This window comes from Rattus rattus, chromosome 2 (assembly GCF_011064425.1).
Source record: "Rattus rattus isolate New Zealand chromosome 2, Rrattus_CSIRO_v1, whole genome shotgun sequence".
Taxonomy (NCBI): domain Eukaryota; kingdom Metazoa; phylum Chordata; class Mammalia; order Rodentia; family Muridae; genus Rattus; species Rattus rattus.
Window position 1 is genome coordinate 39088827 of NC_046155.1, and position 143471 is coordinate 39232297.

General features: G+C 37.4%; 2 protein-coding genes across 2 annotated transcripts; both read left to right on the forward strand.

Moving 5' to 3' along the window:
• Positions 1–30337: 30337 nt before the first annotated feature.
• On the forward strand, positions 30338–88225 carry LOC116893067 (cytochrome P450 2C12, female-specific). Its single transcript, XM_032895025.1, has 10 exons — positions 30338–30343; positions 31594–31812; positions 32903–33065; positions 33199–33348; positions 41727–41887; positions 42991–43167; positions 63687–63828; positions 69866–70053; positions 77103–77244; positions 87805–88225. Exons 1-10 carry the CDS (start codon positions 30338–30340, stop codon positions 87984–87986), a joined length of 1530 nt encoding a protein of 509 aa, XP_032750916.1. The 3' UTR covers positions 87987–88225.
• A 26959-nt stretch (positions 88226–115184) lies between these two features.
• On the forward strand, positions 115185–120269 carry LOC116891145 (cytochrome P450 2C7-like). The gene is made up of 3 exons (XM_032891894.1): positions 115185–115385; positions 118396–118537; positions 119854–120269. The coding sequence occupies exons 1-3, from the start codon at positions 115332–115334 to the stop codon at positions 120033–120035; spliced, it is 378 nt and encodes a 125-aa protein (XP_032747785.1). The 5' UTR covers positions 115185–115331; the 3' UTR covers positions 120036–120269.
• The last annotated feature ends 23202 nt before the right edge of the window (positions 120270–143471 follow it).

Genomic DNA, 143471 nt, shown 5'->3' on the forward strand with positions numbered 1-143471 from the left:
AGGAATGGTTACAGAAATTGTGGTACACATTGGAGTACTACTCAGCTATCAAAAACAATGACTTTTATGAAATTCATAGGCAAATGGATGGAACTGAAAATATCATCCAATCAGAAAAGCACATGGTATGCACTCATTGATAAGTGGATATTAGCCAAAATGCTCGAATTACCCTAAATGCACTGAACACATTTTGGTTCCAAGAAGGATGACCAAAATGTGAATTCTTCACTCCTTCTTTAAAAGGGGAACAAGAATACCCTTGGCAGGGAATAGGGAGGCAAAGTTTAGAATAGAGGCTGAAGGAACACCCATTCAGAGCCTGCCCCACATATGGCCCATACATATACAGCCACCAACTGGATAAGATAGATGAAGCAAAGAAGTGCAGGCTGACAGGAACTGAATGCAGATCTCTCCTGAGAGACACAGCCAGAACACAGCAAATACATAGGCGAATGCCAGCAGCAAACCACTGAACTGAGAACGGGACCCCCGTTGAAGGAATCAGAGAAAGGACTGGAAGAACTTGAAGGGGCTTGAGACCCCATATGTACAACAATGCCAACCAACCAGAGCTTCCAGGGACTAAGCCACTACCTAAAGACTATACATGGACTGACCCTGGACTCTGACCTCATAGGTAGCAATGAATAGCCTAGTAAGAGCACCAGTGGAAGGGGAAGCCCTTGGTCCTGCCAAGATTGAACCCCAAGTGAACGTGATTGTTGGGGGAAGGCGGTAATGGTGGATGTGTTGTCTGCATGTATGTTTGCCATGTATAAACGTAGTGATCAGGGAGGCCAGAAGAGGATACTGCTTCACCTAGACCTGAAGTAAGTATTGTGATCCTCCATGTGGGTGCATGGAATAGGTAAGTTCCTGTAAGCAGTTAATGCTCAAACCTGGGCAAGCCACTAGCTCTTAATGATTATTACAAGGGAAATTTTTGTGCTTCAGTTATTCATTTTGTGTATCAAAAAGCCAGTTTGTTACATTCCTTCATTTTAGATTATTCAAGACAGATTCTCTGCTTTCTGCTGAGACCTGGCTGTTACTGTCTTCAGACACACCAAGGCCATATAGATCCTGAAGTTTGTAATCTACTTTGTGGCTGCTGGCAATTGAATTCAGGATCTTTGCTAGACCAGTCAGTGATCTTAACTGTAGGATGATGTTATTATGCAGGTGAAGCCAGGTGCAAGATAGTACAAGGCCTGTCATTGGATGAGAAGGAAGGATGGATGGGAGAAAAGTTTTAGAGAGGAGGGAGAGACTGGAGAAGAGAGAGGCAACCGAGAACTTGGAGGTGGATGTTAAGATTCCTCTCTTCATTTACAGGCTGTTATGAACATTTCATAAGGGATGGATGTGTACAGGAGCTTTGTATGTCTGGGTGGCGATTATATTATCGATTGGATCAGAGGTTATTGTGTTGTGTGTTCTTTCATGTGGTGATTTAACTTAATTTAAGAAGTATATGTTACAGAACTTTGACTGCTATGGATTGGGATGTATGTGTCTATTGTTTGGTCTGCTAGGGTATGCATACACACACACACACACACACACACACACACACACACAAACACTCACATGGCCTATAATCTTCCCCTGTAAATACATGTGGAAAATAATTTATTGGTGAGGAAGTTGCCATGAGGAAATCTATTGAGGTAGGCATCACCTAAATTTACGAAATATTTACATTTTGAAACAGATAAATTTTGTTCCAGGAGTAGTTTTCACATTCTACAGAAACAAGGGTAGAACATACTGGCAGGGTGAGGACACTCTTGCTTTTCATTACTCAGATCTAAATTAGAGAACATGACTATTTATAATTTGTGAGCATACTCTGTTGATGTCTTCAGATACACCAGAAGAGGGCTTTGAATCCCATTACAGATGGTTTTGAGTCACCATGTGATTGCTGGGAATTGAACTCAAGACCTCTAGAAAAGCAGTCAGTGCTCTTAACTGCTGAGCCATCTCTCCAGCCCCAAAATAGAACATTTTAAATCTGTTTAAAAATACAAAAGCATGTTTAGTGGTCTGGTGGGGTAGGGGTTGGGGACATCCTTGTGGAGATGGGCGTGGGGTGTGGAGAAGATATGGGATGTGGAACAGTTGGAGGGTGGACCAGGAGGGGAATAAAATCTGGAGTGTAAAAATAAATAAAAAATATTTTTCAACAGTCATTGGAATTTGATAGTATTACTATGTTTTACCATTAACATTTGCTATCTAGTATATGAAAAACACTTAAGTTTTAAAATTTTTTGGTAAACATCATACTGCACCAGAAATGGTAGCTTACACATTTAATACTAGCAAATGGGAGGAAGGGGCTTGCAGATCTCTGAGTATGAAACACACTTGATCTACAAAATTAATTCCAAGACAATCAGGGCTACACAGAGAAACTGTCTTTAAAAAGTAGGTTTGAGAACCATCTCAGTGGTTAAGTGTTGCTGTACAATTATTAAAAAAATGCTTTTAACCAACACTAGATCCAACACCATAGTGCCCCAAGACATGTTTGATATTTTCATCTCAGTTACCAAAGTGTCCCACCTGGTTTGCTCCATTACATATCAACATATCACTTTGCCAATACCTACTCTCTAGCAACAATCTCTCTCTCTCTCTCTCTCTCTCTCTCTCTCTCTCTCTCTCTCCTCCTCTCTGTGTGTGTATCTGTGTGTGTGTCTGTGTCTGTGTGTGTGTGTGTGTCTGTGTGTGTGTGTCTGTGTGTGTGTGCATGTGTGTGTAAGCTTATAATCATGTATGTGGAAGTCAGAGGTCATTTTGCTTTATTCTTTAGGAACTCGAAGTGGGTTTAGAAGCAGAGGTATCATAGTAGAACCTTTGTATTTTAGCTGTGACTTTTTTTCACAGGATCTTTACATTGACCAGAAACTGTATAATGAAGAACGTATAATGGCCAAATACATAATAAAGCTGTGAAAGAAGGGAAAAAGGCAGTGTCATTTTGGATAGATGTATTCATTTATCAGTGAGTGCACACCATGTGTAATCTTTTGTAGTTCAGATACTTCACTCAGGAAGATATTTTCAAATTCCATCCATTTGCCTGAGAATTTCATGGTGTCATTGTTTTTAATAGCTGACTAGTACCCCATTGTGTAAATGTACCACATTTTCTGTACTCATTCCTCTACTTAAGGATATTTGTGTTCTTTCCAGCTTCTGGATATTATAAATGAGGCTGCTATGAACATAGTAGAACATGTGTCTTTGTCATTTGTTGGAGCATCTTTTGGGTATATGCCCAAGAGAGGTATAGCTGGGTCCTCTGGTAGTTCAATGTCCAATTTTCTGAGGAACCTCCAGACTGAATTCCAGAGTGGTCATACCAGACTCCAATTCCACCAACAATGGAGGAGTGTTCCTCTTTCTCCACATCCTCGCCAGCATCTGCTGTTGCCGGAGTTTTTGATCTTAGCCATTCTGATTGGTGTGAGGTAGAATCTCAGGGTTGTTTTGATTTGCATTTCCCTGATGACTAAGGATGTTGAACATTTCTTTAGGTGTTTCTCAGTCATTCGATATTCCTCAGCTGGGAATTTTTTTGCTTAGCTCTGTGCCTGGTTTTTAAAAAAGGTATTTGATTCTCTGGAGTGTAACTTCTTGAGTTCTTTGTACATATTAGATATTAGTCCTCTATCAGATGTAGGATTGATAAAGACCTTTTGCCAATCTGTTAGTTGCTGTTTTGTCTTACTGACAATGTGCTTTGCCTTACAGAGCCTTTTTCAAAGCTCAGAATACCCGAGATACAATTTACAAACCACATGAAACACAAGAAGAGGGAAGAACAAAGTGTGGATTCTTCAGTCTTTCTTAGAAAGGGGAACAAAATACTAACAGGAGGAAATATGGAGACAAAATGTAGAGCAGAGACTGAAGGAAAGTCCATCCAGAGACTGCTCCACCTGGGATTCCACCCCATATACAGTCACCAAATCAAGTCACTATTGCAGATGCCAAGAAGTACATGCTGACAAGAGCCTAATATAGCTGTCACCTGAGATGATCTGCCAAAGCCTGACAAATACTGAGTTGGATGCTAGCTGTCAACCATTTGACTGAAAACAGGGACAACAATGGACGAGTTAAAAAAGGACTAAATGTGCTAAAGGGTTTTGCAATTCCACAGGAAGAATAGCAATATCAACCAACCAGACACTCCAGAACTCCCAGAAACTAAACCACCAACAAAAGAGTACACATGGAGCAATGGATGGATCCAAATGCATATGTAGCAGAGGATTTCCTTGTTTGGAATCAATTCGAGGACAGACCCTTGGTCCTGTGAAGGCATGATGCCCCAGTGTATGGGAATGCCAAGGTGGGTAGAAGGGAGAAATAGAGGGTGTGAGTGGGGAGTACCCTCATAGAAACAGGAGAAGTGGGAATGGTATAAAGGGTTCTGATGGGAAATTGGCAAAGGAAATAGCATTTTAAATGTAAATGAAAAAAGAAAAAAATGAATGATAATGAAAACTTAAAGCAATGACACATAATAAAGACATTCCTAAGAGGCAAGATCATAGAACTGTCTATCAAAAGAAAGAAAGAAAGAGAGATCGAGAAAGGGGGAAGTGGTAATGCTTATATTAGCTTAATTTCATAACTGAAATCTCTAGATAGGAATGAAGAAGTCATACCCAGAAGATATAGATTGACAAGAAACAAACTCAGGGATGAAATGACCAAAATAAAAACAACAACAACAACAAGAACAACAAAAAACAATATAAAGAGTGAATGAAAGGAAGTGTTGACTCTTTGAGAAAAACAACATGATTAATAAATACTTGATAGAGATGAAAATAGGATATGATGAAAGTGAGGAAATCTGGAGAAGTTTAAAAAATGCTATAAAAATATGTACCCCACCAAATTGGAAAATCTATGAACAAAAAAAGTTAAATGAAGCTTCCAACTTATTACCAGAGTGAAAAAGAAGCAGTAATTAAAAGTGTCCTAACCAAAACAAGCCTAGGTCAGAGGGTTTCAACAAAGATTCTACCAGTTTCAAAGAAAATTAAAGTCAATAATCCCAAAATTATTCTTCAAAATAGAAACAAAAGAAACTGCCTAACACATGTTCTGAGGTCACAATTATCCAAACAGCCAAAATCACCTAATGGACCCCAAATAAAAGAGAATTACAAACTAAATTGTCTTACAAGCATAGATGTGAAAGTTTCAGTAAAAATACTTGCAAACCAAATACTAGAATACTCAAAAAAAAACTATCACGTAGCCTTCATCCCAGAGATGTAGGGATGGTTTGACATATACAAACCAATGTGAACCACAATGTAAACATTTTAGAAGATAAGGAGACCATTATCATCTCAAGAAGAGGTTTTTGCAGAAACACAGCATTCCTTCATGAGAAAAATCCTGGAGAGATTAGAGATAGAAGCAACTTTACTCAACATAATAAGTTATTTTAAAGCAAATCCACAGCCAAATCAACCTAGACAGAAAGTCTGAAAGCATTTTTACTAAAACCAGGAACCAAAATGATGTCCTTTATCTCCACATTTATTCAATATAGTATTTGAGTTTAAGTTAGAGTAATAAGACAATTGAAGGAGATCAAGGCAACACAGGAAAGAAAGGAAGGATTTGAAATAGATTTAGTTGCAGATGGTAAGATTGTATATCTAAAACCCTAAAATCTCCACTAGGTAAATTCAACACCTGATATCTCTTTAAGGAAATTATCAGGATAAAATATTAACACACAAAAATCAACAAGCTTTCTGTATACAAATGACAACTGTACTGAAACAGAAATCAGAGGAACAATACCTTTCACAGTGTTAACAACAGAAAACATATCTTAGGTTAACTCTAAGCAAGCAAAAGTGAAAGACTTAAAAAACAAAAAGTTTCAGATATTGGTGAAATAATTTGAAGAAGAAATAGATCCCAATGCTCATGGATCAACAGGATTAATAGTGTGAAAAATGGATATCCCACCGATAGCAATCCTCATTTAAATCCAAGCAAAATGAAGAATTTTCATCTTGATATAAAAGAAACACAAAAACGCCATGATAGCTAAACCAATCCTAAATGATAAAAAATGGACAGAGATAAAATAACTAGCACTTACCTCAAATCATCCCATAGAGAGTTAGTAATACAATCAGGATGGTATTTGCATAAAGGTAAACAGGCTAAAGGAGTCATGTTATGAGTTTGTGATCAAAATCATTTTATCAATGAAGGCACATCCATGTCACCAGTCTCAGCACACACTTTAGATATGGAGATCTGATATTCATAAAAAGCATTCTGATTGGTGGAGCAGAAGGGAATCCCATGATCCCAGCATAGTCTCCTGTCACAATTATAAGGTTTCCATGACCTGGAAGGTTTTATATCTGGAACTAGAAAGTATTGTATATCCGTGTTTCACTGTCTTATTTCTATAAATAAATGTGTATAGCATTTGCATATGTAGGTGAATGAATGTCAAAGTTAGCTATTTAGGGAGTTCTGAAGACTCCTCTAGGTCTCCTGGTATAGGAAACACAGGTGGCTATTAGCACCCAAGGTAGGTGCTAAGCATTCAACTCAGGTTCAAGGCAAAAGCTTCATGTTTTCTTAATTGCAAAACCATCTATCAAGCCCTTTATTACAAAGCCTCACTCCTAACAAAGTGGCACTGGCATCTGCAGGCTACTAAGAGAGGGAAACCCAGTTTTATTCATCAATTTGGCCACCTGTGTGTTACTTGTTCTCCAGAGGTTGTCTTTAATAAACATAGTAAACATAAGCATATCATGATAAAGTGCACTCACTAGTTTGAAAAAGGTGTATGAGGTTGAAGGAAAAATTGTGCGGGTCATGTGTTATGGACATGCGATGGTTGTGTTGAAATATAGGGATGGTTTTGACCAAAGGCCTAATATATGTGTATGAACTAAAACAATAAAAAATGAGATCTAAAAATACTGTTTTTCTGCACACTATCATTTATGTGCTTTGCTGTAGGTAGAAATCCACCAACCAAGGATTATACATGAATTGGTCCATGGCTCAAGCTACATATGTAGCAGAGGATTACCTTATCTGGCATCAGTTGGAGGGGATGCCCTTGGTCCTGTGGAGGCTTGATGTCCCAGCCATAGGGTGATGATAGAGCTCTGAGGTGGAAATGGATGGATGGCTAGAGGAGTGCCCCCTTAGTGGCAAAGGGAAGGGAGGACGGGATAGGGAGGCTTGTGGAATGGATACTGAGAAGGGTGACAACATTTGTAATGGAAATAAATAAAATAACCAATAAAAAAGAAACTTATCAATTATAATGTTCTTTCATTTTGTGGTTTACTTAGATATTAGGGAGCAAAAATTGTGGTAAATTCTCCCCAGCAGCCCTCTTGTTTACAGATAATGTAATTCTGTCCAACAAAAGAATATCAGCCTGTTTACTCATCTACTTCTGTATGTGGGCTCCATGCCTATTGGAGATTTTTGATGATATATATATATCACAGCAAGGAAATATATCCAAGTTATGGTTGATTCTTTATCTTAATGTTGGTTAATCAAAGGAGAAGTTACATTTATTCTCATTTATTCACATTAATGTCTTTTGTGTCCTCAAAGTTGTACATTAAGGAAAATTGCAAGTGTATAACCATCAGGATAGATAGGAAAGCATGAACAAATTGAATCCTTAATATTTGATTCTGTCAAGGAAAAAGTGTCAACAGTATCAAGGACAGTACGTGAACACTGGGAGAAATGCCACTGATCGTGCACAAATTGCAATTCTACCAGCAATTGGAAGCCACTGTATAAGTCCCCACAAATTCTCATGTCACTGGAGCCCTTGGAATGAGTTTCTATTACCTACTGAGAAAAGCATGAAGTAGTCACTTTTCTTAAAGTTTCCATTGCCATCTAAAAAGTGACTAGGGTCAAACATCTCTGCGTGGGGGAACTCCTTGCTATCATGTAGCACTGATGTCAGTGATGTTATTACCATTGTTCCCTGAAAACAACACAGAACAAAAAGAGCAATGAACAAATATACAGAGTGCTAGAAGAAAAAGGAAATGATTTTGTTCACCTTTTCCTCCATAGAGGCAATACAAAAATATAGTAGGGACATTTCAAGAGACAAGTAACTTAAGGAGCAGGGAGGACTCTGAGATTAGCCACAAAGTTGTGAGTAAGGTGCCTTCAATGACATTTGAAGTCAGCAGTACAGCATTTGGTTTCTACTGTGGGTGACTTTTCTCTTTTCCTATAGGTTTGTCTCATCACATGCCGCTTTAGTTTATCAACTGCTTTCCATAAGTCACATGGGTCATGACTTCAAAGGGAGACTTGTTTACTATGTGAAACAAACAGAAAGTTACTCATGGTGATAAACAAGCAGAGTCTAGAAAGACAAATATTACTTATTTTCTCTCGTGAGTTAATTCACATGTAGATGCAGGTTTTTCCATTCCATGGATGAAAGATTATGCTCTCACCCATAGAATGCATGCATATAAACACACATGCATATGCACAAACAGAAGGGAGACTATTTGTGAGAATGAAGGAACTAATCACACAATAGATAAGAAGCAATAGAATGCCCCCTTGCCCCATTTTTTTGTTTATTTTTCTCTCATACATTACATCCTGACAGGTTCTTCCCCTCCCTCTACTCCTCCTATTCTGTTCCATGGTTCCTCTCTTTGCCTTCTCAAAAACCAAAAATCAAAAGCCATAAAACCCAAAGAAACCAAAACTGGCCTCCCAAGGATATCCACAGAACATGACACCACAAGATCTAATAAGACTAGGCACAAACCCTCATATCAAAGCAAGATGAGGAACCTTAGTAAGAGGAAAAGTGAGGTAATCACAGAGAAAAGAGAGACATCCTGCACTCCCAATGTTAAAGGTCTTAATGGAATGTAAAGCTAAAAAACCATAATGTCTTTTCAGAGTACCTAATGCAGACCCATGCAGGCTCTTTGAGTGTATCTACCATCTCTATGAGTACCTATGAGCCTTACTTAGTTCATTCTGTGTGTCATGTTCTCCTGGTATCTTCATCCCCTCTTTCTCCTATATTACCTAGCATTCTCCTATGGTGTTTCCTAAGCTCTACTTTATTTTGGCTGTGGGTCTCTGCATCTGCTTCTCTCCACTGACTTAGGAATCATCTCTGGTAACAACTGGGCTAGACACTAACATTTGAGTTCAGCAGAATATAATTAGAAATATTTTGATTTCTTTTTTTTCTGATTTGTATTCATGTTTACGATGTGTCCCTGGGAAGTTCAATATTCAGTTTTTGGCCATCTGCATGTAGACAGTGTCTGAACTATGCCCCTTGTCCTAGCATGGAACTCAATTTATGCCAGTCAGTAAGTGGTTTCTTTCACAAGTTCTAAGCTAACATTACTTCAGAATATCTTCCAGGAAGGAAAAATTGTAGGATAAAGGTCTTATACCTAAGTTTGTATCCTAGTCTCTCTACTGGAATCCTTGTTTGGTTAAAGAAAAAGCTACCTTGGGCTCCTTATCTACCAATAGCAGGAGTCAGCTCTAGGTTCTTTTCAGATTCTATGGAATTTCTATTGCACTAGATTACCAGAAAAATTCCTAAACTCTACCCAATTCTAGTTATCTCTCCCTCTACACTCTTGCTTCATCCCCCTCGCTATTTAACTGGTCGTGTTCTGTTAATTAGAGCATGATTAACTTTTACTTAACAGCTAATATCCAGTTATAAGTTAATACATATTATGTTAGCCTTATGGATCTGTCTTACATCCCTCAGGATACTTTTTTTCTAGTTCTGTACATTTGCCTGGAAAATTGCATAATGTCATTTTTTTACACTTGATATACTGATCTGTAAATTAACCACAATTTTTTATCTATTCCTCAGTCAAGGAATTTAGGTTGTTTTCTGTTTCTGGCTATTCTAAAAAGCTGACATGAATACAACTGAACAAGTGTCCTTGTGCTAGGATGGACCATCCTTTAGGTGTATGAATTTGAAAAGCTGAACATGGGATAGATAGATCCAAGACTTCTAAGGAAGTGCTGTTTTCATTTCAATTAAATTATCTTTTTGTGTAAGTTTGCACTCCCAACATCAATAAAGGAGTATTCCCATTGAATCACATCCTGGCCAGCATAAACTGTCATTCATGCTATAGATCTTATCTCTTCTGAGAGGTGTAACATAAAATCTCAAAGTAGTTTTCATTGCATTTTCTTGATGGATAAGGATATTGAACATTTCTACACTTTAAATGTTTTTCAGTCATTTAAGATTCCTATATAGAGGAACCTCGCTGATGCCGGCCCACATTCCCTGCTCCCAAACCCCTTGGGAGAGAGAGCTCACTTCACAGACAGGTGGGCACTCCTGAGACTGCAGAGAGGAGAGAACGCCAATATTGGCCACCCCTGCCCACATCCCTGGACAAAGAGGAAACTGTATAGAGCCTCTGGGAACTGGAAGATAGGGGCACTAAAGCAGCAGGTACCCTGTGGTCCAGATATCACCCAGATCTGAAGGGACCCGATCAAAAACTCCCTGCACCCAAATCCCGTGGGAGGGAGAGCTAAACCTTCAGAGGGGCAGAAAGGCCCAGGAAGCCAGAAGAGACAACACTCTGCCCACATTTCTGACTCCAGAGGAAAACACCTAACACCATCTTGGACCCTGGTGCACCAGGGCCACAGGAAAGGAAGGGGCAGACCATTCTGGTTGCTGCCATCACTGAAAGCTCAAAAGCAGCTGCCCAGGAGCAACTTCAGCCATGGAACCACAGGTAAGACCAACATTTCTGCTCTTAGCAACCTGCCCGGTGAACTCCAGACACAGGCCCACAGGGACAGCTAAAGACCAGTAGACAGGAAAGACAACACACCAGAAAGCATAACACTCTATTCCCATAACTGGCTGAAAGAAAACAGGAAAACAGGTCTACAGCACTCCTGACCCACAGGCCTATATGAAGGTCTAGCCACTGTCAGAAATAGCAGAACAATGTAACACCATAGACAACCTGATGGCGAGAGGCAGGCGCAGGAAACTGAGCAATGGAAACCAAGACTACAAGGCATCATTGGAGCCCAATTCTCCCACCAAAGCAAACACTGAATATCCAAACACACCAGAAAAGCGAGATCTGGATTTAAAATCATATTTGATCATGATGCTGGAGGACTTCAAGAAAGACATGAGGAACTCGCTTAGAGAAATGCAGGAAAACATAAACAAGTAGAAGCCTATAGAGAGGAATCACAAAAATCCCTGAAAGAATTCCAGGAAAACAGAATCAAACAGTTGAAGGAATTAAAAATGGAAATAGAAGCAATAAAGAAAGGACAGAGGGAAACAACCCTGGATATAGAAAACCAAAAGAAGAGACAAGGAGTCATAGATACAAGCATCACCAACAGAATTCAAGAGATAGAAGAGAGAAGCAAAGGAGCAGAAGATTCCACAGAAATCATCACCAAAATGGTCAAAGATAATGTAAAACGGAAAAAGCTAGTGGCCAAAACCATACAGGAAATACAGGACTCAATGAGAAGTTCAAACATAAGATTAATAGGTATAGAAGAGAGTGAAGACTCCCAGCTCAAAGGACCAGTAAACATCTTTGACAAAATCATAGAAGAAAACTTCCCTAACCTAAAGAAAGAGATGCCCATAAACATAAAATAAGCCTACAGAACTCCAAATAGATTGGTACAGAAGAGAAACTCCTCCCGGCACATAATAGTCAAAACACCAAATGTACAAAACAAAGAAAGAATATTAAAAGCAGTAAGGGAAAAAGGTCAAGTAACATATAAAGGCAGACCTATCTGAATCACACCAGATTTCTCACCAGAGACTACTAAAGCCAGAAGATCCTGGTCAGAAGTCATAGAGACCCTAAGAGAACACAAATGCCAGCCCAGGTTACTGAACCCTGCAAAACTCTCAATTAACATAGATGGAGAAACCAAGATATTCCATGGCAAAACCAAATTCACACAATATCTGTCTACAAATCCAGTGCTACAAAGGGTAATAAATGGTAAAGCCCAACATAAGGAGGCAAGCTAGAACCTAGAAAAAGGAAGAAACTAATGGTCTTGGCAACAAAACAAAGACAAGAATAGCACACAATCATAATCTCACATTCAAATATGAATATAACAGGAAGCATTAACCACACTTCCTTAATATCTCTCAACATTAATGGTATCAACTTGCCAATAAAATGACATAGATTAACAAACTTGATACGCAATGAGGCCCCTGCATTCTGCTGTCTACAGGAAACACACCTCAGAGACAAAGACAGACACTACCTCAGAGTGAAAGGCTGGAAAACAACTTCCCAAGCAAATGGTCTGAAGAAGCAAGCTGGAGTAGCCATTCCAATATCGAATAAAATCGATTTTCAACTAAAAGTCATCCAAAAAGATAAGGAAGGACACTTCATATTCAACAACTGAAAAATCCACCAAGATGAACTCTCAATCCTAAATATGTATGCTCAAAATACAAGGGCACCTACATACATAAAAGAAACCTTACTGAAAGGACACATTGCACTTCACACAATAATAATAGGAGATTTCAACATCCCACTCTCATCAATGGACAGCTCATGGAAATGGAAATTAAAGAGAGACATAGACAGACTAACAGAAGACATGAACCAAATAGACTTAACAGATATTTATAGAACATTCTATTGTAAAACAAAAGGATATACCTTCTTCTCACCACCTCATGGTAATTTCTCCAAAATTGACCATATTATTGGTCATAAAACAGTCCTCAACAGATTCAGAAAGATGGAAATAATCCCATGTGTCCTATCAGATCCCACGGGCTAAAGCTGGTCTTCAATAACAATAAGGGAAAAATGCCCACATATGCATGGAAGTTGAACAATTCTCTACTCAATGATAACCTGGTCAAGGAAGAAATAAGGAATGAAACTAAAGACTTCTTAGAATTTAATGAAAATGAAGCTGCAACATATCCAAACTTATGGGACACAAGGAAAGCTGTGTTAAGAGGAAAACTCACAGCTCTGAGTGCCTGCAGAAAGAAAAAGGAGAGAGCATATATCAGATATTGACAGCATATCTGAAAGCTCTAGAACAACAGAAACAAATACACCCCGTAGGAGTAGAAGGCAGGAAATAATCAAACTCAGAGTTGAAATCAACCAAGTAGAAACAAAAAGGACCATAGAAAGAATCAACAGAACCAAAGCTGGTTCTTTCAGAAAATCAGCAAGTTGGATAAACCCTTAACCAGACTAACGAGAGAACACAGAGAGTGTGTCCAGATTAACAAAATCAGAAATGAAAAGGGAGACATAACATAAGAGCCAGAGGAAATTCAAAACATCATCAGATCCTACTACAAAAAGCTATATTCAACAAAACTTGAAAATCTGGAGGAAATGGGAAATTTCCTAGAAAGATACCAGGTACCTAAGTTAAGTCAGGAACAGAAAAACCATTTAAACAACCCCATAACCCCTAAAGAAATAGAAGCAGTCATTAAAAGTCTCCCAACCAAAAAGAGCCCAGGTCGAGATGTGTTCAGTGCAGAATTCTATCAGACCTTCAGAGAAGAACTCATACCAATATTATCCAAAGAATTCTACAAAATTGAAACAGATGGAGCGCTACCGAATTCCTTCTATGAAGACACAATTACTCTTACACCTAAATCACACAAAGACCCAAGAGAGAAAGAGAACTTCAGACTAATTTCCCTCATGAATATCGACGCAAAAATACTCAATAAAATTCTGGCAAACCGAATCCAAGAGCCCTTATAATAAGAAGCAATAATCACTATTCCTTAATATCTCTCAACATCAATGATCTCAACTCCCCAATAAAAAGACATAGATTAACAAACTGGATATGCAATGAGGCCCCTGCATTCTGCTGCCTACAGGAAACACACCTCAGAGACAAAGACAGACACTACCTCAGAGTGAAAGGCTGGAAAACAACTTCCCAAGCAAATGGTCTGAAGAAGCAAGCTGGAGTAGCTATTCTAATATTGAATAAAATCGATTTTCAACTAAAAGTCATCCAAAAAGATAAGGAAGGACACTTCATATTCAACAACTGAAAAATCCACCAAGATGAACTCTCAATCCTAAATATGTATGCTCAAAATACAAGGGCACCTACATACATAAAAGAAACCTTACTGAAAGGACACATTGCACTTCACACAATAATAGTAGGAGATTTCAACACCCCACTCTCATCAATGGACAGATCATGGAAACAGAAATTAAACAGAGACAATGAAGGTACAACATACCAAAACTTATGGGACACAAGGAAAGCTGTGCTAAGAGGAAAACTCATAATTCTGAGTGCTTGCAGAAAGAAACAGGAGAGAGCATATATCAGCAGCTTGACAGCACACCTAAAAGCTCTAGAACAAAAAGAGGCAAATATACCCAGGAGAAGGAGAAGGCAGGAAATAATCAAACACAGAGCTGAAATTAACCAAGTAGAATAAAAAAGGACCACACAAAAAACCAACAGAACCAAAAGTTGCTTCTTTGTGAAAATCAACAAGATAGATAAACCCTTAGCCAACCTATCGAGAGGACACAGAGAGTGTGTACAAATTAACAAAATCAGAAATGAAAAGGGAGACATAACTACAGAATTAGAGGAAATTCAAAAAAAATCTTCAGATCCTACTACAAAAGCCTATATTCAATAACATTTGAAAATCTGGAGGAAATGGAGAACTTCCTAGACAGATACCAGGTACTGAAGTTAAATCAGGAAGAGATAAACCATTTAAACAACCCCATAACTCCTAATGAAATAGAAACAATCATTAAAAGTCTCCCAACCAAAAAGAGTCCAGGTCCAGATGGGTTCAGTGCAGAACTCTATCACCTTCATAGAAGACCTCATACCAATACTATCCAAACTCTTCCAAAAAATTGAAGCAGATGGAGCACTACCGAATTCCTTCTATGAAGCCACAATTACTCTTATACCTAAACCACACAAAGACCCAACAAAGAAAGAGAACTTCAGACCAATTTTCCTTATGTACATCAACAAAAAAATACTCAATAAAATTCTGGCAAACCGAATGCAAGAGCACATCAAAACAATCATCCACCATGATCAAGTAGGCTTCATGCCGGGCATGCAGGGATGGTTTAGTATATGCAAAACCATCAACGTGATCCATTATATAAACAAACTGAAAGAACAAAACCACCCCATCATTTCATTAGATGCTGAGAAAGCATTTGATAAAATTCAACACCCCTTCATGATAAAAGTCCTGGAAAGAATAGGAATTCAAGGCCCATACCAACAGTTAGTAAAAGCCATATACAGCAAACCAGTCGCTAACATTAAACTAAATGGAGAGAAACTTGAAGCAATCTCACTAAAATCAGGGACTAGACAAGGCTGCCCACTCTCTCCCTACTTATTCAATATAGTTCTTGAAGTTCTACCCAGAGCAATCAGACAACAAAAGTAGATCACGAGGATAAAAATTGGAAAAGAAGAAGTCAAAATATCACTCTTTGCAGATGATAAGAAAGTTTATTTAAGCGATCACAAAAGTTCCACCAGAGAACTACTAAACCTGATAAACACTTTCAGCAAAGTGGCTGGGTATAAAATTAACTCAAATCAATCAGTAGCCTTCCTCTACACAAAAGAGAAACAAGCCGAGAAAGAAATTAGTGAAATGACACCCTTTGTAATATAATTAATATAAAATACCTCAGTATGACTTTAACCAAGCAAGTGAAAGATCTGTATGATGAAAACTTTAAGTCTCTGAAGAAAGAAATTGAAGAAGATCTCATAAGATGGAAAGATCTCCCATGCTCATGGATTGGCAGGATTAATATAGTAAAAATGGCCATTTTGCCAAAAGCGATCTGCAGATTCATTCCAATCCCCACCAAAATTCCTACTCAATTCTTCATAGAGATAGAAAGAGTAATTTGCAAATTCATTTGGAATAACAAAAACCCAGGAGAGTGAAAAGTATAATCAAGAAAAAAAAACTGCATGGTATTGGTACCAAGATAGGCAGGTAGATCAGTCGAAGAGAATTGAAGACATAGAAAAGAACCCACACTCCTATGGTCACTTGATCTTTGAAAAATGTCCTAAAACCAAAATGGAAACAAGATAGCATTTTCAACAAATGGTGCTGGTTCAACTGGAGGTCAGCATGTAGAAGGATGCAAATTGATTCATTCTTATTTCCTTGTACATAGCTTTAGTTAAAGTGTATCTACAACCTCCACATCAAAGCAGATATACTCTAACTAATAGATGTAAAATTGTTGAAAAGCCTTGAACATATGGGCATTGGGGGAAATTTCCTGAACCAGACACCAATGGCTTATGCTCTAAGATCAAGTATCGACAAATAAGACCTCATAAAACTGCAAAGCTTCTCTGAGGCAAAGGACACTGTCATTAGGACCAAATGGCAACCAACAGATTGGGAAAAGATCTTTACCAATCCTGCAACTAATAAAGGGCTTATATCCAAAATATACAAAGAACTCAATAAATTAGACTCCAGAGTGCCAAATAAACTTATTAAAAATGGAGTAAAGAGCTAAACAAATAATTATCAGCTGAGGAATATTGAATGGCCGCGAAACACCTAAAATAAATGTTCAACAGCCTTAGTCATCAGAGAAATGCGAATCATAATAACCCTGAGATTCTACCTCACACCAGTTAGAATGACTAAGATAAAATCTCAGGCAACAGCAGATGCTGGCAAGGGTGTGGAGAAAGAAGAACACTCCTTTGTTGTTGGTGGGATTGCAAACTGGTACAACCACTCTGGAAATCAGTCTGGGAGTTCCTCAGAAAATTGGATATTGCATTATCTGTGTACCTAGCTATATATCTCCTTGTCATATACCCAAAAGATGCCCCAACATATAACAAAGACACTTGCTCCACTATGTTCATAGCAGACTTATTTATAATAGCCAGAAGCTGTAAATAACTCAGATGCCCTTCAACAAAGTAATGGTTTCAGAAAATGTGGTATATCTACACAATGAATAGTACTACTTACTCGGCTATCAAAAACAATGATTTAGTGAAATTCATATGCAAATGGATGGAACTATAAAATATCATCCTGAGTGTGGTAACCCAATCACAGAAAATCTCACATGGTATGTACTCACTGATAAAAGGATATTAGCCCAAAGATCGAATTACCAACATGCAATCCACAGACCACAGGAAGCTCAAGAAGAAGTATGACTAAAATGTGGATGCTCCCACCCCTTCTTAAAAGGGGAAAAATCCATAGGAGGGGATATGGAAGCAATGTTTAGAGCAGTGACTCAAGGAATGGCCATTCAGAGACTGCCCCACATGTGGCCAAGATATATACAGCCACCAAAACTAGATAAGATTGATGAAGCTAGAAAATGCATGCTGAGAGGGAATAGATATAGATCTCTCCTGAGAGACACATCCAGACAATGTCCAATAAAGAGGTCAATGCTAGCAGCAAGTCACCAAACTGCGAACAGGTCCCCCTTGGGGTAATTAGAGGAAGTATTGAAAGAGTTGAAGGAGCTTGCAACCCCATAAAAATAACAATGCCAACCATCCAGAGCTTCCAGGGACCGAACCACTACCGAATGACTATACATGAACTGACCCAGGTACTCAACTGCATATGTAGCAGAGAGTACCCTTGTTGGGGCATCAGTGAAAGGGGAAGCACTTTGTCCTGCCAAGGTTGGACCTCCAGTGCAGGGGAATATGGGGGTGCAGTACGGGGGATAGATGGGGCTAATACCTACATGGGGGAGGTGTAGGGGACTAGATGGGGGCTTATGGACAGGAAACCGGGAAGGGGAATAACATTTGAAATGTAAGTAAAGCAATATGTCTAATAAAAAATTTTTAAAAAAAAAGAAGGAACAAAAATATCCATAGGAGGGAATATGGAGGCAAAGTTTAGAGCAGAGACTAAAGGAGCAGCCATTTAGCTTGTTCCACATATATATATGGTGGCCCATATATATACAGCCACCAAAACTAGATAAGATTGATGAAGCTAAGAAGTGAATGCTTACAGGAGTCGGATATAGATCTCTCCTGGGAGACAGAACCAGAACATGTGAAATACAGGGGCAAATGCTAATAGCAAATCACTGAACTGAGAACAGGACCCCCATTGGAGGAATTAGAGAAAAGACTGAAAGAGCTGAAGGGGCTTACAATCCCATAAGCACAACAATGCTAACCAGAGCTTCCAGGGACTAAACCACTACCCAAGACTATACATGAACTGATTCATGGCTCCATCTGCGTACGTAGCAAAGGATGGCCTTTTTGGGCACCATTGGAACTATAAGCCCTTGGTCCTGCCATGGTCGAACCTCCAGTGCAAGGGAATGTTGAAGGGGTGAATTTGGGGTAACCCCCTTATGCAGGACCGAGGGGGGAGGGAGAGAGGATAGGGGTTTTATGGCCAGGAAACCAAGAAAGGAAATTACATTAGAAATGTAAATAAATAAATATATCCAATGAAAAATGACGCTCTTTAGGTTCTATCATTGCAAATTCATCCATATATTTTTTAATAATTTTGATATGAAAGTGAGCCACACACTGGCTAATGATGATGAAAATGTTCATGTTAATACAGAAGTATTTATGACTTATAACCCAGTTGGGATTTGTTTCATCTTATCTGATATTTGTGTTATCATTCTATTATTCTTGATTATTTTAAGCTTTCTTTTTGTTTTTAATTCAAAGAACAGGGCGATATGCTGTAATTAACAAATCCACTCTAGTTCAACCAGATACACACAGACACCCCCCGCATGTAATAAAAATAGTTTTTAAATGATACTTGCATGATTTTAAACATCACTTGTAAATTAGTGAGTAGGCAAGTAACTATACAATACTTGACCAATTCACTAATTGTATTAATTATATATTAAGACTTTACCTGACTTCTTTGAATTAGGGGTAATCAGTGAAGTCCTGGTGATTTGTAACATTCCAATGATTCTTCACGTTCTTTACTTTCTCCAAAATGTAATTCTTAGTACGTATAGAATTTAAAAAAAACACATGTTATGATTTTCTGGACAATAATCAAGAAGTATAGGGAATGCATTGTAAACCTACAAAGGAATGCAAGAATCTAATAAACAAATACATTGTAATGAAGTAAGATGTATTTATAACGTAATGCATGATTGTTTTCATTGACTGATAAAGGTATGAATGAAATTCATCTTATGTTGCTTGTTTACATATATAACTCTGCATTCTAATAGATTTGATGGTTGAATTTCTGCAAAATTAGCAAACATCATAATAAAAATTTCCACATTCACACATCTTTTGAGTGAAAAGAATATTCATGTTAATTACTTAGTGATTCAAATAAACTCTGTTCTACAAATTTGATATAAATTACTAACACCTTTTTTAATATTCCTTCCTATTATTTAATCTTTTCTGTTTTTAGACCCCAGATTTTATTCCCCTCCCAGTCCACCCTCCCACTCTTCCATACCCTATACCTTCTCCCTGCCCCCTGTCTCCACAAGGATCCCCATCTTCCCATCCTCCACACCACCAGAACTCTAAACTTCCTGGGGCTTTCAATCTTTCGAGGGTTAGATTCATCTTCTCTGACTTAACCCACACCTGGCAGTCCTCTGCTGAAGGTAACAATAGAAGTTTAAATTTTGGGGTAACCTGATTTGTAAAATATATCAAGTGCCTGAGTTTTATTTCTATCCAAAATCTTCTGACACAATGTTTATTTGGAAGTAGGTGGAGCTTTAAGATGCCCTGAAATCAATAGAACACCATACCACTTTATAATTTCTGTATGATCACATGAATACTTTATTAGAAGAGTATAGTCATTGTCAGTTCAGGCTAGGACACTTCTGTGAATATGGTTTGGTCCACACAGTATTAAAATATTTTTCATTTCATTTTGACCTGTCCCCTGGGCAATTATTATTCCAGCTGACTGACCAAACAACTCTAACTGCTCAGGTTTACTGAAAGCTTTCATTGGCATTAATACTCTTCCTAATTTGAGAGAACATTCTTTTTTTAACGGAGGTATTCCTGCCTACTAATATGATAAAGATGTGTTTAATTGTCTTAAAAAGGGAAGCAATTTCCATAGTAGAAGAATGTCTTATATGTGACTGTCCATACTTGTAGAAGTGAATGGAATTATTTTACAAATAATTTTGTGATAGTCATTGAAAACTGCATAGATAGGCAGCTAACAGGCTTGAACCATCCTAGCATTTTCCCTTTTGCTTTACTGCTTATATTGATTTTGACCTGTGAGAAAGATGGTATATGTGTTTTCAGAAGTAAACAACCTTGGCGTTACCTGCAACCAGGGAGAGCTCAAAATTTTAGTGCGCTCATTTATTTCTGTGTATCAACGTAAGAAAATCCTACCTTCATAACCAAAATGATTCTTTAAAGTAATGGCCCAGAAGATATTGCAGGGAGCACATCCTGTGATGAGTTGGGGATCACAGGGTGAGCCTGAAGATTGGAAACAATTGTAAAATTCTTTTGAAAATAGATACATTTGCCATTTTTAACAGGTTAAGGTATTTTGAGAAATTGTAAGCCATAACTTAACTCTGAATACACTTAGCTGCTAGGTACTTAACCTGGATAAGAATCATGATCAGCTTGACCTTAAACTTGATTTACTTTTCATTCTTACTAGTTAAATAAGACTGTTCACTACCACACTCAAGGACCTCAATTTAAATGGCATAACATCCTAAAAATAGATCCAATTACTTAGCATCTTATTAAGAACCTAAAGTCTGAAGAATGGCCAGAATAAAATTTTTATTTTTATAACCGTGAAAATGTAACAAAATTGTGAGCCCCATTAGTGTTCCAAAAGAACATGCAAGAAATATGCAAATACCAGTTGTTTAATGATATGTGTGGACTTTCTGAAGGTCTCTGTGCTTACTCTTACTAATAGTTTTTTAGATTAGGCATTAAATCAGTTCTTGCACATAAGTTTTGGACTTCTAACTGATAATGGAGAACAGTTTTAAACATTACATGCTTAAGCTAAGTTGCATCCACCTTTTTTTTTTGTTGTTGCTTGTTTTCTTTTTTATTTTCGGGGCTGGGGACCGAACCCAGGGCCTTGAGCTTGCTAGGCAAGTGCTCTACCACTGAGCTAAATCCCCAACTCCCTTTTTTTTTTTTAATTTTTAAATTTTTTTTTGTCTTTTTAACTTGTGTAATTCTTATTTACATTTCGATTGTTATTCCCTTTCCTGGTTTCCTGGCCAACATCCCACTAAGCTCTCTGCCTCCCCTTCTCTATGGCTATTACCATCCCCATCCTCCTCCCATTACTGCCCTCTCCACAACAATCACATTCACTGGGAGTTCAGTCTTGGCAGGACCAAGGGCTTCCCCTTCCACTGGTGCTTTTACTAGGCTATTGCTACGTATGCAGTTGGAGTCCAGCGTCAGTCCATGTATAGTCTTTGGGTAGTGGCTTAGTGCCTGGAAGCTCTGGTTGGTTGGCATTGTTGTTCATATGAGGTCTCAAGCCCCTTCAAGCTCTTTCAGCCCTTTCTAAGATTCCTTCAACTGGGGTCCCGTTTTCAGTTCAGTGTTTAATTCTGGCATTCGCCCATGTATTTGCTGTATTCTGGGTGTGTCTCTCAGGAGAGATCTACATCCAGTTCCTGTCAGCCTGCACTTCTTTGCTTCATCCATCTTATCTAGTTTAGTGGTTGTATATGTATGGGCCACATGTGGGGCAGGCTCTGAATGGGTGGTCCTTCTGCCTCTCTTCTAAACATTGCCTCCCTATTCCCTCCCAAGGGTAATCTTGTTCTCCTTTTAAAGAAGGAGTGAAGCATTCGCATTTTGGTCATCCCTCTTGAGTTTCATGAGTTCTGTGCATCTAGGCAATTCAAGTATTTGGGCTAATAGCCACTTATCAATGAGTGCATACCATGTGTGTTTTTCTGTGATTGGTTTACCTCACTCAGGATGATATTTTCCAGTTCCATCATTTGCCTACGAATTTCATAAAGTCATTGTTTTTGATAGCTGAGTAGTACTCCATTGTGTAGATGTACCACATTTCTGTATCCATTCCTCTGTTGAAGGGCATCTGGGTTCTTTCCAGCTTCTGACTATTATAAATAAGGCTGCTATGAACATAATGGAGCATGTGTCTTTGTTATATGTTGGGGCATCTTTTGGGTATATGCCCAAGAGAGGTATAGCTGGGTCCTCAGGTAGTTCAATGTCCAATTTTCTGAGTAACCTCCAGACTGATTTCCAGAATGGTTGTACCAGTATGCAATCCCACCAACAATGGAGGAGTGTTCCTCTTTCTCCACATCCTCACCAGCATTTGCTGAAACGTGAGTTTTTGAGCCATTCTGACTGGTGTGAGGTGGAATCTCAGGGTTGTTTTGATTTGCATTTCCCTTATGACTAAAGATGTTGAACATTTCTTTAGGTGTTTCTCAGCCATTTGGCATTCCTCAGCTGTACACTCTTTGTTTACCTCTGAATGCCATTTTTAATACGGTTATTTGTCTCCCTCCAGTCTAACTTCTTGAGTTCTTTGTATATTTTGCATATAAGCCATCTATCAGTTGTAGGATTGGTAAAGATTTTTCCCAATCTGTTGGTTGCCGTTTTTTTCTAACAACAGTGTCCTTTGCCGTTTTATGAGATCCCATTTTTCGATTCTTGATCTTAGAGCACAAACCATTGGTGTCCATATGATAAGAACTTCAAGCCTCTGAAGAAAGAAATTAAATAAGATTTCAGAAGATGGAAAGGTCTCCCATTCTCATGGATTGGCAGTAAAAATGGCTGTTTTACCAAAAGCCATCTACAGATTCAATGCAATCCCCATCAAAATACCAATCCAATTCTTCAGAGTATTAGACAGAAAAATTTGCAAATTCATCTGGAATAACAAAAAACCCAGGGTAGCTAAAACTCTCCTAAACAATAAAAGGACTTCTGGGGGAATCACTATCTCTGAACTCAAGCGGTATTACAGAGCACTAGTGATAATAACTGCATGGAATTGGTACAGAGACAGACAGATAGACCAGTGGAATAGAATTGAAGACCCAGAAATGAACCCACACACCTATGGTCACTTGATTTTTGACAAGGGAACCAAATCCATCCAATGGAAAAAAGATAGCATTTTCAGCAAATCTTGCTGGTTCAACTGGAGGTCAGCATGTACAAGAATGCAGATCTATCTGTGCTTATCACCCTGTACAAAGCTTAAGTCCAAGTGGATCAAGGACCTCCACATCAAATCAGATACACTGAAACTAATAGAAGAAAAAGTGGGGAAGCATCTCAAACACATGGTTACTGGATAAAATTTTCTGAGTATCCATCCTTTTAAATGGAAACGATATCACTGTCTTCATCTTTTTGTCAGACCCATAGTTCCTTCCTTTGGTACATGGACAGCCCTAGAATATACCACATAAATATCTTCATGATCAATCTCTTTCTCACTATCAGAAAAATTTCCTTTATTTACTCTAGGCATTTTATTTACAGACCAAGTTTGCAATTATCTCTTTGACACACTCTTTAATGGCATATTTCTTAGAGATCTTTTCTGACCATCAGTGAAGACTTGGGCACTCAAAACTCTGCATCATACATTCCTTCAAGATATATAGAGTCCTTTCCATTTTTATTTATTTTTTATATTTTAGTATTGCTCTTACAGTCTCAATGCTTTCTTTTCCTTTTTATTTTCATTTGTGAATAAATGTACAGAATTTATGGTGTATGTCTAATATGTGTTGTTAACAAGAAGCTTTACCCATTATTTATATCTTTGGCTTGACATGTAGATGTGTTATAGCATTCTAACAATAAAGCTAAAGAACTAATTTTGTTTATATCCATCGAAGTGCTTTACCACTTATTCATCTAATGAGATCTATTGACAATATAGAGTTTATTTTTGACATCAAACTGGGCCTATGCTCCTAGTTCCCAAATAAAATACTGGTTGGGATATACTGGAGATCTTTGAAATGATATCCATGTTGATTTTAACTCTCTTTGATTTCATTTCCCATGTCCTCAATCTTGGCAACAAAAGAAGGAATTTTTATTTGATTGTTCAGGTCTGATAGAATTTGACTAACATTGGTCAGATAATTTTTTTAATCAGTGGTTTTACCAATAAGATGAACATATCTTTGGATATGTAACTTTTTGGTGTCTTCTCTTTGAAGAAAAGTGGATGACATAAATGTGTGTAAGAATTCTTGGTTCTAACGTGAAAACATTTTCACCACTGTGCCTGTGAGTTCTTGCTTGTGTGCTATATTTTCTCATTGTAGGTACCTGTGAATGTACAACAGCTCATTGTCAAATAAAGACATAAATCCAATGGAGTTTGTTTGTCATAGACTGTGATTAAGAGGCTGAAACAATGGTGGTTTGGGAGAGAGATAGAGATAGATAGACAGACAGACAGATAGATAGATAGATGGATAGATAGAGACAGAGAGAGAAAGAGAGTGACGGAGAGAGAGAGAGAGAGAGAGAGAGAGAGAGAGAGAGAGAGAGTATAGCAATTAGAGAAACTAATCCAGCAATGTCCCTATTCATATAAGTAGCACTAATCCTGGCAACCTGGAGGGGAAAGGTCTGTGATTGATGAGCATATCTGAGTTACAGGTCAGCCTAGTCTGTAGACTTTGTTCAATGACTATCATTTTGAGATCTACCCATCTCAAAAACAACCAAATAAAAATAGAAAAAATTTCCCTGATGGCTAATGATTTTCAAAAAAAATTTCAAATAATTCTCAGTCATTTTTACATTATTCTGTTTGAATGTTTATGCATATATCTGCATCCCAGTGTTTTTAATTGTATTGTTTGATTTATTGATGTCTACTCCTTGAGTTCTTTATGTATTTGGAAATTAGCACCCTATCTGATGTGGAATATGTAAAAACGTACCCCATTCTGTGAGCTGTCATTTGTCCTATTGATACTGTCTTTTACCTTACCAAAAATCATTTTCATGAGTTCCCTTTTATTTATTGTTCATCTTAGTGCCTGTACTATTAGTGTATTTTTCAGGACATTGTCTCTTGTTCCAATGTTTTCAAGATCATTAACCACTATCTCTTCTATAAGATTCAGATTTTCTGCTTTTATGTTGAGGTCTTTGATCAACTTGGATTTAATTTGGGGTAGAATGATAGATATGGACCTATTAGCATTCTTCTAAATTCCAACATCCAGTTAGACTGGCACCATTTGTCGAAAAAGTTTTCTATTTTCTACTGTATAAATCTGGCTTCTTTATCAAAACCAGGTTCCCTTAGTTGTGTGAATTTACACATCTGGTCCTCAATTTGATTCTATTGATCAACCTATTTCCTTTTATGCCACTAACAGGATAATACAGATTTCCTGTGTAATACAGATTGAATTCATGGAAGCAATACCTTCAGGGGTTTGACAAACCCTTAGCCAAACTAACTAACTATCCTTTAAAAACCTGAGCTCCATGTAATTGGAAAATCCAAACAAAATGCATAGTATTCTATACCAGTACCACTGGCCAAAGTTAAATCAAGATCAGGTAAACAATCTAACAACAATCTACAACCCCTAAGGAAATAGAAGCAGTCATTAAAAGTCTCCCAAACAAACAAACAGAAATTCTCAGGAACAGATACTTTTAGCACAGAACTCTACCAGACTTCTAAAGAAGAGCTAATATCAATATTCTTCAAATTATTCCACAAAATCACCAAGACAGATAAAACAATCCTGGACAATAAAATAACTTTTTGAGGTATGATTATTTCTGACTTGAGACTATACTACAGAACAATAGTAATAAAAGCTACATGGTTTTAGCATAAAAACATACAGATTGATCAATGGAAAGAATTGAAGACCAAGAAATGAACCAACACACTTATAGACACTTGACATTTCACAGTACAATGAAAAAATGAAAATATCACAAACAAATGGTCCTGGTCTAATTAGGTAGCTGCATTTAGAAGAATGTAAGTAAACCCATAGCTATTACTCTGCACAAAACTTACACCCAAATGGACCAAAGATGTCAACTGTACACACAAAATTTCGTAGAAGTGAAATTGTGGTAAATTCCTAGAACTCATTGGCAGAGGAGACAAATTTCTGAACTTAATACCAAGAACTCGGGCATTAAGATTAATAATTAATGAATGTGACCTCATGAAACTGAAATGTCAGGAGCCAACAAATAGAACCTAAAAACCAGCGGATGATCTGTGTGAGAAGAGTTCACCTCAGATTGAAAAAAAAAATCTACAACAGATTTGCTCTTTATGGCAGGTCCAATGAGAAATCCATTTTAGCAAAGATTCCTACTATTAACATGCTTTTCTATTATTATTAAATATACATATTGTTATCTCTTTTTCTATCTATCTATCTATCTATCTATCTATCTATCTATCTATCATCTATGTATCTAAAACAACCAGTAGGTACTATCTCACTTTTTAGTGCAGATCTCTGTATGTATATATCAAAAAATATGACTTATAGTGATGCGACATACACAACTAGATAATGATTTTATAGTATTACTAATTTAATTCAAATAATTTTGGGCTGAAAATATTAAGAGATAGTCTTAGTTGCTAGAAAGTTGTAATAAATTTAGTACCAATAATAGAATGTTCTCACTCATCAGAATAGTATGTAAAGGCTGCATAATAAGAAAGACAATGAGCTTTGATAATCACACCAGAAAGAGAAGAAGACCTAGGAAAATTTTGTGTTCACAGAAAAGTATTTAGATCTAAGGATAAAGTCACAGATGTGTACTATGATAAGGCAATGCCATGTAAAAATTTACTTTGCACTTTTAAAGGGTATATTATAATGAAACACTGCTTTGAACTTAATATCAACATCTTTCTGTAACTCCTAGTTTATGTAACAATTAAACTCTGGGGTAATTTCCAAAGCACTTTCTGGGTAAGAAGGTATAAAAAGAACTCAAACAAGAAATAAAGTTGTTAGGTTAATGGTTTTGTGTGGGGAACTTTGACCCATCCATCAATCCATTCACCCACCACCCACCCACCCACCCTCCCATCCATCCATCCATACATACATACATACATCCACTCATCCATCCATCCATCCATACATACATACATACATACATTCATCCATCCATCCAAATGTGTCTGTCTGCCTATATATTTGTGTGTAGGTATATAAGTATATTGGTAAACATACATGAATACTTGTGGAATTGCTTTGAAAGATGATCAGGCTTGGTCAGAGTGTGGGTGTACAAATGTTTGAATGTATAAGTATCTGTGCACATTTGCCTGTAAAGAGCATCTTGTTTCTTTTCCTGTCCTTCCTCTCTGGTTCCCAAAGATTTAACCAGCTTAGCCAGAGAGGCTTCTAGATGACTCACCAAAGAAAGGAGCACTAGCAATTAAAACTTAGACTTATACCCTGCTGTTTTATGATGAGGTGATAAACAGTTTCTGTCATCAGAGGAACTCACAGAAGGCAGGACTGCTACTGAAGCATAGTAACTTAGACATAAGACAGGTAAATGTTTCATTATTATACAGCAACCCAAATATCTCCTAAGGCCACATCTTATCTCACAACACTCTTTCCCCTTCACTGTCTCATGAAGAACAAACAAGAAAGTCCTACCAGGATTGGCTTTGAGCACTAAAAAAGCTTTTAGAAAATTTAAGGACACCATCAATAGGACAAAAGGGCAGCCTAAAATGGGAAAAAAATCTTCATCAAACCTACATCCAACAGACAACTAGTATCCAAAATATCAAAATATATAAAGATCTTAAGAAGTTAAACACCAACAAACCACATAACCCAATTTAAAATGGAGCACAGGGTGATACAGAGAATTCTCAACAGAGGATCTCTAACAGCCAAGAAGCACTTAAAGAAAAGTTCAACTTCATTAGAGATCAGGAAAATGCAAATCAAAATGACTCTGAGATTCCATCTTACATCCATCAGAATGTTTAAGATTAAAAAAAAAACAAAAAAAGAAAACAAAAAACCTCAAGTGACAGCACATGTTGGAGTGGATGTGAAGCAAGGTGAACACTCCACCATTGCTTGTAGAAGTGAAAGCTAATACAACCACTTTGGAAATGAATTTGGAAGTTTCTCAGAAAACTGGGAATAATTCTACTCCACAACCCTGCTAACCTCCTCATGGGAATATACCCAAATCATGTCCTACTGCAAGACCAGGACATTTGCTCAGCTGTTTGTAGTAGTTTATTTGTAGTATCCAGAAACTCGAAACAACCTAGGTATACCTCAACTGAAGAATGGATAAAGAAAATTTAGTAGATTTACACAATAGATTCAGCCATTAAAAAGAAGGATATCATGAAATTTTCAGGCAAGTGGATGCATCTGGAAAAGAAAATCTTGAGTAAGGTAACCTAGACCCTAGAAAAAACACATATAGTATGGACTCACCTATGTTATAGACATTGGTCATATAAAGTACAGGACAATCATGCTGCAATCAATAGACCCCAAGAACCTGAGGAATAAGAAGGGCCCAAGGGAGAATGTATGAATCTCACTCAGATGTGGATATAAAATAGTAAGTAGAGGTGCATGAGAGAGGGAAGTGGGTGTGAGAAGGTATAAGAAGCAAGATGAATATGGGATTCAGGTATGAGGAAAGGGGATATGGGAGAGGGCAGGGAGAGAGAATGGAAATCAGTGGGGAGCATCTCTAAGACTAGCTAGAGTCCTGGGAATGAGGAGGGTCTGGATAGGCTACAGTGTTGCCCCTATCAGAGATTTCTCCAAGCTGGAGATATAGAGACTTAAGAGGAATTTTTTCTTTTATGCTCCAATAACTTTATATTCTGCTGACTTAAAGTTTTGGTTCCAGAGCAGGTAGTGCCCATGCCTGGAGCCAATGTCAACACTGAAGAGGCAGGTCAATGTACCAATGGCCACTTTGGACTTCTGAGATCCTCAAGTCAATAGGCAGAGAAAAACTGTTAAAGCTGGGTGATCGATCCAGATTATGGGCAAATTGAATTGTATCTCCACAATAGAGGCAATAACATTTATGTTTCAAATGAAGAAAATCCTTTATGATGGCCTTTGGTGTTATCAACTCCCATGGTTATCATCAATTGTAAACTATACAATCATAATATATACAGGAAGTCAAAGGGCACAGACAAGAAAGGAATGAAAGTATAGGTCATTACTCTAGGGAAAAAAGCCAGCATTACCTGAGGAGCTTACATGGAGTAGAAGAAATATTAGAGGATATTAGAGGATGGTAGGTATAAATACCAGCTGCAGGCTTCATGACATCAAGTTGTATAATGTCAGTTAAGATAATATCTATGGTTATCATGTTTCAGTTTGAGATAGTCCAAAAATGTCACTTGAGGATATTGACACTTTTTTCTAAATTTATAATGCATTTGTAGTTTTACATGAGGTAGTTATAACATGTCAGGCATAACTATAATATTGTTAAATATATAGTACATTTATAATACCTCTGGGTTTATGGAACATCACTAGCCATACCATCCAATAGAGGGATCCTGTACCTGGCAGCAAGATATTACTTTGTAGCCTATCATGTCTAACAGGGTCAGTGTTACCATTTTTATTGGATATTTTTTATTATTTACATTTCGAACTGTTATCCCCTTTCCCAATTTCCCATCTATAACCACCCTATCTGATTTTTCCTCACCCTTCCTCTATGAGGGTGTTCCCCTACACATCCACCCACTATATTCTCCTCCCCACTCTGATATTCACTTACTCAGGGAAGGGGGTCAAGCCCTGGCAGGACCACGGGCTTCTCCACCCATTGGTGCCCAACAAGGTCATCTTCTTCTACATATACAGCTGGAGCCATGGGTCTGTCCATGTGTATTTTTTAGATGGTAATTTAGTCCCTGGGAGCTCTGTTTGGTTGGTATTGTTGTTCTTATGGGGTTTCAAACCCCCTTCAGTTCCTTCAATCCTTTCTCTAACTCCTTCAATGGGGACCTCATTCTCGGGTCAATGGTTGGTTATGAACATTCACCTTTAGAAGATAAAATTTCTCAAGAGTTTTCAGTTATTGTCTTCAGTTATGCTAAGGTAGTCTCATTTCTGAAATGACGGTAAGTGGATAATCCTAATAACTGTAAAGCCAGAGGGGTATCTGCAACTACAATGTAATCACATTAAATTATAAGTTCTTCCAGCTATGAGTTGTGGAACACTTGTAGTCCCTCTATTGTAGTGCTGATAATAAAATGGAAGAAAGAAAGGAAGAGAGGGGGGGAGAGAGAGAGAAAGAGACAGAGAGAAAGAGAGGAAGAGAAAGATAGAAAGAGAACAGCCTATGTCATCCATTGAATTTCACTGTAGTAAAAACCACACAGAGCTCCTTAAGTATCAACTTAATACATTTTCTTTTTAAAATGTATGGTATTAATATAAGATATTTTTATCTTTTGTCTTAGCTGTGTTGCTCAATCATATATTAGAGCCCTACTACATTTATAATTAATGTCTATATGTTTAAATTAGCAAGAAACTATTTAAATACACAGATAAACATGTATATGATATTATATCCATATATTTCTAACTTTTTTAGGAAGCACTAGAAGAGGCATAAGTTTGAGCCAGCCTGAGGTCCAAAGTGAGATTTTATTATATAAGCATATATCATGGCAAACACAAAAATATCCATAAAATTCAAACTCCCATATGGACTATACCTTACAAGTTAAGACGTTTGAGGAATTTTTACTTATATAAAAGTCAAGTGATTGTATCTCCTAGCAATGTAAGCAAGTCTACCTATAAAATGTTTACTAAAAATACCCTAGAGGGAAAACATTTACAGAAAGGCCTGCATGCATAGGAAAAACTCCATAGACTTCAATTCTACAAAAGAAATTCATACTCATAATCCATTATTACACAGGCTTAGCAGATAGCATTTATATCTTTACAAATATATATGTGTACTATAGGTACAGGTATGTGTTATGTATGCATATACATGTATGTATATCTGAATTAAAACTTAAAGAAAAGAAAATAAGGAAATGCAAATATTAGATGTTTGGATAAAAAGGAAGAAGAAATTGATAAAATTTTAGCACAACATCATAAATAAATTATTTAAAATTAACTCAAATGTGTTTAAAGATTTGAATGAATGTATTTATCAATGTTACATGAAATAACTCAATAAAATTAAGCCAAAATCTCTTACAGACTTCCAACAAAAATGACAAAGTTAAAAGAGCTCTTTTTGTCTTATCATTGAGACAAAGTTCATTTGGAAGAGAGATAAACAGTGGCCAGATGGCTGTGCAAAGTTTGCCAAAGCAAAATATTGATTTTTATGGTGTAGTATAAAATCTCTGGAGTGCCTGATAACACCTGTGTCAGTAAGAAGGGTCTTCATGGACCATTTGTGGTCTTGGTGCTCAGTCTGTCCTTTCTGCTTCTCCTGTATCTATGGAGACCGAGCCCTGGGAGAGGGAAGCTTCCTCCTGGCCCTACTCCTCTCCCAATTTTTGGAAATTTTCTTCAGATAGATATGAAGGACATCCGTCAATCAATATCCAATGTAAGTATGCCTTATACTCTTCAGGTATATTCCTGCTTTCATGAAATTCTATTACTGGAGAAAATATTGTGAAAATGAGTATAAAGACAAAAATTGTAAAGTTCTATGTTTTTTCTGACTTTTGCCCCTAGTTCTGGTCAGGAAATTAGTAATGATCTCAGTTTCAGATTGAAGAACCTGAAATGCACGTAATTATATATTATTTTTTTAAATGCAGGTAATTATATATTATTTTACAGACACATTCTATTGTCTTGACTGAAGGTAACGAGTAAGAAATATTTCAATGACTCAGAATTTTAGACACGTATTGCTCTTGGAGTTGAAATCAATGCTGTGCTCTGAAATTTTATTTGAAGTAAATCAATGGGCATGAGCTCATACATGAAATAAAAGCCATAAACAGTGTGTGGTAGCTTATGTGGTATTTTCCTAGTCATCTTTTATTACATTCCTAGCCTGTGACTTTGGCCTAGGATGTTTATTAGAGAGAATGAGTTTTTTCTATGATGTTTCATGCTATGGTATACATTTTTAATTTTGTCCACTCCATGTACATTTGTAACAATAGATGAGAATTGAAGTTGAACATTTGTGATAATTTATGGTTTTAGATTTCTACTCTTTATCACAAAGTGCTCTGGTATTTACAGGAAATGTTTCCAACCTGGTTCAGCAGCACTTGTCTGATATTGAAATCCATTTCAGTATGGAGATATCATGAAACTCAGGCTCAATATCCAATAATGAATAAGCATACTGTCAACATGAGTCTACTTATTTACAATTGAACTCTGAAAATATTTATGGATATTTTACTTCAGTTTCATTGTGTAATATGAAGAACAGATGAGATTATTATCTTAGTGTGATCCACCTTTGGTTTTGGTGTGTCAATAGCCTGAAAGGTTTTCTACCTCACTATAGGCTATCAATATATGATAACCATCATAATGTAAAGACCTATACAAACTTTAAACTGAGATATTCAGAAAAAAATATTATACCAGTACCATCATTAAACTAAATATATTGACTCTGTGGAAAATACAATATTTTTCACTAATATTTATGTTTGCCCTCTTTACAGTTTTCTAAAATCTACGGCCCTGTGTTCACTTTGTATTTCGGCTCACAGCCTACTGTGGTATTGCATGGCTATGAGGCAGTGAAAGAAGCCCTCATTGATTATGGGGAAGAGTTCTCTGGAAGAGGAAGAATCCCAGTTTTTGAAAAGGCTACTAAAGGACTGGGTAAGTGTGTGTGTGTGTGTGTGTGTGTGTGTGTGTGTGTGTGTGTGTGCTTTTCAGTCATAGTTGGCACTCTATGGCTGCCATATGAGAGCTCCTTCTCTGGGATTTCCAGTGTCTGTTCCAATTTCTTCAGGCATTAGTTTTAGCCGTGGAAATGTATGGAAAGCCACAAGGCATTTCACAGTCAATACCCTGAGGAGTTTGGGCATGGGGAAAAGGACCATTGAGACCAAAGTGCAAGAGGAAGCAGAGTGGCTAGTGATGGAACTGAAGAAAACCAAAGGTAAGTGTAGGTCAGAATCTGATAACAATTAGTGCATTATGAACCATAAATTTCCCTAATTACAAATGTCATTTGTTCTTTGCATACCATCATGAGCAGATGATTGTCAATGATAATGGTTACCATGTAAAACTAAGGAGCCTAGAATTTGTGGTTCTCTCTCTCTCTCTCTCTCTCTCTCTCTCTCTCTGTCTCTGTCTGTCTCTCTCTCTCTCTCTCTCTCTCTCTCTCTCTCTCTTTTTCATTTTTTTTGAAGAGCAATGGATAGCACTTCTTCAAGTTTCTGATTCTCCTCCTAGAATCATGTTTGTAGTTAGTCATAAAATTGCTGTGATGAATTATTTTCTTTTCTCAGGTGATTGCAATCATTTTTATCAATTTTTATATCTCGATTTTAGCATGATTTCAATAGATTATCATTATATCTTCTTTTTCCCTCCTTTTTTAACTTTTTTATCTGATATTTCTTTATACCATTTCAAATGGTATCTGATATCCTGTCCATAAGCCCCCTATCCCCTCCCCATCCCCTTCTTCTAAAAGGGTGTTCCCCTCCCCATCCATCCCTACATCCTCCCAACAATCCACTACACTGAGGGTCCAACCTTGGCAGAAACAAGGGATTCTCCTTTCATTGGTGCCCAGCAAGGCCATCCTCTGCTACATATGCAGTTGGAGTCATGGATCAGTCCATGTATAGTCTTTGGGTAGTGGTTTAGTCCCTGGAAGCTCTGGTCAGTTGGCATTGTTGTTTTTATGGGGTTGTAAGCCCCTTCAGCTCTTTCAATTCTTTCTATAATTCCTCCAACTGGGGTCTCATTCTCAATTCAGTGGCTTGCTGCTAGCATTCGCCTCTGAACTTGACATGTTCTGGTTATGTCTCTCAGGAGAGTTCTATATCTGGTTCTTGTCAGCATGCATTTCTTAGCTTCATCAATCTTATCTAGTTTTGTCGGCTATATATATATATGGGCCACATGTAGGGAAGGCTCTGAATGACCATTCCTTCAATCTCTGCTCTAAACTTTGCCTCCATATTCCCTCTTATGGATATTTTTGTTCCCCCTTTTAGGAAGGAATGAAGCATCCACATTTTGGTCATTTTTCTTGAGCTTCATGTGGTTCCTGGATTGAATCTTCAGTAATACAAGCTTTTGGTCTAATATCCACTTATCAGCCAGTGCATTCAATGCGTGTTTTTCTGTGATTGGGTTACCTCACCCAGGATAATATTTTCTTGTTCCATCCATTCAGCTAATTTCATGAAGTCATTGTTTTTGATAGCTGAGTAGTACTCCATTGTGTAGATGTACCACATTTTCTGTATCCATTCCTCTGTTGAAGGTCATCTGGGTTCTTTCCATCTTCTGTCTATTATAAATGAGGTTGCTATGAACATAGTGGAGTATGTGTCTTTGTTGTATGCTAAAGCATCTTTTGGATATATGCCCAGGAGTGGTATAGCTTGGTCCTCAGGTAATGCAATGCCCAATTTTCTGAGCAACCTCCAGACTGATTTCCAGAAAGGTTGTACTGGTTTGCAACCCCATGAGCAATGGAGGAGTGTTCTTTCTCCACATCCTCGCCAGCATCTGCTGTCTCCTGAGTTTTTATCTTTAGTTTTTATCTTCTGACTGGTGTGAGGTGGAATCTCAGGGTTGTTTTGATTTGTATTTTCCTGATGACTAAGAATGTTGAACATTTCTTTAAGTGCTCCTCAGTTGAGAATTCTTTGTTTCTCTCTGTACCCCATTTATTAATAGTTTTATTTGGCTCTCTGGAGTGTAACATCTTGAGTTCTATGTATGTTTTGGATATTAGCCCTCTATGGGAATGTAGGATTGGTAAAGATCTTTTCTTCTATTAGTTTGAGTGTATCTGGTTTGATGTGGAGGTCCTTGATCCACTTGGACTAAAGCTTTGTACAGGGTGACAAAAAGTGATCAATTTGCATTCTTTTACATTCTGACCTCCAGTTGAACCAGGACCATTTGTTGAAAATGCTATCTTTTTTCACTCAATGGTTTTAGCTTTTTGTCATGGATCAAGTGATCATAGGTGAATGGGTTCTTTTCTGGGTCTTCAATTCTATTCCACTGATATATCTCCCTGTCTCTGTACCAATACCATATAGTTTTTAATCACTATTGCTCTTTCATACTGCTTGAGGTAAGGGATGGTGATTTCCCCAGAAGTTCTTTTATTGTTGATTATAGTTTTCACTATCCTGGGTTTTTTTTTGTTATTCCAAATGAATTTGCAAATTGCTCTTTCTATCTCTATGAAGAATTGAGTTGGAATTTTGATGGGGATTGAACTGAATCTATAGACTGCTTTTGGCAAAATGGCCATTTTTGCTATATTATTCCTGCCAATCCCTGAGAATTGGAGGTCATTTCATCTTCTGAGATCTTCAATTTCTTTCTTCAGAGACTTGAAGTTCTTGTCATACAGTTCTTTCACTGCTTGGTTAATGTCACACCGAAATATTTTATATTATTTCTGACTATTGCTTTCGTGGGAGAACTGGGCTCTGATGATGCCAAGTAGTATTGGTTCTGTTGCCTAGGTTCCTACACTTGCCTATTGCCATCAAATTGTCTCTGGTGTTAGTTTGTCTTACTCTGACAGTGGTTTGATCCTCCTTTAGGCCTGAGTGTCAGCACTCCTGTAGAACTGTTTTCTTTCAGTGGGTTCTGGGAACAGAGTGTTCTGTTCAGGTGTGTAGTCACTCTGGCAGCTGGCTTTAAGCTCTTGGTGCAGGTAGGAACAGAAAGGGTCCTGCCCCTAATTGCTCCTATGTCCCTGTGCTTAGGGTGGGCAGATGGCACAAGGCGATTTTCTCTTTGGTCAGGAATGTTGACAGAGAGTATTCTCCACCTATTTCCTAGGTCTGTTCACACTTCTGAGTGTCCAGCTCTCTCCCCCATGGGATTAGGATATAAGGAGCTATTTGACCAGTTCAGTTCTGTTCCTGGGCCCAGACTTCTACTGTGTGTTCTTGCCACTGACTGTTCCTATATTCTTGTGTCCAGAGGCACTATGCAATTTCCTCTTGGGCCAGGGATGTGGGCAAAGGGGGTCAGAAGTGGCAGTCTCCTGCTGCTGACTGCTGTTTGATTTCTGTGTCCAGAGGCACCATGGAGTTTCCTCTTGGGCCAGGGTTGTGGGCAAAGGTGGGCAGAAGTGACAGTCTGTCCTGTGGTCTCAGGATTGTCCACACTTCTGGGTGTTCAACTCTCTCCCCCATGGGATTTGGGAGCAGGGGGATTCGGGAGGGAATTAATTCAGTTCCAGGCACAGCCAGAAACTGCAAGTGGACTTTCCCAGAGGACTTCTGCCTTTGTGTGCCCTGATTCCACCAAGCAGGTCACTTGGAGCAGAAAAGTTGGCCTTACCTCTGCCGTCAGATGTGTAGGTTCTCCTGGTGACTGACTTTCAGCTTTCAGCATGGCCATGAACTAGCTCACTATATCTTCTTACATAGCATTTAAAAGATTTATTTATAAATTTTAGTAAAATACACATCAATACAAATATTGAAAAATTGTGCACACATGGCAACTAGTAAAATGATTGATGGAAAAAACTAGAAACCATTTCACTGACTCTAGTCTTTCTCTATGCATTTTCAGTCATGATAGGCATATCCAGCTTTGTAGTTTTTGTATTAGAAAATTGATGGCTGTTACTATGCTAGCACACTGGATACTATTCACCCAGTGTTTTCAAAGAAAGAATTATATTACATTGTTTTTTTTATTTCTACATGAATAGGTTTTTAACACCTTTTCTAAATACAGTAAAACATAATCAGATTTTCCATGTAAATAGCATGCACACAACAAAAACTAATCTCAAAGTACTTCAGTTCATCCGTTTTGCTTAAAGCAATGTGATATCTTAGTATATTGTAAGGTGTTAAAATCCTGGTAGAACCAGTAATCACAAGAAATTCCAAATGTTTAAATGTCCAACTCCATTAACTCATATGACCTTTGTTTGAGTACACGCAATTTAAGATCACCATCAATATAACATCACATTTTGATCCTTTGATCACAGCAATTTCACTATTGAATGTAATATAAAGAAACAATCATGATCTCATCAATTGTTATTGTTTTGTTTCAGTCATAAAACAACTAAGTTGATGTTGGGTTCAGATGGTTTACAGGTTCCAGCCCACCATTGAGGGAACCAATGCAGAACCTCAAAGAATGAACCGAGAGCCATTAAAGGCAGCAGAAAACATGAAGGATAGCTGCTCAGTGGCCTATTCCACATGTCTTTTGCACCTTTTTCTACTGCCCAGAATCATATGCTCAAGACTGACATTGTCCATAGTGGGTTTAGCTTATGTCCCCATCATCAGCAATGAAGGAAGAGAACAGAGAGACATGACCCCAGCTTAATTTACTGAAAGAGTTACTTAAATAAGTTACCCTCTTGTGGGTTGACTGTAGTTTGTGTCAACTTGACTAAAACTAACCAGCCTTAAAGCTGATTATTCATTTTTCTTACATGTAAAATAAATCATGTGACCAATATAATGCACATGTATAAACATATTTGTAATATAATATCATGATAGTTACTTGATGGACATTTAGGACTTGCTAAAATATACTAAATTTGAAGTTTGGCCATGATGAATATTTACTTTCTTTTCAGTAAATATTATTGTTGCAATTGTACTATAGGCTGGGTTGAAATCATGAAGATATTTTTGCAATTGTAGATTATGCGTTTTGGTTTGCCTGTACTTGTAGAATTTTTTCTTCATTTTCTTCAATTATTCATAATTACTATGCAAATTTGCTTTTATTATAATTTCACAATGGATGTTACAATGACATATGTATTTCATAGATAGTACAATTTATTGTTTGAAACATGAATATGTGAAAAAACTGTTCATTTGTTTCATCATGGTGATTGCTTCACCTTATTGCACATTAAAAATAAAAGCTCTCTCTCCATTTATTCATATAAGTGGATCATGTCATAGTTACATACCATAAATTCTGTACACTCATTAAAAATTAAAAGAAAAAGAAAAATGAAACATATGAAACTGTGACAGCAATACAAAAATATAAAAATACATAGAAAAGGAAAGGGTTCTACATATCTTGAAAAAGATATATGATGCAGACCTTTGAGGGGAACAAGTCTTCATCAGGTGAACAGAAAAGGTATCCAAGAAATCTGCCATAGGGTTATTTGATTCTCTGGAGTCTAACTTCTCGAGTACTTTGTATACATTGGATATTAGCCTTCTATCAGATGTAGGATTGGTAACGTTCTTTTCCTAATCTGTTGGTTGCTGGTTTGTCCTAATGATGGTGTCCTTTGCCTTACAGAAGCTTTGCAATTTTATGAAGCCCCATTTGTTGATTCTTGATCTTAGAGCATAAGCCATTGGTGTTCTGTACAGGAAATTTCCCCCAGTGCCCATGTGTTCAAGGCTCTTCCCCACTTTTTTTCTATTAGTTTGAATGTATCTGGTTTTACATGGGGGTTGTTGATCAACTTGGGCTAGAGATTTGTACAGGGCAATAAGAATCGATTGATTTGCATTCTTCTACATGCTCACCACCAGTGGAACCATCACAATTTGTTGAAAATGCCATATTTTATTTCACTGGATGGTTTTAGTGCCTTGGTCAAAGATCAAGTGACCATTGGTGTGTGAGGTCATTTCTGGGTCTTCAATTCTATTCGATTAATATAACTATGTATCTCTGTACCAATACCATACAGTCTTTACCACTATTGCTCGGCAATGCAGCTTATTGTTAGAGATGGTGATTACCCCAGAAGTTTTTTATTGTTGAAGATAGTTTTTGATATCCTGTGTTTTTGGTATTCCAGAGGAACTTGCTAATTGCTTTTTCTATGAAAAATTGAGTTGGAATTTTGATGGGGATTACGTTGATTGCTTTTGGCAAGATAACTTTTTAATATTAATTCTGCCATGCCATGACTATGGGAGATCTTTCAATCTTCTGAGATCTTCAATTTCTTTCCTTAGAGACTTGAAGTTCTTGTCATACAGATTGTTCACTTGCTTTGTTAGAGTCACATCAAGGTAGTTCATATTATTTGGGACAATTGTGAAGGGTGTCATTTCCCTAATTTCTTTCTCAGCAAGTTTATTCTTTGAGCACAGTAAGGCTATTTAAACATGGGGTACAGATATAAACAAGAAATCTTAACTGAGAAATATTGAATGGCTGAGAAGTACCTAAAGAAATAATCACCATCCTTAGTTATCAAGGAAATGCAAATCAAAACAACTCTGAGATTTCACCTCACACCAGTCAGAATGGCTAAGATCAAAAACTTGGATAAAAACAGATGCTGGTGAGGATTTGGAGAAAGAGGAACACTCTTCCATTGTTGGTGAGAATGCAAGATGTTACAACCACTCTAGAAATCAGTATGGAGTTGCTCAGAAAATTGGGTGTAGTACTCCCTGAGGACCAAGCTATACCACTCCTGGGCATGTAGCCAAAAGATGCTCCAACATATACCAAGGACACATGCTCCACTATGTTCAGAGCAGCTTTATATATAATAGCCAGGAGGTGGAAAAAATCCAGATGTCTTCAACAGAGGAATGAATACAGAAAATGTGGTACATTTACACAATAGGGTACTACTCAGGTATTACAAACCATGATTTCATGAAATTTATAGCAAATAGATGGAACTAGAAACTATGATCCTGAGTGAGGTAACGTAATCACAAAAAAAACCACACATTTTGTGTACTCAGTGATAAGTGGATATTAGCCCTAAAATTTGGAGTACCCAATGATACTACCCACAGACCACATGAAGCTCAAAAGAAGAACAACCAGAGTGCAGATGCTTCAACCCTTCTTAGAAGGGGAAACAAAAAATATTATAGGAGAAAATATGGAGAAATGTTTGTAGCAGAGACTGAATTAATGGTCATCCAGAGACTGCCCCACCTGGGGATTCTGCCCATATACAAACTGCCACCGAACCCAGACAATATTGATGAAGCCAAGAAGTACATACTGACAGGAGTCTGATATAACTCTCTTCTGTGAGGCTTTGTCATATCATGACAAATATAGAGGTGAATGCTCTTAGTCAAATATTGAACAGAGAATGGGGTCCCCATTGGAGGAGTTAGAGAAAGGATTGAATGAGCTGAGAGGGTTTACAACTTTATAAGAACAATAATACCAACCAATTAGAGATCCCAGTGACTAAATCACCACCCAACTAGTACACATGGACAGACCGACGGTTCCAGCTGCATATGTAGCAGAGGATGGCCTTGTGGGCACCAATGGGATGAGAAGCTCTTGGTCCTGCCAAAGCTGGACCCCCCAGTGTAAGGTAATATCAGGTTGGAGAGGCCTGAAGTGGTGGTTGGATGGGTGCACAAAGGCGATGGGATAGGGAGTTCATGGGCAGGAAAACAAGAAAGGGGATAACATTTTGAAATGTAAATTTAAAAAATCCAATAAAAACATAAACTTGAAAATAAAAAAAATTAATAATAATAATAATAATAATAATAATAATAAAGAAATCTTCCATAAAAACTGTCAAGAGATTTATGTCAAATTTTATTTTTTTTATAACAAATGCTTGGTATAAGGAAAGGAACAAGTTCATGTGAGTGAGAAATGATTGTGAAAAATGTTAAGTTGTATATTTTAAATCTGCCAATGTACCAAAGGAAGTATATATGAAATTTGACAACAAGGCTGAAGAGAGTGATATTAATACCACTTTTGCAAAGATGGATGCAACTTAGCTTAACATTTTAATGCTGAAAATTGTTCTCTATTATCAGTTAGAAGTGCAACATGTATGTGCATACAGTAAACTGGCTTAACATGCTACACCTAATCCATAAAAGCTATTAGCATGAATGGTCTATGAATAAGCACATAGACCTTCAGGAAGTTCACACATATAATTGAACAACTGGTGCTTGCATATTTATTTTATGTTTATTTTGGAACACCAGTGGGGGTACATTTGGGCCACTTTTACAAAGTTATAAAAATAAAGATTTTATTCTGGTCATTTTTCAGATTTTAGGTTCTTAATAACATGCTGAAGTAATTGGCTACATTTTAGGATGTTATACAATGTAAATTAAGATCCTTGAATGTGTTAATCAATAGTCTTATTTAACTAGTGGAAATAAAATCTAACTCAGGTTTAATATCAAAATCATCATGATTCTTCACCAGGTAAGACCTAGCACTTAAGTATATTCACTATTAAGTAACTTGTTACAATTTCTAAAGTACCTTAACCTGTTAACAAGGTCAATTATATGTATTCTTTCAAGGAATTTTACAATTGTTTCCAATCTTCAGGCTCACCCTGTGATCCCCAATTCATCATGGGATGTGCTCCCTGCAATGTCATCTGCTCCATTATCTTCCAGAATCGTTTCGATTATAAAGATAAGGATTTTCTTAGCTTGATAGAAAACGTGAATATGTGCATGAAAATTATGAGCACTCCTGGATTTCAGGTAAAGCCAAGGTCCTTTACTTCTGAAAACACATGTACCAGTTTTCTTTCTCACAGGACAAAATCAATAGCGACATTCAGGTGACCAGTGCCACAATTCTGACTATCATATTATTCAAAGGGTATCTGGAAGGGATTTCTAAGCCCTTAGCTATATAAGCATTAAAACTGAGTGGCAAAAGCCAGAATGGCTCAAACCTGCAAGCTTCCTATCCATGAATTTTCTCAGTGACTAATACAGAATTGTTTTGAAAAGAATTCCATTCACTACTATAAGTGTTGGTAGTCACAGTAAGGACATTCTTCTACTAGGCAAATAATTTTCTAATTTAAAACAATTAAACATATTTTCTTCATATTATTAGGCAAGCAGGAATACCTCTATATAGAAAGAACTTTCTCTGAAATAAGGAAGAATGTTAATGGCAGTAAAAGTTTCAGGAAAACTGAGTGGTTACTGAGTGGGTCAGATGGAATAATAGTTGACAAGGGAAAGGTCAAAATAAAAAGGTGAATATTTAAATACTGGGTGGACAATGTACATACTCACTGAATTGTTTGAGCACACTCCAAATAAAATGATTGTGTTATCATGTAGAAATTATGAAGTGATATGATGTGCTATTTATTTCAGTGCGTTTTAAATCCCATGTACTTCTAAATAGATATTACATGTCAGAAGCAGGTAGATAGAAATGAAACTCAGGCGCTAAATTTATTTTATAAATCAGGTTACTCCAAAATTTAAACTTCTACTACACCTTAAAAGTGTGAGAGTTAGGAATGTATGTCACATGGTTATTCAAACTTGTAGAACAGAGTTTATCTGAATCATTGAGTAACTAACATGAACATTCTTTACACTCAAAAGATATGTGAATGTGAAAAATTTTATTATGATGTTTGTTCATTTTGTAGAAATTTGTCCGTCAAATTTCTAATCTATTAGAATGGCAAATTGTTATATATGTAAACAATCTACCTAAGATGAATTTAATTCATATCTTGATCTATCAATAAAACACTCATGCAATATGTTATAAATATATCTTAATTACTTCATTGCAGTGTATTTATTTAGTACATTCTTGCATTTCTTTGTAGGTTTTCAATGCATTCCCTATTCTTCTTGATTATTGTCCAGGAAATCATAAGACATTTTTAAAACATTTTGCTACTATTAAGAGTTACCTTTTGGAGAAAATAAAAGAACATGAAGAATCGTTGGATGTTTCAAATCCTCGGGACTTCATTGATTACTTCCTAATTCAAAGATGTCAGGTAAAGGGCTCATATAAAATTATACAATTAGTGAACTGGTTGTGGGTTGTAATGTCCATTGGATACTTACTGATTTACAAGTGACGTTAAAAATCATGCAAGTATCAATTAAAAAACATTTTTTTACGTGTGTAGGTATGGCTGGGAGAAATACAGTGATTTGTTAAATTGAATTTGTTAACATTGCCTTGTTCTTCAAATTAAAAGCAAAAAGAGTATTTAAAATAATCAGAATATAAGGATAAGAAAAATGGCTGATAAAATAAAACAAATTCCAACCTAGTAATAAATCATAAATAGTTCGCTATTAGCATGAACATTTTCACCATCATTTGCCAGTGTGTGGATCACTTGTACATCATATGTATTTAAAAGGATATGGGCCTATTTGCACCCTACAGAGGTTTTTAAATCGATCACTGTGTTGTACAAATGGAATGAGTAGGTGGGTGAAAGTTCTGAGATCAATTTTTGATGAATTTGTCCCAGTTGTGTTAATGATAGGTGTCTATTGGAAGTGCTGTCAGGATTAACTGTTGGCACTGCGCAATTTAGGAAAAACTGTTTTCCCACAATTTCTTTGATACTCTAATTTTTAAACATTTGATGACCTTCAGGTTTGTTTTTAGGAGTCAGCTCTGCTACCTTTGTCTTTGTTTATATCCTGTACTAGTTGTGCAGTGTCACAGTTCCCCATGAATGAGGCATTTTAACTCTATTTAAAAATCCAAGACTGTGTGTCCTTAGATTTTGATATTGTTTTTCAAGACTGCTTGACCAATCTGCATCTTTCAAACTTTCATGTGAATTTTAAGATACCTTGTTAATTTTTGTAAGGAGGCCAGTGAGAAGTCATACAGTGATTGGCATTTTTATGTCAAATTTTATTCAGTTTGATTATTGTTAATGTCTTTCACAGTCCTGTAGTTATCCCTTTCCAGGTCTGCCCCCTGTTCCTAAACCCATACATTCTCCCCTGAGTGCAACAGGATATCCACACCCTCACCTACCACCCCACTAGAACCTCCAACTCTCTGGGTCCTCAAGTCTCTAGAGGTTTTGAACATCTCTCAATGAGGCCACACCAGGCAGTCCTCTGCTGTATATGTGTCAGGGCCTCAGATCATCTAGTTTATGCTGCATGGTTGGTGGGCTCAGTGTCTGGGAGATCTCCTGTTTCTAGATGAGTTGAGACTCCTGGTTTTTCTGTGGGGTTGCCTTCATCCTCAGCTTTCTCTTAGCCTTTCTCTAATTCAACCATAAAGGTCCCCAATTTCAGACCATTGGTTGAGTGTAAATATCTGCCTCTGTCTAGGACAGCAACTTGTTGGGCCTCTCTGGGGGCATCCATACTTGTCGGCTCCTGTCTGTAGGCACACCAAGCATCAGTAATAGTGTCAGGCCTTGGAGTACCCCTAGAGCTTGATCCCAATTGGGGCTGTCACTAGACTTCCTTTTCCCCATGCTCTTCTCAATATTTATCCCTGTAATTCTTTTAGAACTGAACATATCTGGGTTAGAGGTTTTTTTTTTTTCCTGTGGGATGGCAACTGCATCCCTCCTCTTGATTTCCTGTCTTTCTACTGGATGTTAACTTGAAAAGTAACAGCTTCACACTGAAGGGCATATCATTTACAGTCTCTCCATTTGAATACTGAAAGTCTGTCACCCTCCAGGTCTGTGTTACATTCAAGAGGATACCCTACATTCTATCTCCTGAATTCCTGTTCATTTTTTCTGCTAGAACTCAGGGCTCCAGTCTTGCTTTCCATCGCGATACTTGATTATGTTCCCATTTTCTCCCTTTTGTCCACCCAGGCCCTTCACTTCCTCTGCCTCCCCCTAAGATTGCTTTCTTCTTCCTACCAAGTGGAAATGAGGCATCCTCATTTGTGCCCATCAATTCATTAACCTTCTAGAGTTCTGAGGAGTGTATCCTGTGCATTCTGTACTTTTCTTTTGCTAACAGTCACTTAGTAGTGATTATATACCATTCATGTGCTGTTAGATCTTATTTACCTTACTCATGATGAGATTTTTTTCCATCCTTTCGCCTAAAAACTCATGATAACCTCATTAAAAATATCTCAGTAATATTCAATTTTGTTCATGAACCACATTTTCTGTATCCAATTTTTTTGTGGGACATCTGGGTTGTTTCCAGCTTCTGGCTACCACAAATTAGGGTGTTATAAGCCTAGTGCATCCCATGCCCTTGTGACATGGTAGAGCATCTTTCGGGCATATGCCCAAGAATAGTATAGATGTATCTTCAGGTATATCTAAAAGAAACTCCAGATTGATTTCCAGAGTGGCTGTACCACTTTGCAATCCCTGCACCAATGGAGGATCATTCTTCTTTCTCCACATTCTTGCTAATACGTGCTGTTGCCTGAATTTATGACCTAACTATTCTGTATGGTGTAAGATGGAATCTCATGGTTGTTGATTTGCATTTTTTTTGATGAGTAAGGACCTTAAACATTTCTTTCAGGCCTTCACAGCCATTTGAGATTCCTCTGTTGTAACTTCTGTGTTCTGTTCTACACCCCATTTTTTGATTGGGTTGTTTGGTTTTTAGGTGGGTAGTTTCTTGCATTCTTTATATATTTGGGAAATTAGCCCTCTACTGGATGTGGGTTTGGTGAAGATTTTATTCACAGTTGGTAAGTTGCTGGTTTTTCCTATTGACTATATTCCTTACCTTACAGAAGTTTTCCTGTTTTTTGAGGTCCCATTTTTCAGTTCTCAATCTTAGAGCCTGAGCCACTGGAGTTCTGTTTAGGAAAATGTTTTCCTTCTCCCATGCCAATGAGTTCTAGACTCTTCCCCACTTTCTTTTCTATTAGATTCAGTGTATCTTGTTTTTATGTTGAGGTCCTTGATCCACTTGGACTGACAAATATGGATCTATTTTCATTTTTCTACATAAAGACCACCAGTTAGACCCGCACCACTTTTTGAAAATACCTTCTTTTATCCACTGCTTATTTTTGGATTCTTTGTAAAAGACCGAGTGTCTGTAAGTGTGTGGTTTTATTTCTGGGTTTTCAATTCTATTTCATTGATCAATCAGTTTGTGTCTATACAAATACCATGCAGATTTTATCACTATTGCTTTACAGTACAGCTTGAGGTCAGAGATGGTGATTTCCCCAGAATATCTTTTATTAGTAAAAGTTGTTTCCACTCTTCTAAATTTTTTGTGTTTCTAGATAACTTTTAGGGTTGCTCTTTCCATGTCTTTGAAGAATTGTGTTGGAATTTTGATGCAGATCACATCAAATCTATAGATCACTTTTGGTAGGATGACCATTTTTACTGTTATTTCTACCAATCAAAGAGAATGGGAATCTGTCCATATGAGGTCTTCTTCAATTTTTTTTTATTAAGCTTCTTGAAGCTATTGTTGTACAGACCTTTGCCTTGTTTTATTAGATGTACTCCAAGACATTTTATATTACTTATGACTATTGTGAAGGGTGTTGTCTCCCCAATTTTTTCTCAGCTCATTAATCATTTTATGAGGAAAGCTATTGATTTATTTCAGTTAATTTCATATCCAGCCACTTTGTTGAAGTTGTTTCTCAGGTTTAAGTGTTCTCTGGTGCAATTTTTGTGGTCACTTAAGTATATTATCATATCATCTGCAGGTAGAGATGATATTATTTTTCCTTTCCAATTTGAATCCCTTTGACTACTTTTTGTTTTCTAATTGCTCTGTCTAGAACTTTGAATACTATACTGAACAGATAGGGAGAGAGTGCACAGCCTTGTTTATTCCCTGATTTTGATGAGATCGTTTCAAGTTTCTCTCCATTTGGTCAATGTTGCCTGCTGGTTTGCTCTATATTACTTTTTATTTCTCCATCTTTATTAAATTGGGTATTTCTTATTTACATTTCAAATGTTATTCCCTTTCCCGGTTTCCAGGCCAACATCCCCCTAACATGTCCCCCTCCCCTATTAATTTCAGGTATGGGCCTTGAATTGCTGACCTTTCAAGACTTTTGTGGAATAGTTTAAAGAGTATTGTTATTAGGTCTTCTTTGATGTTGTGATATAATTCTGTACTAAAGCCATCTCATCCTGGGCTTTTTGGTTGGGAGACTTTTGATGACTGCTTCTACTTCTCTTGGTGTTATGAGACTGTTAAGTTGGTTTACCTCATCATTATTAAAATCTGTTCCCTGTTATCTGTCTAGAAAATTATCAATTTCATCAAGATTTTCAAGTTTTGTTGAGTATAGGCTTTTGTAGTAGGATATGAGGTTTTCTGAAATTTCTTCAGTTTCTGTTACGTCTTTCTTTTCATTTCTGATTTTGTTAATTTGGATACACTCTCTGTGCCCTCTGGTTCGTCTGGCTAAGGGTTTATCTATCATGTTCTTGAAGAATGAACTCCTAGTTTTGTTGATTATTTGTATAGTTCTTTATGTTTCTACTTGGTTGATTTCAGCTCTGAATTTGATTATTTCCTGCCATCTTCTCCTCTTCAGTGTATTTGCTTCTTTTTGTTCTAGAGCTTTCACATTTGCTGTTAAACTGCTAGGGTATTCTCTCTCCAATTTTTCATAGAGACTGTCAGTTTTCCTCTTAGCATTGTTTTACTGTGTCCCATAGGTTGAGGAATGTTGTGCCTTTGTTTTCTTTAAATTGTACAAAACTCTTTCATTTATTTCTTTATTTCTTCCCTGACTCAATTACCATTGAGCAGAGAGTTTTTCAGCTTCCATGTGTAGGTGGGCTTTCTATTGGTATTGAAGACCAGTTTATTCTGTGGTGATCTGATAGGATGCATGGGATTATTTCAGTTTTCTTGCATCTGTTGAACATTATTTTGTGACCAGTTACATGGTAAATTGAGAAGAAGGTATATTCTTTTGTTTTAGGATGAAATGTTCTATAGATATCCGTTAAATGCATTTGGTTCATAATTTCTGTTAATTTAACCATGTCTCTCTTTAGTTTCTGTTTCCATGATCTTCCAGTTACTGAGAGTGGAGTGTTAAAGTCTTCCACTATTATTGTGTGAGGTACAATGTGTGCTTTGAACTCTAGTAAAGTTTATTTCATGAATGTGGGTGCCTTTGCATTTGGAGCATGTATGTTCAGAACTGAGTGTTCTACTTGGTAGATCTTTTTCTTTCATGTGTATGAAGTGTCCTTCCTTGCCTTTTTTGATAACTTTTGGTTGAAAGTTGATTTTATTGTATATTAGAATGGTTATTCCAGCTTTGTTCTTGAGAAATTTTGCTTGAAAATTTTTTTCCAGCTTTTTCCTCATAGGCGGTAGCTGTCCTTGTCACTAAGGTGTGTTTCCTGTATACAGCAAAAATGCTTGTTCCTATATCAAGTTTGTTAGTCTAGGTCCTGAGATTCTCTCTTTTATCTCTTGCATTCTGTTGGTGATTCTTGTATCTATGGCTCCTATTCTCTTCCTTTGGTTTTCTATATCCAGGGTTGTCTACCTTTGTGCTTTCTTTATTGCTTCTATTTCCATTTTTAATTCCTTCACCTGTTTGATTGTGTTTTGCTGGAATTCTTTCAGATATTTTTGCATTTCCTCTCTATAGGCTTCTGCGTGTTTCTTTGTGTTTTCCTGCATTTCTTTGAGGGAGTTCTTTATGTCTTTCTTGAAGTCCTCCATCATCATGATCAAATTGATTTTAAATTTAGATCTTGCTTTTCTGGTGTGTTTGGATATTCAGTATTTGCTTTGGTGGGAGAATTGGGCTCCGATGATGCCATGTAGTCTTGGTTTGTGTTGCTTGGGTTCCTGTGCTTGCCTCTTGCCATCAAGTTGTCTCTGGGGTTACCTTGTTCTGCTATTTCTGACAGTGATTAGACTGTCCTATAGGCCTGTGTGTCAGGAGTGCTGTAGACCTGTTTTCCTGTTTTCTTTCAGCCAGTTATGGGCACAGAGTGTTCTGCTTTCAGGTGTCTAGTCTTTCCTGTCTACTGGTCTTCAGGTGTTCCTGTGGGCATGTGTCCTGAGTCCACCAGGCAGGTCACTTGGAGCAGAAAAGTTGGTCTTACCTCTGGTCTCAGGTCTGGAGTTGCTTCTCAGAGCTGGGTTTCAGAGCAGCAACTAGAAGGGCCTGGCCCGCCTTTGTCCGGGACCCTGTTCACAGGGTGCCCAGATGGCGCTAGGTGTTTTCCTTTGGAGTCAGAAATGTGGGCAGAGAGTAGTCTCCTCTGGCTTCCCAGGCATGTCTGCCCCTCTGAAGGTCTAGCTCTCCCTCCCACGGGATTTGGGTGCTGTTTGACCAGGTTCTTTCATATCCGGGCAGTGTCTGCACCACAGTATTCAGGGCCCCTCTCTTCCTGTTCCCAGAGGCTCTATACAGTTTCCTCTTGGGCCAGGGATGTGGGCAAGGGTGGGCAGTACTGGCGGTCTCTTCTGCCCTGCAGTCTCAGTGGTGCCCACTGTCTGTGCGGTGAGCTGTTTCTCCCATGGGTTTGAGAGCAGGGAACTGTGGGCTGTCAGCTAGGTTTGGGTCCCAGGGAGGAATTTTGCCTTTTTGTGTTCTGAGTCCACCAGGCAGATCACTTGAAGCTGAAAAGTTGGTCTTACCTCTGGTCTGAGGCCTGGAGTCGCTTCTCAGACCTGTGTTTCAGCTCTCTGTGAGGGCAGCAAGCAGAAGTAATTTTTAGTTTTATTGAAAGAAAATTAATTTCTTTCTTTTCCTTGGAAATAGTACCATCATTTTGTTGCAGTTATCCATCTATTATTCTGTGTAGTGCTGGTTTTAGGGAAAGATGTTGTGTAAATTTAGTCATAGAATTTCTTAGTTTCTCTATATATGTTAATTGAGAGTTTAGCTGGGTATAGTAGCCTGGCTCGCATTTGCGTTTCCTTAGGGTCTATATGACATCTGCCCAGGATCTTCTGGATTTTACAGACTGTTGAAAAATCTGGTGGAATTCTGATAGGTTTGACTTTATCTGTTGTTTGACATTTTCCCCTTGATGTTTTTATCATTTTCATTTTTATTAAATTATTATTATGATAATTATTAGTTTTATTGGATATATTTTATTTACATTTCAAATGTTATCCTTTTTCCCAGTTTCACATCCATAAAACCCATATCCTATCCCCCTATTCCAACTTCTATGGCAATGTTCTCCCAGCCAACCACCCTCCCCTTCAGGCCTTCCCGACAGGAAATTACCCTACACTGGTGGCGGTAGGTCAAGCTTTGACAGTACAAAGGGCTTCTCATCTCATTGTTATACAAGGCCTTCTTGTGCTACATATTCAGCTGGAGCCATGGGTCTGTCCATGTGTACATTTTGGGTGGTGATTTAGACCCTGGAAGTTATGGTTGGTTGGTATTATTGTTATTGTGGGGTTGCAAGCTCTTTTAGCTCCTTCAATCCTTCTCTAACTCCTCCAGTGGGGACCCTATTCTCAGTTCAATGGTAGGCTGCTAACATTCAGCTCTGTATTTGTTATGCTCTTGCAGATACTCCCAGGAGATTGCTATATCAGGCTCCTGTCAGCATGCACTTATTGGTATCAGCAATATTGTCTGGGTTTGGTGGCTGTATGTATATTGGTTGCAACCCCAGGTGGAGCAGGCTATGCCTGGCCATTCTTTCAGTCTTTGCTCCAAACTTTGTCTCAATGTCTACTCCTATGAGTATTTTTGGTCCCCCTTTTATGACGGATTGAAGCATCTGCACTTTGATTATCTTTCTTGACCTTCAAATGGCTTGTGAATTGTATCTTGGGTAATCTGAGCTTTGGGACTAATATCCACTTACCAGTGAGGGCATACCATGTGCATATTTTTGTGATTATATTATCTCACACAGGATGATTTTTTCTAGTTCATCCATTTGCTGGAAAATTTCATGAAGTCATTGTGTTTAATAGTTGAGTAGTACTCCATTATGTAAATGTGCCACATTTCCTTACCCATTCCTCTGTTGAAGGACATGTGGGTTATTTCCAATTTCTGCTATTATAAATAAGACTGCTATGAACATATGGAGCTTGAGTCTTTGTTAAATTTTGGAGCATTTTTGGGGGGGTATATGCCTAGGAGAGGTATAACTGGGTCCTCAGGTAGTACTATGTCCAATTTTCTGAGGAACCTCCAGAACAATTTCCAGAATGGTTGTACCAGCATGCAATCCCACCAACAATGGTGGAATGCTCCTCTTTCTCTATATTTGCCAGCATCGGTTGTCATCTGTTTTTGATCTTAGCTATTGTGACTGGTGTGAGGTGGAACTCAAGGTTGTTTTGATTTGTATTTCACTGATGAGTAAGGATGTTGACCATTTCTTTAGGTACTTTTCAGCCATTAGATATTTCACAGATGAGAATTCTTTGTTTAGCTCTATAGCCCATTTTTAATAGACTTATTTGATTCTCTGGAGTCTAACTTCTTTCTTTCTTTGTATATATTAGATATTAGCCATCTATCATATGTAGGGTTGGTAATGATCTTTTCCCATCTGTTGGTTGCCATTTTGTCCTAATGACAGTTTCCTTAACTTATGGAGGCTTTGCAATTTTATGAGATCCACTTGTCAATTATTGGTGTTAGGGCATGAGAAATTGGTGTTCTTTTCAGAATATTTTCCCAAGTGCCCATGTGCTCAAAGTCCTACCATACTTTTTCTTCTATTAGTTTGAGTGTATCAGGTTTTATGTTGAGGTTCTTGATTCATTCGGACTGGAGCCTTGTCCAGAAGGATAAGAAAGGACCAATTTGCATTCTTCTACATGCTCACCTCCAGTTGAACCTGCGTCATTTGTTGAAAATGATATCTCTTTACCACTGGATGGTTTTAGCTCTTTAGTCAAAGATCAAGTGACAATAGTTGTGTTTGTTCATTTCTAGGTCTTCAATTCTATTCCACTGATTTAACTATATGTCTCTGTACCAGTACTATACAGGTTTTTTTTATCACTATTCTTCTGTAATAGAACTTGAGGTCAGGGATGGTGACTCTCCCAGAAGTTATTTTATTGTTGAGGTTAACATTTACTATCCTTTTTTTTTAAACATATGAATTTACAAATTACTTCTTTTAACTGTATGAAGAGCTGAGTTGGAATTTTGATGGGTATTGCATTAAATGTGTAGATTGCTTTGGGCAAGATAGCCATTTTTACAATATTAATCCTCCTAACCCATGAGCATGTGAGATCTTTCCATCTTCTGAGATCTTATTAAATTTCGTTCTTCGGATTCCTGAAGTTCTTGCCATACAGATCTTTCACTTGCTTGGTTAGAGTCACACCCTTTTTTGACACTGGTTGTGACTGTTGTGAAGTGTGTTATTTCCATAATTTTTCTGAGCATTTTTTATCTTTTTTAATGTTTTTTATGTTTATATTTTAAGACGAGGAATGCTACTGATTTGTTTCAGTTAATTTAATATCCTGACATTGCTAAAGTTGTTTATCAGGCTTAGTAGTTCTCTGGTCGAAATTTTGTAGTCACTTAATTATACAGTCATATCATCTGCAAATAGTGATAGTCTGAATTCTTCCCTTTAAATATATATACTTTTGAGCCCCTTTTGTTTTCTGATTGCTCTGGCTAGGACTTCGAGAACTATATTGAATAAGTAGGGAGAGAGTGGGTAGCCTTGTCTACTCCCTGATTTTAGTGAGATTGCTTCAAGTTTCTCTCCATTTAACTTGATGTTGGCTACTGGTTTTCTGTGTATAAGACTTTTACTATGTTTAGGTACAGGTATTGAATTCCTGATGTTTCCAAGACTTTTAATATGAAGGGGTATTGAATTTTGTCAAATGATTTCTCAGCACCTAATGAGTTGATCGTGTGGATTTTTTTGAGTATGTTATATAGTGGATTACATTGATGGGTTTCTGTATATTGAAGCATCCCTGCTTCTTTTGGATGAAACCCAAAATGATCTTCATGAATGATCATTTTGATGTGTTCTTGGATTCGGATTGCCTAAATTTTATTGAGTGTTTTTGTGTCAACATTTATAAGGAAAATTGGATTGAAGTTCTCTTCTTTGTTGGATCTGCACGTGGTTAAGGTATAAGCATAATTCGGGCTTCTTAGGAGAAATTGGGTAGAGTATCTTATGTTTCTATTTTATGGAGAAATTTGGACAGTATTGGTATTAGGTCTGACAGAATTCTGTTTTAAACACATCTGTTCCTGGGCTTTTCATGTTTGGGAGACTTAATAACTGCTTCTATTTCTTTAGAAGTTATGGGGTAGTTTATATGGTTTATCTGATCCTAACAACTTTGGTACCTGGTATCTGTCTAGAAAACTGTTCATTATATCCTGATTTTGCAGTTTTATTGAATATAGGCTTTTGTAGTAGGATATGATGATTATTTGAATTTCCTTAGATTATGTTTTATGCCCCCCTTTTCACTTCTGATTTTGTTAATTTGGACACTGTCTCTGTGTCTTCTGGTTAGTCTGGCTAAGGGTTTATATATCTTGTTGGTTTTCTCAAAGAACCAAATCTGGGTTTTGTACATTCTTTGTAGAATTCTTTTTGGTTCTACTTGGTTGATTTCAACCCTGAGTTCGATTACTTCCTGTCATCTACTTCTCTTGGATGTATTTGCTTCTTTTTGTTCTAGAGCTTTTAGGTGTGCTGTCAAGCCACTAGTGGATGCTCTTTCCACTTTCTTTTTGGAGGCACTCAGAGCTATGAGTTTTTCTCTTAGCACTGTTTTCATTGTGTCCCATTATTTGGAGTATGTTGTGCCTTCATTTTCACTAAATTCTATAATGTCTTTAGTTTCTTTCTTTATTTCTTTCTTGATCAATTTATCATTGAATAGAGCATTGTTCAACTTCCATATGTATGTGTTCTTTCTGTTGTTTTTGTTGTTATTAAAGACCAGCCCTTGTCCATGGATGCATGGGATTATTTCAATCTTCTTGCTTCTGTTGAGGCCTGTTTTGTAACTAATTGTATGGTCTATTTTAGAGAAGGTACCATGAGGCACTGACAAGAATGCATATTTTATTGTTTTATGTTGAAATGTTCTATAAATAACTGTTAAATCCATTTGGTTCATAACTTCTCTTCTTTATTCTATGTCTCTGTTTAATTTCTCTTTCCATGATTTTTCCACTGATGAAAGTGGGGTGTTGAAGTCTGCCCCTATTTTTTGTGTGAGGTGCACTGTATGCTTTGTGTTTCTTTTATGAATGTAGCTGCCCTTGCATTTGGAGCATAGATATTCATGATTGAGAGTTCATCTTGGTGGATTTGTCCTTTGAAGAATATGAAGTGTACTTCCTTATCTTTTTTGACAACTTTTGGTTGGAAGCCAAATTTAATGGATATTAGAATGGCTATTGTACCTTGTTTCTTGAGACCATTAGCTTGGACAATTATTTTCCAGCCTTTGTCCTCTAAGGTAGTGTCTGTCCTGTCACTGAGGTATGTTTTGTGTATGCAGCAAATGTTGGGTCCTCTTTACATATCCAATCTCTTAGTCTATTTTTGTATTGAGGAATTTGAGTCCTTTGATGTTAAGAGATATTAGGGAATAGCTATTGGTGTTTCCTGTTATTTTTGTTGTTAGAGGTAGAATTATGTTTATGTGGCTCTCTTCTTATGTGTTTGTGCCAAAATATTACTTTCTTGCTTTTTCTAGGGTGATGTTTCCTCCTTGTGTTGGAGTTTTCCACCTATCATCTTTTGTAGGGCTATATTTATGGAAAGTTATCGTGTAAATTTTATTGTGTCATGGAATATCTTGGTTTTGGCCTCTACAATAATTGAGAGTTTTGTTGGATAGAGTAGCCTGGGCTGGCATTTGTGTTCTCTTAGGGTTTGTAGGATGTCTGCCCAGGATCTTCTGGGTTTTATAGTCTCTGGTGAGAAGTCTGGTGTAATTCTGACACTTCTTTTTTATATGTTAGTGGGCATTTTCCCCGTACTGCTTTTAATATTCTTTGTTTTGTGCACTTGGTGTTTTCACTATTATATGAAAGGAGGAATTTCTTTTCTGGTTCAGTCTATTTTGAGTTCTGTAGGCTTCTTTTATGTTCATGGGCATCTCTTTCTTTAGGTTAGGAAGTTTTCTTCTATAATTTTATTCAAGATATTTACTGGCCCTTTAATTTGGGGGTCTTTCCTCTCTCCTATACCTATTGTCCTTACATTTGACTTTCTCATTGTGTCCTGGATTTCCTGGATGTTTTGTGCTAGGAGGTTTTCATGTTTTACATTTTCTTTGACTGTTCTGTCACTGTTTGCTATGGTATCTTCTGCACCCAAGATTCTCTCTTTTATCTCTTGTATTCTGTTGGTGATGCTTGTGCCTATGACTCCTGATATTTTTCCTAAGTTTTCTATCTCCATGGTTGTCTCCTTTTGTGATTTTTTCTTTTGTTCAATTCCTTTACCTGTTTGGCTATGTTTTCCTGTAATTCTTTGAGGAATTTTTTGGTTTCCTCTTTAAGGGCTTCTACTTGTTTACCTGTGTTGTCCTGTATTTCTTAAAGGGAGTTATTTATGTCCTTTTAAAAATCCTCTATCATCATCATGAAATTTGATTTTAAATCCAAATCTTGCTTTTCTGGTACGTTGAGATATCCAGTATTTGCTTTGGTGAGAGAACTGGGTTCTGATAATTCCAAGTAGTCTTGGTTTCTGTTGCTTAGGTTTGTGCACTTGTCTCTTGTCAACTGGTTTTTTTCTGGTGTTTGATGATCCTGCTGTCTCTGACACTGGCTTGGCCAACCTGTAAGCATTAGTGTCAGCCCTCCTGGGGACTGGCTTTCTTCCAGCATGAAATGTGTACAGAGAGCCATGGGACCAGTTCAGCTCCCAGCTCAGGCACACATACTGTAAGTTTCCTGTCCCTGACTGCTCCTAGGTCCCTGTATCCAGAGGGTTCTAGGCGAGTTCCTCTTGGGCCTGGAATGTGAGCAGAAGTGGAGGTCTCCACTGAGCTCTCAGGATTGTTCACACTTCTGAGAGTCCAACTCTCTCCCACATAGGATTTGGGCACAGCAAACTGTGGGACCTGGTCAGCTACAGGCATAGGCAGAAACAGGAAGGATCCTGTCTCAGAATGCTCCTGGGTTTGTGTGTCCTGAGGGCTCCAGACTGGTCCCTCACAGCAGAAGTGGGGGTTTTATCTCTGCTCTCAGGTGAATCAGTGCTCCTTGTGTCTAGCATTCAGCCATTATTATTATTATTATTATTATTATTATTATTATTGTTATTATTATTATTATTATTATTTTCTGCTTTTTTGGTACTCTCCAGATTTTAGTCCCCTCACACTCCACTCTCTGACAGTTCTGTCTCCATACCTCCCTCCCTTTCCCCCCATCTCCACTTGCATGTCTCCACTCCACTCACCCACCAGATCTTTAAACTCTCTGGGGCCTCCCGCTTCTTGAGGGCTAGGTGCATCTTCTGTGAATGACCCAGACCTGACAGTTTTCTGTGTACATGTGTTAGGGGCCTCATATCCATTGTTTTATGGTGACTGGGTAGGCATAAAGTGTCTGAGAGATCTTGGGGGTCCATGTTAAATTGAGACTGCTGGTCCTCCTATAGGGTCGCCCTATTCCTCAGCTTATTCCAGCATTTTCTAATTCAACCACAGGTGTCAGCAGCCTCTGTTCATTGGATGGCTGGATATATGTGCATCTGACTCTTTCAGCTGCTTGTTGGGTCTTTTGGAGGGCATTCATGATAGTTCCCTTTTTGTTAGCCTTCCATAGCCTCAGTAATAGTATCAGGCCATGGGTGCTCTCCTTCAGCTCCCACTTTGGACCAGTCGCTGGACCTTCTTTTCCTCAGGCTCTTCTCCATTTCCTTCCCTATAGTTCTTTTAGGCAGGAAGAATTATGGGTCAGAGTTTGGACTGTGAGATAGCAACACCATCCCACACTTGATGCCCTGTCTTTCTGTTGGAGGTGGGCTCTACAACTTCCTTCTCCCTACTGTAAAGCATTTCATCTATGGTCCCTCCATTTGAGTCATGAGAACATCTCTCCTTAAAGGTCTCTGGTACATTCTGGAGGGTCTTGCCAATTTTCTACCTCCAGTGGATGCCTAATCACATACTTTCTGTTGGCCCTCAGGGCTTCAGACATTTTCTCCCACCAAATACAAAATCATGTTCCCACTCTCTTTCCCTCCCATTTTGTTCACTACCCTTCTTGTTGCTTTCTTCTCCCTCCAAAGAGGGACTGAGACATCCTATCTTTGGCCCTTCAGCTTGTTGAACTTTTAGAGTTCTGTGGACTGTATCTTGTATATTCTGTATTTTTTATTTGACTACCTCCTGTGCATGTTTTTCGGTCCAAGATATCTCACTCAGGATGATATTTTGTAGTTACATCCATTTGCCTACAAAACTCAGGATATCCTGGTTCATAATAGCTGAGATGTATTCCATTTTGTAAATGAACCAAATTTTCTGCATCCATTTTTCTGTTGTGAAACATCTGGATTGTTTTCAACTTCTGGCTATCACAAATAAGGCCACTGTGATCATAGTGGAACACATGCACCTGTGGCTTGGTGGGGCAACTTTGGGATATATTGCTGGGTATTGAGTGGCTGAATACCACTCCCCTTCTGCCCTGTTCTTTCTTCAGGGATAGACTGGTAGTTTGTTTTCTCCCTAGAAGACATCACACCCTGAGGCATCCCAGAAGAACCATTGCACTCGGAGCATTTGATACAAAATCATAAGACATACTGTAAGATCTGCTGCACTCAGGGTATCTGATACCACAGCTGCAGACATCCCAGGATATCTACTTCACTCAGGACACCACAGCTTGAAGGCCTCCTAGGAATTCCCCTTACTGCTTTTAATATTCTTTCTTTGTTTTGTGTATTTGATGTTTTGAGTATTATGTGCCAAGAGGAATTTCTTTTCTTTTTTTAAATTTTATTTAGCATAATTTTTTCTGTTTTTCATTGGATATTTTTCATTTGACTTTCAAATGTTATCCATTTCCTGGTTTCCCATGCAAAAAACTGCTATTCCATCTCCTCACCCTACCATCGAATCCCTCCTGCTTACCTGCCCTGACATTCTCCTCCACTGGGGCATAGAACCTTGAGAGGACCAAGACCCATTGACACCCAACAAGTCAGTTCTCTGCTACATATGCGACTGAAGCCATAGGTCCATCCCTGTGGATAATTTGGATGGTGGTTTAGTCCCTAGGACCTTTGAGGAGGGGTTTCCATATTGTTGTTTTTCTTATGGGGTTACAAAACCCTTCATATCCTTTAGCCATCACTCTAAAGCCTCCAGTGGGGACCCTATTTTCAGTTCAATTGGTGGCGGTGAGCATCTGTCTCTGTATTTGTCAGGCACAGGCAGAGACTCTGAGGAGACAGTTATGTCAGGTTCCTGTCAGCATGCACTCCTTTTTTATTTGTTCTGCTATCCCATGTCCCTCTTTGAGGCAGGCTTTGTGACCAAGGGCTGTGGTCTGGGCACAAATGGAGACTGGAAAGCTAATTTTCTGTTTCTTTTTTTATGGTATTTTTCTCTTAGTGCTTCATCTATCCATGCTGAAGCACACCTCAGAACTCCTTTCCTTAAAAATTAAAGTCACATTTATTTATTTATTCACTTATATTTATTTATTTATTCACATTTATTTATTAATTTATTTATCCACTGTGTGTGTGTGTGTGTGTGTGTGTGTGTGTGTGTGTGTGTGTGTGTGTGTGTGTGTTTCTGGTGTGCCCATATGCCACTGTTGCCATATAGAAATCAGAGGACAACTTCTGGAATTTGGTTCTCCCCTTCTATCACAAGGGGTCTGGGGATTGTTCTCAGGCTTACACTCTGAACCATCACATTGGCTCTTTCTGTCCTCTTAAAGCTGTAATAGTATTCAATTGTCTCTATATATCACCTTTAATTTTCCATTCATCCGTCAGTAGAAGGATGACTTGAAAGAGTAGAGGTATGTATGAAGACATCATACATGGAGGAAACAGTGCTGGATGGAGGTTCCCTCAGATAAAGAACCTGGCAATGTAGTAAGCAAACTCCTAGGTTCATGCTGACTGCTTTCAGGGATCCAGGATTGTCAGATGATCTGGAGTTATAAAGAACTGCTATTGTTAGGAACATAGCCTTGATTTGGTGAGCATGGTAATGCCATGGAAGACTATTAATCAATGAAATGAATACAAAAACTGCTGTGTGTTGATTAGCTGGGATTTATTCCTCTTCAGAAACAGACAAAGGAAACATAGATGGAGGGTTTCCTGGAAAAAGAGATATTTGGGAATATTTCTAGTTGTTTGGAGACGAATAGGAAACAAAAAGTATTCCAACTTCCAGTCTTGGCTTTTTAAGTGATAAAAAACTATTCCCACCTTTCTGAGGATATGCCAGATTGATTTCCAGAGTGGTTGTACCAGTTTGCAATCCCATCAATACAGAAGGAGTCTTCATCTTTCTCCACATCCTCGTTATAATTATCTGGCATCTGTGTTTTGATCTTAGTTATTCTGAGTGGTCTGAAGTAGAATCTCAGGGTCACTTTGATTTGCATTTTCCTGATGACTAAGATTCCTCACAGCCTTACAAGTTTCCCTACCTATTCAATATAGAACTTGAGGTCCTAGCCAGAGCAATTAGACAACAAAAAGAGGTCAAAGGTACACAAATTTAAAAAGAAAGAAGTCAAAATATCACTCTTTGCAGATGATATGATAGTGTACATAAGTGGCCCAAAAATTCCACCAGAGAAGTCCTACAGCTGATAAACAACTTCACCTAAGTGGCTGGATATAAAATTAATTAAAGAATCAGTAGCCTTCCTCTACTCAAAGGATAAACAGACTGAAAAAGGAATGAGGGAAATGAACCCCTTCATAATAGCCACAGATAATATAAAATACCTTGGTATGACTCTAACCAAGCAAGTGAAATATCTGTATGACTAGAACTTCAAGTCTCTGAAGAAAGAAATCGAAGATAATCTCAGAAGATGGAAAAATCCCCCATGCTCACAGATTGCCAGGATTAGCACACTAAAAATGGCTTCTGGCCAAAAGCAGTCTAAAGATTCAATGCAGTCCCCATCAAAATTCCAACTCAATTCTTCATAGAGTTAGAAAGAGCAATTTACAAATTGATGAGGAATAACAAAAAACTCAGGATAGTGAAAACTATCTTTAACAATAAAAGAACTTAAGGGTAAATCATCATCTCTAATTTCAAGCTGTATTACAGAGCAATCTTGATAAAAGCTCCATGGTGTTGGTATAGATTTAGGCAGGTAGATCAATGGAATAGAATTGAATGCCCAGAAATAAACATACAAAACTATGGTTGCTTGATTTTTGAAAAAGGAACTAAAAACTTCCTGTGGAAAAAAGATAGCATTTTCAATAAATGGTGCTAGTTAAACTGAAAGACAGCATGTAGAAGATTGCAAACTGACACAATCTTATCTCTTTATAAGAAGCTCAAATACAAGTGGATCAAGGACCTCCACATAACACCAGATACACTGAAATTTTCTCTTCTGATAAGAAGACAAATTGGGGAAGAGCCTTGAACACATAGGCACAGAGGAAGATTTCCTGAACACAACACCAACAACTTAAGCTCTAACACAAAAAAATTGAAAAATGGGACCTCATAAAATTTCAAAGCTTCTTATGTAAGGCAAAGGACACTGTCAATAGGGCAAAACATCAACCAAAAGTTTGGGAAAAGATCTTTACTATTCCTACATTGGAGAGGGGGCTAATATATACAAAGAGCTCAAGAAGTTAGACTCCAGAGAATAAAAGAATCCTATTACAATGATGTACAGAGCTAAACAAAGAATTCTGAGAAATAACAAATGGCTAAGAACCACCTAAAGAAATGTTCAACATCCTTAGTCATCAGGGAAATTCAAGTAAAAAATGACCCTGAGATTCCACCTTTTGCCAATCAGAATGGCGAGTATCAATAACTGTGGTGACTGCACATGCTGGTGAGGATTTGGAGAAAGAGGAATATTCTTTGATTTTTGGTGGTATTGCAAGCTTGTAAAAGCACTTTGTGAAACAATCTGGTGGTTCCACAGGAAATTAGAAATAGTTTTACCTAGAGACACAGCTATATACCAGTACTGGGCATATACTCAAATGATGTTCCAACACATAACAGTTATACATGCTTCACTTTGTTCATAGCAGTCAGAAGCTTGAATCAACCCAGATGTCTCTCCACAGAAGAATTGATACAGAAAGTAGGGTACAATTACATAAAATATATCAATAGAGTAACCTATTAAAATATCACCTTGAGTGTGATATCCCAGACCTCAAAGGACATACATAGTTTGTATTCACTGATAAGTGCATATTAGACCCAAAGCTCAAAACTTTCATGATACAACTCCAAGACCATGTAAAGCTTAACAAGATCAAATGCCACAGTTTGGCTACTTCAAACAGATTTAAAGTTGGGAATAAAATAATCACAGGAGACAGAGGTAGGGAGGGAGGGATCTGGCTGGGAGAGGGTAGAGGAATAAAAATGGGGGGTGGGGACAGGACCAGTTATAGGAAGAGACAGGAGAGAAGTCTAGAGTGCCAGGAGAAGGAATTAAAATATGTTGGGGTGGCTGCTTGAGGAAGATTTAAAAAGTCCCAGATGCTAGAGTTGCAAGAGACTCCTAGGACCCATTGGGGATGATAGTAACCAAAATACCCAACAACAGGGAAATAGATCTTGAAGAGACTACTTCCGTTAGATAAACATGGTACCCAGTTGAGGAATGTGACCACCCACCCATCTCAAAATTTTCAACCCAGAATTGTTCCTGTCTAAAAGGAATGCATGGACAAAAATGGATCAGAAGCTGAAGCAAAGGCAATTCAGAGACTGTTTCACCATAGCAACCATTCCATCCATAGACACCAAGCCCCAATACTATTGGGGGTGTAAAATGTGCTCACAGACAGGAAGCAGGTATGGTTGTCCTCTGAGAGGCTCTGCCAGCACCTGACTAAGACAAATGCAGTTATTCATAGCCAACCATGGGACTGTGCCTGGGGACCATAATGGAAGAGTCTCAGGGAGAGAAGAAGGAGATGAAAGGGATTGCAAAGCCATTAGAAAAGGAACAGTATCAATTACCTGGACCCCTCAGAGCTCTAAGGGACTAAACCACTAATCAAACTGTATACATGTACTGGTCCATTGCTCCCACTACATTTGTACCTGAGGACTGCCTCATCTGGCATCAGTGAGAGAGGAGGCACTTGGTCTTGTGGAAACGATTCCCCAGAGAAGGCAGATGTCAGACGGGTGAGATGAGAGTGAGTGGATGGGTTGGGGAATAGCATTATAGAGACAAAGTGGAGGGAAATGACATGAGGAATTTGTGGATGAAAGACTAAAAGGGGGATAACTGTTAAAATGTTATTAATTAATAAAATTATTAATAAAAATGATTCAGTGTATCTGATTTTATGTTGAGGTGCTTGACTTGAGCTTTGTGAAAGTTGATAAAGATGGATCTATATTCATTCTCCTACATACAGACATATCGTTAGACCAGCACCATTTATTGAATATGTTTTAAAGCCACAGTTGCAACATTTATGATTAGAAAAAAATCCATGAAGCTGCAGTGCAAAGGGAGATGAGTGTCTTTCTGGTTGGTATCAATAGAGAATGATAGTGCTTTTGATAGTGTTGTTCATACAATATTAGATGCACTGAAGACCCTCTAAAAATTATGATGATATCAAGATGACAATTGGAAAACAATAACTATGTTTGTTTATAATTGTGCCTCAACATTTAAATCTATAATCTTATTGACAATTCTGTAGCACATTATCTTTGCATCTTTGTCACCTGCATTCCTCTCCTTCTCTGCTTTATGTTGTGGAGGTCACCAATGTGTTTGTTCTTTCTTCACAACTTAGTATCTTGTCGTTTATATGATCAAACATTTCAAATTATATAGATTATATTGCTAATTGATGTTCACATAAAGTGGAGCATGGTTGCACTGACTGTGAATCTATTTAATCTTGCTAGGAGTGATTTATCACTTCATTTATAAAATTTGAACTTTGTTCAGAGTGTGCAGCTAGCTATTGTTAGTGCATTAAAAAACTTTGTGATTTTGTTTAAAGCAAACTATACAAGCTTGGTGCAGCTAGCATAATGTCTCCACTTCCTTATTTGTACTAAATCAAATCGTGCTTCCTAACAAATAAGGGGAAGTCCAGCTATGGATGCCTTAAAAATATAAAGGATCAGTGGACCTCAGGGACAAAGAAACTCATTGTAATCCAGTGTTGATATAGTGAAGGGGATATAAAGCATTAGAGTCAAGTGCCTTTCAATATTCTTACTATGTTTAGTATGTAAGCTTTCTTTGAATAAATGCATCTCCCTATGCCCGGATAAGATGAAACCTCAATCTTATCAACAATATAGATTTGTCCAATCTTTTCTATTCAATTGTAGTTGATTTTTCAAGGACAATATTTATCAGAAAATTGTATCAATCCATTCTTAGGAAAATGGCAATCAGCAGATGAACTATACACAAGAACATCTGGCAATCATGGTGACGGATTTGTTTATTGCTGGAACAGAGACATTAAGCTCAACGCTGAGATTTGCACTTTTGCTCTTGATGAAGTACCCACACATCACAGGTAAGGACATCAGTGTTGAAGCACAACATTCCTGGAGGATGCTGGGAAGACACAGCTTATGTCCTGCAGGATTTAGTATTTAGGATATCAGTATTTAGCTTTCTGTGCCATTGTCATTAATGAGATTGATAACTGAATGAAATGAAGATGCCTTAGGTTTTGAAAAATCCATCAAGGCTAGTCCTTTGCCAGAGTTCTCTTGCACCTTGAGCGTACATTTGTTCATGATTGCATAGTGTTGTCTTTCCCTAAGTCAGGCCTTCAGAGCAGATGAATTCTTGCAGCGTCTTTCACCTTTGTGATAAATCTAATTCTGGTGTGGATAAAAGAATACTCATCTCATTAAGGCATATAATAAAGTCCAGTATTTTATGTGTTTCTGTGGGAAAGTCTTTATTCTGTGAAGCATTTTAAATTGTTTGGTTCATCATAATTGTATTGTCCTTAAGGTCAAGGTCATGATGTCCAATTTATAGAATACAGAGTTTTATCATTTCCAATAAAAATTATCATGAATAATATTTTCCACATATATGACAAAGTTTCATTTTACAGCTATCATTATTGTAAAATTTTATTTTTAAATAGAACCATGTGTTCAACATTAAACATACATTTTACCCTGTGTCAATATTACAATTACCCTGTGATGAAATCACAATAGCATAATTTTTAAACAGAATTAGTTCATGTAGGCTAGCAAATGAAGATAACAGTAAACAACAGAATGCTTCATAATATAACTATAATAAAGTAGTAGTGAAGATTGAGGGAGGAAAGGTCGTGGAAGGTGATGGGGTAACATAGGCTTGAAGAATTGTTATAGAATAGGAAAAGCATACTGTGTCTTACCAGTCTCCCTAAGAATCCCTCTTTTTTTATTTTTTATTAGACATATTTCTTTACTTACATTTCAAATGTTATTCTCCTTCCCGGTTTCCTGTCCATAAGCTCACATACTCTCTCTTCCCCTTCCCCCATATGGGTATTCCCCCCATCATCCTCCATACTGACCCCCTCACATTTTCCTGCAGTGGGGGGTCCAACATTGGCAGGACCAAGGGCTTCCCCTTCCACTGGTTCCCCAACAAGGCTATTCTCTGCTACATATGCAGTTTGAGCCCTGGGTTAGCCCATGTATAGTTGTTCAGTAGTGGTTTAGTTCCTGGAAGCTCTGGTTGGTTGGCATTGTTGTTTTTTGTGGGGTTGCAAGGTCCTTCAACTCCTTCAATACTTCCTCTAATTCCCCAAAAGGGGTCCTGTTCTCAGTTCAGCGCTTTGCTGCTAGCATTCACCTCTGTATCAGGAGAGATCTGTCTCCAGTCTTTTTCAGCATGCAATTTTTAGCTTCATCAATCTTATCTACTTTTAGTGGCTGTATATATATGGGCCACATGTGTGGCAGTCTCTAAATGACCGTTCCTTGAGTCACTGCTCTAAACTTTGCTTCCCTATCCCCTCCTATGGATATTTTTCCCCTTTTAAGAAGAGTGGGAGCATCCGCATATTGGTCATCCATCTTCTTGAGCTTCCTGTGGTCAGTGGATTGCATCTTGGGTAACTCAAGCTTTTTGGCTAATATCCACTTATCAATGAGTGCATACAAAGTGTGTTTTTCTGTGATTTAGTTACCTCACTCAGGATGATATTTTCTAGTTCATTCCATTTGCCTAAGAATTTCATGAAGTCATTGTTTTTAATAGCTGGGTAGTACTCCACACTAGATGTACCACAGTTTTTGAATCTGTTCCTCTGTTGAAGATCATCTGAGTTCTTTCCAGCTTCTGTCTATTATAAATAAGGCTGCTATGAACATAGTGAAGCATGTGTCTTTGGTGTATGTTGAAGCATCTTTTTGGTATATGGGCAGGAGAGGTATAGCTGGGTCTTCATGTAGTGGAATGTCCAATTTTCTGAGAAACCTCCAGACTGATTTCCAGAGTGGTTGTACTAGTTTGCAATCCCACCAACAATGGAGGAGTGTTCCTCTTTCTCCACATCCTCGCCAGCATCTGCTGTCACCTGTGTTTTTTATCTTAGCAATTCTGACTGTTGTGAGGTGGAATCTTAGGGTTGTTTTGATTTGCATTTCCCTGATGAACAAGGAAGTTGAACAATTATTTAGGTGGTTTTTGGCCATTCGATAATCCTCAGCTGAGAATGTTTTGTTTAGCTCTGTAGCCCATTTTTTAATAGGGTTATGTGGCTAACCCTAACTTCTTGAGTTCTCTTTATTTTGGTATTAGCCCTCTATCAGATATAGGATTGGTAAAGATCTTTTCCCAAACTTTTGGTTGCTGTTTTGTGTAAATGTCACTGTCCTTTGCTTTACAGAAGCTTTGCAGTTTTATGAGGTCCTATTTGTCAATTCTTGATCTTAGAGCATAAGCCATTGGTGTTTTGTTCAGGAAATTTTACCCAGTGACCATGTGTTCAAGACTCTTCCCCACTTTTTCTTCTATTAGCTTGAGTGTATCTGGTTTTCTTTTTATCTTACAAATTTACATAGAACCAGGTTGGAACTGGTGTCTGCTCTGCTCACTGATCCTTTAGTTACTTTATCATTCAGATGAGAGTTTATACAACATAAAAAAGAGAATTACTTTAATTTTTTCATGATATACAAGGCACAAATTTTTATTTTTAACTCTATGGTTTTGCATACTTAATTTTTTCATAATGGAAATTTCCCAAGACAAGAAAAGACAAAAGGAACATAGAAGAGAGATGAACTATTAACTGTGGTAAGAAGCACAGAAAACAACAGATACAGAGCCAAAAGACAGATGGAGACCTGGCTTCTGTCTTGTGCTTGGTTACACGAGATCCATTTCTACCACATGGCTAAAACAAAAAACTGTCAAAACACAATGTTGATCAACATATGAACAAGTACATTATATAACATTGATATTAATTTAAAATTGTATAACAACCTTTAAATTGCTAAGAATCTTCTTCTAAATATATGTGTAACGAAGCAACTTCACTATTCATCATACACAAGTGAATTACTTTGAACATCTCATATATATATACATAATTATATATAAATATATATACATATATATATATGAATCAACTTCCTCGTAATATAACCAGATGCTACTCAACAGATAAACTGATAGACAAATGATAACGTGTTTAATATAATGTACACCAATAAAAAAGTTGAATTCTTCTATAGGCAACAACATAGATGTTAGAGTTAGCTCATTTTTTAATGGATATTTCTTTATTTACATTTCAAATGTTAAAACCATCCGATGGAAAAAAGATAGCATTTTCAACAAATGGTGCTGGTTCAACTGGAGGCCAGCATGTAGAGAAATGCAAATCGACCCATTCTTATTGCCCTCTACAAAGCTTAAATCCAAGTGATCAAAGACATCCACATCAAACCAGATATACTCAAACTAATAGATGAAAAAGTGGGGAAGATTCTTGATCACATGCACACTGGGGAAAACTTCCTGAACAAAACACCAATAGCATTACTTTAAAAAATAACCACAAATCCATGTGTAAAAGAGCACTGAAGTATTGACAGGGAAAGGATTATGTAGAGGGTGAAAGTGGAGAAATGGCAATGTTGAATAGAGAGTCTCAGAACCATTTACTCCACTCTTTCATGAATAACAAAACCCTCTTTTTTTCCTTTGGGAGACTTTTAATGACTGATCCTTTTTGTTTGGGTATTATAGAACTGTTTAGATGGTTTATCTGATCCTAATTTAACCTTTGTATCTGGTATAGGCTTTTAAAGTAGGGTCTGATGGTTTTTTGATTGTTTTGGGCATTTTTTTGTTTTTTATTCAGTTTTGTTTTGTTTTTATTAAGTACCCTTGATTTCTGTTGTTATATCTCCCATTCATTTTTGATTTTGGTAATTTGGGTATTAGCCCCAAAATTGCAATACCTAATAATAAATTCACAGATCATATGAAGCTCTAGAAGAAGGAAGACCAAAATGTAGATACTTAAGTCCTTCTTAGTAGGAAGAACAAAATAATCACCAGAGGAAATACAGGGACAAAGAGTGGGTTAAGGACTGAAGAAAAGGTCATCCATAGACTGTCCCACCTGGGGATCCATCCCATACTCAGCAAACTCAGTCACTATTGCTGATGCCAAGAAATGCTTGCTGACAGGAGCCAGATGGGGTTCTTCTTAGAGGTTCTGTCAGAGCCCTACTGATACAGATGAGGATGCTTGCAGCTAACCATTGGACTTAACATGGAGATGTCAATGTAACAATTAGAGAAAAGATTGAAGGAGCTGAAGGGGTTTGCAACACCATAGGAAGAACAACAATATCATCCAACAAGATCTCACCAGAGCATCCAGAAGCTAAACCAAAGCCAATGTGTACACATGGAAGAACACATGACTCCAGCCACATATGTAGGAGAGGATGGCATTGTCCAGCATCAGTAGGAGGAAATGTCCTTGGTCCTGTGAAGGTTCATTTCCCCAGTGTAGGGGAATGTCAAGGTGTTGAAGGGGGTGTAGGTAGGTGGGAGTGGGAGTATCCTCCTTGAAGTAGGAGGAGGCAGTATGGGGTATGGGAAAGGTGGGAAATATAAATACATCAAATATCCAAGAACTATAAAATTAAAACTAAATAAATAACAATAAAAATAATAAAAAATGAATATAAAATGCTTGATGTACCACCCAGGCTGTAATATATTATAAACATCTCTGTGTTTTGCGTAGACATTTTTTCCAAGTAGTCCTCAGAAATAACATTATTAATACCAGAATGTATACAATGGAATGATTGCACAAAAATATTCAGGTTCATTGACAACCTCACTTAAAATATTGACACTACACCAGAATTCTCAAGAGTAGGTGGTGATTGTATTGTACATAAAAAGGCAAGATTGTAAAAATCAATCTTCAACTTTAAATGTTGTTCCCTATTTTGCTTTTTTTATGACTCCTTGTAGGAGGTTTTCTCCCCAATTGTTTAGAGTAACTTTCTGGGAAGCAATTAACTCTAGATACCTGTTTAATGTATGAGAGAAGTTGATACTTTCGGGAGTTTTCTGGGCACTAGAGTTAGAAAGCCCCACATTTGATACTTATCTGGGGATACTGCCAGAATAAATAGAGGATGAGGAACAATATTGAATTAATGTGTCTTCTGATGTCTTCATTAAATGCACATTTATTCTAGTCTCTGAAACATACACTTGAATAGTGGGAACTCTAGATCATGAAAGGGAAAATTACTAACAAAATTGAATAGCATGCATTAATTCGATTAATTAAATAAATTAATTAAAATTATATCAATAATGTAAACTAACTCTTATATTGGAGATAGGGAGTCATATTTATATGTCTGCAGCTCATTACACATTTGTCTATATCTAAATATGGCAATTTAAGAATGATGCATGTGGTGTGTGCATTTATGTGTAAATGTTACATATATATATATGTTCATTATTTACTTATGGAAACATTTAAAAATAAAATATAGGCATAACTGATATGTTCTGGTACCAATACATCAAAAATATTGTATACAGTCGAGTACATAAAATACTGATTGTTTAAAATACCATAATATTTTTAAATAATTGTTCGTGATGAACCGTCACACTCATAATTAAATATAAAACAGGCAGAATAAAATTACACAAAGACCTTCACATACATAATTTTAAATCAGTACTGCATTCTCTAATTTAATAATTGATTTCTGATATATTTTATTGATGTTTTTAATGTCAAATTAATTGAACCCTGTTTTATGGCTATCAATATTTAACATTAACTCATATCATTTGATATCATGGATAAAAACAATTAGTATATAGTAATGAATCAAATTAGCTAAGTGATAGGACAATAGTATAAATGTATATTAGAATAATCCTATGTATCTATGTTTACTTCTCAGTATGAAATATATATTCAAAATTCTATTGACTACATTCTTCATGGCCTAGGAATCCACGCATTAATAGGAGATACAGGCTACATTTTTCCTACTCCAAAATTTGTCATTTTTTATATCCAGATAAAGTCCAGGAAGAGATTGGCCAAGTGCTTGGGAGACACCGCAGCCCCTGTATGTTGGACAGGATCCACATGCCCTACACAAATGCCATGGTTCATGAGGTTCAGAGATATATTGACCTTGCCCCAAACAATATGATGCATGAAGTGACCTGTGACACTAAATTCAGAGACTATTTCATACCCAAGGTAAGCTTTTTTCTCTCTGCTATACTTCTGTACTCTTGATATTCTCACCAACAAAGATAGGAAAATGAACTTCAGTCATTTGCCGTACAATAGAAGAAATATATGCATCAGTCAAAGTAAAATATTTTAAAAAATCCTGAAGCAAAATATTCAGGAACTATGCAGTAGTATGAAGGGACCAAATATAATTAATTAAATAATAATAGGAACAGGAGAAGAAATTAGGGTAAAGATATCGCCCCAAAATATTTTTGCCTAAATCACAGAGGAAATTTTTCCTAACTTAAAAAGAAGATGCTTACAAGAATATAAGTAGGAATCAGACATGAAAAACTGCACCGGAAATAAAAGTTTATTTTCAACATAATAATTGAAATACTAAACATATGCAGAACAAGGAAATAATATTAAGAGGTGCAGGGGGGCAAACAAGTAACTTATAAATATAGACATATTGGAATTATACCTGACTTCTCAATGGAGACTCTAAAAAAGGAAGGGCTAGGCAGATGTACTGCAGAGCTTAGGGACCAAAAGTATCAGTCAAAACTAATAGATTCAGGAAATATTTCAGTCACCATAAAGAAAACAAGTTATTATATGATAAATTTGAACTCAAACACAATCTAAATACAAACCCAGTCTTACAGATGATATTTGAAAGAAAACCTGAGGCCAAGAAGGTTAATTATACCTATGAAAACGGAAAATATATAACTAAAAATCAACAAAACTAAAATAAAGACCCCTACTACACATTTCTCTCTCTCTCTCTCTCTCTCTCTCTCTCTCTCTCTCACACACACACACACACACACACACACACACACACACACATACACCACCACCACCACCACCCATACAAATCAATACAATAACAAGAATTGGTTACTGATATCTTTCAATATTAGTGGATGCAACCCTCCACCAAAAGACTGAAACTAAGAGAATGAATAAAGAGCAGAATCTATTCTGCAGAGGTATACGATAAACATACTTCCTCAGCAAAGACGTGCATTGCTTCAGAGTTAATAGTCAGAAAAATGTTTTCCAAGCAAAAGGACCTAAGAAGCAACCTGTTACAGACATTGTAATAGCTAACAAATAGACTTCCAATGAAAATGAGGAAGGACACTTGATATTCATTTAAGGAATAATACACTAAGATGGTATTTTAATTCTTAACATTTATGCCCCAAACACAATTGCACTTTTATTGTAACAGAAAATCACAAAAGATTAAATAACACATCAACACTCACACATTGGTAGTAGGAGACTTTAATATTCAACTTTTACCAACTAACAGACCATCCAGATAAAAAAATAAATAGGAAATTGTGAAGCTAAGTGATAATATCAACTAAACAACCATCACAAATATCTGCAGAACATTTACCCAAAACACAAAAGAATATTTCTTCTTCTGAGCACCCTATATAGAAATTTCTCCAAAATTGAGCATATACTGGTTCATACAGCAAGTCTTAAAAGATACCAAACAATTTTAATTAACCAAGACCACTACAGATTAAAGCTTGGTTTCAACAACAGCACAAACAATAGAAACCTACAAACTCATGAAAACTGAGGAACTCTCTTCTGATTGAAAACCGTGTAAAGAAAAAAAGAAAGAAAGGAAGAAAGAAGGAAAAGAATAAAATTAAAGGCTTTCTATATATCAATGAAGATGCATGCACAACATACCTAAATGTACTGAATACAATGAAGGCTAAAAGGAAAATTCATAGGACTAAGTGACTAAAGTTAAAAAAAAAAGAGTAATCTCCCAGTAGCAATTTGACAGCACAACAGCAGACTGAAGGACCTGAGGGGGTTTGTAAGCCCATAGGAAGAAAAATGGCATCAAATAACCAGACCACACCAGAGCTCTCAGAAACTAAACTAACAACCAATGATTGTGCATGGAGGGACCCATGGCTCCAGCCACATATGTGGCAGAGCATGGTATTGACCAATATCCAAAGGAGGAAAAGCCCTTGGTCCTGTGAAGGGTCATTTCCCCTAAGTAGGGAATGCCAGGGAGTTGAGTTATGAGTGGGCGGGTGAGAGTGGGAGCATCCTCATTGAAGCCAGGGGTGGAGGAAGGGGGATTAGAGAGGGGGGAGGGGGAAAATATTTGAAATGTAAATACATAAATTATCCAAGGAAAATAAGATTGCAAAAAGGTAATAGAGGCTGTCATTAAAATTGTTTTAGCACAGGATTTTACAAGTCTTTTAAAGAAGAATTAATGCCAATACTCCTCAAATTATTCAGAAAATTGAAACAGAATGAACATCAAATAGTTCATGTTATGAGGCCACAATCACCATGTTATTAAATCCACAGAAAGAATCAATAAAGAATTTTATATGACAATTTCTTTTATTAACATAGATGTAAAAATACTCAATAAGGTATTTGCAAAATGTTTTAAAAATCAAATAAAAAAAACCTTTATGAATGGCTACATACTAGTGATGTAAACATGGTCCAACATACAGATTATCCACCCTACAAATAGAAGGACAAACATCTCGTGATCATCCCATTTGAAGCCAGAAAAACCTCTGACAAAAAAACAACACCCTTCCATGTTTAAAGTCTTGGAGAGATTAGACATCTAAAGCACATCCTTAAAAAAAAGAAAATTTTTCAAGCCTATAGCCATCCTCAAATTAAAGTGGGGAGTATCAAAGTAATACCACTAGAATCGGGAACTAGATCTAAGCACAATAATAAAAGAAGTGAAGGAAATCAAATTGGTATATATTGGAAAAGAAGTCTGTTTATATTTATATTTACTTGCAGTTAATATGATAGCATGCATAAGCAACACCAGATATCTTACAAGGAAACACCTAGATATAATAAACTCCTTCAGAGAAGTGATATGAGATTAAATTGATAAAAAAAAATCGGTAACCCTCCTTCATAGAAAAAAAAATGGAGTGAGAAAGAAAATAGGGAAACAATATTCATCCCTATAGATATTAACAATATTAATCTTTGGACTAACCCTAGCCAAGTAAATAAAAAATCTTCTATAATGAACTTCATGTCCTTGAAGAAAGGAATAGAAGATATCAAAAAAAGAAAAGATCTCTCATGCTTACGGACTGCTAGAATTAATGTAGTAAAAGTATCCAATGTACCAAAATATCTACATATTTAATGCAATCTCCATAAAAATTCCAGCTCAATTCTTCTTAGTCCTTAAACGTACAATTATCAACTACATATGGAAAAACAAAAAACCTCCATTAGCTAAAATACTCTTGAAAAATAGAAGTAATTGATACCGATGGTAATTATATATAACAGACATATTGATTAGTGGAATCAAATTGAGGAACAAGACATAAATCCACATACCTATAACTAACTTACTTTTGAAAAAGAAGCCAGAAACAAACAACGGAAAAAGAAATCCCTCTGGAATCAGGAACTAGATCTAGGCACAATAACATAATAAGTGAAGGAAATCAAGTGGGTGTATTTTGGAAAAGAAGTCAGTTTACATTTATTTGAATCTAATGTGATAGCATGCATAAGCAACATCAGATATTCTATGAGGAAACTCCGATATCTAATAAAATCCTTCAGAGAAGTGATATGAGACTAACTTGAAAAGAAATCTGTAACACTCTTTCATACAAATGCAAATGGAATGAGAAAGAAAATAGGGAAACAATATCTATCACTATAGCTATAAATAATATCAAAACTTTAGGCTAACTGTAACCAAGTAAATAAATTTTCTATGATAAATTTCATGTCTTTGAAGAAAGAAGTAGAAGCTATAAGAAGATGGAAAGATCTTCCACACTTACAGATTGCTAGAAGTAACAAAGTAAAAATGTCCAATGTACAAAAAAAATCTACAATTCAGTGTAATCTCCATCAAAATTCTAACTCAATTCTTCTCAGTCCTTAAAAGTACAATTATCAACTTCATACAGAAAAAATGCCTCTGATAACTAAAATAATCCTGAAAAATAGAACCTCCAATGTTATCACCATTCCTTACTTCAAGCTGTAATACAGAGAAATAGTAATTAATACATATGGCAATTATATAAAATAGACTTGTTGATTAGAAGAATTAAATTGAAGATGTAGACATAAGTTCACTTACCTATGACTACCAGACTTTTTATAAAGAAGCCAGAAACATACAATGGAAAAATAAAACATCTTTAATAAATGGTGTTGACTTAACTGCTACCATACCACAGAAGAATACAAATAGATCCATATTTATTACCCTACAAAAATGCAAGTACAAATACCCCAAATATCTCATCATTTTGGATGGTAAAACCATGCCAGGAACCTTGATAATGTAGAGCAGATTGAGACCTGGAGTTTCAATGGGCTAGTTTATCCCTACACCCTGCCAGATTCCTGTCATGGAACAGATGTCATATTCCTCACAGAAGGAAATGTAATCTGTGGTCACATAGTCCCCGAACAGAGTTCTCCATTCTAATGAGGTACCTAGTAGTCCAGAGGGCTTATCCAATAAACTTTCCTTCCCAGACATTCCTCCCTGCAAAAGTTATTTAATCTCAGGTCCACTCTAAGAAGTTGGTACCATACAGCATACATCTATTCTACACAATGAACAGTCAGTTAACAGTTTAGAACCATGGGCTGTCTCTTTCATCAAGTCTTCCTCAGGGAGCCTTGGAGAAGCTTATAGAACCTTAACTTAATTCCCCAGGAGAAGGCCGCTCTGTGTTTCTAGCAACAACTGCCACCAGGTTAAAGATAGGCAACAGTGGAACAAGTCAGAGCTCTTCCTTCCCCAGTCCCCAGCATAGATACTGGCCACAGACTGTGGACTCTGACTCTGTTCTCAGCTCTTCTGCAACTCACAGTTGCACCTGGAAGTCCAAGAGTCAGAGAATCCCCTAGGCCCCAGCTTTGTCACATCTCAGACTGCTTTCCACCATTGAACAGTGTCTTGGTGCTTCCCTACAGCACAGCACCTACCCTAGTAGTGGTGTGGGATAAGCACAGACAAACTCCTTATCTTCCATCTACCCAAGAGGCTGTGCCTAGCAACAGGAGAGATGTGGACCCACATTACCACACAACCAGACACAGTAAACCTGACAGAAGAAGAAATAAGAAATAACTTTGAATGCCTTGGCACAGGAGACACTTTCCTAAAAAGAATATTGATATTGCAGGTCCTAATACTGACAGTTAATAAATGAGACCTCATGAAAGTAAAAAGCTTCTTTAAGGCAAAAGACATGGTCAATATAACAAAATGTCAGCCTTCCAACTGGGAAAAAGATTTTCACCAACTTCACATCGGACAGCGTATTAATATCTAAAGTATATAAGCAAAGACTAGACATTAACAAACCAAATAATGAAATTATTTAAAAAATCTGTACATATCTAAATGAAGAGTTCTCAGTTGAGGAATCTTAAATGGCTGAGAAACACTTAAAGAATAAAAAGTTTCGTCATCCTTTTTCATCAGGAAAGTGAAAATAAAACTACTGTGAGATTCCATCTTATACCTGTCAGGATATATAAGATCAATTGCATAAGTGACAGTTCATGTGGGATTAGGACACCAACCCAGTCATAGAACCTTCAAACTATAATTTGTCCCTCCTGGAAATGTTCTGGAGTAATGGCAACTCAGACTTTTGAGAATAACCAACTACTGGCTAGTGTAAACTAAGTCTCATGCCAAAGCAGGGGGCATAGCAGGACACTGTCTCGGGGTAGATGACCCAAACTGAATGTTGCACATCTCAGGTATCTATAGTACAGATGAACCCAATTGGCAACAAAATAAATCAATTAAATTAGTTGTAATTATATTCTGCTATGTTAGTACCTAGACAAGTTGTCATCAAAGATGATTATTAAGGCAGTGAATAGGGGCAGATACAGAGACCCACAGCCAAAAATAAAGTAGGGTTTGGGAAACACCACAAAAGAAGGTGAGATAAGATTGTTGGAAACAGAGGAAATGAAGACACCAGAAGAACATGACACACAGAATCAACTAACTGGGCTGATAGGTACTTACAAATATAGATGCAACCTGAGAACCTGAATGGGTCTGCACTAGGTATTCTGAAAATACATTATGGTTGATTGGATTGGAGTTCTAGTGGGACCTCTAACAGTGGGAGTGGGATGTGTCTCACTTTTCCCTGTTCTTCTTAGTAAACTGAATATTTCTTCTAAGTTTCCTCATCGTGCTTTGATATGAGGGCTTATCCATTGACTTAATAGATCTTGTGACATGCTCAGTTTATATCACTGGTAGAGCATTGTTTGTGTTTATTTATTTATATTTATTTATTTAGAGAAGGTAAAGACCAGGGTGGTGGTCTTGTGTAAAGAGGAGGATAGTGAGTAGAATGGGACGAGTAGAGGGAGGGAGGATACTGTCAGAATATATTGTATAATAGAAGAATAAATACAAAGACAAAATAGGAAAAGGGGTCCTATTGTTTCCTATGATTAGTTTCTTTCCATTCACAGTCTCCTTTCTGTCTGTATATTTGCATGCATCTTTATATACATAAATTCTCTGTGTGAGAGCAAACTCTTCCATCCATGGCATGTAAGACCTGAACTATGTTCATGAGGGAAAATGAGTAGATTTGTCTTTCTAGACCTTGCTTGTTTACCAGTATGAATGACTTCTATTAGCTTCACATAGAAAGCAAGTCTCCATTTGAAATCATGACTGATGTGACTTATGAAAAGCAATTGGCAAACGAGAGTGGCAGGTGATGAAACAAACCTACCGGGAAAGGGAAAAGAGTCACCAGCATTGGCACCAAATCCCCAATGCTGACTACAAATGTCACTGGAGACACCTTACTCACACCACTGTGGCTAATCTCAGACTGCTCCCTGCTCTTTGCATGTTCTGTGTTCAAACGACCCTTCTATTCTTTGTCCTTCCTCTATGGAGGAGAAGGTGTACAATATTAGTTCCTTTATCTTTTAGCACTCTGATATATTTGTACATTGCTTTCTTTATTGTGTTTTGTTTGTAGGGAACTTCAGTACTAACATCACTGACATCAGTGCTGCATGACAGCAAGGAATTCCCCAACCCAGAGATGTTTGACCCAAGTCACTTTCTAGATGAGAATGGAAACTTTAAGAAAAGTGACTACTTCATGCCTTTCTCAGCAGGTAATAGACACTCATTCCAAGGGCTCCAGTGACATGTGTGAGAGCCCGTGGGGACTTTTACAGTGGCTCTCAATTGTTGGTGGACTTGTAATTTGTGCACGATCAGAAGCATTACTTCCAGTGTCCTTTACATTAACACTGATGACTCTTTCTTCTTAACTGAATCAAGTATTAACAATTCAATTTGTTCATCCTTTCCTAGCCGTCCTAGGAAAATTCCTTAATGTACATTTTGGGGAGGGAAAGACATTATCCTAGAGAATAACTGCCACAGGCCTTTGATCACCTTTAAGAAAAAGAATCAACCATAATTTGAATGTATGTCTTTGTTGTGCCACTCTCCTTCAGGCTCAGCTATACATAAACATTAAAAAGTTAAAATAAAACAAATAAGATAAAATCACCAAAAAGCTTCAATAGGCATAAAGTTCATGCAGGGAAGTCAATGACCAAACAGGCTGATAGAGTTGGACTTGTGGTTGGAGAGAATTACATATCACTGAACAAGCATGCTGTTTGGGAGAATTCTCCATAATTTTTCCTCTCTAGTATGTCAAATTTAAAATGCAGACGTGAATCAACATTATAATTGAGAAATTTCTACCTGCCACAAAGAATATAAGTGATAGACAACAGGGAAAAAAAAGAATATTTCTAGGTTTCATTTTTTATTGTTTTAGTTTCATACATATACACAAGGCTGTCCTTTTATATGTTCATTTGTTTATTAACAATCTCCAGAGAATAAATAAGCCACAAATGGCCTATGGTGAATAAAACTGGCTTTCCTTCTCTAAGTAGCCTGCAGCTTCCCGTAACTTTTCATTAGGATTGAGGGTTTGTGAGTACATTCCAAGAAATTACTGGAAATTTGGCTGGTGCTTCACATTCTTACAAAGCTAATAAAGGGCTTGATAGATGGCCCATCAATTAAGAGAGCATGCAGCTCTTGCTATAAACCTGAGTTGAATGCCTAGCACCTATCTTGGGTGCTAAGGACCATCTGCATTTCCTCCTCCAGGAGACCTTGAGAAGTCTTCTGAACTCCCTAAACAGCTAACTTTGACATTCACTCAGCAACACATGCAAACACTATACACATTTACTTATATAAAAAAGATAATGAAACACAGTTATACAATAATTTCTAGGTCTAGATTTAAGAAACTTCAAGGTCCCCATAAGTTCATTGAGACTTGTAATTGTAACAGGAGGCTATGCTGGGATCATGAGCTTCCCTTCTGCTCCATCAATGAGGATGTTTTTTGGGCATCACATCTCCTTACCTAAAGTGTTTGTTGAGGCTATGGAGATGGATTCATGTTCAGTCATCAATTGAGTTTGATAACAAACTCATAACGACTCTGCCTGTTTGGTTTTGTGTCAATACCATCCTGATTCTATTACTATAGCACTGTATTACAATTTGACATCAGTGATAGTTACATCACTGTCCATTTTTTATCATTCAGAAATGTTTGAGCTATCATGGCTCTTTGTGTTTCTTTTACATTAAGTAGAAAATTCTTCATTATGTTGGAATTTCAACAAGGATGGTGCTGAATCTGTACACAGCTTTTGGTAGGCTAACCATTTTTCACTCTATTAATCCTGCTGACCCATGAGCATTGGGAATCTCTTTGCATCTTCTGATTTCTTCTCCAATTTATTTCTTCAACATTTTAATTCTTTGTCTTTTAAGTCTTTCACTTGCTTTTTCAGAGTCACCCTAAGAGGTGTTTTGTTGTTAAAAATGTGGAAGTTACTGTTGCTCTGACTTCTCTCTCAGTACAGTTGTCATTTGTACATAGAAAGCCTGTTGGTTTTGTGTTAATTTTGTATGATGATACTTTCCTTAAAGAGGTGTCTGCTGTTGAAGTTACCTACAAGAGACTTTAGGGTCTTATAGATACAATTTTATCATCTGCAATTAAGGATATTTTGAAATATTTCTTTCCTACTTGTATTACCTCTATCTCCATCAATTGTAGCCTTACTCTAGTGTAGATTTAAATACTATATTGAATAAATATGGAGATAATTAACATACTTTTCTTGTTTCTGATTTTAGTAAAAAGACATTCTGTTTAAGTTGATTTGGATATAGGTTTTCTCTAAAATAACCTGTGTTATCTTGAATAAGGTTCCTTCTGTTTCTAATCTTTCCATAATTTTCTCATGAAGGGATGCTGTGTTTCAGCAAAATCCTCTTCTAATGAGGTAATCATGGTGTTATCTTTTAATATGCTTATATTGTGGACCACATTAATTTATATACGTCAAACCATCCATTCATCTCTAGTGTGAAGCCTACTTGATAATCTTTTTGAGTATTCTAGTATTTTGTTATGAAGTATTTGTACTGAGAATTGTTACATCTATGATTGTAAGACAATTTAGTTTATAATTCTCTTTTATATTTGGGTCTTTAGGTGATTTAAGCATCTGTGTAATTGTGACCTCCTAACATGAATTAAGCAGTTTTTTATATTTCTATTTTGAAGAATAATTTTGGTATTATTGGCTTTAATTTTCTTTGAAACTGGTAGAATATCTTGCTGAATCCTTCTGTCCACAGGCTTATTTTTTAGGAGACTTTAAATTACTGCCCATCTTTTACTCTGAGTAATAAGTTGGAAGCTTGATTTAACTTTTGTGTATTGTATATGTAAAGAAATTATAACTTTCTCTTAGTTTTTCCAATTCGATGGGGTCTATATTTCTCTTTTCTAAAAAAGTTAATCATTCCATTCATATACATCTCAAATGTTATCCCACTTCATAGTTACCCCTTGACAGCTCCCATCCCATATCTCCCCTCTCTTACCTCCTCTTTGCCTCTATGAGAGTGCTCTTCGAATCACCATCTCTCTTTTGCTCCACCACTCCAGCATCCTCCTATACTGAGGCATCAAACCTCCACAGGACCAAGGGCCTCCCCTCCCATTGTGGTCAGTCAAGGCCATCCTCTGTTACATATGTATCTTGAGCCGTGGATCCCTTTCATACACACCTTGGTTGGTGGTCTAGTCCCTAGGAGCACTGGTTGGTCTGGCCAGCTGGTGTTGTTCTTCCTATGGGGTTGCAATTCCCCTTAAATCCTCCTGTCCTTCTGCAAACTCCCTTACCAGGGTCCCTGAGCACAGTATGATGGTTAGCTCTAAGCATTCACATCTACATTGGTCAGTTGCTGGACAATCCTCCAAAGGAACAGCCACACCAGGTTCCTGTAAGTAGACTATTCTTTGCAAAGGCAACAGTGTTGTGTTTGTGTCTGCAGGCGGGGTGGATCCCCAGGTGAGACCGTCCCTGAAAGGCCCTTCCATCAGTTCTCTGCTCCATTTTTGTCCCTGTCTTTCCTTTAGACAGGAATATTTCTGGGATAAAAACTGTGAGATGGGTGAATTTCCCCATCCCTCAACTGGGGGCCATGCCTAGCTACTGGTGGTGGTCTCAACAGATTCTATATCACCATCTCTGCATATTTCAGCTAAAGTCATTCATGTTGGTTCCTGGGAGCCTCTCGTTTCCGTGGCATCTGGGACCCTCCAGTGGCTATCCCCAGTTCCTCATCCCCCACCACTACATATTTTAATTCAATTTCCTAACCCTCTATTCCTCTCTTCTGTCCCCTACAGTACTTCATAGCATTCCTTTATAATTCTCTGGATTTCTTCACTGTATTCTCATAGTCAGTTTCAACTCTAATTTTATTAACTACAATTTTATCTCCTCATCATTTAGTTAATTTTGTCAATGGTTTATCAATCTTGTTTTCTCAAAGAATCAACAATTCCTTTTACTGATTCTTTGTACTGTTTTGCTGTTTTTTTTCTATTTTGTTGAATTCAGTCCTGCATTTAATTTTTTCTTCCCACGTACATCTTCTGAATGTTATTTCTTCATTTATTCATAGAGATTTCAGATATAAAATTAAGTTAATATGAGTCCTGCCACTCTCCCACCTCTCTGCATTGCCCCTTCTCTCTTTGTTTTGATAAACGGGTCTATGACTTCGCCTCTTAGGAATGATTTTATTATGTGCCATTGGTTTGAGTTTTCATTATCATTTGTAAAAAATTAAATGATTTTTACATTTCTTGCTTAACATGTTTTTTCTCAGTATTGCCTACTTAATTTTCTATTACTTTGGAAACCTGTGGTTTCTGTCGTTTTTAGTATTCATCTTCAATCCATGGAAATCAGATCTTTGTCACTGTTTTACTTTTTTCTGTATTTGTTGAGACATGCTTTGTTTCTACTTATGTCTTCACTTATGAGAAAGTTCGATGAACTTCTGACAATGAAGTAAATGTTTGGTATTAAGTTGTAGTGTTTGTGAATATCTGCTAGGTTCATGTGATTTATGCTGTCATCTGTCTTCAACAGTTTTCTTTTGATTTAACTGGCTGACCTGTCTTCAACAATACATTTCTTCTTGAGTTTTCCTTTTTTAATAGTTATTTTATTTATTTTCATGTCAAATGTTATCCCCCTTCCCAGTTTCCTGTCAGCACCCTCATCCTATCCTTCATCTACCTGTTTCTATGAGGGTGCTCTCCCTCCCATCTACTCCTACCTCACTGTTCTAGCATTCCCCTATGCTGGCGCAATGAGCCTTTAGAGAACCAATGGCCTACCCTCCCATTGATTCCAGATAAGGCAATCCTCTGCTACAGATGCAACTGGAGCCATAGGTCCCTTCATGTGTACTCTTTGGTTGGTGGTTTAGTCCTTGGGTGCTCTAGAGTGTCTGGTTGGTTGATATTGTAGTTCTTCCTTATGGGGATGCAAAACCCTTCACCTCCTTCAGTACTTCTCCTAACTCCTCCATTGGGGATCAGTCTGCTCAGTCTGATGTGTGGTTTCAAGAATCCATATCTGTATTTGTCAGGCTCTGGCATAACCTCTCCGGAGACAGCTATATCAGGTGCCTGTCAACAAGCAATTCTTGACATCAGCAATAGTGTCTGGTTATGGTGTCTGCATAGGGGTAAATCCCAAGGTGGGGAAGTCTCTGGATTACCTTTCCTTCAGTCTCTTCTCTATTTTTTGTTCATGTATTACTATTAAACAGCAACAAGTCTGTGTTAACATTTTTGAGATGGGTGGGTGGCCTCAGTGCTCAACTGAGGTCCCTGCCTAACTTCTGGTGTGGTTTCTTCAGGTTCTCTCTCTCTTTGTTGCTATTTCTGCTAATGCCATCCCCACTGGGACCTGGGAACATCTTGCTTTTCTGGTTTCTGGGAGTTTCTTGTAGCTACACCCAGGTCTCCAACCCAATGTTATTCACCTCTTTTCAATTTCCAGATCTTCTGTACGTCTCCCCTGGGTCCTCCCACAAAGTGTCCCACTCCATTTTCTTTCCCCTAACTCTCTCCCTCCCAATTGCCTCCCTTCCTCTGCCTCCCAGCATTATTTCCTTCTCCATTCTAAAAAGGACTGAAGAAGCATCTAAATGTTGACCTTCCTTCTTCTTGAGCTTTATATGGGCTGTGAGTTGCATGGTGGGTATCCCAAGCTTTATGCATAGTATTCACTTATAAGTGACTACATACTATGTGTGTTCTTTTTTGACATGGTTACTTTACTCGGGCTATTTTCTACTCCCATCCATTTGCCTAAGAAATTTATGAAGTCGTTTTTTTAATAGCTGAGTAGTACTCCATTGTGTAAATGTACCACATTTTCTGTATTCATTCTTTTGTTGAGGGACATTTTGATTGTTTCCAGTTTCTGGCTATTCTGAATAAAACTGCTATGAACATAGTGAAGCATGTGTCCTTTTTTATGTTGGAGCATCTTTTGGTTATATGCCTAGAAGTGGTCTAGCTGGGTCCTTAGGTAGTACTATGTCCAATTTTCTGAAGAACCAACAGACTGATTTCCGTAGTGGTTGCATCAACTTGCAATCACAACAGCAATGGAGGAGTGGTCCTCTTTCTCTACATCCTCCTCAACATCTGTGCTCACCTGAGTTTTTTATCTTAGCCATTCTGACTGGTATGAGGTGGAACCTCAGGGTCGATTTGACTTGCCTTCTCTGATGCGTAAGGGTATTGAACATTTATTTATGTACTTCTCGGCCATTTGAGATTCAGTAGTTGATAATTTTTGGTTAGCTCCATACACCATTTTCTTTTGAATTTCTTTTTTTTTTTCATCTTTATTAACTTGGGTATTTCTTATTTACATTTCGATTGTTATTCCCTTTCCTGGTTTCCAGGCCAGCATTCCCCCTAAACCCTCCCCCTCCCCTTCTCTATGGGTGTTCCCCTCTCCATCCTTCCCCCATTATGACCCTCCCAACAATCATGTTCACTGGGGGTTCAGTTTTGGCAGGACCCAAGGCTTCCCCTTCCACTGGTGCTCTTACTAGGCTATCCATTGCTACCTAGAGATGGCTAAGCCATTAAAGGCTAGGCTCACACCAAAAATATAAGAGTCCATACACCATTTTTAATAGGCTAATTTGATTCTCTGGAGTTTCACTTCCTGAGTTCTTTGTATATATTGAATGTTAACCTTCTATCAGATGTAGGATTGGTAAAGACCTTTTCCAACTTGTAGGTTGCCGTTTTGTCCTGATGACAGTGTACTTTGGCTTAGAGAAAAATTTTCAATTTTCTAAAATCCCACTTGTCTATATTTGATCATAGAGTCTTGGCCATTGTTGTTCTATTCAGGAAATTTTCCCTTATGCCAATTTGTTGAAGGCTTTTTACTATTTCCTCTTCTGTGTCAGTGTATCTGGATCTATGTGGAAGTCTTTGATACACTTGGACTTCAGCACTGGACAAGAAGTTAAAAATGGTTCAACTTACATGCTTCTCCATGACAACAACCCCTTAAGTCAGCACCATTTGTTGACTATGCTGTCCTTTTTCCATTGAAGAGTTTGGGCCCCTTTGTCAAAAATAACGTGACCATAGGTGTATGGGTTTAATTCTGAGTCTTCAATTCTATTACATTGATCTACCTGCCTGTCTCATTACCAATACCATTTAGTTTTATCACGATTGCTCTGTAGCCAGCAAACAGCTTGAGGTCAGGAATGGTGATCCCCCCAGAAGTTCTCTTATTACTGAGAATACTTTTTGGTATCCTGGGTTTTTTTTGTTGTTGTTCCAAATAAATTTGAGAATTATTCTTTCTATCTCTGTGGAGAATTGAGTTAGAATTTCGATAGGCATTGCATTGACTCTGTAGATTGGTTTTGGTAAGATGGACATTTTTACTATGTTAATTATGCTGATCCATGAGTATGGGAGGTCATTCCATCTTCTGAAGTCTTCTTCTATTGTTTTCTTCAGGGACATGTACTTCTTGACATACAGATCTTTCACTTGTTTTGTTAGAGTCACACCAAGATACTTTATATTATTTGTTACTATTGTGAAGTGAAGGTTGTTGTCCTCCTATTTCTTTCAAACCACTTTGCTGAGGATGTTTTTCAGCTGTAGAAGTTCTCTGGTAGAATTTTTGGATTCACAGAAGTACACTATTATATCATCTGCAAATACTGATACCATTACATCTTCATTTACAATTTATATCCCCTTGAACTCTTTTTGTTGTCTAATTGCTCTTGCCAGAACTTCAAGTATTACATTGAATACATAGGGAATGAGTGTGTAGCCTTGGCTAGTCACTGATTTTGGGGGACAGTTTGGGAAGCTTTTAATGACTGCTTCTATTACTTTAGGCACTATGGAACTTTTTTAGATGGTTTAACTTTTTACCTTGTATTTGTCTAGAAAATTGTCCATTTCATTCATATTTTCCAGGTTTGTTGAGTATAAGTTTTTATGGTAGGATCTGATGATTTTTAAAAATTTCTTCAGGTTCTGTGAAGTATATGTTATGTCTCCCTTTGCATCTATAATTTCATTAATTTTGATACTGTCTCTGTGCCCTCTGGTTAGTCTGGCTAAAGGTTTATCTATCTTGTGGATTTTCTCAATGAACCAGCTCCTGGTTTTGTTGATTCTTTGTATGATTCTTTTTGTTTCTACTTGGTTGGTTTCAACCCAAAGTTTGATTATTTCCTGCCATCTACTCCTCATTAACCTTTTGCTTCTTTTTGTTCTAGAGCTTTTAGATGTGCTGTTAAGCTGCTAGTGTATGCTCTCTCCAATTATTTTCTGGAGGCAACCAGAGTTATGAATTTTCCTCTTAGAAGCCCTCATTTCCTATAAATTTGGGTATGTTGTACCATCATTTTCATTAAATTCTAAGAAGTCTTTAATTTCTTTATTTTCTCCTTGATCAAGTTATCATCGAGTAGAGAGTTGTTCAGCTTCCATGTGCATTTTGTTTTCTATTGTTTTTTTATTTTAATTGAAGATCAGCATTAACGTGTGGTGATCTGACAGGGTACATGGGATTATTTTAATCTTTTTGTATCACTGAGAGTTGTTTTGTTCAATTTTGGAGAAGGTTGCATGAGGCATTGAGGAGAAGGTATATTCTTTTATTTTATGGATATATATATATGTATATATATATATACATATATATATATAATCTATTTGATTCATTTCTTCTTTAGTTTGACTGTGTCTCTGCTTTGTTTCTGTTTCCATGATCTGTTCATTTGTGATAATATGCTGTGGATGTTTCCCACTATTATTGTATGAGGTTCAATGTGTGCTTTGAGTCTTAGAGCCATGTTTTTCTTACAAATGTATTTTTTCTTGCATTTGGTGCATAGATGTTCAGAACTGCGCATTCAAATTGGAAGATCTTTCTTGATAACTTTTGGTTGAAAGTCAATTTTATTCAGTATTAGAATGGCTACTCTAGCTTGTTTCTTGCAACTATTTGATTGGAATTTTTTTCTAGCCCTTTACTATGAGTTAGTGTCTGTCTTTGTCACTGAGGTGTGTTTCCACTATGCAGCAAATTCTGGGTCCTGTTTACGTATTCATTCTGTTAATTTCTGTCCATTTATAGGGAACATAATTCCATTGATATTAAGAAATAGTAGGGACCAGTTATTGTGCTTCTTGTTATTTTTATTGTGAGAGGTAGAATTATGTTTGTGTGATTATCTTCTTTTGGGTTTCATTTAAGAAGATTAATTTTTTCCTTTTTCTTCAGTGTAGTTTCCATCCTTGTGTTGAAGTTTTCCATCTATTATCCATTGTAGAGTTGGGATTTTGAAAGGTATTCTGTAAATTTTTTCATGGAATATCTTGGTTTCTACATCTATGTTAATTGAGACTTTTGCAGGGTATAGTAAGTAGCCTTGGCTGCCATTTTTGTTCTCTAAGGGGGTGTATGACATTTGCACAAGACCTTCTAGAATTTAGAGTCTTAGTTCAGATATGATAGATCTGTCTTTATATGTTACTTTACAATTTTCCCTTTTCGCTTTTATTATTCTTTCTTTGTTCTGTGCATCAGTTGTTTTAATTACTATGTGGAGGAATTTCTTTCATGGTCCAATCTATTTGGGGTTATATAGGCTTCTTTATCTTGATGGGCATCTCTTTCTTTAGGTACCAGAAGTTTTCTCCTATACTTTTGTTGGAGATAGTTACTGGCCTTTCGAGTTGGGAATCTTTGCTTTCCTCTATATCTATTATTCTGAGGTTTGGTCTTTTATTTTGTTCTGGATTTCCTGGATGTTTGTGTTCTGAGCTTTTTGTGTTTTACCTTATCATTGATGGTTGTGTCAATGTTTTCTATGGTGTCTTCTGCCCCTGAGATTCTCTCTTCTATTTCTTGTATTCTGTTGGTGATGCTTGTGTCTATGACTCCTATTCCCTTTCCTAGGTTTTCTATCTCCAGGGTTGTTGCCGTTTGTGAGTTCTTTTTTTTTCTATTTTCATTTTTAAATCTTGGATGGTTTTGTTCAATTCCTTCACCTGTTTGGTTGTGTTTTCCTTTATTTCTTTAAGCTATTTTTGTGTTTCCTTTTTAGGGATTCTACCTGTTTACCTGTGTTCACCTGTATTTTTAAAAGGGAATTATTTATTTCATTCTTAAATCCTCAATCATCATCATGAGATGTGATTTTCTAAAGATCAGTAGCTTCCTTTTTAGGTGCATTGGTATATCCAAGGCTTGTTGTGTTGGGAAAACTGGGATCTAATGATGACAAGTAACATTTTTTTCTGTTGCTTATGTTTTAAAACTTGTCTCTTTCCATCTGGTTATCTCTGGTGTTAGTTGGCCTTGCTGTCTCTGACTGGAACTCATTCTTTGTGTGAGCCTGTGGACCTGTGAGCTTAGATGTGTCAGCACTCCTGGGGACAAGTTATCTCCAGGCTTGATTGGGGTGGGGAGGGCTGTGGCACATGGCCAGCTCCCAGGGGCAGATGGAACCTGGTAGCAAAATATATATTCCTTAATGTTATATGTTAGCCAGGAAAAAATGTCACACCTTTGTGTATTTGCTAAAGTAATTATTCATTCAATTATTGATATATCTAACCACTTACTCATCCAATAACTCATTCAATTTCATTCTCTTATGCCAGTTACAAACAGTGCCTCTCAAACTCACTTACATATAAGACATACTTACGTTCTTTAACTCTTTATTTCCTAAAGGGAAACGGAAATGTGTGGGAGAGGGCCTTGCCAGTATGGAGCTGTTTTTATTCCTGACCACCATTTTACAGAATTTCAAACTGAAATCTCTGTCTGATCCAAAGGACATCGATATAAACCCAATATCTTCTATGTTTTCTACAATTCCTCCAAATTTCCAGCTGTGCTTCATTCCTGTCTAATGAAGACCTGAAAGCAGAAATGAAGATGAGGAAACATCCTATTGGGTTGTTTTCTGACATCACCCACAGAAGTTTCTATTTACAACTGTCCTAGAAATACCACTATGTACTTTCTTCTTCCCACAGCTTATATCTTTTAATTGCCCAAAGATAACAATTATACATTATACAGTTTCTGAAGTTAAGGTAAAAGATTCTGAGAAAAAAAGTCAATTCAAATAAAAAAAGTTCTAATGTGATACCCTGTTTCTAAATCCATTTTGGGATTTTTAAAGGAACAAAACCAAAAACTGAGCTCTGACCTCCACATATGCATTTATACCTTTACACACACACACACACACACACACACACACACACACACACACACACACACATACTCAGATATACACACATACATAAACACAGACACAGCTTATCCTATTTTCCTGATTAATATATATTAATTATATATATGAATTTATTGGTGAAGAAGATATGAGAAATCTTTTTATCTAGGTATCACCTAAAGTTAATGGAAGTATTCACATTTGAAACTGATAAACTGTGTCCAGGAGTAGCTTCACACTCTACACAAACAAGGGTGGAATACACTGGAAGGATGTGACCAGTCCTGCTTTGTTCTTATCCAGATCAAAATTTAAAAATTTAAATCTAATTAAAAATGCAAGAGCATTGTAAATTTTTCTTCCATCTTAAACCTTATAAACTGTTTTGCTTTCATATTGCTTACCTTGCCTCTAAGCTCCTCTCTTTATTCCAGCAAGAATAACAGTCATAGGAAGAACAATATTTTATTATTTTTACTTGCTATAATCTTTGGCTACAGCATTGAAATGTATTACCTGAGAAATTATTGACAAAAGCAAATCCGCTAGAAAGGGTAAGAGTCATGAAATCAGCTCAGATGCTTTACACAGTTCTAGCAAAGCTGAGCAGATTACAAACACTGTTCTTCTGTCTCTAATTTTTGGATTCTGGTCTCTACATGTTTCATTCTTGCCAACTTTCTGCATTATGATTTTGTACCTTTTCTTGAGAAAATTATATCTGAATCTTTTTTAGGGAAATTCAAGAATTAATTTTATCTGGTCACTATTTGGAAGTCTTCCTTATTCCCTGGAGAATATTTTATATAGTTGAACACAGCTAAAGGAGGCCATTACTCCAGAGACCTTCTTTGGGTATCTCCACCTGAGAAAACTCAATCAGTATAATTGGGGCAGAGTTAACACAGACAATTGACAAACCCAGGTGTCAATGGCCAGAACTGGTTACATATTGATAGTCTTTCTCTCATTCTCAACTTCTCTCTCTCTCCTTCTCTCTCTCTCTCTCTCTCTCTCTCTCTCTCTCTCTCTCTCTCTCTTTCTCTCTTTCTCTCTCTCTCTTTCCCCACAGAGCTTTCTGAGAATGTAATTTACCAGTTCATACAGGGTACACTCTTGAAGGAATAAAACACAGTAAATAATATAGATTGACTAAAATAAAACTTTTTTTTTTACTTTATAGAATAGATGATGAAACATAAAGAAGAAGAAGTTAGATGTTAACATTTTCTAAACATAAAAAGACTGGTTCAGATATATTCAGTTTGGTTGGAGTACATTAAAACCATAAACAATTCCACCCAAGGAGAGTAGCCAGCAGGAAATAGTCAAACTCAGGGATACAATCAATCAAATAGAAACAAAGAGAATGGATGATACAAAGAATCAATAAAAGCTGTTTCTTTGAGTAAAACAACAAGATAATAATCCACTACCCATACTAACTGATGAGCATAAAGATAGTAACAAAATTAGTAAAGAAAAGGGAGATATACCAACAGAAACTGTGCAAATACAAAAAAAATCATCACACCCTACTACAACACCTATACTCAACAACTGGACCACGTAGATTAAATGGATGGTTTTCTAGACATATACCATGTACCAAAGTTAAATCAAGAGAAGGTAAACTATCTAAACAGTCCCATATCCCCTAAGGAAATAGAAATAGTAATTAAAAACCTCTCAAACCCACCCCCTGGAAAAAAGAATAAGCCCAGTGTCAGATGGCTTTAGGGCAGAATTTTGCCAGACTTTCAAAGAAAAGCTCATACCAATACTTCTCAAACTATTTCACAAAATAGAAGCAGAAGGAACTTAATCATTCTATGAAGCTACAATTACTCTGTCTAAATCACAGAAAGATGTAATAAAGAAAGAGTACTTCAGGTCAATTTCACCTATGAATATTGATGTAAAAATACTCAAGAAAATTCTCACAAAATTAATTTAATAACTCATCAAACCATTATTCACCATGATCAAGGAGGCATCCTCTTAGTGATGGAGGAATATGTCAATATGGGAAAATCCATCAATGTAATAAAGTATACACCAAAAAATAAAACCTCAAGGCAAAGTCAAAGGATCTTCTCATTAGATGCTGAAAAAGCCTTGGAGAAAATACAACACCCCCTCAGGTTAAAAGTCTTGTAGAGATCAGGAATACATGCCACATAGCTAAACATAATAAAAGCAATATTTAGCAAAACAACAGCAAACATCAAATTAAATGTAAAGTAACTTGAACCAACTGCAGTAAACCTGATACAAGACAAGGCTGCCTGCTCTCTCCCTATAACCATTTAGTACATGAAGTTCTACGTGGAAAAATTGGACAACAATAAAAGATCAGGGGGATACATATTGGAAAGGAAAATGTCAAAGCATTATTATTTGCAGATGATGGCAGTATACATGGTGGACCCCCAAAATTCTAATACAGAATTCCTACAGCTGACATGGCTCAATATAAAATTTCTCAAATAAAGCAGTAGCCTTCCTTTATTTAAATGATAAAAAGGATGAGTGAGAAATCATGGAAACAACACTCTTTACAATAGCCACAAACAATATCAAATATCTTGCTGTAACTTTTATGAAGCAAGTGAATGATCTATATGACAAGGATTTCAAGTAACAGAAGAAAAAAATTAAAGAAGACCTCAGCAGATGGAATGATCTCTCATGCTCCTGAATTGGTAAAATTAACATAGTAAAATGACTATTCTACCAAAGCAATCTACAGATTTAACGCAATCCCCATCAAAATTCCAACACTAATATTCACTGATAAAGAAACAGAATTTCTTCTTATTGAAAAACAAAGAATCCAGGCCATCCAAACCAATTATAAAACTATTCCCCTTTATGGGGAATCACCATCCCTTACCTCAAGCTGTACTATCAAAAATTAGTGTTAAAGAACACATGGTAATCATCTTCAAAAATGGTGCTGTTATAACTGGCTGCATGTATGTAGAATAATGAAATAAATATATATTTATCACCTTGCACAAAGCTTAAGTAGGAGTGGATCAAGCACCTCAACATAAAACCAGATACACTTATTTAAAATAAGAGAAAGTTGGAAGGACCTTCAAACTCATTGGCAAAGGGAAATTTCTTGCACAGATCACTGGTGGCTCAGGCTCTAAGATCAACAAATGACAAATGGGACCTCATGAAACTAAGGAGATTCTGTAAGGCAAAAGAAACCTTCAACAGGACAAATTTGCCAACATTTAGATTGAGAAAAAGTCTTCACCAACCCTACATCTGACAAAGGACTAATATCCAAATTATACAAAGAACTTAAAAAGTTAGATTCTATATCCTAATTAAAATACAGAGGAGCTGAAGAGGTTTGCCACCCCATAGGAAGAACAACAATCAACCAACCAGACTCCCCCAGAGCTCCCAGACACTAAAATACCAATCAAAGGGTAAAAGTGGAGGGACCTATGGCTTCAGCAGCATATGTAGCAGAGGATTACCTTATTTGGAATCAATGGGAGGGGAGGCCCTTGGTCCTGTAAAGGTTTGATGTTTCAGTATATGGTAATGCTAGGCCAGTGTGGCAGGCATGAGTCTGGGAGCACCCTCATAGAAATAGGTGGAGGGAGGATAGAATAGGGGAAACCGGAGGGGGATAACATTTGAAATATGAATAAATAAAGAAAGTCAATGAAAAAATATGGACAAGGCAAAACAAAACAAAACAACAACAAAACCAACCAACCAACCAAAAAAACCCCAAAGAATTCACAACAGACAAGTCTTGAATTGCCAAGAAACACTTAAAGACTCCAAAACAGCTGAAGGAGTCAGATGAAGATATTTACATCAAACCAATGGACACAAGCTGTTGACTCCTGTGCTTGTATTGGGGAAAAGTGAACGAAGCTAAGGAGAAGCACAACCCTGTAACCTGGACCCCCGAGATCTCTCTGACACTGGGCCACAAACCAGACAGCACACATCAGCTAATATGAGGGCCCCAGCACATATAGAGCAGAGGACTGGACTCAGTCAGAGAAGGTACACTTAACTGTCAAGAGATTGGAGGCTCCAAGGAGTGGGCAGGTTTGGTTGGATGGGGAGGTGGGGACGGGGACATTCTCCTGGAGATGGGTTGGGGGAAATGGAATGTGGAACCATCAGAGCATGGACTGGGAAGAGGGTAAAACCTGGACTTTTACAAATTATTAAATAAAATTTTAAAAAAGTTTGAAGTCGTAATCATTGGGGAAATGTAAACCAAAACTGCTATGGGATTTCACCTTACACCAATCACAATGACTAACAAAAAATCAAGTGATAGCTCATGTTTTTGAGGATGTGGAGAAAGAGGAACATTCCTCGATTACTGATGGGAAAGGAAACAGGAACAACCACTGTAGAAATCAATCTGGCTGTTCCTAAGAAATTTGGAAATAATTCTAAATGAAGAGTCACCTGTACTGCTTCTGAGCAGTACACAAAAGATGCTGTATCCCATCATACTACAAGAACACATGTTCCACAATGTTCATGGCAGCTTTATTTGTAATAGACAGAAGCTGGGAAGGGTTTAGATGTCCTTTACTCAAAGAATGGATACAGAAAAGATGGTACATTTACATATTTAAAACTATTCAACTGTTAAAAACAAGGACATCATAAATTTTGTAGGAAAGTGGATGGCACTAAATATAACATCCTGTTCAAGGTAACTCAGACCTAAAAGGACATATAATATTTGTTCTCACTGACAAGTGGGTATTAGTCAAAAAGTACAGAATACGTACAAAACAACACACAGAACATAAACGTTTAAAAATATCCAAGTGAAGATGCTTCAATCCCACTTAGAAGGGGTGGCTGGAAGGGGGAACACCCTCATAGAAAAAGGGGGAGGTGGTGGGATGTGGGATTTATGGATGGGAAACCAGGAAAGGGGATAACATCTGAAATGTAAATAAAAAATCCAATGAAAGAAGAAAAAATGTTGAGAATTATATTATGCAATAATAATGTTGCTCAGCAGTATTGGCTGCTGAGGAGAATCTTGATTCTTCAGTGCCTAGTTGTAATGTTCCTTATATGTATACTAGGCCAAATTGTTTTAAAGTGGTTTTAACTATATTGTTTCTTTGTTCAGCTTTTGAACAGATGATCTATTAATAAGAATGTGTATTAGATTCACTCACTCTCACTGTTACAGTGTTAATCAGTGGTTTAGGTATAATTATTTTTATGAAACCGAATGTATCTGCCTTTAAGAGTCATTTAATTTCTCTTACAGATTTTAATGAACTTCCTTAATTTCTCATTTAATGTTTTAACTATAATGTCATGATTGCATTTTTTCTGATCCTATGTATTTCAAGTTCTATAGATCTCTTCTACTTAGATTGACATCTCCTTCTCTAGATTTATTCTAGATATCATTTTCTATGTCTTTGCTCTATTATTCTTTTCCTATACCCATAATCTCATCGTTGGGTCATAAATGTTGTCCAACTGCTCTTTTAATTTGTTTATATTTATTTTTTTAATTTATCATTGTCTTATACAGAGTTATGTATGTCTTCAACCTATTTTGTACCTGGTAAATTTACTTAAAATATTATTAATTTTAAAATATTTTATTTAAATAAATATAATTATATTACTCCCTTTTACACTTTCTATCTACCAACATATCTCATGGCCCCGTATATCCTTTGATATTAATGTTCTCACAATTTTAATTATCATTGCAGTGTGTTTGTGTGTGTGTGTGTGTGTATGTGTGTGTGTGTGTGTATGTGTGTGTCTGTGTCTGTGTCTGTGTTTTATATATAAACGCTACCACCTAAATTTATTTAGTATTGATTGTATGTGTATATTTTGAAACTGACCATTTATTGTGGGGTAGCATTAGGGTTTTCAACTCTGAAAAAGACTAGATCTCCCCATCTTTGCAGTTTTTAATTCCCTGGATCTCCTCATCTAGGGTTGAATTCACATTTCATCTTTCTCCTGAACATCGTTATTTCCCCAGATGTTATTATTGTTCAGATCTTTTTTCAGTAAGAATGTTTTTGAGATTTCATGGCAATAACTTTCCTCATATCTAGAAGAAGCAATCTTGGAGCAGATATCCTATTTCCCTGGCGCTTACAATCTCTCTTTCCCTTCTTCCAAGGGTGGTGATTTTGGCTCCATACAACTGAGTTTTGCAGTGTTTCTTTTTGTATTACTATATGTGAAATCGTTTGAGGAGTATTGATATTAGCTCTTATTTGAAAGTCTGCTAGAATTCTGCACCGAAACTATCTGCCTGTTTGCTGTCTTGGGTTCAGAGGTTTTAATGACTGCTTCTCTTTTCTTAGGGGTTATGGGACTGTTTACATTTATTACATGTTCTTGATTTAACTTTGGTATGTGGTATCTGCCTTGAAAATCATCCATTTCATTAAGATTTTCAAGTTTTGTTAAGCATAGGTTTTTGAAGTAATGCCTGCTGATTTTGCTTAAAAAATTTAACCTTTTGTATGAAACAGACAATGAACTAGCTTATTTTCCTAATATGTTTTAACTCCACATATTTTTTTTGTAACTTGGTGTCTCTGTGTTTGTTGTTCCAGGGAATGATGGTAATAACATCTCTCTCATCAGTGCTGCATTATAACAAGGAGTTCCCCAACCCAGAGAGGTTTGACCCTGGCTACTTTCTAGATGGGAATGGAAACTTTAAGAAAACTGACTACTTCATTCTTTTTTCAGCAGGTAGTGCAAACTCATTTTCATGTATCTGAATTACCATTTTAGTTGTGATAGAGAACAACGACCAAAAGCAATTTGGAGAGAAAAGGTTTTATTTCATCTTCCAATTTGTTATCTAACAACAGGAGTGTCTGTACAGAAATTCAAGGCAGGCATCTGGAGTCTGGAATTGATGCTTCAGCCATGGTGGTGTGCTGTTAACAAATTTCCTTAATCTTGTTTTCTGATGGAACCCTGGATCACCAGTCCAGAGGTGGCACTGGGTGAGCTGGGTCCTCCCACACCAATCTTCAATCAAAAAATCCACAAGGCTTTCCTACAGGCCAATCTGGTCAAACATTTTCTTGATTAAGATTCTCTGTTCCCAAATGGCACTATCTTTGACCAAATTGACATAAAACAAGCCAGCGCACATTGGACTAAAAACAGGCATATTGCAGATATTTTGAAACTTACATGGTGAGTCCCATAAGGTTAATAGTTTTGTAATTTGTGCATAACCAGGGGCATGATTCCAAGTTCCCATGCACGGCCTTGAAGAATTTTTTCTTGTCAAAAGCTCAAGTGAGATCTAAGGTTTCACAATCATTTATGACAATTTAAGAAAAATAGAGTGTACGGTATTGCAGTCTTCATTTAGCTGTATCACAAAGAAACTAAAGAAGTTCTTAATGACTTCTTCTGGAAATTTTATATCATGTAGCCTTTGCTCATTTACTATGTATATGGAGTTTGACATAGTTTAGTCTTTTCATTATTGATGCTCCTTCCTCACCTCCTGGTTTGGTTAAACTGAAACAAATTTCTAAAAACACCGAAAAGGTCTAAAAGGCAAGCTCAATCAGAAAAAGAGATGAGTGAATGCAGTGAAAGAGTTTTACTAGTGCTGTGAGAGAGAATCACAGATCACTATCCATGAGGACTGTTAGGAATTACCGAATTCTTATTCTTCCCTCAGTCATATAGTAAGTAAAAAATGTAATAGGGTTCAAGTTAAGGACTTGTGCCTACCTGAAAGAACATTACCCATAGAGGTCAGGAAGAAAAAGAATGCATACACACACACACACACACACACACACACACACACACACACACACACACATACATATATGCTGTCACCTGAGTTTTTGATCTTATCCATTGTCACTGGTGTGAGGTGAAATCTCAGGGTTGTTTTGATTTACATTTCCCTTATGACTAAAGATGTTGAACATTTCTTTAGGTGTTTCTCAGCCATTCGGCATTCCTCGGCTTGAATTCTTTGTTTAGCTCTGAACCCCATTTTTAAATGGGGTTATTTGTCCCCCTTCCTGAGTTCTTTGTATATTTTTGATATAAGGCCTCTATCTGTTGTAGGATTGGTAAAGATCTTTTCCCAATCTGTTGGTTGCTGTTTTGTCCTAACCACAGTGTCCTTTGCCTTACAGAAGCTTTGCAGTTTTATGAGATCCCATTTGTCGATTCTTGATCTTAGAGCATAAGCCATTGGTGTTTTGTTCAGGAAAATTTTTCCAGTGCCCATGGGTTCAAGATTCTTCCCCACTTTTGCTTCTATTAGTTTGAGTGTATCTGGTTTGATGTGGAGGTCCTTAATCCACTTGGACTTAAGCTTTGTACAGGGTGATGAACGTAGATCGATCTGCATTCTTGTACATGTTAACCTCAAGTTGAACCAGCACCATTTTTCAAAATGCTATCTTTTTTCCATTGGATGGTTTTGGTTCCTTTGTCAAAAATCAAGTGACCATAAGTGTGTGGGTAAATTTCTGGGTCTTCAATTCTATTCCACTTGTCTATCTGTCTGTCTCTGTACCAATACCATGCAGTTTTTACCACTATTGCTCTTCAATACTGCTTGAGTACAGGGATAGTTATTCCCCCAGAAGTCCTTTTATTGTTGAGGATAGTTTTTAGCTATCCTGGGTTTTTTGTTATTCCAGATGAATTTGCAAATTGTTCTGTCTAAATCTCTGAAGAATTGGATTGGTATTTTGATGGCGATTGCATTGAATCTGTAGATCGCTTTTGGTAAAATCGCCATTTTTACTATATTAATCCTGCCAATCCATGAGCGTAGGAGATCTTTCCATCTTCTGAGGTCTTCTTCAATTTCTTTCTTCAGAGGATTGAAGTTCTTATTGTACAGATCTTTTACTTGCTTGGTTTAAGTCACTCTGAGGTATTTTATTTTATTTGGGACTGTTATGATGGGTGTCGTTTTCCTAATTTCTTTCTCGGTTTGTTTCTCTTTTGTGTAGAGGAAGGCTTCTGATTAATTTGAGATAATTTTTTACCCAGCCACTTTGCTGAAGTTGTTTATCAACTTTAGTAGTTCTCTGATGGAACTTTTGGGATCACTTAAATATACTATCATATCATCTGCAAACAGTGATGTTTTGACTTCTTCTTTTCCAATATTTATCCCCTTGATCTCCTTTTGTTGTCTGATTGCTCTAGCTAGCACTTCAAGAACTATATTGAATAAGTAGGGAGAGAGTGGGCAGCTTTGTCTAGTCCCTGATTTTAGTGGGATTGCTTCAAGTTTCTCTCCATTTAGTTTATTGTTAGCTACGGTTTGCTGTATATGGCTTTTACTATGTTTAGGTATGGGCTTTGAATTCCTATTCTTTCCAGAACTTTTATCATGAAGGGGTCATGAATTTTGTCAAATGCTTTCTCAGCATCTGATGAAATGATCATGTGGTATTTTTCTTTCAGTTTGTTTATGTAATGGATTACGTTTATGGTTTTCTGTATATTAAACCATCCCTGCATGCCTGGAAGAAGCCTACTTGATCATGGTGCATGATTGTTTTGATGTGCTCTAGGATTTGCTTTGCAAGAATTTTATTGAGTATTTTTGTGTCGATATTCAAAAGGGAAAATGGTCTAAAGTACTCTTTCTTTTTTGGGTCTTTGTGTGGTTTAGGTATAAGAGTAATTGTGTCTTCATAAAAGGAATTCAGTAGTGCTCCATCTGTTTCAATTTTGTGGAATAGTTTGGATAGTATTGGTATGAGGTCTTCTATGAAGGTCTGACAGAATTCTGCAGTGAACCCATCTGGACCTGGGCTCTTTTTGGTTGGGAGACCTTTAATGACTGCTTCTATTTCTTTAGGACTTATGGGGTTGTTTAAATGGTTTATCCATTCCTGATTTAACTTCAGTATCTGGAAATTGTCCATTTCCTCCAGATTTTCAAGTTTTGTTGAATGTAGGCTTTTGTAGTAGGATCTGATGATTTTTTGAATTTCCTCTGCTTCTGTAGTTATGTTTCCTTTTCATTTCTGATTTTGTTAAATAGGACACACTCTTTGTGTCTTCTCATTAGTCTGGCTAAGTGTTTATCTATCTCATTGATTTTCTCAAAGAGCCAGCTTTTGGTTCTGTTGATTCCTTGTATAGTCCTTTTTGTTCTACTTGGTTGATTTTGGCTCTGAGTTTGATTATTTCCTGCCTTCTTCTCCTCCTGGGTTTATTTCCTTCCTTTTGTTCTAGGGCTTTTAGTTGTGCTGTCAAGCTGCCGATATATGCTCTCTCCTGTTTCTTTCTGCAGGCACTCAGAGCTATGAGTTTTCCTCTTAGCACAGCTTTCATTGTGTCTCATAGGTTTGGGTATGTTGTACCTTCATTTTCATTAAATTCTAAAAAGTCTTTAATTTCTTTCCTTATTTCTTCCCTGACAAGGTTAGCATTGAGTAGAGCATTGTTCAACTTCCGTGTATATGTGGCCCTTCTTCCCTTATTGTTATTGAAGACCAGCTTTATCCCGTGGTGGTCTGACAGGACGCATGGGATTATTTCTTTATTTTGGTATCTGTTTAGGCCTGAATTATGACCGATTAAATGGTCAGTTTTGAAGAAAGTACCATGAGGTGGTGAGAAGATTGTATATCCTTTTGTTTTAGGATAGAATGTTCCATAAATATCTATTAAGTTCATTTGGTTCATGACTTCTCTTAGTCTGTCTATGTCTCTGTTTAATTTCTGTTTCCATGATGTGTCCATTGACGAGAGTGGGATGTTCAAATCTCCTATTATTATTGTGTGAGGTCCAATGTGTGCTTCAAGCTTTAGTATTTGGTGCCCTTGTATTTGGAGCATAGATATTTAGGATTGAGAGTTCATTTGGTGGAAGTTTCCTTTGATGAATATGAAGTGACCTTCCTTATCTTTTTTGATGACTTTTAGTTGAAAATCGATTTTATTCGATATTAGAATGGCTAATCCAACTTGCTTCTTCAGACCATCTGCTTGGAAAGTTGTTTTCTAGCCATTGACTCTTAGATAGTGTCTGTCTTTGTCTCTGTGCTGTGTTTCTTACAGGCAGTAGAATGCAGTGTCCTCATTGCATATCCAGTTTCTTAGTCTATGTCTTTTTTATTGGCCAGTTGAGTCCATTGATGTTGTAAGATATTGAGGAATAGTGATTGTTGCTTCCTGTTATGTTCGTATTTGGATGTGATATTATGTTTGTGTGCTTTTCTTCTCTTTCTTCTGTTGCCAAGACGATTAGTTTCTTGCTTTTTCTAGGGTGTAGCTTGCCTCCTTATGTTGGGCTTTACCATTTATTATCCATTGTAGTGCTGGATTTTTAGAAAGATATTGTGTAAATTTGGTTTTATCATGGAATATCTTGTTAGCTGAGAGCTTTGCTGGATACAGTAACCTTGGCTGGCATTTGTGTTCTCTTAGGTTCTGTGTGACATCTGTCCAGGACCTTCTGGCTTTCATAGACTCTGGTGAGAAGTCTGGTGTGATTTTGATAGGTCTTCCTTTATATGTTTCTTGACCTTTTTCCCTTACTGCTTTTAATATTCTTTCTTGGTTTTGTGCATTTGGTGTTTTGACTATTATGTGCTGGGAGGAGTTTCTCTTCTGGTCCAATCTATTGGGAGTTCTGTAGGCTTCTTTTATGTTTATGGGCATCTCTTTCTTTAGGTGAGGGGAGTTTTCTTCTTTCTGACTTTTTTGAAGATATTTACTGGTCCTTTGAACTGGCAGTCTTCACTCTCTTCTATACCTATGATCCTTAGGTTTGATCTTCTCATTGATTCCTGGATTTCCTGTTTGTTTTGGACCAGTAGCTTTTTCCGTTTTATGTTATCTTTGACAGTTGATTCAATGATTTCTATGGAATCTTCAACTCCTGAGATTCTTCTATCTCTTGTATTCTGTTGGTGATGCTTGTATCTACGGTTCCTTGACTCTTCCTTTGGTTTTCTATATCCAGGATTGTCTCCCTTTGCACTTTCTTTATTGCTTCTATTTCCATTTTTAATTCCTTAACCTGTTTCATTGTGTTTCCTGGAATTCTTTCAGGGATTTTTGTGATTCCTCTCTATAGGCTTCAACTTGTTTATTTATGGTTTCCTTTATTTCTCTAAGGGAGTTCCTTATGTCTTTCTTGAAGTTCTCCATCATCATGAACAAATGTGATTTAAAATCAAGATTTTGCTCTTCTGGTGTGTTTGGATATTCAGTATTTGCTTTGGTGGGAGAATTGGACTCCGATGATGCCATGCAGTCTTGATTTCTGTTGCTTGGGTTCCTGTACTTACTTCTAGCCATCAGGTTGTGTCTGGTGTTACCTTGCTCTGCTATTTCTGACAGTGGCTAGACCGTCCTATAGGTCTGTGTGTCAGGAGTGTTTAGACCTGTTTTCTTGTTTTCTTTCAGCCAGTTATGGGAACAGAGTGTTCTGCTTCAGGTGTGTAGTCTTCCCTGTCTACTGGTCTTCGGGCCACTGTTCCTGTGGGCATGTAAGTTGGTTTACATGGGGGCTGCTTTTGAGCTCTCCATGAGGGCGGCAACCAGGAGGGCATGCGCTGCCTTTTCCCGGGGGCCCCATGCACCAGGGTCCCAGATGGTGTTAGGTGTTTTCCTCTGGAGTCAGAAATGTGGGCAGAGTGTAGTCTCTTCTGGCTTCCCAGGCATGTCTTCCCCTCTGAAGGTTTAGCTCTTCCTCCCAAGGAATTTGAGTGTAGGGAGCTTTTGACAGGGTCCCTTCAGGTCTTCGTGGTGTCTGGACTGCAGTGGACCTGCCACTTGAGTGCTGTTAGTGATTTCTATGTTGAGAATTCTCTGTTTAGTTCTGTAAATTAATTTCAAGTAGGTTATTCGTTTTTGTAAATTTCTATATGGGGTTTATATTCTTCAGTTCTTTATACATTTTGAATAATAGTCGTCTGTCAGATATAAGATTGGTGAAGAAGACCTTTTGTCATTCTGTAAGCCACCTTAATATCCTACTGATGGTCTTTTTTGTTTTACAGAATCTTTTAATTTTCATGAAGTTTCATTTAGTAAATATTTTTAGTAAATATTGTTCTTCGTGCCTCAGCTATTGGTGTTCTCTTCAGGGATTTTTCTCCTATACCAATGCCTTCAAGGCAGTTTCTCACTTTCTCTTCTATTATATGTAGGATGCCCAGTTTTACATTGAGGTCCTTAAACCACATGGCCTTGAACTTTGAGCAGGATGATAAATATCAATTTATTTGCACTATTCTATTTGCAGATGGCCAGTTAGGACAGTACCATTTTTTGAAGATTCATTCTGGTTTTTTTTTTCACATTGTTTGGTTTTGTTTCTTTTCAAAAATCAAGTGGTGGTAAGAGTTTGGGTATATTTCTGGGTTTTTGATTCAATTCCATTGATCCGTATGTCTATTTCTATACTAATACCATACAGAGTTCTCTTGTTTGTTTGTTTAGTTATTTTGTTTGTTTTGTTTTGTTTGTTATTGCTCTGTAGTACACCTTCCTATCAGGAATGGTGATAAGTCCAACAGTTCCTCTATTATACAGGATTGTTTTAGCTATTCTGTCGCACCCATGGAAGGTGAAAATTGAAATTTCAAGGTCTGTAAAGGATTGTGTTGGAATTTTGATAGAAATTTCATTGAATCTGTAAATTGCTTTCAGTAAAGTGAGCATCTTTACTATGTTAATTTTACTGATCCATGAGCATTGGAGGTCTTTACATTTTGTGATATCTTCTTCAATCCATTTTCCAGAGACTTGAAATTCTTTTCATACAGGTCCTTAACTCACATTTTTTGGAGTTATATGGGATATTTTATACTATTTGTGGCTGTTGTGAAGAGTATTGCTTCCATGATTTTCTCATTCCCTTTTATTAGTAATATAAAAGAGGGCTAATGAATTTTAAAATTAATTTTGTATCCAGCTACTTTGCTGAAAGTCTTTATCAGCTGCAGGCGACGCTGTTTAAAATTTTGGTGTTATTTTTGTAGACTCTCATAACATTTCCAAATAGCAATACTTTGACTATTTTTCTAATTTGTATCTAATTGATCTCCTTTAATTTTCTCATTCCTCTAGCCGGAACTTCAAGTGCTATATTAAAGATATATGAAGAGAATGGACAGCCTTGTCTTGTCCATGATTTTAGTAGAATTGCATTAAGTTTCTCTCCATTTAATTTGATATTGCTATTGGCTTGTTGTATATTGTACTTGTTAGGTTCAGGTAAGAACCTGTATCCCTGATCTGTCCAAGACTTTCTACATGAATGTATATTAATTTTTATAGGTTATCCAGAATATAATAGGATCATCATATTTCTCATTCAATTGTTTTTTATATGGTGAATTACATTGATGGGTTTTTGTGTATTTTACCATGTCTGCATTCTGACATGAGGCCTGCCTGATTATGGTGGATGTTATATTTGATGTGTTAATTGACTTGGTTTAAAAGCATTTGTTGAATATTTTCATCAATGTTCATAAGGGAAATTGCTCTGAAATTCTCTTTATTTCCTGGTTTCCTGATATTTTGTGTGGTTTAGGTCACATAGTAACTGAGGCCTCATAGAATGCGTGTGGTATGTCCCTTCTGTTTCTATTTTTTGAATAGATTGTGGAGTATTAGTATTAGCTCTTCTTTGAAAGTCTGGTAGAATTTTGCATTAAAACATCTTGCCATATATATTTTGGTTAAGAGATTTCAATGAGTCCTTGTATTTTGATAGTGGTTATAAGAGTATTTGGATTGTGTATGTGATCTTGATTTAACTCTTGTAAGTGGTATCCATCAATAAAACCATCCATTTTGTTTAGCTATTCCAATTCTGTGGAGTATAGGCTTTGAAGTAGACCTAATGACTTCTTGTATTTCATCAGTGTCTGTTGTTAGGTCTCCCTTTTCATTTCTGATTGGTTGATTTGGATATTTTCTCCTTGCCTTTTAGTTAGTTTGACTGAGAGCTTGATTTTCTGAAAGAAACAGCTCTTGCTTTAGTTGATGGTTTGTTTTGTTTACTTTGTTTTCACTCATTGATTTCCACCATAATTTGGCTTTTTTTTCTGTCATTTACTTCTCTTTCATATATTTGCTTGCTTTTTTTCTAGAGCTTACAGGCATACTTTAAGGTGCTAGCATGAGATTTCTTCAATTTCTTTATGAAGTCGTTCATTTTTAATGAAATTTTCTGTTAGCAGTATTTTCATTGTGTCCCATAACTTTTAGTATGTTAGCTCTTCATTTTCATTGAATTCTATAAAGTCTTTAATTTCTTTATTTCTTGTGTGACATAGTAATCACTGAGCATAGCATATGTCCTTATGGAACAGTAGAGTGTCTTTTGGGTACATGCACAGAAGTGGTATAGCTGGATCTTCTGATAGAAATATTTCCAATTAGGACCTCAACACAAAGCCAGAAAGACTGAATCTAATAGAATAGAAATTAGAAAAGAGTCTAGAATGCAATGGCACAGGGAAAAATTCCTCAAACCAAATGCCAATGGTTCAGGCTCTAAGATCAACAATTGATAAATGGTACTTCATAAAACTGAAAAGCTTCTTTAAAGCAAAGGACACTGTCAATAGGTTGAAACAGCAACCTTGGTAAAAGATCTTCATTAGCCGTATATTTGATAGAGGGTTAATATCCAAAATATATAGAGAACTCAAGAAGGCAGACTCCAAAAAAACAAATAACACAATTTGGAAAATGAGGTCCAAAGCTAAAGAGAGAATTCTTAGCAGAAAAAAATCACAAATGGCCAAGAAACACTTAAAGGAATGTTCCATATCCTTAGTCATGTGGAAATGGAACTCAAAACTACCCTGAGATTCTACCTTATACCAATCAGAATGGCTAAGATCAAAATCTCAAGTGACAGCACATGCTGACAAGGGCGTAGAGTAAGAAAAACACTTCTACATTTCTGGTATCATTGCAAACTAGTCTATGGACTTGAACCTGGTAATTCAACAAGGTGTATTTCAATTTTCTCTTATCTGTCCAAGATTGCTCTGTGATGAATATATGTTCAATTTTGTAGAAGATTCCATGAGATACTGTAATGGTTTGCATATGATTGACCAATGGAGTGGCACTATTAGTATGTGTGGTCTTGTTGGAAGAAGTGTGTCACTGTGGTACTTGGCTTGGAGACCATCCTTCTAGCTGCCCAAGGATGCTCAGTCTGTTCCGGTCTTCCTTCAGGTGAAGATGTAGAATTCAGCTCCTTCTGCACTATGCCTGCCTGGATGCTGCCATGCTCCTGCCTTGATGATAATGGACTGAACATCTGAACCTGTAAGCCAGCCCCAGTTAAATGTTGTCCTTGTATTCTTCCCAGTAATAAAACACTAACTAAGACAGATACTATGAGTAAAATACATTCCTTTTGAGTTTCAGGTTAAATGTTCTGTAGATATCTATTAGATCTATTTGATTCATAACAACTGTCAATTTCATCATTTCTGTTTAGTTTCTCTCCCAATTTCATGTACAATGGTGAGAATGGAGTGTTGAAGGCTCCTACAATTAACGTGTGGGTTTCAATATGTGATTTAAGTTTTAGTACTGTTTCTCTTATGAATGTGGCTTCCCTTGCACTTGTGACATAGATGTTCAGAGTTGAGACATAAACATGGTGGATTTTCATTTGATGTTTATTAAATGTCCGTCTATCTCTTTTGAATGCTTTTGGATGAAAATTAAAGTGGAAATTTCTGGTTGTATCACATGGTACAGACTCATGAGAGCTTTTGGTAAAGCTGATTTTCGTGATGTTTTGCTGAAGCACACTCATGTGAGGTTTTGCTGAAGCAAGACCCATAAGGACCCAAGATATTTGGAGAATGTATAAGTAGGACCAAAAAGATAATGAAAAGGCACTTACCCTTGTATCACTAGCTAAGCAATGCTTCATTGGTCTCATGTCTTCCCTGATCTTCGTTTCATTGAGACAGGCACTGGAAAAAACCACTCAACACATTCAGGCTAGTCCTTGTCTCCCCTGATGACTCCTATCAATTCAGCTAAGGCCTCACTGTTCCTGCTGGATCATGCCTCTTTTGCTGATTTGCTTTTGCTGACACTTTTAAAATAGACTGCTGGTATATTGACAATGAAGATTGGAATCATCCCCAAAGAAGTAAGTCCTTCTAAACATGTCTATGTCACATTGTACTATATGCCATATTTTCTTCCCTACTTTTGTATGGTAGGCTAGAAAGGGGATGGAAGCAGTTAAGAATCCTTAATAAAGTAGGTCTTGAAAAAATTAAGCCTCCATAAAGTCTATCTTATTAGATATTATAGTGGCTGCTCCAGCCACATGATTGGATTATTTATGTGCCCTGTCTGTTAGCCTGTGTCCTTTTATTGGGGATTAATTCCATTGATGTTGACAGATATTAATGGCCAAATTATTGCTAATTTCTTTTATTTTTTATTGGTGTTGGTAGTATTTGTGTGTGTGTGTGTGTGTGTGTGTGTGTTAATTGGTTTCACTTGTGTGAAGTTATTTACTTCTGTGTTTTTTTGGGTATAGCTAGCCATAGTGGGTTGGAGCATTCCTTCTAATACCCTGTGTATGGCTGGATTAGTGGAAAGATATTGTTTAAATTTGGTCTGTCATGAAATTTATTGTTTTCTCCATCTGTAGTGTTTAAAGTTTTGCTATTAGTAGTAGTGTGGGCTGTCATCCTTTATTTCTTACTGTCTGCAAGACATTGGTCCAGGCCCTTATGGACTTTAGAATCTCTGTTTGGAAGTCAGGTGTAATTCTAGTAAGTTTGCCTTTATATATTACTTGGTCTTTTATCATTTGCACCTTTTAGTGTTCTTTATTTTGTCTATACATTTATTGTTATGATTATTCTGTGGCAGGAGGGTTTTCTTTTCTGATCCAATCTATACTGTGCTCTATAAGCTTCTTGTATGTTTATAGATACCTCTGTCTTTAGGTTAGGGAGATTTTGTTCTATTATTTTGTTAAAGACATTTTCTTAGCCTTAGAGTTATTCCTCCAATTCTCTTTTTTCCTTTTATCATTTTTTCTTGGGTATTTTCTTTACATACATTTCAAATGTTATCACCTTTCCCGATTTACCCTCTGGAATTCCCCTATCCTTTCCCCCATGTCCTTGCATCTATGAGAGTGTTCTCCCACCCACTTACCCAACCACTACCTCCCATCTCCATGCCTTGACATTCCCCTACATTGAGGCATTGAGTCTTCACATGTCCAAGGACCTCTCCTCTCACAGACACCAGATAAAGCTATCTTCTGCTACATATGTGGGTGGAGACTTGGGTTCCTTCATGTTTGCACTCTTTGGTTCATGGTTTATTCTCTGGGAGCTCTGCGGGGAGTCTAGTTGGTTGATATTGTTGTTATTCTAATGGGGTCAAAAACCCCTTCAGCTCCTTCAGTCCTTTTTCCAACTCTTTGGGGCCCCATTTTCAGTCCAGTAGTTGAGAGCATCTGGCTCATATTTGTCAGTCTCTGACGGAGCCTCTCAGGAGACAGCTCTATTAGGGTTCTGTCAGCATGGAATTCTTGGCATCGACAACATTGTCTGGGATTGGTTACAGTGTATGGTATGGGATGGATCCCTGTGTAGGACCGTCTGTGGAAGACCTTTCCTTCAGTCTCTACTCCACACATTCTCTCTTTATTTCCTTCTGTGGATATTTTGTTGCACCTTCTAAGAAGGATTGAAGCAGCCACTCATTGGTCTTCCAACTTCATAATCTTCATCTAGTCTATGGATTGTATCTTGGGAATGTCAAGCTTTTGGGCAAATATCCACTTCTCAGTGAATGCATACCATGTGTGCTCTTTTATGATTGGGTTACCTCACTCAGGATGACATCTTCTAGTTCAATCCATTTGCCTGAAAATTTCAGGAAGTCATTGTTTTTAATAGCTGAAAAATACATCGTGTAAATGTACCATATTTTCTGTATCCATTCCTCTGTTGAATGTCATTTGAGTTCTTTCCAACTTTTGACTATTCTAAATAAGGCTGCTAAGTACATAGTGGAGCATCTGTCCTTGCTATATTTTAGACCATCTTTTGAGTATATGCCCAGAAGTGGTATAGCTGGGTCCTCAAGTAGTACGATGTCCAATTTTCTGAGAAACTTCTGGGCTGATTTCCAGAGTTTTTGCACCAGTTTGCAATCCCAGCAACAATGGAATGTTCCTCTTTCTCCACATCCTTCCCATCATCTACTTTCACCCAAGTTTTTGATTTTAGCCATTCTGACTGGTGAGGTATTATCTCAGGGTTGTTTTGATTTTCATTTTCCTGATTATTAAGGATGTTGAACATTTCTTTAGGTGCTTCTCAGCCATTCAATATTCTTCAGTTGAGAATTCTTTGTTTAGCTCTGTACCCGTTTTTAATGGAATTATTTGATTCTCTGGAGTCTAATTTCTTGAGTTTTTTGTATACATTCAATATTAGCCCTCTATAAGATATAGGATTGGTAAATACCTTTTTCGAATCTGCTGGTTAACATTTTATCCTATTGGCAAGGTCCTTTGCCTTACAGAAGCTCTGCAATTTTATGAGGTCCCACTTGTTGATTCTTGATCTTAGAGTATAAGCCATTGATGTTCTATTCAGGAAATTTTTGCTTTTGCCTATGTGTTCGAGCTCGTTCTCAATTTCTCTTCTATTAGGTTCAATATGTCTGGTTTTATGTGGAGGTCTTCGTTCCACCTGGACTTGAGCTTTGTACAAGGAGATAAGACTGGGCCAATTTTTATTCTTCTACAGGCTGACCCCCAGTGTAACTAGCACCATTCACTCAAAGTGCTGTCTTTTTTCGAGTGGATAGTTTTAGCTCCTTTGTCAAATATCAAGTGACCATAGGAGCATGGATTCATTTTTGGGTCTTCAATTCTATCCCATTGATCTACCTGCCTGTTTCTATACCAATACTATACAGTTTCTAATCGTGATGGCTCTGTAATACAGCTTGATATTTGGGATCATGATTCCCCCAGCAGTTTTTTTTTTTTTGTTTGAGAATTATCCCTATACTTGGTTTTGGTTTTTCTAAACTAGTTTGCAAATTTCTCTTTCTAACGCTATGAAGAATTGATTTTGATGGGGATTTCACTGAATCTGCAGATTGCTTTTGTCAATTTGTCATTTTACTATATTAATCCTGCCAATCCATGAGCATGGGAGATCTCTCCATCTTCTAAAATCCTCAATTCCTTTCCTCAGAGGCTTGAAGTTCTTGTCATACAAATCTTTCTCTTGCTTGGTTAGAGTCTCACCAAGGTATTTATATTGTTTGTGACTATTGTGAATGGTGTCATTTCCCTAATTTCCTTCTCACCCATTTATCCTTTGGGTAGAGAAAGGCTAAAAATTTGTTTGAGTCTGTATCCAGCCACTTTGCTGAAGTCATTTATGAGGTTTTGGAGTTCTCTGGTGGAATTTTGGGGTGACTTATGTATACTATCAAAATCCAAGAACAAATCAAAATGATCATCCATCATGATCAAGTAGACTTCATCTCAAGGATGAAAGGATGGCTCAATATAAGGATATACATCATCATAATGCACTATGTAATAAAATCTCACAGAAAAATCCACATGGTCATCTCAGTAGATGCTGAGAAAGCATTTGACAAAATTCCACACCTTTCATGTTAAAAGTCTTGGAAAAATCAAGAATTCAAGACCCCTACCTAAACATAATAAAAGCAATATACAGCAAACCAGTAGACAAATTAAACTAATGGAGAGAAACTTGAAACAATCCCACCGAAATCATGGCTCTAGACAAGGTTGCCCACTCTCTCCCTACCTATTCAGTACAGTACTTGAAGTCCTAGTCAGAATAATTAGATAACAAAAAGTGTTCAAAATGATACAAATTGGTAAGGAATAAGTCAAAATATTCCTACTCTTCTTAGGTTTGGTCTTTTTATACTATCCAAAATTTCCTGAATGATTAGTGTTAGAAACTTTATATGTTTGCATTTTACTTGAACATATCAATTTCTGCTACCATATTTTCTATGCCCAAGATTCTTCCATCCCTTGTATTCTGTTGGTGATGCTTGAATCTGCAGTTCCTGTACTCTTTCCTAGGTTTTCTGTCTTTAGTATTGCCTAACTTTTTGTTTTCCTTATTGTTATTCCTCTTTCTATTTTCTGGTCTTGAACAGTATTATTCACTTTGTCTTGTATAGTTTTGTATTTCCTCATATCTATACATTTCCTCTACCTGTTTGATTATATTTTACTGTATTTCTTTAAGGAATTTATTTTTTAATTACTTTTATTTTTTTATGTCCAGTCATTACTCCCATCCTAGTCCAGCCTCCCACAGTTCTTCATCTCATTCCTCTTCCTTCCATGTCTCCACGTGCATATCCCCACTCCACCAGACCTCCCACATCCTGGGACCTCAAGTCTCTGGAGAGTTAAATGCATCTTCTCTCACTGAGTCCAGACTAGGCAGTCCTCTGAGGTTTATGAGTTGGAGGCCTCGGACGGGCTCCTGTAATGCTGCCTTGTATGAGCTCTTGGTGGCTCAGTGTCTGAGGGATCTCACTGGTACAAGTTAGTTGAGATTGTTGGTCTTTTCTCTTTTTAAATCCTTGTTTATTTTAATATTCTATTGTGTCATAAATAAGTAATGTAGTTACAACAGTTTTACTCTCCTTCCATGACTCCTTAACCATCTATCCAATTATTCTAAAATTCATGCCTAGTTTAATTATTCTTTTAGTTTTCTCTAGACAGAATTTCTCTATGTAACAGCCCTGGCTGTCTTGAAACTTGCTGAATCTTAAGTCACAGAGATCTATCTGAGAATAAAGTCATTTGCCACCATGACTGTTTGATTATTCCTGTTAAAATATTAATATATTTATATTATGAATACAGAGTGAGAACCTACTGAGTACATTTGGTGTTGTTCATATGTAGATTTGTTTAGTCTCAAACTTATTATTAATTTATTAATTGAAAATTTCATTCATGTGTGTAAAATTCTGCTCACAATTATTCTTCCACGTATACTCCCTCAATTCCTCAGTACAAGATTCTACACTCCAAAACTCCAAATTTTTATAATATTTCATTGAAAAATATCTTGTACTTAAACATGTATAGCCCTCTGTTTAATATCAGCCCTTGGGAGGCAAAGGCTGACAAATCTTTAATTTAAAAACAACCTGTTATACACAGCTTATTATAGAGTAACCAAGCAGAAGCACTGAAAAACATCATTGAAAACAGGCAGCTGGTAAAAATGTTTTTGATTGGACGAGGGGTCATGGTCCAGCCCAAGCAGGAAAAAACACTTGCCAACTCCAGCTCTGTGGTTCTGGCTTTAGAGTCAATGATATAGAATATGAGTTATGGAATCTTCCCCTGTGTCCAAGCAAAGATGCTAAGGCTACTTTTGTGTCAGGGATATCCCTGCATGGAGACCCAAAAAGGACACTGTGTGTACCTGCAACCATGAATCCTGGATTTCAGTGGGGGCCCCAAGATGCAGGAGATATAAGAATCATGGGTGAGCTGACCAGGAAAGCTGTTAAGAGGGTGTGCCATGAGTCCAAGGGAGATCAGCTTGTTATGGGCAACACAGCTGTAAGTATTGGAGATATGAAGAGTAATTTGACATCAGACATGGAGATACAGAGTTTGGAGGTTAATCAGCTATGCTTTTTCCTCTCTGGCTCTGGTACAGTATTTACTTACTATGCTCCTTTACCTCCATTTTTTAAGGATAATGGATAACTTTTATCAGTGTATGTTGCAGTATGTGATATGCTTTTGTATTTTGATTATACAGGTATTCCAGTTAAGGGATTGCCATGAGTCTCCAAAGAATTCTTTGGACTTCAGACAGTTTTCACAACATTATCGATTCAGGTGACTTTTGAAGTTGGACTGGATATACTTTTGCATTCTAATATGAATGCAAGCACGTGGGTCCCTGGAAGTAGAATGTGGTTGCTTTAATAGGAATGACCCTCATGGGTTCATATACTTGATTGAATTCTTGTTCATAAGGGAATAATATACTTGACAAGGGCTAGAAGATATGGCCTTGCTGGAGTTGTGTGTCATTGTTGGAAGGAGTATGCTACTGGTGGTGACCCTTTGGCTTTCAAATACTCAAACCAATACAACTTTCTCTTTCTTCCTGTTGCCTTATAACCCAGATGTAGAATTTCCTGCTCCCTCTCCAGCACATGTCTCCCTGCACACTGCCATGCTTCCTACCATGAGAATAATTGACTAAACCTCTGAAGTTTTAAGCCAGCCCCAATTAAATGCTTTCCTTTACAAGATTTAACATGGACATTGTTTCTCTTCACATAGGAAAACAATGACCCAGACACTAAATGTAAGGAGTTCCTTGGTTGTACCGTGACCTAGTTCCTCCAGTTAGAAAGAAAGGAGGCCTAAGTAAAATAAGATTTCTTCCAGAAAGAGATCTTGAAAAGCTCAGTAGAATCAGTGGGTAGAGCCTCTAAATCATTGAAAAGCAGACTTACATTGAGATATGTGCATCAACTGGGTCCTGAACAGGAGCTTTCTTTTTTTGTTTTTAAATATTTTTTTTAAATCTATTTAACAGAAGTCCCTGCATGTATAACTACAGGCCGCATAGACCTGATTATATTCACATCAACTGGGCCAGGACCTGTGGAAGAACAGTGAACAGATACAAAGCTTTCTTAATTGCCAAGAAAACCTTGAAGTAGTCATTCTACTTGAAGTTACCTGACATCCAGAAAGAAGCCATGATCAAACTTCTCAGAGTGGGAAAGAATGTATGAAGTATGAAGAAAGTATCTTTTTAGAGAAAGTAGTGGGAATGAAAAGTCATATGTTCCATGTGAAAGAAAACTTCGATCTCAGGCATAAAAGGTCTTATATATTATAATTTACACCACACATTGTATTTTTTTCTTTTTTTTTTTATTAACTTGACTATTTCTTATTTACATTTCGAGTGTTATTCCTTTTCCCGGTTTCTGGGCCAACATCCCCTAACCCCACCCCTCTCCTTCTTTATGGTGTTCCCCTCCCATCCTCCCCCATTGCCACCCCTCCCCAAAAAATCACATTCACTGGGGTTCAGTCTTAGCAGGACCAAGGGCTTCCCCTTCCACTGGTGATCTTACTAGGATATTCATTGCTACCTATGAGGTCAGAGTCCAGGGTCAGTCCATGTATAGTCTTTAGGTAGTGGCTTAGTCCCTGGAAGCTCTGGTTGCTTGGCATTGTTGTTCATATGGGGTCTTGAGCCCCTTCAAGTTCTTCCAGTTCTTTCTCTGATTCCTTTAATGGGGGTGCTGTTCTCAGTTCAGTGGTTTTCTGCTGGCATTCGTCAATGTATTTGATGTATTCTGGTTGTGTCTCTCAGGAGAGATCTACATCCGGTCCCTGTCGGCCTGCACTTCTTTGCTTCATCCATCTTATCTAATTGGGTGGCTGTATATGTATGGGCCACATGTGGGGCAGGCTCTGAATGGGTGTTTCTTCTGTCTCTGTTTTAATCTTTGCCTCTCTATTCCCTGCCAAGAGTATTCTTGTTCCCCTTTTAAAGAAGGAGTGAAGCAATCACATTTTGATCATCCATCTTGAGTTTCATGTGTTCTAGGCATCTAGGGTAATTCAAGCATTTTGGCTAATAGCCACTTATCAATGAGTACATGCCATACGTGTTTTTCTGTGATTGGGTTACCTCACTCAGGATGATATTTTCCAGTTCCAACCATTTGCCTATGAATTTCATAAAGTCATTGTTTTTGATAGCCGAGTAATATTCCAGTGTGTAGATGTACCACATTTTCTGTATCCATTCCTCTGTTGAAGGGCATCTGGGTTCTTTCCAGCTTCTGGCTATTATAAATAAGGCTGTTATGAACATAGTGGAGCACGTATCTTTTTTATATGTTGGGGCATCTTTTGGGTATATGCCCAAGAGAGGTATAGGTGGGTCCTCGGGTAGTTCAATGTCCAATTTTCTGAGGAACATCCAGACTGATTTCCAGAATGGTTGTACCAGTCTGCAATCCCACCAACAATGGAGGAGTGTTCCTCTTTCTCCGCATCCTCACCAGCATTTGCTGTCATCTGAGTTTTTGATCTTAGCCATTCTTACTGGTGGTGTGAGGTGAAATCTCAGGGTTGTTTTGATTTGAATTTCCCTTATGACTAAAGATGTTGAACATTTCTTTAGGTGTGTCTCAGCCATTCGGCATTCCTCAGCTGTGAATTCTTTGTTTAGCTCTGAACCCCATTTTTTAATAGGGTTATTTGTCTCCCTGCAGTCTAACTTCTTGAAAGGGGACACCTTTCTCAGTTAGCTGTAAGCATCCTCCTCTGCATTTGTCAAGTTATGGCAGAGCCTCCCAGAAGACAGTTATATCAGGTTCCTGTCAGCATGCACTTCTTGAAATCAGCGATAATGTCTGGGTTTCCTGGCTGTATGTATATGGGCTGGATTCCCATTTGGGCACTCTCTAAATGGCCTTTCCTTAAGTCTCTGCTCCAAATGTTGTCTCCATATTTACTCCTGTGAATATTTTTGTTCCTCATTTTAAGAGTGACTGAAGCATCTCCATTTTTTGAATGTTTTGAGTTAGGAGCTTTTTACCCTTTGTATTTTACTTGACTGTGTATTGATATCTTCTATTGTATCTTCTATAACTGAGATTCCTCTATCTCTTGTATAGTGCTGGTGATGCTTACATCTGTGACTCCCACCCTTTCCTGTGTCTTTATCTCCAGGGCTCTCTCCCTTTGTGTTGTATTTAATGTTTCTATTTACATTTTTAGATCCTGCATGGTTTTGTTCAATTCCTTCACTTGTTTGGTTTTTCCCTCTATTTCTTTAAGGAGGAGTTATTTATGTCCTTCAAGGCCTCTATCATCTCTATGAAATGAGAATTTAGATCTGAATCTTGCTTAATAGGTGTATTGTGGTATCCAGGGTTTTCTGTAATGGGAGAAATGGGTTCTCATGCTGTGAGCAATATTGGTTTCTGTTGCTTATGTTCTTAAGCTTGCCTCTTGCCATCTACTTATCTCTGGTGTTAACTGGCCTATCTGTCTCTGGCCTGTTCTTCCAATGAGCCTCTGAGCTTGTGATTCTGTGAGGCTGGATGAATCAGAATCCCTGGGGCTTTGAGCTTACTGGGGTGTGTTCCAAGTGGAGTGGGATCCAGAGCAGAGGCTATGTTCCAGGTACACGTGTAAGCCTGAAGGAATGCAGGTCTCTTGCTGTCCAGGGTATCTGCAAGCTGGGGTCCAAGGTTCTGGTTCCACCATGTATTGGGCTGGGGTTTCGGTGTCTCATCTGTGACCCTGGATGTGTCAGAATACCTGAAGAGTCAAGCTGCAGTTTGGGTGTGGGTTGAGTTTGTTTAGATCCAGAGCAGAGGCTCTGATGCTAGCACAGGGGAAAACTGGAAAGAGCACAGGTCTGGTGTGAATTTTGAGTTTAAAACCTAACACTAATAACTTTAACCAAGGACTAATGTATATTGACTAATTATATTGCTTTATTTGATATTTTAATGACTTATACTTTCTTTGCTTTCATGACTCCAAAACAATGAGTATATGCTGTTCTGCCTTAATATCTATGTAGAAGGATAGTGATTTAATTCAGAACACATTTCTGTACAAATATGTATATATATATATATAATTTTATGTGTGAATATAAAATTCATATATATATGTACATACACACACATATGAATACTTATATTGAACTCTGTATGGCCTGACATTATGAAAAACCTGTCACTTTCCCTGCATTGTCCTGCTTTTTACAATGAAAAAACCAGCTAAAGTCCAGGAAGAGATTGACCGTGTGGTTGGCAGACATCGCAGCCCCTGCATGCAGGACAGGAGCCACATGCCCTACACAGATGCCATGATTCATGAGGTACAGAGATTCACAATCTTGTCCCCACCAGCATGCCCCATGCAGTGACCTGTGACATTAAATTCAGGAACTACCTCATCCCAAAGGTAAGCTTGTTTCTTTGTTGCACATCTGTGTTCTTGATGCTTCTAGGTTCATAGTGTGGTACCAGTCCTCTGATATATCTGTGCCTGCCTTCATGATCCAGATGGCAGCTCTACTGCAGCCACAGATATATTTTGTATTGACACTGCCACATTTACTTAGCCTTCCACATACCGTTTTGCAAAGATTAGGTATTTCTGTGTGAATGTTTCACTGTTTTGTCAATTTTCCAAAAGTATTTTCTGAAATTTTTATGATCGTGAGAAATGGATATCAAGAAAAATGATATCCTGAATTCTTTAATTTATCAATGCCATTCATTTAATTATTGGGGATGTTAATTTTCTCTATGCTATGTTTCTTTTTCATAGAGCAGCCCATACATATCTACTTAGAGTTTTCATGAATGGCAAATATCCTTCTGTTACCATTTCTCTAAATGCCTCCGACATTCTTTCTATCTGCTTAATAGAAACCATTATTTATTCACTCTGTTGATTTTAAATTTATCCCAATGTAAATGTTTACTTATAGTGATATGTATGTAAATGTATGTGGAGTTTAAAGTGTCATGTGAGCTAATTCTTTTGTATGTACTTTTTGTATCATGTATTATTAGTTTCTCTTCAGTGTGACAAATTGATGAGCAGATCTGGTTCCCATGGGCATGACTTGTATCATTTCTCATTAGGCTGAAGGATCATAATTGTAACATCTCCATTTCAAATTTGATGTTTCAGAAATACACAATCATGTTGATCAGATGAACATTTTTTTAAGTCTGCTTTGTTTACAGGTATAAGGGACACTTTATTTTGGAACAAATTATGTATGAGTATGACCAAGAATACTTATCTTTACTTTGGGATGATATTTCTATTCACAAGTCTGCACATTATTTCCAAAAGTTTTCTCTGCACCATTTTAATGATTCTATGCATTTTTTACCTTTCTTTAAAACAATTGATTATATATGTTAGAAACATGGATGTACACAGGATATTTTCTGCCTCACATTGCCTATGGCTTCTATCATAAGAAATCTCTGTCCTTCCTCAAATTTGTTAGAATTTTTGGTACTCAAACTGAGCTGTCTGCATAAAACTAAGTTGAAAACGTTCCCTGATGTGGTTCTGTTTTTACATATTTAAATTTTTGTAGTTACTTAATGTTACCTTCAAGACACTGAAAAATTTCTGAATGAGGATATGGTAGTAATATATGAAAAATGCCAAAGTTTTAAAATGATAACTCCATTCAGAAAGAATTCAATGCTATCTCTTGGGCAGTCTCATATTTTTTGGGAGTTGAGCCAAAATGACACAGGTAGAGTTCCACTACTCACATCATGTGGTGATGATGGAACTAACTTTGCCAGGTGGCAATGGGCCTTGTTATGTAATGCCAGGCTTGGTATAAGTGTTAAGATACCAGTTTGCTTTCTTTAGCCAAATGATATTTTTGAGGTATTGTTTTTCACTTATTATAGTTGAGATTTATTGTTAATTTTCAAAACTCGTTTATGTGTATGACCTTAGACCCATCCAAATGGTAAATAGAAAGAAAAACAAGATAGGAATGACTTATGTCATGATAGACTTCTTGAATTTAAAGCTTTACTTGAGGCTAGTGTTGCATCAGTTACACTTACCACTCTTTATACTGCTGTTGGCTCATGATATGATTGGTTCTGTACTCCAGTGGAGTAGATTACTCCATTATTTTCATTTCAAAATTACCTGGTTTAGAAATAAGCATGGCATCATAGCTGAAAAATGAGGTAAGTGATTTCTTTGATAAAACTTAAGTCACTGCTCTTAGTAGAGCTAATAGAATAAAAAAGAACCATTCACCTTTGCCATAACAAGCACAGTAGATTTCAGGCTTTCTTGACCATTAAGATTATGCTTCTTCTTTACAAGCTCTGTCATGAGTAGTAGAGAAGTAGTCCTAGGCAGTGTGTGAACAAATGATTATGAATATAATATGTTCCATGCCTATTGAGACTAGGACTTAATTTTCACACAACTTATAAATGTTGGTAATATTCTTTCAGGATTTAAATATTAAACATATTTAGTTAAGCTAAATTCAAATACATGTGACAGGCTTGTCAGACCTGTGAAAACAACATTGTTAAAATGTTTGCAATGATATGAGGTTAATTTGTGTTTTAGTTGGAGACAATTTTCAGTTACAGCTTCGCAAAATTTCTGTGAATCTTCCAAAGTTTATGATTTAGCTTCCACCCAGTTATACCTATTACAACTTACACTGTGTCTTATTTTGTTTTATTTTATTTTCTTCTTCTCCAACTCCTACTTCTTCCCTTACATTTCTCAAATATCCCTCATCCTGCTTTTCAGTCACACACACACACACACACACACACACACACACACACATATATATATATACATATATCTGAGTATTTGCATCTGCACATTCATATATATATATATATATATATATATATATATACACACACACACATATGATAGCACACCCTGACTCTGGCACATAGCCCTGCTTTTACATATATATCATATAAGTATAGAGATAGATGGATCAATAAACATAGTACATGAGGGGGAAATGTAGTATTTGTCTTTCCATACACTTCCTAATGTGTTTAATGAATTTAGACCTCTCAATGAATTATTACTTTTGGAGTCTGTTTCATATGATGTGTATGGAGTTAGATGTGATGAGCTAGAACAATGAGTGTTAAGAGAAGCAAAAGTACAATCTATAGGAAAGGGAGAAGAAACTCAGAAATTTTCATTCAAGTACTCATGTGAAGAGTGACTACAAGGCACTTTGGCCACATCAGTATGACTGGCCTCAGATAACTTTCTACCCCCTCCTCCAATACTTTGGGCATTAAAATGTCACTGCTGTTCTTTGTATTCAACTCTTTCTATGGAGCAGAATGTGTGGATTATGTTATTTTCCTGGTAACTTTAACCCTATGATTTCTTTGTAACTTGGTGTCTCTATGTATTCTTCTAGGGAACAAATGTGTTAATATCACTGACATCAGTGCTGCATGACAGCAAGGAGTTCCCCAACCCAGAGATATTTGACCCAGGCCACTTTCTAGATGAGAATGGAAACTTTAAGAAAAGTGACAACTTTGTGCCTTTCTCAGCAGGTAATAGAAACTCATTTCCATGGTTTCAGTGACATGAAGATCTGTGGAGACTTACACAGTGGCTCTCAATTCCTGGTAGACTTGAAATTTATGCACAATTGGAAACATACTTATCCATGTTTCAGTGTCCATCCTAGAAAGCAAACTTCATTTACACTTTACTCTTTCACCACACAATTGAATGAATCATAATTTAAATTCATATTTCTTTTACTGTGTCACTCACCTCCATTCTCAGTTAGCCAATAACAAGTCTCAAAAATATAGAAAAGCACAAGAGAGCCTCAAGTACACTCAGTAATCATATGAATGACTACTACTTGTTAAACTTCTGTTGGTCAGGATAATGAGAAAATCTCCCAGATCTCTGGGTTTTTGAGAAGATATTAGCAAATTTCTTGCTCAAACCTTAAATTTTACAATGGCAAAATAGATCACCATTCTAATAATTGACTTCTTAGTTGTTTCTGGATATGGGTAGTGGAGAATTATAAGAAGAAACTGCATATCAATGAGGAAGCATTAGATCAGAACCTTTCTATGTGGGTCGAATAACAGAAACTTCAAGATCATTATGAGATGATGGAGACTTCGTATTTGTGCCATGATGTCCCATAGTCATCACTGGGAACCTTGTTTTCCTCCATTCAAGCTGAGGGTTATGGATTTTGAGTCTAAACTTCTTGTGTATGGTCTGCCTTTGGGTTTGATTTTGATAGTAAACATAGAATCCTTCTTCCTAAATATCCCAGACAGTTTGATTATAGATGTGAACTGTCACAACTTGCTAAAAAGTTGAAGCGCCCACCTCGACCAGCAAGGAAGACGCGACACCTTTGGGCTCTTCTTAACAGCCTTTATTGCAGGAACACCTCATTCTTGATACGGGGGACTCCGGGGAACAAAGGCCCTCGCCTTAAGTACAAAACAGACAGTGGCTGTAAACTTGTCCTCTAGGGATTGGTGGAGTGTGAGATACCTTATTAACATGCTTATCACCCTGGCCTTGTAAATACCAGAAGAAGGCTAGGGACACGGCTATAATGGTTGTATACCACAAATGACCACTAGATGTTGGTGCCATCTTTAGCTGCTCCCAACAAAAAGTATTTGTGAACAATGTAATTCTCAATATTATGTTAGTTGAAAAACAAATTTGTCCTATCTTTGACTGTTTGTCTAGTTCTTTCACCTAGCTACCCAACTAACCACCTATACAATGACTCACCATCCATTCATAATCTCTTGAGTCAGTTACAAGTATAGTGTTTTGCACATTTAGGGTCATTTAGTAATCTACTTTGACTTTTTGTTAGGAAAACGTGCTTGTGTTGGAGAGGGCCTGGCCTGCATGGAGTTGTTTCTATTTTTGACAACCATTTTACAGAACTTTAAACTGAAATCTCTGGTTCAACCAAAGGACATTGATATGAGGCCAGTTCTGAATGGTTTTGCCTCTCTGCTACCCCCTTACCAGCTCTGCTTCATTCCTTCCTGAAGATATCAGGCATTTTGGCTTCTGCTGTGTTGCCTTCTGCAATTCCCTTCAGGTCTTTATCCACTCCCTTCCCTCTATCATCCACCCTGACTCTTGTCTTAAGATCCAGAAAGCACATGGAGTTTCTGGAGTTATAACACAAGTGCACTCGTATTGTCTCTTTTATATAAAAGTTGTATGATCCCTTGTGTCACTGTGTATCCATTCTTGAGTTAAAATAAAGCTTCACTGTAAAATAATAATTATCATAATTCCTAGGAATTTTTTATTTTGCATATTTTCAATAATATTTATACTTGATTTGTGTACCTGTTCTAAGACTGACTTAAAATTTATGTAAGAAATTGGCAACTTAACACATCCTTCAGGTCTACATCAAAAGAAGCAAAGAGAATGCAAGAGGAAATGTTAGGGGATATTTATTGTTTGCTAAATTGCTTTCATTCAAACACGAAGACCTGTATACAATCTCTAGCATGCACACACAGACACAGACACACACACACACACACACACACACACACACACACACAGAGCCACCAAAACTAGATAAGATTGATGAAGCTAAGAAGTGCATGCTGACAGGGACTGGATGTAGATCTCCTGAGAGACACTGCCAGAGCATGTCAAATACAGAGGTGAATGCTAGCAGCAAGCCTCTGAACTGAGAAAGGGACTGGTGGTAGAGGAATTAGAGAAAAGATTGAAAGAGCTGAAGGGGCTTGCAACCCCGTAAGAGCAACAATGCCAATCAACCAGAGCTCCCAGGGACTAAGGGTGGAGGTGGAGTGAAGCACCCTTATAGAAGAAGAAGAGGGAAATGGGATAGGGGGGTTATGTCTGGGAAACCAGGAAATGGAATAGCATTTGAAATGTAAATAAAAAAATCCAATGGGGGTAAAAAGACAATGGGAACCAATTGTTTTTCAAATCAACTCTCTCCATGTCTTGTCTCATCCCCCCTTGATCACTAATTGAGAAAATGCCTTACAACTGGATCTCATGAAGACATTTTCACAACTGAGGCTCCTTTTCCTGTGATAACTCCAGCTTGTGTCAAGTTGACACACAAAACTAGCCAGTACAATTGACCCTTTGCTACTTGACACACAAACATCACTATTAAGCCTCATCCCCTACTTTCTTATTGACCCCCAGATCTAAATAACTTTAAGAGTTACACAGCCTTAACATATTAAAAGTTGAATCTATTTCAAATATCCAATCTCTTTTAAAATCCAAAGTCTTTTTAAAATTCAGTCTCTTAACTATGGACTCCACTAAAATACTTTCTTCCTTCAAGAGGGAAAAATATCAGGGCACAGTCACAATCAAAACCAAAATCAAATGATCTTCTAGGCTCCTCCAAGACCTGTTGTCACTTCTCCAGCTCTGCTCTTTGTACACTCACCTTCTCTTCTAGGCTCTAGATACCCATTCTCTACTGCTACTGCTGCTCTTGTTGGTCATCTCATGGTACTGGTATCACCAAAACACTGCTGTCTTCCATTGCAGCTAGGCTTCACCAATAGCCTCTTGCAGGCTCTCTTCATGGTGCCAGGCCTCAACTCCTTTGCATGACCCCTTCAGTCCTGGGCCATCAATTGCAACTGAGGTACACCTTCACCAATGGCCTTCGATGGCCTCTCACAGTGCCCAGTCTCAGCTGTTCTTCATGATTCCTTCATACCTTCAAAACCAGTACCACCTGGGTGACTCTTACACACTACCAAGTCCAGCCACAGCAAAGGTACAAGCTTGGCTATCTCAGGAACACAGCCTCTTTGTGCTCTCAGGAAACGCTTCCCAGAAGATTTCACCTCAATGATGCTGATATCTTCCTAATTACCGTTAATTTCTTAGCTCCAGCTGACAAGCATCAATAGTCCCAGTAACTCAAAGGTTAGCTTCAGTAGTTCTAGTATCTAGTTAATTACAGCTGATTATTCAGCCCCAGCTAACCAAAACCTCAATCTCAAACACAATCAAAACAACATGGCCCTGATAGGAGTCTTTAATCTTCCCTCTGAAATTTCACAATCCAGGCCTCCATCTTCTGCACTGTTCTCAACATTATCTTCCAAGCTCCTACAGAAGTTCTTAACATCCCAATAGCTCTTCTAGCTCAAAGTTCCAAAGTCCTTCTATAGTCCTCCCCAAAATATTATCAAGTTGTCACAGCAATACCCCCACTTCTGGTACCAATTTGTCTTAGTCAGGGTTTTTATTCCTGCACAAACCTCATGACCAAGAAGCAAGTTGGGGAGGAAAGGGTTTATTCAGCAAACTTTCACATTTCTGTTTCATCACCAAGGGAAGTCAGGACTGGAACTCAAGCAGGTCAAGAAGCAGGAGCTGATGAAGAGGTCATGGAGGGATGTTTCTTACTGGCTTGCTTTCCCTGGCTTGCTCAGCTTGCTTTCTTATAGAACCCAAAACCACCAGCCCAGGGATGGCACCACACACAATGGGCTTGGTCATCCTCCCCTTGATCACTAATTGAGAAAATGCCTTACTGCTGGATCTCATGAAGGTGTTTCACATCTGAGGCTCCTTTTTCTGTGATAACTCCAGCTTGTGTCAAGTTGACACACAAAACTACCCAATACACACTCTCTCTATATATATATATATATATATATATATATATATATATATATCCATCTGTCATCTAGCTATATCTTTTTTCTTTCCATTTCCTATGTCTATTTGTCTATGAATACATGTTTCTACATATCTGGCATATTTAGAAAAGATCTCCACTTACCTTGTTTCTGACACAGTGCTAATATCACACACACACACACACACACACACACACACACACACACACACACACACATATATATATTCAAACTTGCTTACAATTTAGGTAAGAAAATAGTATCTTAATACATCTTTCTAGTCCACATCAAAAGAAGCATAGATAATGCAAGATAAAATTTGCTAGGTATACATATTGTTCACAAAAATGCTTTCATCGAAAAATGAAGACCTGAACACAATTTCTATCATATATTAGAAGGATACAATTGCTAGCATATGTTAGAAGTTAATAAGAAGAAAGTCCCAAGTGAGGCTACATAATCCAACTTAGATTGGGGAACAATTTAATCATGGGAGGCAGACGGAGAGAGAACACTGGGTAGGAGAAGGAAGGGGAAGGGGATCAGGATAATGTGTTTGGGGAGACAGGAATGATGCCCTGAGGGCCAAAAAGTGAATGGAATATGTATTATACACACACACACACACACACACACACACACACACACACACACACACACGCGCGCGTAAACAGAGAAGACTCAACAGAGAAATCTAGAATGGCTAAAATCACTAAAAGAAATGTTGAACATTGGATCACCAACCATGCAGCACACACCAGCTGAGATGAGGTCTCCAACACAGCAGAGGACTCCCAGGTCTGATTTCAGTCAAAGAAGATGCACCTAACCCTCAAGAGACTGGAGGCCCCAGGAAGTTCAGAGGTCTGGTGGGTTGGCTGGGCAGGGGGTATCCTTGTGATGTCCAGGGAGGGTGAGTGGAGAGTGGGGGAAGATGCATGGGATGTGTAACAATCGAAGGGGCTTGACTGGGAGAGGGAAAAAATCTGGAGTGTAAAATAAGTAAATAAATAATTTTACAAAAAAGAAACGTTCAATATCCTTAGTCATCAGGGAAATGCAAATTAAAATGACTCTGAGATTCCACCTTACACCAATCAGAATAACTAAGATAAAAAAATTCAAGTGACAGCACATTCTGCCTAGGATGTGGTAAAAGAACATTCCTCAATTACTGGAGGGATTGCAAACTAGTACAACCACTCGAGAAGTCAATCTGGCAGTTCCTGAGAAAATTGGAAATAGTTCTACCTGATGATCCAAGTATACTACTCTTGGGCATATACACAAAAGATACTCAAACATACCACAAGGACTATGTCCATAGAAGCCTTATTTGTAATAGCCAGAAACTGGAATCAACCCAGATGTTCCTCAACTGAAGAATGGATACAGAAATTGTGATAAATTTACATAAAAAGGTACTATTCATGTATTAGAAATGAGGACATGAATTTTACAGGCAAATATATAGGCATGAATATACAGGCAAAATATAAAATATCATCTTAAGTGAGGCAACCCAGACCCAAAAGGACATGCATGGTATGTACTCACTGATAAGTGGCTATTAGTCAAAGTGTATGCAAAACCCATGATACAACTCACAGATTGTTAGAAGTTTAACAAAAGGATGCTCCAGGTGAGAATGTTTCAATCCCACTTAGAAGGGAGAACAAAATAATCATGGGAGGCAGAGGGAGAGAGAAACTTGGGTAGGAGAAGGGAGGGGGAGGGGTCAGGATAATGTATTGGGGGAGATAGGAGAGAAGCCCAGAGTGCCAGAAGAATGAATGGAAATGTTCAGCTGTGTGTGTTGGCGAACATTTAGAAAGTCCCAGAGACCTGGGATGTGAGAGTCTCCCAGGACTCAGTGTGGATGACCTTACCCTAAATGCCCAATATTGGGGAGGTAAAACCTGAGGAGATAACCTCCAGTAGATAGACTGGGCCCCCAGTGTTTGGATGGGACTTCAATTTTTTTGACCAAGAATCGTTCCTGTCTAAAATAAATGAAGGGACAAAAGTGGAACAGATTTTGAAGAAAAGGCTATCCAGTGACCAACCCAACTTGAGATCCACACTATGAGTGGATACAAAATCTTCTACAGCCAGACAGGAACTCTAGTAGAGAGATAGAGACACCAATACACCCACAAAACTTTCAACCCCAAATTTATCCTGTCTGCAAGGTATACATATACAGGGGAGGAAGTAGATACTGAGGGAATGGCTCAATAAAACAGAGGTTGAGATCTATCCCATGGGCCAGCATTCATTCTTAACATTATTAATAATCCTCTATAATGCTTAAAGACAGGAAAAAGTTGTCCTCTGAGATGGTTCAACCAGCAGCTGACTCAAACAAAAACAGATACCCACAACCAAATAATAGACAGAGTTTGGTTATTCTTATGGAAGAAGGGGAAGAACTCCACATGTAGACCAATAGAGTCTACTAACCTGGCACCTTCAAGCACTTCAATCACTATTCCTTAATATCTCACAACATCAATGAACTCAATTCCCCAATAAAAAGACACAGATTAACAAACTGGATACACAATAAGGACCCAATGTTTTGCTGCCTACAGAAAACACACCTCAGAGAATAAGACAGACACAACCTCAGAGTGAAAGGCTGCAAAACAACTTTCCAAGCAAATGGTCTGAAGAAGCAAGCTGGAGTAGCCATTCTAATACCGAGTAAAATTGATTTTCAACCAAAAGTCATCAAAAAAGATAACAGAGGACACTTCATATTCATGAAAGGAAAAATCCACCAAGATGAACTCTCAATCCTAAATATCTATGCTACAAATACAAGGGTACCTACATACATTAAAGAAACCTTACTAAAGCTCAAAGCACACATTGCACCTCACACAATAATAATAGGAGATTTCAACAACCCACTCTCATCAATGGACGCATCATGGAAACAGAAATTAAACAGAGACATAGACAGACTATGAGAAGTCATGAACCAAATAGACTTAAGAGATATTTTTAGAACATTATATCCTAAAACAAAAGGATATACCTTCTTCTCACCACTTCATGGTACTTTCTCCAAAATTGATCACATAATCAGTCACAAAACAGGCCTCAACAGATACGGAAAGATAGAAATAATCCCATGTGTCCTATCAGCCAACCATGGGCTAAAGCTGGTCTTCCATAACAATAAGGAGAGAATGCCCACATATCCATTGAAGACGAACAATGCTCTACTCAATGATAACCTGGTCAAGGAAGAAATAAAGAAAGAAACGAAAAACTTCTTAGAATTTAATGAAAATGAAGATACCATATACCCAAACTTATGGGACAAAATGAAAGTTGTGCTAAGAGGAAATTTCATAGCTCTGAGTGCCTGCAGAAAAAAAAACATAAGAGAGCATATATCGACAGGTTAACAGCACACCTAAAAGCTCTAGAACAAAAAGAAGCAAACACACACAGGAGGAGTAGAAGTCAGGAAATAATCAAACTCAGAGCTGAAATCAGCCAGTAGAAACAAAAAGGACTATATAAAGAATCAACATAACCAAAGGTGGTTCTTTGAGAAAATCAACAAGAAGACAAACCCTTAGCCATACTAACCAGAGGACACAGAGGGTGTGTCCAAATTAACAAAATCAGAAATGAAAAGGGAGACAACAACAGAATCAGAAGAAATTCAAAAATCATCAGATACTACTACAGAAGCATATATTCAAAAAATTGAAAATCTATAGAAAATGGACAATTTCCTAGACAGATACCACATACCAAATTTAAATAAGGAAGGGAAAAACCATTAAAAAAAACCCCGTAACTCCTAAAGAAATAGTAGAAGTCATTAAAAGTCTCCCAATGAAAAAGAACCCAGGTGCACATGGGTTCAGTGCAGAAATCTGTCAGACATTCATAGAAGACCTCATACCAATACTATCCAAACTATTCCACAAAATTGAAACAGATGGAGTGCTACTGAATTCCTTTTATGAAGCCACAATTACTCTTAAACCTAAATCACACAAAGACCTAACAAAGAAAGAGAACTTCAGAACAATTCCCCCTTATGAATATCGACACCAAAATACTCAATAAAATTCTAGCAAACTGATTTCAAGAGAACATCAAAACAATCATTCATCATGATCAAATAAGCTTCATTCCAGGTATGCAGGGATGGTTCAATATATGGAAAGCCATCAACGTATTCCACTATATAAACAAACTGAAAGATAAAAATCACATGATCATTTCATTAGATGTTGAGAAAGAATTTGACAAAATTCAACACCCCTTCATGTTAAAAGTCCTGGAAAAACAGGAATTCAAGGCCCATACCTAAACATACTAAAAGTGATATACAGCAAACCAGTAGCTAACATTAAACTAGATGGAGAGAAACTTGAAACAATACCACAAAAATCAGGGACTAGACAAGATTGCCCACTTTTTCCCTAATTATTCAATACAGTTCTCAAAGTCCTAGCCAGAGCAATCAGTCAAGAAAAGGAGATCAAAGGGATACAGATTGGAAAGGAAGAAGTCAAAATACCACAATTTGCTGGTGATATGATTGTATATTTACGTGATGCCAAAAGTCCACCAGAGAACTACTAAACCTGATAAATAACTTAGGCAAAGTGGCTGAGTATAAAATTAACTCAAATAAATCAGTAGCCTTCCTCTACACAAGAGAAACGAGCCAAGAAAGAAATTAGGGAAATAACACACTTTATAATAGTCCCAAACAATAAAAAATAACTCAGTGTGACATTAACCAAGCAAATGAAAGATCTGTATGATAAGAACTTCAAGTCTCTGAAAAAAGAAATTGAAAAAGATCTCAGAAGATAGAAAGATCTGCCATGCTCATGGATTGGCAGGATTAATATAATAAAAATGGCCATTTTACCAAAAGCGATCTACAGATTGAATGCAATCCCCTTCAAACTTCCGACCCAATTCTTCATACAGTTAGACAGAAAAATTTGCAAATTCATCTAGAATAACAAAAATCCAAGATAGGTAAAATTATCCTCAACAATAAAAGGACTTCCGGGGAAATCACTATCCCTGATCTCAAGCAGTATTGAAGAGCAATAGTGATAAAAACTGCATGGTATTTTTACAGAGACAGACAGATAGACCCAAAATAGACAGAATTGAAGACCCAGAAATGAATCCACACACCTATTGTCACTTGATTTTTCACAAAGGAGCCAAAGCCATCCAATGGAAAAAAGATAGCATTTTCAGGAAATGGTGCTGTTTCAAATGGAGGTCATCAGGTAGAAGAATGCAGATCGATCAATTCTTATCACACTGTACAAAGCTTAATTAAGTCCAAGTGGATTAAGGACCTCCACATCAAACCAGATACACTCAAACTAATAGAAGAAAAAGTGGGGAAGAACCTTGAACGCATGGGCATTGGAGAAAATTTTCTGAACAAAACACCAATTGCTTATGCCATAAGATCACGAATTGACAAATGTGATATCATAAAACTAAAAGCTTCTGCAACACGAAGGACACTGTTGTCAGGACAAAATGCCACCAACAGATTTGGAAAAGATCTTTACCAATTCTATAAGTGATAGAGGGCTTATATCCAAAATATACAAAGAACTCAAGAAGTTAGACTGCAGGGAGACAAATAACCCTATTAAAAATGGGGTTCAGAGCTAATCAAAGAATTCACAGCTGAGGAATGCTGAATGGCTGAGAAACACCTAAAGAAATGTTCAACATCAAAAGCCATATACAGCAAACCAGTTGCTAACAGTAAATTAAATGGAGAGAAACTTGAAGCAATCCCACTAAAATCAGGGACTAGACAATGCTGCCCACTCTCTCCCTACTTATTCAATATAGTTCTTGAAGTTCTAGCCAGAGCAATCAGACAACAAAAGGAGGTCAAGGGGATACAGATCAGAAAAGAAGAAGTCAAAATATCACTATTTGCAGATGATATGATAGTATATTTAAGTGATCCCAAAAGTTCCACCAGAGAACTACTAAAGCTGATAAACAACTTCAGCAAAGTGGCTGGGTATAAAATTAACTCAAATCAATCAGTAGCCTTCCTCTACACAAAAGAGAAACAAGCCGAGAAAGAAATTAGGGAAATGACACCCTTCATAATAGACTCAAATAATATAAAGTACCTCGGTGTGACTTTAACCAAGCAAGTAAAAGATCTGTACAATAAGAAATTCAAGACACTGAAGAAAGAAATTGAAGAAGACCTCAGAAGATGGAAAGATCTCCCATGATCATGGATTGGCAGGATTAATAAAGTAAAAATGGCCATTTTACCAAAAGCAAACTACAGATTCAATGCAATCCCCATCAAAATACCAATCCAATTCTTCAAAGAGTTAGACAGAACAATTTGTAAATTCATCTGGAATAACAAAAAAACCAAGGATAGCTAAAACTATCCTCAACAATAAAAGGACTTCAGGGGGTATCACTTTCCCTGAACTCAAGCAGTAATACAGAGCAATAGTGATAAAAACTGCATGGTATTGGTACAGAGACAGACAGATAGACCAATGGAATAGAATTGAAGACCCAGAAATGAACCCACACACCTATGGTCACTTGATTTTTGACAAAGGAGCCAAATCCATCCAATGGAAAAAAGATAGCATTTTCAGCAAATGGTGCTGGTTCAACTGGAGGTCAACATGTAGAAGAATGCAGATCGATCCATGCTTATCACCCTGTACAAAGCTTAAGTCCAAGTGGATCAAGGACCTCCACATCAAACCAGACACACTCAAACTAATAGAAGAAAAACTAGGGAAGCATCTGGAACACATGGGCACTGGAAAAATTTCCTGAACAAAACACCAATGGCTTATGCTCTAAGATCAAGAATCGACAAATGGGATCTCATAAAACTGCAAAGCTTCTGTAAGGCAAAGGACACTGTGGTTAGGACAAAAGCGGCAACCAACAGATTGGGAAAAGATCTTTACCAATCCTACAACAGATAAGCCTTATATCCAAAATATACAAAAGAACTCAGAAGTTAGACCGCTTGGGGGAGACAAATAACCCTATTAAAAATGTGGTTCAGAGCTAAACAAAGAATTCACAGCTGAGGAATGCCGAATGGCTGAGAAACACCTAAAGAAATGTTCAACATCCTTAGTCATAAGGGAAATGCAAATCAAAACAACCCTGAGATTTCACCTCTCACCAGTGAGAATGACTAAGATCAAAACTCAGGTGACAGCAGATGCTGGCGAGGATCTGGAAAAGGAACCTCCTCCATTGTTGGTGGGGTTGCAGACTGGTACAACCATTCTGGAAATCAGTCTGGAGGTTCCTCAGAAAATTGGACATTGAACTGCCTGAGGATCAGTTTTACCTCTCTTGGGCATATACCCAAAAGATGCCCCAACATATAATAAAGACACATGCTCCACTATGTTCATCGCAGCCTTATTTATAATAGCCAGAAGCTGGAAAGAACCCAGATGCCCTTCAACAGAGGAATGGATACAGAAAATGTGGTACATCTACACAATGGAATATTAATCAGCTATCAAAAACAACGACTTTATGAAATTCGTAGGCAAATGGTTGGAACTGGAAAATATCATCCTGAGTGAGCTAACCCAATCACAGCAAGACATACATGGTATGCACTCATTGACAAGTGGCTATTAGCCCAAATGCTTGAATTACCCTAGATGCCTAGAACAAATGAAACTCAAGACAGATGATCAAAATGTGAATGCTTCACTCCTTCTTTAAAAGGGGAACAAGAATACCCTTGGCAGGGAATAGAGAGGCAAAGATTAAAACAGACACAGAAGGAACACCCATTCAGAGCCTGCCCCACATGTGGCCCATACATATACAGCCATCCAATTAGACAAGATGGATGAAGCAAAGAAGTGCAGACCGACAGGAGCCGGATGTAGATCGCTCCTGAGAGACACAGCCAGAATACAGCAAATACAGAGGCGAATGCCAGCAGCAAACCACTGAACTGAGAATAGGACCCCCATTGAAGGAATCAGAGAAACAACTGGAAGAGCTTGAAGGGGCTCGAGACCCCATATGTACAACAATGCCAAGCAACCAGAGCTTCCAGGGACTAAGCCACTACCTAAAGACTATACATGGACTAACCCTGGACTCTGACCTCATAGGTAGCAATGAATATCCTAGTTAGAGCACCAGTGGAAGGGGAAGCCCTGGGTCCTGCTAAGAATGAACCCCAGTGAACTAGACTGTTGGGGGAGGCGGCAATGAAGGGGGGGTTGGGAGGAACACCCATAAGGAAGGGAAGGGGAAGGGGATGTTTGCCGGAAACCGGAAAGGGAATAACACTCAAAATGTACATAAGAAATACTCAAGTTAATAAAAAAAAAAAAAAATGTTCAACATCTTTAGTCATAAAGGAAATGCAAATCGAAACAACCCTGAGATTCTACCTCACAACAGTTAGAATGGCTAAGGTCAAAAACTCCGGCGACAGCAGATGCTGGCAAGGATGTGGAGAAAGAGGAACACTCCTCCATTTTTAGTGGGATTGGAGACTGATACAACCATTCTGAAAATCAGTCTGGAGGTTCCTCAGAAAACTGGACATTGCACTACCTGAGGACCCAGCTATACCTCTCTTGGGCATATACCCAAAAGATGCCCCAACATATAAAAAAGACACGTGCTCCACTATGTTCATAGCAGCCTTATATATAATAGCCAGAAGCTCGAAAGAACACAGATGCCCTTCAATAGAGGAATGGATACAGAAAATATGGTACATCTACACAATGGAATACTACTCAGCTATCAAAAACAATGACTTTATGAAATTCATAGGCAAAGGGATGGAACTCGAAAATATCATCCTGAGTGAGGTAACCCAACCACAGAAAAACATTCATGGTATACACTCATTGATAAGTGGATATTAGCCCAAATGCTCGAATTTCCCTATATGCACAGAACACATGAAACTCAAGAAGGATGACCAAAATGCGAATGTGTAACTCCTTCTTTAAAGGGGAACTAGAATACCTTTGGGAGGGAATAGGGAGGCAAAGTTTAGAACAGAGGCAGAAGGAATACCCATTCAGAGCCTGCCCCACATGTGGCCCATACATATACAGCCACCAACGTAGATAAGTTGAATGAAGCAAAGAAGTACAGGCTGACAGGAACCAGATAATAGATCTCTCCTGAGAGACATAGTCAGAATATGGCAAATACATAGGCAAATGCCAATGGCAAACCACTGAGTTGAGAGTAGGACCCCTGTTGGAGGAATCAGATAAAAGACTGAAAGAGCTTGAAGTGGCTTGAGTCCCCATATGAACAATAATGCCAACCAACTAGAGCTTCCAGGGACTAAGACACTACCCAAAGGCTACACATGGACTGACCCTGGGCTCCAAATGCATAGTTACCAATGAATATCCTAGTAAAGGCAGCAGTGGAAGGGGAAGCCCTTGATCCTGCCAAGGCTGCACCCCCAGTGAACAGGTTTCTTGAGGGGAGGGCGGTAATGGTGGAAGGTTTGGGAGAGGAACACCCATATAGAATGGAAGTGGGGTTCAGGAGATGTTGGCCTGGAAACTGGGAAAGAGAATAACATTTGACATGTAAATAAGCAATACCCAATTTAATAAAGATGGGGGGAAAGTTTCTCTCCAGATAATGTACATGATAATCATTGTTCTTTTATAAGTTGAACATAGTTCTGCTAACTCTATCTTTCTTTTCAACTTTAAGAATCCTCAGTCTTATTTTCAGGCCCACAGTAGATGTCATGGAATTGGTCAGAGTCAGTTGTTGTATATCACCTAGTAACAGCAAATACTACTTACCAGAAAATTGTGGAAAGAGCAGCTGCTAAAAGAAATTTGGAGAAGCTCATGATCTATAAAATAAATGATTTTTAACTTGCTTAAAATGGTATATTTATTTTATTTTTTTTAAGTATGAATGTGTTGTCTGCATGTATGTTTGCCATGTATAAACGTAGTGATCAGGGAGGCCAGAAGAGGATACTGCTTCACCTAGACCTGAAGTAAGTATTGTGATCCTCCATGTGGGTGCATGGAATAGGCCTAAGTTCCCTGTAAAAGCAGTTAATGCTCCAAACCTGAGCCAAGCCTATAGCTCTGTAATGATTATTACAAGGAAATTTTGTGCTTCAGTTATTCATTTTGTGTATCAAAAAGTTCCAGTTTTGTTACATTCCTTCATTTTAGATTATTCAAGACAGATTCTCTGCTTTCTGCTGAGACCTGGCTGTTACTGTCTTCAGACACACCACAAGGCCACATAAGATCCCATTATAGAAGTTTGTAATCTACTTTGTGGCTGCTGGCAATTGAATTCAGGATCTTTGCTAGACCAGTCAGTGATCTTAACTGTAGGATGATGTTATTATGCAGGTGAAGGCAGGTACAAGATAGAATGAGACCTGTCATTGGATGAGAAGGAAGGATAGGTGGGAGAAAAGTTTTAGAGAAGGAGAAGACTGGCGTGAGGGAAAACAGAAGGAGAAGCAGCAAAGAGAACATGGTGGTGGATGTTAAGATTCCTCTCTGCACATTTACAGGCTGTTATGAACATTCATAAGGGATGGATGTGTACAGAGCTTTGTATGTCTAGGTGGGCAATTATATATTATCAATTGGATCAGAGGTTATTGTATTGTGTGTTCTTTCATGTGGTGATTTAACTGAATTCAAGAAAGTATGTGGTGGCCTGAGACACTGGACTGCTATGGATTGGGATGTATATGTCTCGCATGGTGGTAACCTGCCTAGGAGTACACACACACACACACACACACACACACACACACACAAACACTCACACATGGCCTATAATCTTCCCCTGTAAATACATGTGGAAAATAATTTATTGGTGAGGAAGTTATGAGAAATCTATTCAGGTAGGCATCACCTAAATTTACTGGAAATATTTACATTTGAAACAGATAAATTTTGTTCAGGAGTAGTTTCACATTCTACAGAAACAAGGGTAGAACATACTGGCAGGGTGAGGACACTCTTACTTTTTTCATTACTCAGATCTAAATTAGAACATTTTTGGGGGGGGACTATTTATTTTTTTAATTTGTGAGCATACTCTGTTGATGTCTTCAGATACACCAGAAGAGGGCTTTGAATCCCATTACAGATGGTTTTGAGTCACCATGTGATTGCTGGGAATTGAACTCAAGACCTCTAGAAAAGCAGTCAGTGCTCTTAACTGCTGAGCCATCTCTCCAGCCCCAAAATAGAACATTTTAAATCTGTTTAAAAATACAAAAGCATGTTTAGTGGTCTGGTGGGGTAGGGGTTGGGACATCCTGTGGAGATGGGCGTGGGGGTGGAGAAGATATGGGATGTGGAACAGTTGGAGGGTGGACCAGGAGGGGAATAAAATCTGGAGTGTAAAAATAAATAAAAAATATTTTTCAACAGTCATTGGAATTTGATAGTATTACTATGTTTTACCATTAACATTTGCTATCTAGTATATGAAAAACACTTAAGTTTTAAAATTTTTTGGTAAACATCATACTGCACCAGAAATGGTAGCTTACACATTTAATACTAGCAAATGGGAGGAAGGGGCTTGCAGATCTCTGAGTATGAAACACACTTGATCTACAAAATTAATTCCAAGACAATCAGGGCTACACAGAGAAACTGTCTTTAAAAAGTAGGTTTGAGAACCATCTCAGTGGTTAAGTGTTGCTGTACAATTATTAAAAAAAATGCTTTTAACCAACACAGATCCAACACCATAGTGCCCCAAGACATATTTTTGATATTTCATCTCAGTTACCAAAGTGTCCCACCTGGTTTGCTCCATTACATATCAACATATCACTCTGCCCATACCTCCTCTCTCCCAACACTCTCTCTCTCTCTCTCTCTCTCTCTCTCTCTCTCTCTCTCTCTCTCTCTCTCTCTCTCACTCTCTCTGTGTGTGTGTGTGTCTGTGTCTGTGTGTGTGTCTGTGTGTGTCTGTGTGTGTGTCTGTGATGTGCATGTGTGTGTAAAGCTATAATCATATATGTGGAAGTCAGAGGTCCATTTTTGCTTTTATTCTTTAGGAACTCCCGAAATGGGTTTAGAAACAGGGTATCATAGTAGAACCTTTATATTTGCAGTGACTTCTTTCCCACAGGATCTTTTACATTGACTTCAGAAACTGTATAATGAAGAACTGTTATAATGGCCAAATACATAATAGAAGCTGTGAGAAGAAGGAAAAAGGCAGTGTCATTTTTGGGACAGATGTAAATAAAGGGTTCTGTGGGTAATTTCAGAAAACAACACAGCATTATCTTTCCTCATCTTTATTTCTGTTTTTTGGTCTTCATTAGAGAGGGATGAAGAACATCTGGAAATTGGGAGGAATTTAAAAAATTCCAGAATACACTGGGGTTACATCAATGTCCTTTGGGTCAATCAGGGATTTCAGTTTGAAAATCTGTAAAATGCTCATCAGGAATAGAAACAGGTCCATGTGGGCCAGGCTCTCTCCCAGACACATCCATTTTCCTATGGAAAATAAAGAGTGAAAGAAGGTAACTATGCCTTGCACATAAGTGAGTTTGAGAGTCACTGTGTTTGTAACTGGCATAAAAGAATAAAATTGAATGAGTTATTGGATAAGTGGTTAGATGTATTGATGGTTGAGTGTTCAACTGTTTAAGCAAATAGAAAAAGTTAGACATATTTTTCCCTGCTAGCATATAATTTTAAGAAATACATTGTTGAAGACAGGTCATCCAGACAAAAAGTAAAACAGAAATGTTGAATATAAATGACATCATAAATCAAAGTAGCTTAGCAGATATTCACAAACATTTCAAATTAATATGAAAGCAGATTCTTTATTGTCAGAAGGTCATGGAACTTTGTCCAAAACAGAACTCAGATTTAGGGAGAATAAAAGCATGTGTGAACAAACACAAAAAATTAAAACAGCAGCCTGAAAACTATCTGATTTTCCTGGATTAAAGAAGGAAAACATCAACAAGAGAAACCACAAAAGATTTACCAAGTCATAGAAATTGAACAAGTCAATACTGAGTGAAAAATATGTCAAGCAAGAAATTAAAAAAAAGAGAATGATATTCATTTATCAGTGAGTGCACACCATGTATAATCTTTTGTAGTTCAGATACTTCACTCAGGATGATATTTTCAAATTCCATCCATTTGCCTGAGAATTTCATGATGTCATTGTTTTTAATAGCTGAATAGTACCCCATTGTGTAAATGTACCACATTTTCTGTACTCATTTCTCTACTTAAGGATATTTGTGTTCTTTCCAGTTTCTGGATATTATAAATGAGGTTGCTATGAACATAGTAGAACATGTGTCTTTGTTATTTGTTGGAGCATCTTTTGGGTATATGCCCAAGAGAGGTATAGCTGGGTCCTCTGGTAGTTCAATGTCCAATTTTCTGAGGAACCTCCAGACTGAATTCCAGAGTGGTCATACCAGACTCCAATCCCACCAACAATGGAGGAGTGTTCCTCTTTCTCCACATCCTCCCCAGCATCTGCTGTTGCCGGAGTTTTTGATCTTAGCCATTCTGATTGGTGTGAGGTACAATCTCAGGGTTGTTTTGATTTGCATTTCCCTGATGACTAAGGATGTTGAACATTTCTTTAGGTGTTTCTCAGTCATTCGATATTCCTCAGCTGGGAATTTTTTTGCTTAGCTCTGTGCCTGGTTTTTAAAAAAGGTATTTGATTCTCTGGAGTGTAACTTCTTGAGTTCTTTGTACATATTAGATATTAGTCCTCTATCAGATGTAGGATTGATAAAGACCTTTGCCAATCTGTTGAGTTTGTTTTTGTCTTACTGACAATGTGCTTTAACTTACAGAACCTTTTCAAAGCTCAGAATAACCGAGATACAATTAACAAAACCATGAAACACAAGAAGAGGAAGAACAAAGTGTGGATTCTTCAGTCTTTCTTAGAAAGGGCAACAAAATACTAACAGGAGGAAATATGGAGACAAAATGTAGAGCAGAGACTGAAGGAAAGTTCATCCAGAGACTGCTCCACCTGGGAATCCACCCCATATACAGTCACCAAATCAAGTCACTATTGCAGATGCCAAGAAGTACATGCTGACAAGAGCCTAATATAGCTGTCACCTGAGATGATCTGCCAGAGCCTGACAAATACTGAGATGGATGCTAGCTGTCAACCATTTGACTGAAAACAGGGACAACAATGGACGAGTTAAAAAAGGACTAAATGTGCTAAAGGGTTTTGCAATTCCACAGGAAGAATAGCAATATCAACCAACCAGACACTCCAGAACTCCCAGAAACTAAACCACCAACAAAAGAGTACACATACAATGGATGGATCCAATGCATATGTAGCAGAGATTTCTTGTTTGAATCAATTCGAGGACAGACCCTTGGTCCTGTGAAGGCATGATGCCCCAGTGTATGGGAATGCCAAGGTGGGTAGATGGGAGAAATAGAGGGTGTGAGTGGGGAGTACCCTCATAGAAACAGGAGATGGGTGAATGGTACAAATGGTTCTGATGGGAAATGGGCAAAGGAAGTAGCAGTTTAAAGGGAAAGGAGAAAAGAAAAAATTGAATGATAATGAAAACTTAAAGCAATGACACATAATAAAGACATTCCTAAGAGGCAAGATCATAGAACTGTCTATCAAAAGAAAGAAAGAAAGAGAGATCGAGAAAGGGGGAAGTGGTAATGCTTATATTAGCTTAATTTCATAACTGAAATCTCTAGATAGGAACGAAGAAGTCATAACCAGAAGATAGATTGACAAGAAACAAACTCAGGGATGAAATGACCAAAATAGAAACAACAACAACAACAACAAAACAATATAAAGAGTGAATGAAAGGAAGTGTTGACTCTTTGAGAAAAACAACATGATTGATAAACACTTGATAGAGATGAAAATAGGATATGATGAAAGTGAGGAAATCTGGAGAAGTATAAAAAATGCTATAAAAATATGTACCCCACCAAATTGGAAAATCTATGAACAAAAAAAGTTAAATGAAGCTTCCAACTTATTACCAGAGTGAAAAAGAAGCAGTAATTAAAAGTGTCCCAACCAAAACAAGCCCTGGGTCAGAGGGGTTTCAACAAAAATTCTACCAGTTTCAAAAAGAAAATTAAAGTCAATAATCCCAAAAATTATTCTTCAAAATAGAAACAAAAAAGAAACTCGCCTAACACATGTTCTGAGGTCACAATTATCCAAACAGCCAAAATCACCCTAATGGACCCCAAATAAAAAGAGAATTACAAACTAAATTGTCTTACAAGCATAGATGTGAAAGTTTCAGGAAATATACTTGCAAACCAAATACTAGAATACTCAAAAAAACTATCAAGTAGCCTTCATCCCAGAGATGTAGGGATGGTTTGACATATACAAACCAATGTGAACCACAATGTAAACATTTTAGAAGATAAGGAGACCATTATCATCTCAAGAAGAGGTTTTTGCAGAAACACAGCATTCCTTCATGAGAAAAATCCTGGAGATTAGAGATAGAAGCAACTTTTACTCAACATAATAAGTTATTTTAAAGCAAATCCACAGCCAAATCAACCTAACAGAAAGTCTGAAAACATTTTTACTAAACCAGGAACCAAAAATGATGTCCCTTATCTCCACATTTATTCAATATAGTATTTGAGTTTAAGTTAGAGTAATAAGACAATTGAAGGAGATCAAGGCAACACAGGAAAAGCAAAGGAAGATTTGAAATAGATTTAGTTGCAGATGGTAGATTGTATATCTAAAACCTAAAATCTCCACTAGGTAAATTCAACAACTGATATCTCTTTAAGGAAATTATCAGGATAAAATATTAACACAAACAAAATCAACAAGCTTTCTCACATACCAAATGACAACTCTACTGAAAGAGAAATCAGAGGAACAATATCTTTCACAGTGTTAACAACAGAAAACATATTCAGGTTAACTCTAAGCAAGCAAAAAGTGAAAAGACTTAAAAAAACAAAAAGTTGCAGAATATTGGTGGAAATAATTTGAAGAAGAAATAGATCCCAATGCTCATGGATCAACAGGATTAATAGTGTGAAAATGGATATCCACCAATAGCAATCCATTTAAATCCAAACAAAATGAAGAATTTTCAGCTTGATATAAAAAGAAACACAAAATGCCATGATAGCTAAGCCAATCCTAAATGATAAAAAATGGACAGAGATAAAATAATTAGCACTTGCCTCAAATCATCCCATAGAGAGTTAATAATATAATCAGGATGGTATTTGCATAAAGGTAAAACAGGCTAAAGGAGTCATATTTATGAGTTTGTGATCAAAATCATTTTTATCAATGAAAGGCACACATCCATGTCGCAATCTCAGCACACACTTTAGGTATGGAGATCTGATATTCATAAAAAGCATTCTGATTGGTGGAGCAAGGAATCCCATGATCCCAACATAGTCTCTGTCACAATTATAAAGTTTCCATGACCTGGAAGGTTTATATCTGGAACTAGAAAATGTTATGTATCCCATTTCACTGTCTTATTCTATAAATAAATGTGTATAGCATTTGCATATATGGAAGTGATTGAATGTCAAGAAGTTAGCTATCTAGGGAGTTCTGAAGATTCCTCCTAGGTCTCTGTTATAGGAAACACAGGTGGCTATTACTTAAGGTGAGGTGCTAAGCATTCAACTCAGGTTCAAGGCAAAAACTGTGTTTCTTAATTGCAAAACCATCTATCAAGCCCTTTGGCCCAAAGCCTCCTCCCTAAACAAAGTGGCACTGGCATCTACAGGCTACTAAAGAGGGAAAGCCAGTTTATTCATACCTGGCCACCTGTGTGTTACTTGTTCTCCAGAGTTGTCTTTAATAAACATAAACATAAGCATCACGATAAAGTGCACTCACTAGTTTGAAAAAAAAGGTGTATGAGGTTGAAGGAAAATTGCAGGTCATGTGAATTGACATGTGGTTGTGTTAAACATAGGGATGGTTTTGATGAGAGCCCTATGTGTATGAACTAAAACAAATAAAAAAAAAATGAGATCTAAAAAATATTGTTTTTCTGCACACTATCATTTATGTGTTTGCTGTAGGTGAAATCCACCAACCAAGGATTATGTATCGAATTGGTCCATGGCTCAAACTGCATATCTGTAGAGGATTACCATTCGCATCAGTTGGAGGGATGCCCTTGGTCCTGTGGAGGCTTGATGTCCCAGCCATAGGGTGATGACAAATCTGAGGTGAAATGGATGGATGGCTAGAGGATTGCCCCCTTAGTGGCAAAAAGGGAAGGGGAGGATGGATAGGGTGCTTTGTGGAATGGATACTGAAAAAGGTGACAACATTTGTAGTGGAAATAAATAAATAACCAATAAAAAAGAAACTTATCAATTATAATGTTCTTTCATTTTTATGGTTTATTTAGATATTAGGGAGCAAAAATTGTGGTAAATTCTCCCCAGCAGCCCCTCTTGTTTACAGATAATGTAATTCTGTCCAACAAAAATATCAACCTGTTTACTCATCTATTTCTATGTGGGCTCCATGCCTGTTGGAGATTTTGATGATATATATATATCACAGCAGAAATATATCAAGTTATGGTTGATTCTTTATCTTAATGTTGGTTAATCAAAGGAGAAGTTGACATTTATTCTCATTTATTCACATTAATGTCTTTTGTTATTCAAAGTTGTACATTAAAGGAAAATTGCAAGTGTATAACCATCAGGATGGGGGATAGGGAAAGCATGAATAAATTAGATCATATTTGATTCTCAAGGAAAAAAGTGTCAACAGTATCAAGGACAGTACGTGAACACTGGGAGAGAAATACCACCGATCGCGGCAATAAATTGCAATTCTACCAGCAATTGAAGCCACTGTATAAGTCCCCACAAATTCTCATGTCACTGAGCCCTTGGAATGAGTTCTATTACCTACTGAGAAAAAGCATGCAGTAAAGTTTCCGTGCCATCTAAAAGTGACTAGGTCAAAGATCTCTGCGTGGGGAACTCCTTATCATGTAGCACTGATGTCCCAGTGATGTTACATTACCATTGTTCTAAGAAAACAACACAGAACAAAAAAAGAGCAATGAACAAATATATCAGAGTGGGAAGAAAGAAATGATTTTGTTCACCTTTTTTCCTCCATAGAGCAATACAAAATATAGTAGGACATTTCAAGAGACAAGTAACTTAAAGACAGGGAGGACTCTGAGATTAGCCACAAAGTTGTGAGTAAAGTGCCTTCACGACATTTGAAGTCAGCAGTACATAGCATTTGTTTCTGCCTATTGCATTCTTTCTTTCCTATAGGTTTGTCTTCCATCACATGCCGCTTTAGTTTTCTTCTTTCCATAAAGTCACATGGGTCATGACTTCAAAGGAGACTTGTTTACTATGTGAAACAAACAGAAAGTTATATCATGGTGATAAACAAGGGGTCTAGAAAGACAAATGTGCTTATTTTCTCGTGAGTTAATTCACATGTAGATGCAGGTTTTCCATTCCATGGATGAAAAGATTATGCTCTCACCCATAGAATGCATGCATATAAACACACATGCATATACCAAACAGAAGGGAGACTATTTGTGAGAATGAAGGAACACAATAGATGAAGCAATAGAATGCCCCCTTTCCCCATTTTTTTTGTTATTTTCTCTTATTTACATTACATCCTGGACAGGTTCTTCCTCCTCTCTCCTCCTATTCTGTTCCATGGTTCCTCTCTTTGCCTTCCTCAAAAACCAAAAATCAAAAGCCATAAACCCAAGAAACCAAACCTATTTATCCCAAGGATATCACAGAACATAACACCACAAGATCTAATCAAGACTCAGGCAAAACCCTCATATCAAAAGCAAGATGAGAACCTTAGTAAGAAGGAAAGTGAGGTAATCATCAGAGAAAAGAGAGACATCCTGCCTCAATGTTAAAGGTCTTAATGGAATGTAAGCTAAAAACCATAATGTCTTTTTCAGAGTGCTTAACGAGGCCATACGCAGGCTCTTTGAGTGTATCTACCATCTCTAGTACCTATGAGCCTTTCACTTAGTTCATTCTGTGTGTCATATTCTCCTGGTATCTTCATCCCTCTTTCTCCCCTATATTACCAGCATTCTCTCATGGTGTTTCCCTAAGCTCTACTTTATTTTGGCTGTGGGTCTCTGCATCTGCTTCTCTCCACTGACTTAGAAATCATCTCTGTAACAACTGGGCTAGACACTAACATTTGAAAGTTCAGCAGAATATAATTGTTATTTTGATTTCTTTTTTTCTAGGATTTATTCATCATTCTATGTGTCCCTGGGAAGTTCAATATTCGTTTTTTGGCCATCTGCATGTAGACAGTGTCTGAACTATGCCTTAATCCTAGCATGGAACTCAATTTATGCCAGTCAGTAAGTGGTTTCTTTCACAAGTTCTAAGCTAACATTACCAGAATATCTTGGAAGAAAAATTAGGATAAAGGTCTTAAACCTAAGTTTGTATCTTAGTCTCTACTGGAATCCTTGTTTGGTTAAAAGAAAAAACCTTTGGGCCTTATCTACCAATAGCGAGTCAGCTCTAGGTTCTTTTCAATTCTATGGAATTTCTATTGCACTAGATTACCAGAAAATTCCTAAATCCTACCCAATTCTAATTATCTCTCCCCTCTACAACTCTTGCTTCATCCCCTCGCTATTTAACTGGTCGTGTTCTGTTAATTAGAGCATGATTAACTTTTACTTAACAGCTAATATCCAGTTATAAGTTATTACATATTATGTTAGCCTTATATCTGTCTTACATCCCTTGTGATACTTTTTTCTAGTTCTGTACATTTGCCTCCAAAAATTGCATAATGTCATTTTTTTACACTCTGATATACTTGATCTGTACCAACCAATTTTTTATCTATTCACAGTCAAGAATTTAGGTTTGTTTTCTGTTTAGCTGTTCTAAAAAGCTGACATGAATACAACCTGAACAAAATCTAATCCTGTTAGATGGACCATCCTTTAGGTGTGACTTTGGTGCTGATCATGGGATAGATAGATCCAAGACCTAAGCGAAGTGTTGTTTTCATTTCAATTCAAATTATCTTTTTTCGCAGTAAGGTTTGCTCCCAACATCAATATAGGAGTTATTCCACGAATTAGATCATCTAGCCCAGTGCTAAATTGCATCATTCATGCTATAGATCTTATCTCTTCTGGAGAGGTAAAACATAAAATTCAAAGTGTTTTCATTGTATCTTCTTGATGGATAAGATATTGAACATTGGCCTTAAATGTTTTCAGCCTTAAGATTCCTATAGAGAACCCTCGCTGATGTCGCTCCATATTCTGCCCAAACACCTTGGGAGAGAGAGCTCACTGCATGATATTGGTAGGGCAATTCTGAGACTGCAGAGTAGGAGAGACCAATATTGGCCACCCCTGCCCACATCCTCGACAAAGAGGAAATCAGTAGAGCCCTGAACTTTCAGAGGGGCACCAAAGCGGTACCCTGTGGTCCAGATATCACCCAGATTCGAAGGACCGATCAAATCTCACCCAAATCCTGTGGGGAGAGAGAGCTAAACCTCTGAGGGAGGGTAGTTACCCAGGAAGCCAGAAGAGACAACACTCTGCCCATGTTTTTGAATTCCAGAGGATAATTCTACTATCTTGACCCTGGTGTTAGGGCCAGGAAAGGTGAAGGCAGACCATTCTGTTTGGTGCTATCAATGAAAGGTCAAAAGCAGCTGCCCAGGGAGCAACTTGCCA

Excerpts from the sequence above, each read along its gene's own strand:
- LOC116893067 (XM_032895025.1), top strand. Across the intron at positions 33,066-33,198 it reads AAAGGCTACTAAAGGACTGG|GCATTAGTTTTAGCCGTGGA; the intron begins GTAAGTGTGTGT and ends CAATTTCTTCAG. Across the intron at positions 41,888-42,990 it reads TGAGCACTCCTGGATTTCAG|GTTTTCAATGCATTCCCTAT; the intron begins GTAAAGCCAAGG and ends ATTTCTTTGTAG.
- LOC116891145 (XM_032891894.1), top strand. The coding sequence starts at position 115,332 with ATGCCCCATGCAGTGACCTGTGACATTAAATTCAGGAACTACCTCATC. Across the intron at positions 115,386-118,395 it reads GGAACTACCTCATCCCAAAG|GGAACAAATGTGTTAATATC; the intron begins GTAAGCTTGTTT and ends GTATTCTTCTAG. Across the intron at positions 118,538-119,853 it reads CTTTGTGCCTTTCTCAGCAG|GAAAACGTGCTTGTGTTGGA; the intron begins GTAATAGAAACT and ends ACTTTTTGTTAG.